General features: G+C 35.7%; 1 protein-coding gene across 5 annotated transcripts; it reads right to left on the reverse strand.

The window, feature by feature from the left end:
• Positions 1-52,769: 52,769 nt before the first annotated feature.
• On the reverse strand, positions 52,770-115,366 carry Pp2A-29B (Protein phosphatase PP2A regulatory subunit A). 5 transcript variants are annotated; one of them, XM_069848015.1, is made up of 12 exons: positions 115,266-115,366; positions 115,011-115,193; positions 114,675-114,866; positions 99,723-99,942; positions 93,873-94,189; positions 91,749-92,138; positions 85,486-85,651; positions 72,996-73,150; positions 70,442-70,584; positions 64,764-64,864; positions 61,207-61,262; positions 52,770-61,091 (listed from the first exon to the last, which is right to left on the reverse strand). In XM_069848015.1, the coding sequence occupies exons 2-11, from the start codon at positions 115,092-115,094 to the stop codon at positions 61,255-61,257; spliced, it is 1,776 nt and encodes a 591-aa protein (XP_069704116.1). In that variant the 5' UTR covers positions 115,095-115,193; positions 115,266-115,366; the 3' UTR covers positions 52,770-61,091; positions 61,207-61,254. The 5 variants fall into 5 exon arrangements, with proteins under 5 accessions (XP_069704116.1, XP_069704119.1, XP_069704118.1 ...); XM_069848018.1 differs by having other exon boundaries at positions 52,770-53,120; positions 61,207-61,259; positions 115,011-115,336; XM_069848017.1 differs by having other exon boundaries at positions 61,207-61,259; positions 115,011-115,336.
• Positions 115,367-144,179: the final 28,813 nt, after the last annotated feature.

Raw genomic sequence — 144,179 nt, forward strand, 5'->3', positions numbered from 1 at the left:
TGTCAATCCCTTTTGCAATTGCTGGCCCATATTTGTTCTTCCAGCTGGATTCAATGAACTCTTTTTGCTGTTCTCAGCTCCTGTATACCGTCCTTCTGTTCTCCCCTGTCTATCAATCAAGTCGATAAAAAATTATCGTATGGTGAAAGAAATATAACACTACCTTTGAAGTCTGTGTAGTACACAATCTATGAAGCAGTAAACTCTTACGCTTTCATTGATAGAGCATTAGTATAAACTGATGTGTTTGTGTTCTTGCTTTAGAAAGCTAAAAAGCAATAGTACTGCAAGTACAACAATACAAAAATCCCTTCTTAATAGCTTTTTTATGCTTAGCAGACTTTCACAAACTATGTAAAGGACATACCGTGTGTTTTATGTCTGCGGACATGTCCTTTGTAGAAATAACTACCTAATGTAGCTGGAATTTGCAACTGAAAAAGGGTTAATGATCCCAGTAATGCAGGGTGTTTCTAAATTAAACCGACAAACTCTGGGATCGGATAGATAACCTTCTTTCAAACATGAAGAATCGGTGGAGAGGAGAAAAATTCTCTCCGACACCGGGATTTGAACCCGGGTTTTTAGCTCTACGTGCTGACGCTCTATCCACGAAGCCACACCGGATTCCAATTTCGATGCCGGATTGAATTCTCTCAGTTTTCTCCGCTCCACCCATCCTTCATCATATGATAACGCAGAATTCCTGCACGGAAATATCATATGTGCTTCGGTATTACTCGACCAAGGCCAGTGGAGTCCTGCAGCCCGGAGCCGTGGCGTTACTGCTCCTGCGTTCGTAATACCGCATCGCGATAGTTCATATTACGCCAGCGGCTCCACTCGCCTTGGTCGAATAATACGACGCAATAATATATGCGTATATAATCACTTAGAGTCCACACCTGTGGAGTAACGGTTAGCGCGTCTGGCCGCGAAACCAGGTGGCCCGGATTCAATTCCCGGTCGGAGCAAGTTACTTGGTTGAGTGTTTTCCGGAGTTTTCCCCTCAACCCAATATGAGAAAATGCTGGGTAACTTTCGGTGCTGGCCCCGGACTCATTTCACCGGCATTATCACCTTCGTCTCATTCAGACGTTAAAATAATAACCTAAGATGTTGATAAAGCGTCGTAAAATAACCTACTAAAATAAAAAATAATCATTTAGTGATTTAAGATGGCCCTAATTTCGTCGGATCCAGGCCACTTAGTCACTCGTAATGAGTGAATCTCTCCACATTAGTGTGTTGGACATCGTACCACTATCACACATCTGTCACAGTGCATGAGGGTTGGCCACTAAAGGGAAACTAAGAGGTGGAGCTTAAACTGAGAGGATTCAATCCGGCATCGGAATTGGAATTCGGTGTGGCTTAGTGGATAGAGCGTCAGCACGTAGAGCTGAAAACCCAGGTTCGAATCCCGGTGCAGGAGAGAATGTTTCTTCGCTCCACCGATCCATCATCGTATGATAACACAGAATCACTGCACGGAAATATCATATGTACTTCGGTACAACGCAATAATATTCTTTCAAACAGTTTTTGTTAAGGAAACCATGGACTGCGACACTTCCTCTCAGAGTAAGAGGATCTTTATGTCATTACATGGTTTCGATCGTACAGGAAGGGATTGAAGTAATTAATTACATGAAAAGTGAATAAACAAATCATTAATGTTACAGACACAATTTATTGACCCAAACATACAGAAAGAAAACAAACCGAATGAAAAGGAAAACACACACTTCAATGTTAAATTCAAATTCAAATTCAAATTTTTTTACAATTTACATTTGAAATGAGTACATATGAATCAATTAGCAGAATAGACCCATTGCTTTACTGTCTCATCTCTACAAGTGCTGGCACACACGTCCATTGACTTCCAGACAAGCATTGCATTGACGTTCCATGCTTTGTCGTACCCTTTCGAAGACGCGAGGCATTTCCCTGATTTCAGCTGATGTGCAGACAATGCGTGTTGCAAGATCTTCTTCAGAGTCAACAGAAGTTTCATAAACCACAGGTAATCAAATTTGGTCAATGCATGATACCGAGCTCAGGGAATAAACAAACCGAGTCGAAGAATGATACTGCGCTGATGGAGTAAACAAACTGGGTGGTAGCATTAAAACTCTCTTGCATTGAAACGAAGCGTCCTAGCCCATTGGTTCCTTAAAGAAAAATGTTTGAAAGAAGGTTATATATCCGATTGAAAAGTTTTTCGATCTGATTTAGAAACACCCCGTATTATTTCTTGGAATTGAATATTTTGTTCATTTGTTTATGAAACTGCCGAAGCTCAGCTTTCGTTGGCTCCAGATTATCAGTTCCTTTTTGGTAATTGTGCGTGGCTGTTGGTTTTTGAGAGGGCAGTGTATTAAATGTATTATTTTGTGAACTTCAGTCAAAGATATGTCTTAAGAACCTTTGCGTGGAAAACATTGTGAAAATATTGCATTTCGATCATGGAAAGGTGGCTAACAGTAAAACATTGTTTTGTAAGAAATACGAAAAACTGTTTAGTTTCAGTGAAAGTGCAAGCATCCCCAAAATCATGTTAAACGTGTTCATATTTTCCAAGATAGATCGAGTTTACTAAAGTTGCTATTTCCAGTTCATCTTTTCAATCAACGTTGTAGCACCTGTAATAGTGAAGCCTATGTTAAAGAAATTTAAATAACGAATAAGCTTGTAAAATACTGTCAATGTACTGACGTGTTTGGCTGAAGCAAAGAGATGTAATTTTAAATAAGTGTAAACTGGGAAATGTTTGTTTACTTTTTTTTTCAAACTTTTTGTATACCAGCATCATCAGTGTTTCTTAATAATTATTTGCTATACTAGTTTCCATGTTTTAAAGCGACGAAACAGGAAGTAGATCCATAGGCGAGAGGTAGCTTGTACAGCGTTGTCACATTGAGTGAGAACGTAACTTTTCACTAGCGTTTACAATATAAAAATTCGTCTGCTAGGAACAAACTGGCAATACAATGCCAATCGAGCGCGATGCGATATTCTCTTGTTCGCGGGGACAATGTTGCCAAACTTATGGCGCCAGACCACATGTATTATATGTAGTTGCTATCGTGTGTTGTATCATTACCGCTCTTTATTGCGAGTGTAAAAGTGTAACACTGTGATTAAAAGAAGCAGAAATAGAAATTATATATGTGGCAACCGAACCTCTACTGACAGCAACATGATGTCACTTCCTGTTTAGTCATTTCATAAGGTGGAAAATAGTATAGGCTAAGTACGAGTGAATGAAATTAAATACAGCTAGACTCTGTAAAAACGTGTTTTCTTCTTCATAGCATGTGGAATCATTATGAAATGATAATTGCAGTTTTCCTATAAACTTAAGAACACTTTTTAAAAGCGATTAAAATTCGATTAACCAATTAATTTCATTCCGTTAATCAATTGAAAACTTAGTTGATCGGCAGTGTAAAGAAAATGATGGGGCTGCCAACTCTAAGCTGTTTTGTCCACAGCTTCACCGTGTATCAACCCTAAGAAGTGATGCTCCTTCCACTAGTCATGCCGTACACGCTTCTTATAGGATTACTTATCGTCCTCTTGAATGTTGGAGCAAAAATGACAACAGATCGAAAAATCAAAGAACAAATCAGCGACTTTAAATACTTAGCATGCAATATCACATAAATGTTGACATAAAAGTAAGTAGATTCCAACATTTCTGCAGGACAATAGTTCACTACGTTTAGCATGGCAACGATAATGATATCAACGTTAAACATGGTAACGATGGCAACGGTAACCATGGCAAGCCTTGCCATGGCAATGGTTAGCATAGCAACGGTTATAAAGGCAAAGGTTACCGTGGCAACGGTAACAAATGCGGTAACCATGGTAACGGTTACCATAGCAACGGTAACCATGGCAACGGTTACCATAGCAACGGTAACCACGGCAACGATTACCATGGCAACGGTTATCATAGCAACGGTTACCACAGCAACGGTAACCAATGCAACGATAACTATGGCAACAGTTATAATTTCAACAGTAAACATGGCAACGGTAACCACGGCAACGGTTACTATGTTACTATGGTAACAATAAACATGGCAACGGTAGTTACGTAACTGTAAACATAAACGATAACGATGACAACGTTTACCATCATAACGATAACAATGGCAACGATAACCATGGGAGCGGTAACCATGGCAAGCGTTACTATGGCAATGGTAACCACTGGAACGTTTATCACGGCGACGGTAATCACGGCAACGTTTACCACGGCAACGGTAACCACGGCAACGGTAACCACGGCGATGGTAACCACGGAAACGGTTACCAAGACAACTGTTATAATGACAACGGTAACCAAGGCAACGGTAACTATGGCAACAGTTGCCATAGCAACGGCCACCATGGCAATAGTTGCCATACGGTCACCATGGCAACGGTAATCATGGCAACGTTTAGAATTTTAACTGTTAACATGGCAACAGTTACCATGGCAACGGTAACCATGACAACTGTAACCATGGCAACGGTTACCATGACAACTGTAACCATGGCAACGTTTACCATGACAACGGTAACCATGGTAACGGTAAACATAGCAACGGCTACCATTGCAACACTTACCATGGCAACGGTAACTATGGGAACGATAACAATGGTAACGGTTACGATGGCAACTGCAACCGTGGCAATGTATACTATGGGAACGGCAACCATTGCAACGGTAATCATGGCATCGGCTATCATGATAACGGTTATCAAGGCAACGGTTACCATGGCAGCGATAACCATGGCAACTGATACCACTGCAACAGTTACCATGGGGACGACAACCATGGCAGCGGTAACCATAGCATCAGTTACCAGGCAACGGTAACCGTGGTAGCGTTTAACTTGCTTAGGTAACCGTCGCAACGGCAGTCATGACGTCGTTTACCATGGCAACTATGGTACAAAGGATGATAGGGTTAACTGAAATGATTAGAAAACCTATATTACGTTTTGTGATTAAATGCACATTCAATTATAAAATTAATTTGGAGTTTTCAGCAGTCTGACAACATCGCCGCTAACACACTGCTCTTTCTTCTCATAATACACATGCAACGAACTGAGGTCTGTCTCACTACGTTTACTACCTCTCACCTCCTTCTCTGTATTCAAGTTGCAATCTGTGGGCATCGTTCAGTGGCTTGAAATTAGTGGTTTTAAATTAAATTGGCACGAAAATTGAAAAACGCCAGAGGAACAAATGATGATTCTTTAGTAGATTTTCTATTGATATGGAAAAAAATCACGATCCTACTCGTAATACTTATTGAACAAGAGTGTGTTAAACATTTGTGAAAAATATTTTTTCCGAGAAATCTATGAACTTTCCACCAATATTATATTACACTTTTTTGTTACATACAACATGCGCTATTCGCTCTGAAATTCTGCAGGGTCATTTCACTTCTGTCATGTGTAATTCAATTTCTGGTTTCGACTGTATAGGGCCTATAATGATGCAACAGTAAATTATATAAAAGACTCTCTGGCGAGCGGCAGCTCCAGACTCACTCATTTATATATTAAGTTGTGCAAATCTGTGGAAAACAGCAAAGGCTACTTTATTTACGCGATAACACAGCAGCAACACACAAAACCCTCTTAATACGTACGTCACAATTTTCTTTCATAGCATTCGACTCGTTCCCTGCCTTAAGAAGTTTGACTTCAAAATCCGCTGTGGGAACAAAATTATATGCTGTGCTTGGCGAAAGTTTTAAGAGATATTTCACTTAATCCCCAGGTCGGACCGGCGTTGATGCCGAATTGTACTCTCAACAACTGACCGTATATATATTATATTTTATATATATATATATATATATATATATATATACATAGCCTATATATGACTATTAGCTATTCGCTATCAGACTTTAGTGAATAAAAAGCGAGTTCCTTACCAGCATTACAATACTTCAGTCCATCCATCACGTTTGACACAAATGAAGATTCAAGAACTGGGAGCAATAAAGCTTTACATCCCAAATATTGCTCTTTTCAAATAGGCCCAAACCTTGCTCCAATCGATGGCCCCATTTTCTGCGTTTACGGGACTTCAATAAGTTTTATTATTTCCATACTACATTATACTACATTTTGCCTTTACGTTTAAAAGAAAGATTCGCAGCGATATTGAACTACTAACAGAAAGATAACAGACAAGTAAAATAATAAAATACATTTCAAGAATAGTCTGTGTTTGTTGTTATTAATTTGCTATAAAATAACTGCTGTGTTCATAACTGAAAACATTTTAATCAACCGGAACGAAATGTGACTATTTGTACTTACAGTTTATTCTGAAATGGACTACAATATGTTGCATTTCACCCTCGATTTATATAATTATTAATTCTACTACGTAATTCTCTACTTAACATTCCTAAACTCCCTTAAGTTGAACTTCTGTAAATCGATTTTTCGATTCCTCGAAGTAATTTTAATTTCCCGGCGGAATCGTATACATATGCTGATGCTTATTATAATGCAAATTGCGGCTTAAAATTAATCAAAAAATGGTTCGATTTAAATTCGCTTGTAATTAATAAGGATAAAACAATAGATATCCCATTTTCTTTAAATAATACAGGTAATAAACCAATTTCATATACACTACAAATTAAAATGCATAATTTTGATTGTTCCCATATAAATTGCAATTGTTCAGTTATTAATGAAGTTAAGGAGGTTAAATACTTAGGTATAATTACTGATAATCACTTAAAATGGAATAATCATATTCATTATATTTGTAATAAATTACGTAAAACATTATATTACTTTGTTGTTCTAAGAAATATTTTGTCAATTAACTGTTTACGTATAATTTATTTAGCATTGTTTCAATCTATATTTACGTATGGTATTATAGGTTGGGGTGGAACTTATAAATCTAACCTATATCCGTTAATTTTACTACAGAAAAAAGTATTAAAAATTTGTTTTAAAAAGCAGAGCGATTACCCAACTGAATTGTTGTTTAAACATTTCAAAGTTTTCAACATTAAACAAATTTATTATTTTATTTTATCACAATATTTTCACAGTAATCTTAATAACTTGAAAGGTATATACATAAATATATAACTAAAAATACGAATTCTCTGCGTTTGTCCGAACCTAAATGTAAAACCAATGCAGCTTTTTATCATAGCATGAGTCAAGGTCCCAGATTAGCCTATTAAACAAAATTTATTCTAATATTTTAACCACTAATCCTCTCCAAATTAATAAAAAAAATTGTATTGGATTTATAGTTTGGATTTAAACATACTAAACACTCTTTAATCTGTATTCACTCTCAACTTTAATTTTATTTTTGTCTGTATTGGAATTCCCTCCTGAGCACGAGTCTAACTCATTCAGGAGTGGGCTAGTTTATCTTTCATTGTATTAACTTTTATTCATTTCAAACTTACTAGCAATAAAATAAATAAATATAATTTGCATGTAATACTTCTTATATATCTCGAAGTTCTGTTACTCGATTTTTTCGATATCTCGATTAATATTTCTCTTCCCAGTAAGAAATACATATTCAACTCGATTTAAGATGAAAGAAAGTTACGTACAATTATATGAGTAAAGCTGAATGAATGAGATAAAATACCATTATTTTAACAAGCATTGTATAAATACACAAGTATTTTCCTTCCTTTGAAATTGTCCTCCAGAAATCAACTAATCCTACCCCTGTCAATCATTAGGCTACAGGCAGGTATCTGTAACGTAATGGTGTAGCGCAATGAGCACTACTGCGAGGACATGCTGGCATATCCTTAACATTATTCTTCTCAAACTTTGTTATGAATGTTAAAATCGTCGTCCTGAGAAGTAAAGAAAGACTCTATGGGCAACCTCGATTTCTCTTTGTTGAAAGTTAAGCGATAACATTCGTCATCAATAATAATAATTTGTGGTATTGGAATTTTTTTCATATTTTCTATATCTCGAATTTTCGATAACTATAAGCATTACTAGTTTCCGAAAGCACTTCTAGATGTCGAAGTTCGACTGTAAATTGCAGATGTTAGTCAAGACAACATATCATGGTAATGGCGCAAAAGAAATGGCACCTAAAAACCAAACTACTCATAAATGTGCCTCAAAACTCTCACTGGATATTCTCAGGATTGAGCTCTGCATCTCTATGGTGGTAAGTCGTAAAACAAGAGCCGGATTTTATGTAATTACATATTCGGTTCCTATATATGTAGCTATAAGAAAAGCTAAAATGTCGGCGAATAACACCAAAGGGATATCAATATTCCGAAGTTTCAAGTTACATATTTATACATATTTTGGTGCATAACAAATATATTTGGCATATATTACATATTTTACATATTTTGAAGGATATTATATATTTTGAAAGAATATACTTTTTCACCAATTTTCCCTCGACTTATCTCATAAGTTATACGTTTGAAAAATTTCTATAAAGCTTGTCCCCTCGTCTCTCATTCAGAAAAATATTGTAACATTTTTACTGAACAACAATGTAATTTTATTATCTCAACAATAACTCTTTACTTTCTACAATTTAATTTCACTCCCGTCAACAATGGGATTTGCTCTCCGCACAGCAACACAGCGTTCGTTATTGCACTCCACAAACGACAATGACAATTTACTTGGACTATTACGAACAACAATGAACTGTTAATCTTAACTAATATTCACAAAGCACTATTTACAACACAGAACTATCAGTTCTCAGTTCACAGCTCGTTTGTCTTGGCTAGTTCTTCCAGCTCAGTCACTCGCGTTCACAGAATCTCGAACCCCAGACCTTCAGAGACGATCCGCTGCACTTCGAACTCAAGTCCCCCAACTGCGGTCCACTGCACTCGAACTCCGGGCTTCAGGCTCCACAGTTACGGACACAACTCAAGTCGCGCTCTGGTCTCGAAGCTGGCTTCACTGCTACACAAGACTAGCTTACTGACTGACTGACTGACGTTCACTTGCGTCTTCTCTTTTATAACCAAACTATAGGTTCTGGAGAGTTCGCGAAAGATTCCACTCTCGAATAATCTGGATTTCCACTTCGACGGATTTCTGGACGATTCGGGAGGGTCCCCCCCCTTCACTCCGCACGTAGCAGTTTGCTTCCTTCCATTCTAGGCAAGCACCAGATGCGCGCGCAACCTCCCTTCGCGCGTCGCAGTAGTACACCGCCCCTCTACCCTCTCGGCATCCAGATGCTCACCGTACCAGCGTTTCGTCTGCCGCGCGCCCTGTCGGACACGCTTTCGAACCCCGGTGCAGCTGTCACAATATTTAATAATTGAAAATAATAACGTATTCTGTCAAAAAATCGTCATCCCTTTGACATGCTAACATTTTGTGTATCCCAAACGTTTTTATAATAATTCCCATATATTGCTGACAATTGTTCAAAATAAACTTACTATAATCTAACCATTCATTTAATTACATTGCCCCTAGAGCACTTAATTAGTTGAAATGGTATTTACCTCGTCGTAAGAAGACTACATTTCGACCTTTAGTTTCATTATTAATGCCTTCCTCTCTTCGCCGATAATATTAGCGTGGGTATCAGAATGTTTAACTTCATTCTTATTCAAAACAGTTAAGCACAAACGATAGTACACCTATGGATGAAAGAATGACTGATGGAACGCATAGCTCAGCAATGTCTGCAGGATATCATCGAACAAACGAGAAGAGTTGATGATCGCATGCATTCGCACATCACCACAGCCTCAGCGACAGAGAGGAGTGGGGGTCCGCCCTGGGCAGACACGGGCAGCGTCAGGGCGCCCTAGTCCTCAAACGCTGTCTTGGAATGGTCTGATATAGGCCTGTAATGTCTTAATTTAGTTCCGTACCGTGGTCGTGTAGTTTAAAACGTCCTTCCTCCGACTAGCGTTACGCAATGCGCGCGAATTCGAGTTCTCATGGGGAAAGAAATTTTCTCGTGTAATTTTGATCAGTGTATACCGGTGCTCACCCAGCAGCGTGAGGAATCTGGGGAGTTGCACTGAATAGTGTAATCCGGTTTCGTACGCCAGCTATAACGGCTGATGGAGTCATACTGACCACACGTTACCCCATACTGTTTGGATGATCGTTCACCTTGCTGTGAGACGTGGACGTGAGGCCATCAGTGGACTCTGTCGGACTTGGTACTCCATGGGCTGTCGCGCCACGAATAGTAATAATGTGTTAATTAAACCACCTATACCAAATTCCATGTTTGAGGTAGTAAATGAAGTTAAGGAGCAAATTCAGATTATTTTTAGAAATCCTTTACGTGTGTAAGAACTTATTTCCAGGTGAAATGGCTGGAACATACTATTAGATAGTCTATTTACAGTGTTCACATTGCCTATTATAAATTCCAAGACTAGCATTAGGGCCTATTACGTAATGAAGCAGTCAAAATACAATCAACAGAAAATTAATACAATATTGAGAGACTGATCGCAATGTTAAAGTAAGAGGCAGTATACTGCTCTTTATATGATCTTTGCACGATCGTGTTTTTATAGTACGTATTGCTATTGTTGATAGGTCTTGTAAGTTAGAATTAAAACATACAGACTGGTTGCTATAGAAACTCATAAGGACATACAGTAATAGCACAGTCTAGTATATACAGTCACGAAGCTCAATACGTAGGGAATATGCATCCATAGATAATTGCTAACCACTAGGATCGCTACTATCGCCTCATCACAGACAATGTGAAATAGTACCGGCACAGTCTATTGTTCCTAGTACCCTCAACAACTCAAGCTTCGTGACTGTGTATACTAGACTGTGGTAATAGTGCCAATGAATTACAGCCAATTTTTCATCCTCTTCAATATTTTTATGTCGCCTTCAATCATCCTAGTTGCTATGATGTATTGGATATGCAGTGTTTTAACACCAACTTTTACTAATCTTTTGACGTGGATACGTCTATTTTTTCGTTCCGAGGTACGGATGACAGTATGAAAACGACAAGCGACTCTTTGCGACACGACGTGATCAACGCTTATATCTCAAAAAACTATACAACCTAGAGCTAAGAGACATAAACCATCGTGTAGAGGACATCACTATGTAAGAGCTAACATAACAATCACGTCCGCTGATGAAGTCATCACAGCGCAGCGAGGGAAAATAAAATGGCGCCGATTTCAGCGTCGTTTTGTTTTAGTATCGTCTGCAACTTCAGACTGAGTGGTCGTATTTCGATGATCGAGGTGTCATTTGAAAGGGAATGAAGAGATCTTTAAGGCATAATAGACTGCTGTTCAGTGTCTTTTCAAACAAGCGAATGGTACGTGTTAAGTGAAATTTGGCGACTGAATTTCAAAATGTAGACGATTATCGCTCAAAAAGTCAAGACGAAATCGATGTAAAGACATCAAGACGATAGAGAACTTCAAGATGAATCGATTGGTGTGCCCGAAAGCAATGCTGAACGTTGTAAAGAAAAGTAGGGCACATCTTAAAGCCGAGTCACAAAGAACAAGTGCAGTGTTTCTGCGTCTGTTGTGTCTGATACTTATACTTACTTACTTACTTACTTATGGTTTTTAGGGAACCCGGAGGTTTATAGCCACCTTCACATAAGCCCGCCATAGTTCCTATCCTGTGCAAGATTAATCCAGTCTCTATCATCACATCCCACCTCCCTCAAATCCATTTTAATATTATCCTCCCATCTACGTCTCGGCCTTCCCAAAGGTCTTTTTCCCTCCGGCCTTCCAATTTCTGGATTCGCCCATAGCCTACGTGCTACATGTCCTGCCCATCTCAACGTCTGGATTTAATGTTTCTAATTATGTCAGGTGAAGAATACAATGTGTGTAGTTCTGCATTGTGCAACTTTCTTCATTCTCCTGTAACTTCATCCCTAAACCTCTCTTTCATTGAAATAATTATCTCTATTCGCCTCAACTGGATTCTGTAAGAATTTCAATTTTGTCTGTTTCCTTCTTTCTACTACCATGGAACAATCATCAAACCACGGTTTCTTTTTCTTAGTTTCATAATAATCTATGCTCTGCCCAGCTGCAATTTTGATACTATCTCTGATATTTTTCCACGCGGTAACTATTTCTCAGCTTCGTCGGAACTTTCTAAAGCGGCAAACCTGTTTGAAATTTCGACCTCATAATGTTGCTTAGTTTCCTCGTCCTTCAATTTCAGAATATTGAATCTACTAATATTAACTTGTTGCTCTACTCGCTTGGGTACTGATAGTCTTTCACTTAATTCTCCAATTACCAAATAATTGTTACAATTACAGTCTGCCCCCCTGAAGGTTGGAATGTCTACTATACTAGTATGTCTTCGTTTATCTATCAAGATGTGATCTATTTGGTTGTGTGTCAATCCATCTATTGACATTAAAAGGCGTCGTGAAGTACAAGAGCAACCTGACGTTTCTATTCGTGTACGTAAAAGTAATGAGAAGGTCAAAATAAATCGTAGCATTAGATTTTATTTCGCCAGGCCACATAGACGTATTCACGTCTAAAACACTTGCTGCTGTCCGATACAGCGTAACCCCATTTTTTTTATCAACAGTAATCTCACTATAGGTGTTGATTTATATAGAGAAAATCAAAGCTCGTGTGGGTTTTAATTGACTATTACACGATTAGAAGAAAGTATATAGGCCTACAGTAAATATTAGAGGAAATAAAATAGGTCTACTCTAATACAATAAATACTTAATTGACTTACAAAAATACTAAACAGTCTTCAAATATATTATTGTACCATCTTATCATTACAAGTATTCCGCTAAATGGCAGTAGTGTGTTAAGATTAGCTCTTCTCTTGTTATCAGCTATGCCAGATATACAATCTTCAATGAACTCTATGGACGATTACTAGTGAAGAAGGCTTTGTTGATTCGGTTTCATTTTTTATTAAAACAATTGCAGTCCACTTCAATTATGTCAATGTATATTAAACAATCTCCGATACATGACTATCCATAATCTGTCCGTCGAGTTAGCTCTGTGGTAGCACGTCTGCCTCCAGACCGTGGTGGGAATCACCACGCTCCAGACTAGCCAATTCCCGGCGAGGTCAGAAATTTTCATGTAAAATTTCTACCTCGGGACTAGGAGAGATGGCGGTGCACAACTTCTAATCACTAGATTGTGCACCAATATGACTGGGTTAAATCCCAAATCTCTCCGCAGTGCATATAAAGGGAAGGCAATTTGTCACTGTTGATAGCGATTCGTCCGTCGGATGGGGACGTTAAGCCTGGCGGCCCCCTTGGTGCTATTCGACAGGAGTAGGTTACGTGCCGGCACTGGGTTTCCCCTTCTCCCTTCCCCACCATCATCCTCACCCATTCGCAATACTACACTTACACATACACTCACCCTAATACACGACATAATTCTTCACACATACACATCATACATAACGTGGTCCGCCGAAGTGGTATGCAACTTGAAAATGGGTCACAGTCCTGCCATCTATACCAGTATGTGGAACCCGAATCATGCAAGTGAAATGGGTAGGCATTAGATATACACACTGTCCAAAATCGCATACATCAGAAGCTATAACATAAACTAAATAATATAAACAAGATAAATGATAGGAAAGTTTTAATTAAGGATGATGAAATAAACATGAATTAGGCTACTTTAAAAGGTACAATTATTGAAAGTAAAATGTTGGCAAACAAAGAAACAAATTCTAGGGAGATGATAAAAACAACAAATGCTAGGGAAGTGATAAAAATTATTGTAGGATAAGCAGCCATGATTGGTTGAAACACGTCGTTCCGTACCGTTCTATTAGTCAAAAGTATTATGACGTAGTAAAAGTGTAACATTCAAAATATTACTCTCTTGAGTGTATAATAACTTAGTTCCTTGTCTAAAATTGTGCAGCATTATCAAACTCTATTCTTGGAGTTACTGAAGTTCCTACTGGCCTACAATGAAACAATGCGCAGAGCCATTAAAAAGTAAATTTACTCTTTATTTTCAATGCAAAAAATATCGTAAAAATTGTAGAGTATTTGCAATTCTAAAAATATGATAGTGCAAAAAACAGCATGCAATAAATATGTCTTAAGCGCATAACAGAATCTCTGAAACAGAAAAGATTCGACTCCATTTCTTCTTTTCAAATTTTTGCTGGATTCTGTTACAATGCACCTACTACTCTTGTATCGCAATGTATGTACTATGATGAGCTCCCCTACTATCCATTATCTGATACATTGCAGCCTATTGGTTTATTATATTCACTTTCATATGTCCCACATTGTTGACTGCCTTTCCGCCTAATATTTCCGCAGTCAAATATGTTGTTCCGAGGTCTATTCCAGAGGCATTAAATGTATTAATTAATTACTTACTTACTTACTTACTTATTGGCTTTTAAGGAACCCGGAGGTTCATTGCCGCCCTCACATAAGCCCGCCATTGATCCCTATCCTGAGCAAGATTAATCCAGTCTCTACCATCATATCCCACCTCCCTCAAATCCATTTTAATATTATCTTCCCATCTACGTCTCGGCCTCCCCAAAGATCTTTTTCCCGCCGGCCTCCCAACTAACACTCTATATGCATTTCTGGATTCGCCCATACGTGCTACATGCCCTGCCCATCTCAAGCGTCTGTGGACAGCCGATAAGGGGTGGTCCTCCAGCTTGGGGGTTGGGCGAAGGGCTAACAACCCATCGCCGTAAAAAACAGCTTGTTACGAATCCTTCAAATGTATTAATTACGCGTAATAATTCTTAAGTTACAAATGAACATTTCTTAGCAGTCAGAACACTATCCATTGAAAATAGCACGATGATGAGGCTTCCTAGTCCCGTGGCCAAATTAAGAGACAGGACACTCTTTCATTTATCTAATGAGTTTCTCTGCTACCCGGTCTCGAATACATTGCAATCTATTGGCTTATTGCTGCGCGTTTCTCAAACTTTTTTGAAGTGGAGACCACTTTTTAAAATCAGAACAGTTCCGCGGACCACCTTACTCTTGTTCCCTTCGAAAGCAAATTTATAATTTTCGTAGCATATTTTAATACCAGTATATTTATATTTTAAAATTGAATTAAGATTCGGTACTTTGGTCCTCGGTTATGAATTCTTGTGGTCCCTGGCTGGGTTACAGGCGCGGCGCCAGATGTGCAGGGAAAGATGTTGAGAAACACCACGTATATACTGCTTTAAATTCCTCTTTTGTTGCTGAGAGTAATGTGGGAAGTCGATAGACGGGTAGGGTAATAAATTTCATAAAATGTCTGTACTGGGAGAAAAATTGTGAAATTCGATTGCCATGTGTCATTTCCAAACTCTGAGATTTTAAGCTACAGTGTGATACGCAATTCGTTCGAATTTTATTTTTTCTTCAGTCTCTTTTGAAGGACACAAGGGCAGACCTCGAGGACCACAAGTGGTCCGCGGACCATAGTTTGAGAAACGCTGGCTTATTGGATTCGCCTTCACATGATCTACAGTACGGTCCGAAAGTCTTGTCACCCCCTCCCCTTGTTTGTATGTTGATGTGCATCCATTTTGAACATGTCATAGCAGATGTGTGACAATGGTTGATACTTTAAGTTCCAGCTTGTTTAGTGATCCAGAACATCAGTATGGGACCATCATTGTCGCGGCACAAAATGATGCGGCGCCATGTCCTGTGTGAAATTTTCCGCAGCTAAGGCAGTGAGATTTCCCTGAATGCCTCCTTAACAGCTTGCTTCAAATCTTCAATTGTCTGGTATCGAAGTTTCGAGACATGCTGCTTAATTATTCCCCAAAGAGAAATTACACCGCCTTTGCTGCGAAAAATTTCACACAGGACATGGCGCCGCATCATTTTGTGCCGCGACAATGATGGTCCCATACTGATGTTCTGGATCACTAAACAAGTTGGAACGTAAAGTATCAACCATTGTCACACATCTGCTATGACATGTTCAAAATGGATGCACATCAACATACAAACAAGAGGGGGTGACAAGACTTTCGGGAATTGATTACTAATTTCCGGCAGATAGTGCTGCATTCCACAAAGGTATGAAATACCAATAATAATAAAGGTCTTAAACCACAAATGAAATTTCTTGTAAAGTACGGATTTGTATTTTCTATTCCACAAAAGACATTGTTATTGTTTAATAGTTACAATTAGGCCTAAAGTCAGAATTCTGTGGTTCAGTGCAAGAATCTTGTAACCTTAAAAAAATTGGATAATGTTATTAACATGAATAATATTTTATTTATCACTCCTCTTATTGTGACTATTGACTTGACGTAAGTATCCACATCAGAGATACAACATACTACTACGTAAGAGTTACAGGTTCTTATACTAATCCATAGAATTCATTCCTTGTCAACCTTTCAAAGAACTCAAAGTAAGAGTTTTGCGGAAATTAATTATAATATGATGAATAAAATGCAAGGCAGAATGTGTAGTTAGCTAATAACGTCTAGTTGGTAGCTCTTTCCTTCTACATGTAAGTAGTATGTCTAATCTAACCTTTATTAAAGATCATGCAAAGTTTTAGTTAGAATCCTTTGTTTACTTGCATGTGTTAATCTGTGAACACTGACTCAGACGACCGCTTGTCGAAACTGGATGACAAAATATTTGTACGCGTCACGTATGCCCACTATCTGCTTCATCATCGCGCGATTTGCTATGCGATTCAGATACGCTTCAAACTCAGGGTTCCGGGCTTCACTGCGGGACGTGGACACTCCGTAGACAAACTCATAACTTCTGAAAAATTGCTAAGAATTTCCATGCTGGCGGTCATGAAAAACGACAGATGCAAAGTATCCCAAGAACGGGATCTCCCACATTCTCCAAGTACGAAATGGGAGGCAAACCGATTCACCTTCTAAAATAGCAAATCAGCGGACATGACTGTACAAGTAAAAGAAAATGGAGGACAAGAAAAGTAAGAGGATCCAGGAAAGGAGGAAGAGAAAGAGAAAAGACGAGGAAGAGCAAGAGGAAGAGAAAAAGATATTAAAAGAGAACAAGAAAACCCGGTAAAGACGAATGGGAAAAGGCTAGGAAGACAAATGTGAAAGGCAAAGAAGACAAACTGAAAAGGCGATGAAGATAAATGGGAAAGATACAGAAGACAAGTGGCAAAGCGAAGAAGGAAACGGGAAAGGCAAAGAAAATAAAGAAGGTAGGCGAGGAAGAAAAATTGGACAGGCGATGAAGGAAAAAGAAACAATCGAGAAAAATGGGAAAGGAAAGGGAGAAAATTGAAAAGACGAACAAGGAAATGTGAATACGAGGAAAGAAATTGGAAAGTGAGAAGGGAGGGAAAATTGAGAAGGCAGGGGAAGAAAAGATGAAGATTAGGAAGAAAATAGAAAGGCAAGAAAGGAAATTGGAATTCGAGGATGAAAATGGGAAGGCGAGAAAGGAAAGGAAGGAAATAGAAAGGCGAGAGAGGAAATGAAAAGACGAAGAAGAAATGGTGAAAATTAGGAAGTAACTGGGAAGACAAGGAAGAAATTGGAAGACTAGAAAGAAACTGGGAAGACTACGAAGAAACTGGGAAGACTACGAAGAAACTGGGAAAACTTGAAAGAAACTGGGAAGACGGGGAAGATTAGAAAGGAAATGGAAAGGCGAAGAAGGAAATGGGAAGGCGAGGGAGGAAATGAAGAAGACTAGGAAGAAACTGGAAGACTAGAAAGAAACTGGGAAGACTAGAAAGAAACTGGGAAGACGGGAAAGAAAATGGGAAGATGAGAAAGGAAATGGGAAGGCGAAAGAGGAAATGAGAAAGACTAGGAAGGAAATGGAAAGTCAAGGAAGAAAATTGGAAAGATGAGGAAAAAAGTATGGCAAATACGAGGAAGGAGAAGGAAAATATAAAATATTAAGAAGAATTGGACGAAAAACGTATAGATGAAAAGCCTAGTGGGAGAAAAGATAAAGACAATATAGAGAATTACATAAAGAAGGAGAACGACGAGTGAAAAATGAAAAGAGAGTAATAGAAGACAAAGAGGAAATAGCTCAGTAATGACAGACAAAGCATTCCAACATATAGTATAACTTATTCTAAACAAGCACGCTTTTGTCCAACCTGCCCGTTCGGTTTCCCCCAATGTCTACTACACAAGAGTGGTTGAAGATACGCGAACATTGGCCCAGGGATGCGTTCACCCGGCCAGGTCGTGCAAATAGCGGCGGATGGGCGTCAGAAATAAATCCCGCAGTGTTTGTCGTGTCCCCTCGCATATTTGTGAGTTCCCACACTCCTGCGACGTAGATGAATTTCTAACGTGCACTACTGCTGCGCCGGCGCGGTACAGTCATGCGCAAGTAGTAACACTGATTCCGCGCAGATGGCAGCCACCATTTTTCTTTGGTTGTGCCAAGCAGTGACAGATGGCAGGATTCCCAGATTTTAAGTAATAGAGGAAAGTATTCGTAAATGTCTTTGCAACATAAAAAATGTCATGTTGACAGTCATAGTGTAATATGGAAGAAGTAGAGAAATTGTGAGGAATGAAATAGCATACACATGGAGAAAAAAACGAAGAAAGAAAACAAGTATGGAATAAAGAAAGTAGGATACAAAGTAAAGAAGAAAATACGGCCCAAAATAAGAAAGACACAGAAAGATGGCATATTAAACAGTGAAACAGAGGAAAAGACACTGCGATAGATAGAAGAAAGACATTGAGATAGAGAAAAGGCACTGGAAGAGATAGAGGATAAACACTTGGATATACAGAGTGTAACAACCTCACCGACAAACAGATAGGGATTATAGGCCTTGCAGACAGGATCATTTTTGCTACGGAAAGTATACTCTAAATTATTTCATTTATGAGTTATGCGCAGGTGAAGGTGCTCGCCCTTAAGGTTACCAATTGAATACAAACAATTGTACAGAAATAACATTTTATTGAAATGCATGTTCTCACAATAGGTGTTGAGACAGTCGGCCCTGTGCCTCATTACGTGCTTCATACCATCGCAGCAACGATCGCCCAATTCTGTCGAGCATGGAAGGATTCTGTTTGACGTTGTCAGATTCAGCATTTATTCGGCGAATCAGCTGAGATCAGGTGGAAACTTGAGTTACGTAGACCATATTCTTGACACACCCAAAAGAAAAAAAAGTCAAGGGGCGTTAAATCGGGTGAACATGCTGGTCACGTAACAGGTCCTACTCGTCCAATCCAATGTTCCTCATTAGTTGTACTCTTGCGTGGACACTGAAGTGTGCTGGGGCTCCATCATGCTGGAACCAGAGACTGTGGCGCACAGCAAGTGGTGCATCCAGCATGTCCGAAGTGTGGTCTGCAGAAACTGTAGATAAGCTGCCCCAGTTAACCTTGCTGGCAGAATTACAGGTCCCAGCAGATGCGTACCAACAATTCCAGCCCAGATGTTGACGGAAATCCTGTGCTGGTGATTGCAAACAGCAATTGCATGTGAGTTATTGTAATCCTACTATTGAAGTATTCGTCACGCGTAAAATAGGCCTCATCTGAGAATAACACCTATGTGGAGAAGGCAGCATCATTAACACTCTAATGCAGAAACCATTGTACGAATTGCATACGAGGTACAAAATCTTGTGGTCCTACTGCCTGCACCCCCTGAAGGTGGTACACATGTAGATTGTGCTCCCTCAATACCCTCCAAATGGATTGGTGACTTACGCGCATAGCACGAGCCACAGCACGCGCGCTGGTGGAAGGTTCTTCACTGAATCGCTCGAACACAGTGTCCTCAAAATCCGATGTCCTCGCATTACGTCTCCCGCCGTCAACGGATCGAGGACGAAGATTCATAGTTTCTTCAAGGCGTGTGTCGAATTGCAGCAAAGGTAGTACGATGTGGATGTGTCCTGCCAAGATACCGCTGCTCATAGATATGCGACGAGCCTCTCTTCATTTCCCCTCACCTCACCGTAACACATAATCATATCTCTGAGTTCAGACAACTCGTACTCCATGTTGATTGAATCCTCATAACAACAAAGCAAACCTACAGGTACGTAGTGCTACGACAGAGTAAGGGCTTACGACGCATATGAACAACGTAGGGGTTGGTTACGGTGCGTGGCGTGCGCACCTTGATAAATGCGCATAACTCAAACGACATGTTTGGGAGTAGGCTATATGTTCTTTAACAAAAATGATCCTCTCTGCATAGCCTATCATCCATATCACTTCGTCGGTGAGGTCCTATTACACCCTTTCAGACGCTGAGGGGGGGGGGAGAGAGAGAGAAAGCGGTGAGATATATAGATAAAAGGCAGTTAGATAGGTATATAGTGTTAAAAAAATCTAATATTTTGAGGAATAGTAGTACGCATCACAATAAGAAAAAAATTCCAGTAAACGTGAGTCCTGAAATTAATAGTTTTACGAAAAATGTACTTAAAAATTCGTATGTTGGTGACAGGTTAATAGGCCACACATACTACCCCGTAGATTAACTGGTTCTCAGTTTCGATGTCTCTTAGTAAACCAATTGTCCGTTTTGTAGGAAGTGCCATACCATCAAAGACTACAAAATAAATGTTTTTTTTTTATTTTAGTAGGTTATTTTACGACGCTTTATCAACATCTTAGGTTATTTAGCGTCTGAATGAGATGAAGGTGATTATGCCGGTGAAATGAACCCCGGGGTCCAGCACTGAAAGTTACCCAGCATTTGCTCATATTGGGTTGAGGAAAAACTCCGTAGAAAACCTCAAACTGGTAACTTGCCCCAACCGGGAATCGAACCCGGGCCACCTGGTTCCGCGGCCAGACGTGGTAGCCGTTACTCCACAGGTGTGGACAAAATAAATGTTGTTTATACATGACGAGCACTAGCCCATTTCCATAACACAGTCAGACGACATCTAACACGGGTATTTAATCTTCTATGAATTGGCCGGAGAAGTCCTATAGCATGGCCTGCTCGTTCCCCAGATCTTAATCCCTTGGGTTTGCGTCATGGGGACACTTAAAGGTTTTAGTGCATGTAACACCTACTGAAGACGATCAAACGCTACAGGATCGTGTCTTCAACGCCTGTTAGCACATCCGAGACCAAACAGCGGTGTTGAGAAGGTTGTGTGGTTCCCTAAGACATCGAGCAGAAGGCTGTGAACAAGCAAGTTCTAATATCTCGGAAGATATTAATTTCAGGACACATGTTTATTAGAGTTTTTAATTGTTTTGATGTGATGTACCACCTCTTTAAATATAAGAACTTTTCAAACATCGTGTATAGATGAAAGGTAGTTAGATATTATACAGATGGAAAACAGTGAAATATACAGGGGTTATTCCTTGAGTTATTTGAAACCAAAAAGTTTAATACAATTTTGCTCCTTTGTGCTTCCTTTTCAAGAAAAAATTATTTTATATGAAACATTTCATAGCGTATTTTGGGAAAGCTATTGAATTAATTCCCAATATGCTCAGTCAATTTAAGAGAGGAGTGTATTGTGGTAATAAATAATTGAAAGAATTTTAGTTTTGTCCTTTAAATGTGCAGAAATTTGATCCAAACCAATAGAAGTTTTCGTTCTCCAAAGGAATTTTAAACCCTACTGCACTGAAACAACATTATAAAGCTGCCTGGACAGATCAGCTCGCGTATGTAAGGAATGGGTGAGACAACGAGACCGATTACTACTTTAAAAATTAAAGTGGGAGGTACCTATTTCTAACTGGCTGAAGAAAATGCTCAAGGAGATTTTTAAAACATAATTACATTTGTATAATGTAAAATAAGCTTTTCTCATTGGCTATCTTCACTGAATATGTAATTAAAATTAAGTCGAAGAGTTTGAAAATAAAACTGTTTGTACATCAGCATTATAAACAGTCTTTATCATTAGTGAAAATCGTGTGCTTAATATGCCACATTATCGTACTACTGCTGTAAAATATTACCACGACAACTAAAACGTCATGAATTATTCTATTAAGAAAGCATAACTTGTATATAAAGTTAACATTATGAAACGATTTGCCAGTGCTATAATATTTAATATCAAATTTTTCATAGCAACCTCTTTTTTTCATAGACCATGATATCAAACTACACATCATCACTACATTCGTTTCATAACATTTACTCATGTAATAATAAACGATAACATTATACACTTGTTTCATAATATTAGTATTTTAATTTTGTTCGTTACTTCAACGTGAAATAAACATATCGTTTTTTTTAATATATTTTTAGAGTTTTAAATTTTTGTTTTTATGACGTGAAATATGCATCATTACTGTTCACGATCTCTAGAATAGTCAATTGAAATAGGAGTGTAGAAATATTTCTTAATCTTATCAATTTAGTTTGAAAGAAGCGTGTCTTATTACCTGTGTTCTCTTAACATTTAATTAAAATTAGGTTACAGAGTTTATTTTAAATTGTCCAAGATTTTGTTTAACTTGAAACAAGCAGTGTTCATTCTCCCTTATCTAACACAGTTTAAACACAAAAATTAAACGGTACATCATTTGTATTTTTTCTTACAATTTTAAATGCAATGTACAAATGGCACTGACCTTCAACAACCCAGATGGAGGGATTTGTTCAGAGCAACACAACTCCCAGGTGGTTGTAAGTTGCAAGTTGCCATAGTTTATGTATTTTAAAGTGCACGTTTTTCTGGAAAACTATTCAAAATATAGCAAAATTGTATTTGACTTTTTTGTTGCTCTTTACTCAAGGAATCACCCATCAGAATTATTGACATTACTTACGGTTCACTAAATAGAGGAAGGCACTGGGATAGAGAGGAAAGACACTGGGATATATAGAGGAAAGGTACTGGATAGAAAAGAAAGGCATTGGAATAGAGGAAACGTAGCTCAGTCGGCGGACTTGTTAGTCTGCTGAACCGGAGCTTCGCTTGGACTTGGGTAGGATCCACGTTTGGGCTGATTGCCTGGTTGGATTTTTCCCGAGGTTTTCCCCAACCGTAGGGCGCATGCCAGGTGATCTAAGACGAATCCTAAGTCTCATCTCACTTCATCTCGCCAAAAAATTGTAATTTTGTAAAATTTTGACTTGTTCCACATCTTAAAGTAGGATCTATGGAATACGATAAATGAAATGGAATAGATAGAAGAAATTCACTGGAAGCTATAGAGGAAAAACACTGGGATATACAGAGTGGGAGTGATATAACTCTGCAGATTGAAGGGGGCAATACAATACATTAAAATAAATGAAAACCTACTACGTGTTTTGTAATTAAATCCATTGTTAATTACAACATGAGGCTGAAAATCTTCATACTTTGACAACAGCGCAACGCCGACTCACCTACGAATACACATACATACGCACACACACATAAACACACACTCTGAATAGCATATTTCCCTTTCTTAGTCCTTGTACTAGAGTTGCCAGGTTTTCTATTGACAGAAAATAACGATAGATGTTACATTTTGATTTAATTTGCAACAAAACCGTTCATTCTATTGAAACACTGAAAAGGGATAAATCATTCCTTATCAGTTTCTCTAATAATAAGAGCAAAAATCAGAATAGCGCGGATAGTTCCAAAGAGTAAAATAGTATTGACATTTAGTTTTTTTTTTTTTTTCTGAGAACGGTATTCGTTTGAGACTAATACAATATTAGAATTTTTTGTTGTACTCTATCCGGAATACACTGTTAAAATCTACACAGTTATATTACTTCCAACCTTTATAGTGGAAAGACAATGGCAGAGGTAAACGAAAGATACTGAGAGAGATAGAGGAAAAACAATGTGATAGAGAGAGGAAAGATACTGGGATAGATAAAGGAAAGGCACTGAAATAGATAAGGAAAGACGATTAGATAGATAAGAGAAAGACACTAAGTTATAGGAAAGACACTGAGATAGATAACGAAAGACGATTAGATAGAGGAAAGACACTAAGTTATATGAAAGGCACTGAGATAGACAAGGAAAGACGAATAGATATACAGAGAAAAGACACTAAGTTATAGGAAAGGCACTGAGATAGATAACGAAAGACGATTAGATAGACAGAGAAAAGACACTAAGTTATAGGAAAGGCACTGAGATAGATAACGAAAGACGATTAGATAGACAGAGAAAAGACACTGAGTTATAAGAAATGCACTGAGATAGATAACGAAAGACGATTAGATATACAGAGGAAAGACATTAAGTTATAGGAAAGGCACTGAGATAGATAACGAAAGACGATTAGATATACAGAGGAAAGACATTAAGTTATAGGAAAGGCACTGAGATAGATAACGAAAGACGATTAGATAGACAGAGAAAAGACACTAAGTTATAGGAAAGGCACTGAGATAGATAACGAAAGACGATTAGATAGACAGAGAAAAGACACTAAGTTATAGGAAAGGCACTGAGATAGATAACGAAAGACGATTAGATATACAGAGGAAAGACATTAAGTTATATGAAAGGCACTGAGATAACGAAATACGATTAGATATACAGAGGAAAGACACTAAGTTATAGGAAAGGCACTGAGATAGATAACGAAAGACGATTAGATAGACAGAGAAAAGACACTAAGTTATAGGAAAGGCACTGAGATAGATAACGAAAGACGATTAGATAGACAGAGAAAAGACACTAAGTTATAGGAAAGGCACTGAGATAGATAACGAAAGACGATTAGATAGACAGAGAAAAGACACTGAGTTATAAGAAATGCACTGAGATAAATAACGAAAGACGATTAGATATACAGAGGAAAGATATTAAGTTATAGGAAAGGCACTGAGATAGATAACGAAAGACGATTAGATATACAGAGGAAAGACATTAAGTTATAGGAAAGGCACTGAGATAGATAACGAAAGACGATTAGATAGACAGAGAAAAGACACTAAGTTATAGGAAAGGCACTGAGATAGATAACGAAAGACGATTAGATAGACAGAGAAAAGACACTAAGTTATAGGAAAGGCACTGAGATAGATAACGAAAGACGATTAGATATACAGAGGAAAGACATTAAGTTATAGGAAAGGCACTGAGATAACGAAATACGATTAGATATACAGAGGAAAGACACTAAGTTATAGGAAAGGCACTGAGATAGATAACGAAAGACGATTAGATATACAGAGAAAAGACACTAAGTTATAGAAAGGCACTGAGATAGATAAGGAAAGACGATTAGATATACAGAGGAAAGGCACTAAGTTATAGGAAAGGCACTGAAATAGATAACGAAAGACGCTTAGATATACAGACGAAAGACACTAAGTTACAGGAAAGGCACTGAGATAACGAAAGACGATTGGATATACAGAGGAAAGACACTAAGTTATAAGAAAGGTACAGAGATAGATAAGGAAAGACGATTAGATAGACAGAGAAAAGACACTAAGTTATAGGAAATGCACTGAGATAGATAACAAAAGACGATTAGATAGACAGAGAAAAGACACTAAATTACAGGAAAGGCACTGAGATAGATAACGAAAGCCGATTAGATATACAGAGGAAAGACATTAAGTTATAGGAAAGGCACCGAGATAGATAACAAAAGACGATCAGATAGACAGAGGAAAGACACTAAGTTATAGGAAAGGCACTGAGATAGATAACGAAAGCCGACTGGATAAACAGAGAAAAGACACTAAGTTATAGGAAAGGCACTGAGATAGATAACGAAAGCCGATTGGATAGACAGAGAAAACACACTAAGTTATAGGAAAGGCACTGAGATAGATAACCAAAAAGCCGATTGGATAGACAGAGAAAAGACACTAAGTTATAGGAAAGGCACTGAGTTAGATAACGAAAGCCGATTGGATAGACAGAGAAAAGACACTAAGTTATAGGAAAGGCACTGAGATAGATAACGAAAGCCGATTGGATAGACAGAGAAAAGACACTAAGTTATAGGAAAGGCACTGAGATAGATAACGAAAGCCGATTGGATAGACAGAGGAAAGACACTGAGATATGTAAGACGTTGAAATACAGAGACAAAGTAAATTAGTGTAAAAATAACTAGACATTGGAATGGAAAAAGAGTAAGAGAACAATAGCAAGTAGAAAATGTAAGAATGAAAAAATGACATACAGGTGCAACGTGGAAAAATACAAAATAATTAGGAATGTATCAAGAAAGAAGTAAAAAGCAATAAAAATTAGAGCAAATAAACAACGAAAAATAAACAAAAGATATAAATAACTTGTTGAAAGAAGCAGAAAATTCAAAATAACAAACGAAGAAGCCAATGGAAGCTCTTAGAACAAGGACAGGAACGTCGAGTCGAGTCGCCGGGAATCAATCAGGCAGGCCGCAGCGTTATTAGCAGTCGCGGCAGATGAGCGCAGCGTGACCTCGGCTCGTCCGTCACTCCGACACCCCGGAAATCTTAATCACCTGCTGCTTTTAACCCTTCATCTCCAGCCAATTAGTAAATGACGAATTAACAGCTCTCGCAGTATAGTCGGCTCCTATTACGCTCGTGCCGAATATTTCACACTCTAGGGCTCCAGGCGGTGGAAAGCTGCCTTGCGACCTCTTATGCCCAGTTTCTCCAAGTAATGTTTAATTTGGCTTAACTTAATGTTAAATTAACAGCTTGTATATTTTTAAAGTTTTGTTAATATATTTTCTATTTCTTCACATAATTTTGTTTAAAACAACCAATACTTAACTTTAAAAGCCGTTAACACTGTTTTAACTATTCAACAACAGTTGGTAATGATTTTGCACATGTAAGACAACTTTTATTGGCTGAAATTATTCTTTGAATTCTGTACTGAAGAGTAAGCCATCAAACATGTATAAAATCATAAACTGTTACAGTAGGCCATGATCCATATAGTAAAGAAATTGATAAATGAAAGTTGTAGTGACGATTATTCAATAATATTTATTATAAAGTAATGTTATAGTTCTATTGCTAAAATATCACCTTCTGTTTAGAAAAATCTCAGCATTGTTACCACCAAGTCACACTATAGGAATGTGTGTGTAGTCAACTGTACACAAAACCCAAGGCGAATTCCGTATCATATAAAATTCTCCGATCACTCTCTCTGCTTCAGGTCCATGTGAAAATTGTATGTGATGTCGTCTTAAAGAATCAATTGCTGCTGAAACCTTTTTGATTTATTTACTCACTGCGTATTTTTAAAGCACTGTTGACATCGGCTGGGGAAAAAGTACGTCAGAAGATGAAGCAATCGAATAAGAAATACTATTAGCCTATTACAAATAGAGACTTATACTAAGAAAACAAAGATTTAGTTAAGAAAACCAACAGATAGGTCTATAGACTTCTACACATATCGATGTAAACATTTTAAATATTTCAAATGAAAATTTTCTCCTTCTTTCTGCTAAATACATTTTCTTGCTTCCTAATGAAGTGCTGGGTACCAAATTCTTCTATTAGAGCACTGATCTCCAAGCGCCTAACTTTGTTTTATTTTCGTATGTTCACTGAACAGACCTGCTGACATCCCACTTCGTCTTTTTCTAACATAGTATGTTTCTGTTTAACAAAAGCTTAATGTAAACTGAACCCAATAACAAAAACAAAATCGTTTTAACGATAAATATATAGCTAGAATTAAAAGGTTATTTAACTGGAGATATATGAGCCATGAGCTTTATTTACCTATCACATATTCATTATATACGAGGTCTCGCCTACCTCATTGAATATTACACGACTACTATGAAGTAGCCAATGTGTATTATCATCATTTAATACGAGAAACATTCGTTCCGGCACCGGGAATTGTACCCGGGACCTCTCAGCTCTGCGCGCTGAGTGCTCTTTCCAACTGAGCTATGCCGGGACACGATCCACGGCCAGCACCGTGGATCGTGTCCCGGCATAGCTCATAGTAGTCGTGTAATATTCAATGAGGTAGGCGAGACCTCATATATAATGAATATGTGATGTATTAACTGTTAGCAGTTGTCACAAACTGAGGTTGAATATGGCCATAAAGTCATTTAAATATGCGCTCCTGCATGTATGACTTACATTGTCTAAAGTGCAGGTAGTAAGGCCGTAAAAAACTTTACAACGAGAGGAGTTCGGCCGGCACCGTGGATCGTGTCCCGGCATAGCTCAGTTGGAAAGAGCACTCAGCGCGCAGAGCTGAGAGGTCCCGGGTACGATTCCCGGTGCCGGAACGAATTTTTCTCGTATTAAATGATTTATTTACCTATCCAAGAGCATGCGAGAGTGTGTTCTCTTGTTACATTTACACGTCCTGCCGTCTCGGAAGATGAAGTGCAGTTTCGTACGCTCCGTGAAACCAAAGTAAGAGCTAAAATCGTTCCTGATAACTTCTGCTGTATGAGATTATGGATAGTCACGTATCAGAGATTGTTTAGTACACAGGTTGTAACTTTAATAATGGCAACTATTTATTTATTACGAATATACAAGGGATACATCTGTGAAACTTCTACAGTACTTCAGTATAGTAACCAGCATTGTCTACAACTTGTTGCCAGCGATGTGGAAGTCGTAGTATCCCTGTAGCAGCTCCTGTTCTGTTGGTGTTTCTGAGGGACCGCCCTACTGCCTGCAGAATATCGGGAACGGTCCGGAATCGAATGTCACGAAGTGGTTCCTTTATTTTTGGGATTAAGTCATAATCACAGGGGCTTAAGTCCGGTGAATGTGGTGGATGGAAAAGAACTTCCCACTCCCAGCGACGGTACAAATCAGTGTGCCGTGTGCGCTCTTGCGTTATCCTGCGTTAGGCGATTCTTTAGAATACGAAACACAGTCATATGCGATATTCCTATCTCCTGGGTTAACTCACGTACCGTCTGTCGTCGATCGTTCTCTAATAGCGCGGAAACAGCTTGCACTTCCTCTTCACTAACACTCGAACGACCCGGCCGAGCTATGTTTTCCACGCGGTCACGCCCCTCGTTGAAGGCTCGAACCCGCCTCGCTACAGTCCTGTATGGTAACCCCGTCTCTCCACATGCCTCAACAAGACCGTCATGACATTGTCATGCTGTACGACCACGGACAGATTGAATTTTCAGCCAAGATCGCTGTTCCTGCTTTGTAAACATGGCGAAATACAACCGCTTAGAGCTGTAACTAACAGGAGGCTAACTTCAACTCTCTACAGCGCATGCTTTTAGGGGGGAGGAGGGCAGACATAGATTAACATATGGTAAAAGTGACAACAATTAATTCTCTCTCGTTTCGCTTTTACAGCAGTGTTGCCACTTTTAAAGTTACATTCCACGTATATATTGATAATTTAAGTGGAATGCAACTGTGTTAATAAAAATGAAACTGAATCAACAAAGCCTTCTTGACTTGTAATCGTCCATAAAGTTCAATAAAGATTGTATTATTAGTTTCCATGTTCCTGTGATGTAAGTTCTATAATATCTATCAATTAATATATATTCTGTCCTACACACGTCGCCATTAATGTCGGAAGAGCAACTTAAGATTCTACAAAAGATGTTACTAATTTCTTTAAGCTCCGCAATTTATTACAGGTGTGTTTAAAATTTTATCCTTCTACGATTTACAGAAAATGGGGCATTTACATAAAAAGTAACAAAATAAAATCAATATTGTAAAATTTACTTTTTTTTTATTTTCTTCCTGCGTTCCTGTTCTGAAGCTGTTTTTAGTTGGTTATTTAACGACGCTGTAACTACTACTCGGTTATTTAACGTCAATGGGATTGGTGATAGCGAAATAAGGCTGAGGATTCGCCATAGATTACTTGAAATTCGTCTTACAATTTAATGTGAATACACGCTCTCGCCATGAAACAATACTAACAATACCATCCCATCGCACCTCCTCATACTCATCCTCTTTCATAATAATCCTGCTAAGGCTCTGGAATTCGCTACCTGCTATCAGCAGGGACTGTCGAAATAAAATTTAATTCAAACGTGAACGGGAAAAGAAAGAAAAAGACTGAACGGCGAAAGAAAGAAAGAAAGAAAGAAAGAAAGAAAGAAAGAAAGAAAGAAAGAGAGAAAGAAAGAAAGAAAGAAAGAAAGAAATACTGAACGGTGAAAGAAAGAGAGAAAGAAAGGAGTTCTAAAATATCTTCGTTTCTAAATCATTCGGAACAGGTTTATAGGTACCGTATATTATTTACAAAATTAGACTTTAAAGATTATTAGTTTTGTTTATAGGTAATATGCTGCCAAATAAAATACAACACATCTGCATAATTAAACAGTTATTTAAATATAATTTGAAATATGGGTGGAATGGAATTTTGTCAATATTTCTATTTAGTCCTGTAGGATTATTTGATCCTGTTTGATGTAGAAATAATAAATGTACTATTACAGCTGCTATTACAATAAATGGTAGTAGGAAGTGGAATGTAAAGAATCGATTTAGTGTTCCGTTATCTACAGCAAAACACCTCATACTCATTGCACTAAAATGCGAAATGGGTTGTTAATAGGCACTGACTACGAAGTTTGGGACATACGAATCCTCGAATCCCGCTAGTCTTGAAAAAGATTCGAGATTCAAAACCTCGAAACTTTACGCTTTCTCTGGCATTGTAACCGTTCTTAAATTTATGTAGGTGTAGTCCAAAGTTTTGTTCGCTTCTGGTTTGAATCTTTTCTGCAGAATGATCTGGTTGGTGACACTTTCTAGTGAATGAAGACGTTGCCCATAGATGGCAGCACGATCTGGAGCTATACAGAGCTACACACATCTACACATGTTGAATTATCAAATGCCCGAACTTTGTAAGTACTGTATTTTCTTGTAAGTTTGTATTTAATATAATTTTTAACTGAAGTAGTGGAATAAACTCATAAAGGACGTACAAATATAAATAAATTGTCTTAATTTATTAAACATGATTTGGCTTTTCACACAAAGTGTCTAAACATCATTGTCCCTTGTGGGGGACTCGATGCATTAGCAGTGCTTACCTAGTTTTCTTTTATTTAACTTGCTTCATTACAACTTTATTGGTTTTAAAGACGCCATAGATGTATTAAATTAATTTGTGGAAGATTAGAATGTTTTTTGATAAGTGTGCTGGTAATTAATTACTTTATTTTACATATTTTCAATTTCAGTTTCGAATAAATTCCAGACATTTGTTAATAATGAAGTGGACGGAAACAAAAGCGAGATGGAGGAGCTCTTAGAAGATGATGACATCGAAGCTGATCTTGATTTTATTATTGAAAATGAAGAGAAAGGTGAAGAAGATGGAGGAGAAGAAGAAGAAGAAGAAGAAGAAGAAGAAGAAGATGCTTCTTCAGAACCATGTAATGCAGATCCTTACATTACATCGTTACAAAGATCTCGATGTAGGTGGGAAACTTATGGGCAACTTTACCTTCTGGAGTGACAATCTATAGGCCTATGGACCGTTATTTCACATTCCAATTTCTTTTGGACATGCTGCATAGCGATGCTGAGTGTCAGGCAACAGGAAGTTTACAAAAGGCAAGGATCCCAAAATGCTCAAAACGTATGCCTGATACTGCAATGCAAAAACAAGGAAGGGGTTCAGTAAATCAATCAGTGAGAGGGGATGGCCTGATTTCAATAGTCAAATGGTATGACAACCGTCCTGTTGTTTTCATGTCGAATAGAGAAGGAGGCAACACTGTAGAGTGTAGACTAATGCCAGCGCTGGTGTCGAAAGGAAAAGAAATACAGGTAAACCGCCTCCTCATCGTGAATGCCTACAATACAAACAAATGTGTAGATTTCCTCTACAGATTGATTAGTCTGTATAGTATAAAGACCAGAACAAAAAAGTACTGTCAGCATTATTTTGCACTTTATGGACTTTGCCATCTGTGCCTCATGGATTGAGTATTGGCAGGATCAGGCTGCCTTGGGCACATCGAAAAAAATGTTTTGATTTTCCCGCGGTTTGGGGAAGAATATGAGAATTATTTAGGCCTAGTAACAGAATCAAATTCAACAACCGAGGATGGTTCGGATTTTGAGCCATTGCCTCTCACACCAAAACGGTCAAAAAGGAAGAGTTCCTCACCCTCCGGATATTTGCGAACGAGGCATACTCTACAGCTGCTTGAATTTCCCCGCTTGTTACCAAAAATCGCTGCCGTTTCCCTGGATGTTCAGTAAACAAGGCCCGAGTCAGATGCTCTACTTGTCAAGTATTTCTCTGTGTGCAAGATACTCAATAAGAAAATAAAATAATTACAAAAGACAAATTACTAAGGTTGCCCTTATGGATTCCATGAATTGTATGTACCTCAGCTGCAGGATTCGCCACACTCTCCAGTATGTGAAGCTATTCTTCGAGTGCTCAGCCGTGGACTCCGTCGTACCATTTGCAGTAGTTTGTCGTATATTCATATCAGATACTGATTCTCTTTCCGACATTAATGAAACACTTCGCAGCTTGCCAGTTTAAGATAAATCCGATAAACACGGAAAACAATGTGTTAGAAGGAATCCTTCGATTGGGAAAACGTCGTCTCTATTCAATAGCAGCCAATGTACAAAAGCCATAAACAAAAACTATGTCTGCATATTCACTATGCGAATACACGAATGGCATCGCAAGACAAACACAACAGAGCACTACAGTATTGCAACAGCAATGTATTCAACAATAATACTGCCTACTGAAGAATTAAAAGCAATGTAAACACAACACTGTAGCAATAGAAATGGACACAACTCAAACAGAATAAAATGTCAAGACAATGAACGTTAATTCAGTTGTGAGGCGCTGTGTTACAAAAGATCTCTCGTTAATTTCTCTCCAACCATGAGACTTCGGATTGGTGTATTAGGTTAAATCGATGTAATTTAACCCAAACTATATTATCCTCAACTATTTTACATTCCTCCTGAGATTCCATGCATAGACCACCCCTTCATTTTCTCCCTCCACAAATATACAAATATTCTACCTGTCTGCATGCATGTACAGTAAGCAGAGGTTGAACTCTGTATCATAATGTTCTAATCAGAGGAATGTAAAGTGGTGGAATATGGCGAATAAATTGTAGGTGTAGTTTTAATTCCCAAGAAGCATGGTAACAAAACTATTGTGCTATTATGAATAAAGGTAAAGCTCAATGCCTCAACTGTTCAGTTGAGATTTATTACAACGGGCGGCACTTCAATCTTGAACATAACAAGGATTTTGGCAAACATAAACTTATAGGTTAAGTCAACTGTCCGAAGACAGATCTGAACCTCACAAGTGATACCAACATGATACCACTTATGAGGCAATAGGCTAGGAGATAATGAGGTAGGGTGGCCAGTCCCTTTCCCCGTAACTTATAGGTAATAATTTAAAATAGGATTGTTAAAAATGGTTTATAGTATTAATAAAATAGGTTGTTACATGCAATAAACCAATGTGTTCTTTTAATTTAATTTGTTATGCAGCTTGAAATAGTGAGAAAGTTTTCAAGAATCTACAAGAATAATTTGTTAATGGAAAAGCCAAACCACAATCACTATTAATTGAAAATGCAGTACGATCAATCATCGCATTTCAAACACATAGACGAGTCATAGAGAACAATACCCTTTTTCAAATGCCAGGTAAAACCAACAAGGAATTATATAAATTATTACCTAATGACAAATCTCATAATTTCGCGTAATTTCACAGCTAAGACGCTAGCAATCTTTGAATCCACAGAATATTATTCTGCGAACATTTTTTTTTTCTAAAATGAACATTATGAAAAATATTGCGTGTACGCGTCTGTCTATCATCTCGTAACTGCTATACATTTATATAATAGTAGTATCATCCCAATATAGATAGACTCGTCCTGACCAAACACTATAGGCGATCTAGAGTTTATAAGTGATTAGATTATTTATGATGAGTGCTAAGCAATAGCGATCATATGGAACCTATATTATACAGAGTGTTTCCGAGATGGTGTTACAAACTTTCAGGGATGATGGCGAAGGGCACATGTGTCAATTTGAGATAAGGAACCCTGGTCCGGAAATGACTGAGTCGAAAGTTACAAACAAAAATAGTTGTGTGGAAATGAAATAATTTTATTCCTCTGTACATGTGTATTTATCTGTACATCTTGCACATACTGTATTCATTTGACGTTGTTGACGTTGTCTACTTACAATATTCTATTCAGTGTGCTGTCTGAGGGATGGGGACAGGAAACTACACTAAAGCAATGCAGATAGCGTAATGTGTAACGGACATGGTCGGTCCTGATATGCATGTCTGTAGACAGCAGTGTATGTGTACAAGTTGCAGTGTCCAGTCGATCAGTCCTAGTGAAATGGAGGAGTACACGAGAGCGGAATAAGCAGTAATGGGAACAGTAGACAAGCTCACAGATTGTATCGGGCAAAGTACCCACATAGGAGACATCCGGCCCATATCATTTTTCCACGACTGTTCCAAAAGTTAAGGGAAGAACGGCACGTGGTGCGAAATTACAATTCCATTTCCACACAACTATTTTTGCTTATAACTTTCGACTCAGTTATTTCCGGACCATGGTTCCTTATCTCAAATTGATACATGTGCCCTTCGCCATTATCCCTGAAAGTTTGTAACACCACCTCAGAAACACCCTGTATATTTGATTTGATTTGAAATGTTTAATGTAATGGCATGCCGCATTAGTTTTGTAAAACGCTAAGCGAAAGAGAATCCAAATACATGTAGTAACTTGTTGATGTAAACACAGCAGCTACGTCCGAAATATTGTGAAAGGAGTGAATTCGATCATTTTACCACCCCTCCCTTAAGCCCACGCCTGCCCTAGCACCATACACCAAACAAGTTGATTAGTATATAGCTTTTTAGCAAAAATAGAAGATGTCTAATGCATTCTTGTACAATGAATGACAAACAAGAAATTGGAAGGACTGAAAGAAAAACTAAGCATTGATTGATTCACCGCGTCCAATTCGGTAACAGTTTTATAATGTTATGACGTCTATCTATTATTTCCCCTTTGGAGAAGGGCATGGACTAGGACTGTTCTCGCACGCAGACCGCTTGGGTGAGCCCATTTACTACCCGGGATAGAATGGTGTGCATGCCCTAAAGCCTCCCCCCCCCCCGCGTGCCTCCGCCGAACTTCCTTACAGCCTAAAGTACATGATCCCTTTACCATTCCACGTAGCCCTCACCGCGGTGCCTGAACCCCGGTCCACGAGTTAGCGTGAGCCCAGTGGAGAGCCCATCTCACCGCGGTTCCTCAACCCTGGTCCCACAAGTTAGCATGAGCCAAGAGGAGTAGACAACTCTTCTTACTTCCGCAGTATGGATAATCGCATTTAATTCGTCCGGCCATCCTTCCCTCGCCTAGGCAAGAAAATTCAATATGTCTTCTTCTTCAGTTCTTGAAATACGACGGAATGTTGGTAAGAGGCGATGTTAACGCTCATCGTGGCAGTGCCATAGAATTAACAGCGATTAACAGGGAATAGATACGATTGACCCCCTCTCTTCTATTTCTACTCCTCTTGGCATGAGCCCAGTAGAGAGCCCACGATGCACAGCACTACTATCAACGATTGACCACATATTCACGGGGTCCAAGTTCGGCGGCGGCCCGCAAGCGATTCTACATAGGTGCAGCCCCGAAATCTAGGAAAGAAACGGAGATGATGAAAGAGGGGCAGTATAATTATGATGGCGAAATGAATCCGCGATCCAACGCCGAAAGTTGTCCAGCAATCTGCATCAATTGGTTGAGGGGAAACCTCGGGAAAAAAAACCTCCAGGTAACTTGTCCCAACCAGGATTTGAACCCAGGCCTGCTCGTTCACAGTCAGACATGTTAACCGTTACTACACAGCGGTGGACATATTACGATGTCACCATTTGCATGGAATTTTTCAGTGATGAAAATGTTCAATCTCACTGCATTTTACTTAAATGTTTATTTAAGTTTCCGAATATACTCTATAATATTATAAAATATTGATCGAATTTAAATATTTAGGATGTACAATTTCTGCGAATAGGGCAAATGCCGACTTAGAGGTGAATATCGAAAAATATAACAAATTGAATGGATGCATAAACAGATATTTTGGGAAAAACATGAGACCAGAAATAAAAATTAGACTGCACAACGTAGTATCAAAGCCGGCCATGATGTATGGAAGCGAGACTTTGACACTCCGTCAACAGGATAAGAGAAGAATAGAAACTTCGGAGATGAGATTTCTGCGGTACAGTATGGGAGTGACACTAAAAGACAGAATTAAAAGTGAAGACATCAGATGCCACATTCACGTTTCCCGTGACAAGCATTCAATTATGTACCTATAGGTAGACGAAATATAGGTCGCCCGCTGAAAAGATGGAGCCAACAATTCCAGTGAACTCGGAACGGGAACTCCCCAACCTTGTATAGGAGGAGGAGGAGAAGGAGGAAGAAGAAGAAGATATTATAAAATACTTCTCACCAAAAGCGAACTTCCAACCGAAAATAAACCCAATGCATGTTCCACTACGTCCCTTGACCATTGCACTTAACAAGCGGTCTCGTGTTGTATTGTCGCTACTACTAGCGTCGTTGTATCAAACTTACGGTGATCTTTAGTAGCGGATGTGTAGTGTTGGTTTAAAATCCTTACAATAATTTATAGCGAGGACAGATCGAGTGAATGTGTCCAATGCTTGTCGTTGATCTTCTTTTTGTGCTTCTTGCATGGAATTTTTCCGGGCATTACAGCAAGAAACCGGAACCTTCCGCCTGTCGCGCATGATCAAGTCCCAGAAATAGCAGTCTGAATTAATCATATCTTGATCTGTACAGTTACCTGGGTTACATTTAACCGTTATCGGGTATGAGCAAATTGCTTTTTATAAACACAACCCACACTGACACAACGCAACTGGGGGTCAGATCGACTCAGACTAATGGCAGTTAATTTAAAATCGTACCCCGTCCCGATACATGCAACAAATGATTATGACGTCATTTCCATACTTGAATCGAGATTGTTCTACCATATTGTGTACAGTCTTGTCAGGAACAAAGTTGAGTGAAATTATAAAGACGTCTCTCAATACAGTAGCTCTTCATACAATTTCGATGCATTTTGTTGGAAGTATAATGCATTATATTTATTATTATTTCACCGATATATTCTCAAAATATGTATATCTGAAAACAAAAATATAGCCTAAACAAGAAGTTTAATTCAAATGTTCATGCACATAATATTTTGGGAGAGATAAAACTCTTTTACCGTTATGGAAGAATCAGTGACTCATTGAACCACATGGTGTGCGGAATGCAATTTGTAACTTTGACTGAGAATTTTAAGAGCTTATGTATAATAAACTGTTGTAGCCCACAATAACCATTAGTTATAAATTAAAGGTCTTACTAATAAACTGTGTATCGGTATAGTTTTTATACGAGACTTTTGCAGAGTTGGGACAGAAAACGTTACTAATAAACCATGCATAAGCTAGGGATGTATAAACAGCCCGTAACTATACATGGGAATCGCTTTGCAGTAGTTATATACACGAAACCCCTTGTTTAAGCGTTGTATATAGAGAAAAAATGGCCGCCCCTCTAACAGCTGTACCAGAGCCATCTATATACAAAGCCGGAGCATTGAGTCGGCAACACTGTAATTGTCAAGCGGAGGCCTACGGTACAAAAGCACGTGTTTGTGTTAATCTCGATTTTCAATGTAAATTAATATTATAACAAGTGTGTCGATGAATTATGTTCGCGGTCGTACCAGACGTTTATTGTTTATGTGTTATAAACTAAATGCGTATTGGCGATAAAAGCAAGACAACAAATGAAAATAAAGTGGATGCAGTCTCTGACAATTTTTGCGTTTAATGATGACAAAGATTATTTTCATAATTTTCATTCTAAATATTAAATATTGTATAAACTACATTTTTATAGTCTTACTGTGGTTTATGGTGTATCAGAATTCTAGCCAAATTGTTGGGTCTCGCCTGCTACATAATATATATCAATAAAGTTACGCCGTTGATTTTCAAGTTCATTGGAAGCAGCTGTTTTGTGATCCCATAAATGTTGCAATTTTGTTGAAGATTCGGAATGCCTGCTATACGTCAGAACTACCTATAATTAGACGCATACACTCGCTTTGTTGGTTTCCAAGATTTGTTTATTGATATTATTTTTTTTTTGTAATAAATTAGTTATAAATATGTTTCTTTTCACTTAGCATTTACACGATTTAAAATTCATTGAGTTTACACTAATTGGCACATACGTAATAGATAATGTGTTTTGTTAAAGGTATGTTTCTGCAGTTTTTCATAGATCTTTATACTTGGCCTAACTGTATTAATTTCCTCACATCACTTTGTTCACTACAGCCCGAGGATGCCATTTTTGATAATTTGATACAACACGAACTGCATATTGCATCACCTATCACTAAATTCGGTATTTTTTCTCGCATCCATTCGATAACTTTTCTATTACCTGTCTTTCTCATATGTCCTCGGAGTCCGAAAGGATTACAACACCACAAATACCGAAAACGACTTTCAGATTTTGGTATTTTCAATGTATTCAAGCATCACTTCACTGTTAAAAATTCACAGCTTTAAACAACTGCTTCTAGACGTATACTGTTCCAGCTGCGCGATCAAGGTCAGGGAGAGGACACACGGGTAAGAGATTACTCATCGAGTTATGACGTCTCGCGACGCTGCGACCGCCACACACAGCAAGCGATTTTCTACCGTCAGAACAAAAATTAATAATTTTACTAATTTAATTATTCATAGGTTTTTTGAGATCATGTTATAAAACTTGGGAGATGGATTAAGAATAAGTTTTTCTTCATTACGAATGAAATTCGCATAAATTTAAAATGTTGCATTCGAATATAAAACTATTTCTTTTTCTCAATGAGGCGTTTTTATGAGCATCCCTTAATATTATTCGAATTTGTCTTTAAGGTATTAAAATATGGTTGTTCAGGTTTACAATGGCGTCTCTTTAGTTTCGATGACACTTCATATAGGATGTCTAGAATATTTCAAATTATGGATAACATGTAATTACCACCCATTTGTCAGTAATCCGTATGACTAAAATATTAATGACATGGTGGTCATAGTTGGCAGTTTAATTTATTTTTATAATAGCATTATATTGAAAGTCCAAAAAAAAAAATCATGATATCATTGGCATATTCTTAAAATTTTCTATATATACATATATACTGTCCGCGAAACTTATCTGGGCAGCTAAAAGAGAGGCGCGGGGAGTAGAGGGTTCGCTTCTAAAGGTAGCAGGGCAGGAGAGGGAAGGATGGTCTACGAGGCGGGTAAAATACATTTGCTTGCTTAGGGTGATCATTGTACTTACAATAATTTTGCGTTCTGTGAAGACATATTTATGCAATGGCCGGTAGTAATACGAGATGCAACAAGGTTATACGTGCCTTCTATACTCGAGGTTGCCGGTTCGATTCCGGCCGAGGTCGATGGCATTTAAGTGTGTAAATGCGACAAGCTCATGTCAGTAGATTTACTGGCATGTAAAAAAACTCCTGCGGGACAAAATTCCGGAACACCGGCGACGCTGATATAACCTCTGCAGTTGCGAGCGTCGTTAAATAAACTATAATTTAATTTTAATTTAGCGTACACAGTAAGGAGAGGGAGATAATATGGTCAGTGGTTGTTTGTTGAGATCAAGAGGCAAAAGAGAATGTCTTACGTACTTACTTATTTACTTACTTACGACTTTTAAGAAACCCGGAGGTTCATTGCCGCCCTCACATAAGCCGGCCATCGGTCCCTATCCTGAGCAAGATTAATTCAGGCTCTACCATCATACATCCCACCTCCTTCAAATCCATTTTAATATTACCCTCCCATCTATGTCTCGGCTTCCCCAAAAGTCTTTTTCTCTCCAGCATCCCATTCTGGATTCGCCCATACGTGCTACATGCCCTGCCCATCTCAAACGTCCGGATTTAATGTTTCTAATTATGTCAGATGAAGAATAAAATGCGTCCAGTCCTGCGTTGTGTAACTTTCTCTACTCTCCTGTAACTTCACTCCTGTTAGCCCCAAATATTTTCCTAAGCACCTTATTCTCAAATACCCTTAACCTCTGTTTCTCTCTCAAAGTGAGAGTCCAAGTTTCACAACCATTCAGAACAACCGATACTGTTTTATAAATTCTGACTTTCAGGTTTTTTGAGAGCTGACTGGATGACAAAAGCTTCTCAACCTAATAATAGCAGACATTTCCCCTATTTATTCTGCATTTAATTTCCTCCGAGTGCCATTTACATTTGTTACTGTTGATGTATTTGAATTTTTCCATCTCTTCAACGGATAAATTTCCAATTTTTATATTTCCATTTCCTACTATGTTCTAGTCACGAGACATAATCATATACTTTGTCTTTTCGGGTTTTATTTCGAAACGTATCTCTTTACTTGCTTCAAGTGTTTTCCATAATAATTTATAGATTTTATAATTCGTCTAGACGACACCAGCAGTGATGACTATGATGATGATGATGATGAGGATGATAACGAAGAAGAAGAAGAATATTGATGACTGTATGTGAAAGTGAACTTTTTGGAAACCCAACAACTACAGACCTGTGCTTCTAGTTGAAAGACTTCATGCAACGCTTATCATCAGTAATTCACGGCCAGATACGAATATTGTAATAATTGGAGTTGTGATCATATTGTATAGCACACAGTTTAAAAGAAAAAAAAAATTTAATTTATTTATGTTTGTTATTTTGTGAAACCATATACTTTCACCTACCATGTCCAATGGAATGCACTGAAATTAAATACCGAGTGATGTTTTTGTAACTGTACGTACAACTGCTGCAGCATTATATATTATACGAATGCCAAATAGTGGGAAATCCATACACTAAGAAACTTATCACATATTATGAAAAAAACATGATCATAGTAACTTCACAATGTGATATGCAAACGAACTTCCGGTCATTAACAGTCATATTCTACAACAAAATACACAAATCATAAAAATAAAATAAACACAGACTTTTTTTATTGCTTGACCTCCACTTCCTAGCCATAAATGCGCTCAAACTAACATTGACTTCGAAAATAAGATTTTTATATTTTATCAGCGTTGTCATGACAGTAACATAATTACCGGTGTGGTTAGCATATTAAATATTGTGTAGTCAGTAGGCCTATTCAGTATTCAATGCTTCGTACTAAGTATTCACTAACCAGTACCCACTGGTCAGCATTCAGTATTACATACATGAAAGATACTGAGTACGTAGTCAGTATTCAATATTGAATACGCAATGCTTGGTACTACGTATTCATTATTCATTACCCAAAACCCACTATTCAATATTCAGTATTACATATTCAATATTGAGTAGTCAGTGATTAATGGTCAGTAGGTTGCTATGTATTAATTTAAAATTTTCTATAGTTAAAACGTTACAAGCGTTACAATTAAAAAAAAAAAGTAATGAACGGTACATTATCTTTTTTAAAATTGTAACACTTTTAACGTTTTAACTATAGAAAGTTATAAAGTTTTAACCAAGTGTTAAAGTGAACATAGCCTAAGAAACAATGACTATGTATTCATTAATCAGTGTTCACTACTGTGCAACAGTCATTCAGTGTTCATTATTAATTATCCATTATTTATTAATCAACATTCAATATTTCATACTAAGTATTCTTTGTTCAATGTGAATAACTAGCATCCCTATACTCAACACTGTAATTAATGTACGTAATTTAAACTCCGCAATTTGTTAAGGTTATGGTCGATTAATGGGGCATAATGAAAATAGTGAAATACCATGTTCTTGTATCTAAATATATTGAATAAAAGCAATACTGGTAAAGAGATACAATAAAATGATAAAATTAAACGACATAATATTTCACTTACTTTGTATAAAAGTGGCGGCACAGAAATTCAAGGCAATAAGTTGCTTTAGGCCATAGTCTTCCCTCTCCTTGCCAGTCCACACAGTATTCACTGATACACTGCAGCGAGCAATGCAAAACATCTGATGTAGTTTGGTAACTAATATGACGAAATTGTGGTATTGCCAACATATTTATTTTGAATTGATACCTGGCATCATTTGTTTACTAATGTAACGTCGTGACGATATTTGGAATTTATGCACGCACTTTGTTTTTAATATTTTCAGAAATTATTTTAATGGCTTTCTAAATTATTTTCATTTATAAAATAGTACATGCGCAGTAGGCCTGTTATAACTGGAACTTGGAAAAACTCAGGTGACTCAAATTTTGTGTCTGTGTCTGTACAATAAAATAAAGTACTTACGTCTTTTGTTTTTTCCCATAAATTTAATATTTTACAGTAGGCCTAATATCCTATTACAGTAAAACCTGTTCAAATCGGAACCTGAATAATCCGGGATCCTAGCTATTTCGGAACAATTTATTGGTCCCGGCGAAATTCGTATGTATTATGTATAATTTTTCCTGAATAAAACGGAAACTGTCCAACGCGGAAACGGAAACTGCCTGCTACTGTTCAAAACGGAAATAATATTTTGGACACGCTATATTTTGTAACTTATTTTGAAACAGCGTGTAATTTCAAGAAATATACGAAATATGTAGTTCACTAAGATAAAGAAAAGTTTTCTTTGCAAAAATTTAGAGGGTACGAGGGTGTGCTGGCCTGTCGGTCATAAATTTTATTACCCTGTTGAATAGGCAGACGAGTCCCTTCAAAGATTTTCAATGCTTCACACCCATAAACTGTCGTAGCTAGACAGAGGGTAAGTGTAGTGATTTCCTGGTAAAAACAGAAGTTGCGTAAACTGTGGCATTAACATTGAGTGATGAAGTAAAAGTTATCGAGTTAAAGGAAAATTAAAACGAAGCGTATGTGAAATAATATTGAAGTTCAGTTGTGGAAAACTCAGGTGTGACAACTCTTTATGTGGAAATAAATAAACTGTTGTGGGAGTGGGTTCTTCATGACCTTTCAAAGAACATGCCAATTTCTGGATCTATTCTGCAAAGCAAGCTATTGTTCTGGGAAAGAAATTAGATAAACCAGAATTCAAAGCTTCAAATGGATGACTCCTAGTGCAGTTAATAATGTGCAGTGATATACAGAACAGTATTATAATACAGTGTTAGATATTAAATTGAATGAGATTAGTAAACTTTAGCAGTTTTTAATGACTGATGAGTTACGATAACATTTATACAGAAAATGAGATTTTAACCAAGATGATCTACCAACGGAATAAGTGACAGAAAGCTGATTTAACGTCATTAGTATTAAACGGAATATTTTGTACTTCTTGCAGTTTGCAGCATGTCATTTTGTTTTTCATGTATACGAATGATAAAATATTCCATTTTAGTGAACACCTTAATAATACGGAAACCTGTCCACAACGGAAAAAAAAATTAGGACCATGTCACTTCCGTCTTGAACAGGTTTCATATATATAGGTCTACAATAAGGATGTATTGCTTCATTACATACAGTTGTCCGGATGAAAGGTATCCAAAATAAAATGGTAATAATTATACACGATCTATCGCTCACGGGATATAGCTACTTTTTTTTTTTTTTTACTCAGTTATTTAGCGTCGATAGCGAGATGGTATTTGACGAGATGAGGTGGAGGGCTCGTCTATAAATTACCTGACATTCGTCTTAGGGTTGGGAAAAACCTCGGAACCCAAACCAGGTAATCAGCCTAAGCGGGAATCGAACCCATGCCCGAGCGCAATTCCAGACCAGCAGGCAAACACGTTACCACCTCGGCTACGCTAGTGACTCGTAAATGTAATTGACGACGTCGTAAGTTTTATGTATAGTAGAAAATATTTCTTTCATTTCTCTCTTTACTGTTCTCTCTCTTTTCCACTTCCTCTGTTTCACATTTATGTTTCATACACTAAGTTACTGTCAGTTATTTAATTTATATTACTTATCTTACATTCTCTTAGAATTGCCGGAATTCGATCCGTAAATTTTTAGCATACCATTCCACAATGCTATCCGTTACGCTATTGGATCTTAAAACTGAAATCATTAACTCAGAACACCAGTCTGTTTCACATACGACACTACGGGAGGCTTAAACCCTCGTAACCCTCCGTTATACTTTCACCATAATCCTTTTATATTATGCCTAAACCGTCAAAAATTGACATAAAACATAACAAACATTGAAACAAGTGTTAGTGTTAACGGGTACGCCTACGAGATGTGAGATTTGTCCAAAAGTGGCATATGTATGTGGAAAACAGGAGGCTTCTACACAATCACCACGCAGTAATAAGGAAGTACAACATACGACTAAAAGAAATTTATTTTAATTGCAGCAAATTCTTGTTCATTACGCATTACGACGTCACAAGGTACGCTATTACGGATGTATTACCTCATTCATGACTGCCATATGCGGCCATAATGAGCAACAGAACCTAAAAAGAAATAAATAAATATATATTATATACAGAGTGAATATAATAAACATGCCAAAATTATGGGTATACAGGAACGAGGAGGTGCCATACTAAGTACTTTCATATAGGAAACTTTGGATCTGTAACACCAAAGTAAGGAGATATATGCTTCAACGTGTGAAAGAGGAGCTTGAAGGCTAGCCAGCCAAAGTAATTAATATTTGAGGAGAAAAATTCGCTCCGGCGCCGGGGATCGAACCCGGGTCCTTGGTTCTACGTACCAAGCACTCTGACCACTGAGCTACGCCGAATTCAATCCACAGCACCGGACCGAACCTTCCTCCTTCAATGTTTCCCTTTGTGGTCTGACTCCAATTTAGGCATATATGTTGACGTATATATCCAATGTCAACTGTCATTATATTATACTAGCCGTACCCGTGCGCTCCGCTGCACCCGTTAGAAATAAATATAAAGTAATTACATAATTAAAACAGGGCATTTGATCCAGGGAACATTCGTGTTTGATAGAAGGATAAATCGTTTAATATGTTACTTAATTTAAATTGCATCCAAATAATTAAAATGCGATCATTTTGGTCCAGAGACACTCATTTGGTGCAATGACAATTCCTTTAACATGTTTCTTAATTTTTATTACATGCAACCATAGTTTAATGAAGATTGACATCATTTACATTTAATGTGTATATTTTATTTTATTTATTATAGGTTTCCATTGAATTATGGTAATAACTTAATTTTAACCCTTGTTTTCTACGTATTCAGTAAATGGCGCTTGGCCCACTATGGTTCTGAACCCTTCAAATAACTTAAATTATAGTATATAATATTACATATTATATTATATCAGAAGTTACTGTAATAACATTATAGCATTATGTCCATCTAGAGAAACTACACTTTCCAATGGTGAAATAATAATTAATTATACAAATCGGTTAATTTAGCTTCCGATATTACTTCATACAAACACAGAAACATTCTCTGTAGGCTATCTTTCATAGCTTTCGATTGTTGCTGTCCAAGGCCCCTTATAGACGAAGTCATTTGTTTTTTAATTCATTACACGGCCTTAGATGGCAGTTATTTTAATTTTAAAACTCATTTATCTCATTAAATATCAGTCCTATCAAAATTTTTCAAGGAATAAAACGTATCGCAAATTATTTTTAAAGAAACTTTTGTTATGTAACATTTTTCACAAAAATCAATAATAAGCGAGATATTTCGATTTATTTAATTCAGACCCCCTTATAACCCCCCTTTTAAATGTATTTTGAATGTCATATAGTCTAAAATCTAAGTTACAACGAACTTAATTTATATTCCAATTTTCATCGAAATCCGTTCAGCCATTATCGCGTGAAAAGGTAAACATAGACAGACAGACATAGAAACAAAATTTTCAAAAAAGCGATTTTCGGTTTCAGGGTGGTTAATTATATATGTTAGGACCAATTATTTTTGGAAAATCGAAAATTACCAGAAAAATTTCGGCTACAGATTTATTATTAGTATAGATTAATTGGCAATATTACAGATATTATTCTGTAGGACAAATTAATAAATCTATAATACAGCCAAAGTAAGTTCGCTATTAATATTTGGATAGACATTGTACAGTATAATCTAATTGGGTCGTATCTTCTACATCATCGCCTCGTTCGTGCAAAGAGTCTGCTATCCAGGATTTTTTCCTTTATTTTTTGCCTTACACGCCAGGAACAGAACTCAGATTACACTTCCTTTTAAAAAAAAGTGGCCAGTGACACATTTAAGGGAGTGCAAATTGTTTCCAGTGACGTAATTGCTTTTCGTAAAATAAGTAGACATAAATACAAGTTTCACTTCCAGTTCATTATTTATTAGTATACTTTGAACAGTCTTAATATATGGGCTATTCAATCTCAAATCGACCGAAATATAAAGAAAATTGACCTTGAAATTTTTAAATACAATGAAACTTTTTCTGTCCGCTGACAACTGTGATACAATGCTTTGTGCAAAGTTTGAGGCATCAGAACTTCGTAGTGTTTAAGTTCAAAATATTTAAATTTATCGTATTTTCATAAAACTAGCAACTTTAAACTGTTGTGGCTCCGAACCCCTTTCACCCAATGATCAAAATCATGGTTTATTTTGATGCTGAGAAATTAAAGTTTATATTGACATGTAAACAGTTTTTCTTACTTTTTATGGAAATGAAGAAATTTAGATTTTTCTTCATTAAGACGCCTTTGCCCACGAAAAAATATTTTTAAAAATATATGGTTAGATTCCGCATTGAAAGTACAAATAAACACATATCTTTTACTGGTGCACTGTTGATATGAAAGTATTGAAAATATCAACCAAAGAAAATAAATAGTACGCGCGTGAACCAGCTGCCTGTGAGGCGGGAGCTAGCCGAGACCACTGCTCTGGCCGAGACAAGCAAGGCCAGGAGACAAACACATGACGTGTAGTCTAGTAGCGCACAGCTGGGCTAGATTTATCACAAGTTTTCATAAACACAGGAGTAAAATGACGCCCAACGCTCGCTTATCTTCAGCTCTCGGCCAGTGCGTGCAGTACTGCGCCGTTCAAGTCTAGGTGTGTGAAAATAATTTATTTAATACCCTCGAAACTTATTGCCGAGCCACTAAGCAAACAATGCCGAATCCCTCTTAATAATGCAAGGTTTTTTCTCAATATTTTTTACATTTTTACAAATGGGCAAAAAGCCTAAAAGTAAGTAAAATCACATTATCTGTCTCTCTGCATACAATAAAAATAAGTATTACTTATCATAACCTACCAAATGTCAGCTTCAAAATGAGCTCCTGTTCAATGTTCTGCAGTAAACGGTTCCAGAGTTCTGAGCGCTGAAAGAGGCTTGTTTTTATAAAATACGCTAAATTTGTCGCTCAATAGTACGGAAACCGTTTGACTTTCGATAGTATATTTTTGAAAATGCACTCTCTTCAGCACCTTGTATAAATAGGGAAAAAGTTTGAGTATTAAAAAATGCGAGGTTTTTTACTGATCGATTTCATATGGAATAGCCTATATGTAGCATTACTCGACTCTAACAAATTAACCACCTTTTTAACTGCTCGTAGATACTCAGCATGATATAAGGCCACATCAAACCACATTCTCCAAGTTAACACTGGTACAGGTGGAAGTGGAATATTAAGTTTGTGATCTAAGTGAACTCTTCGATGGACATTTAACAAAAATGTTCTTTGTGGAGCATGCGAGTTAACGACCTTGCATATAAAGTTTGAGTGTTTGTATTTCATCACAGTGATTCACACATTCTACCTCCCATAACTCTCTGCTTTTTTGCATTCACGAGGGGAAAAAAAAAATTTGTAACTCCTATAAATATGCAGTATAGGGTCTTAAAGTACTGGAAATAGTATGCATTTACAAGAATGACGAAAATATTCACTTATGTGCAACATAAAACCATGCTTAATAATATAAAAAATTGATAATTTGTATAGATAATGGATAGGCTATAGTTATATCCTCCACTAAAAAGTGTGCCAATTCATGAACTTCCAGGTCGGAAAATACAGTTTCGTAGAACCATGGAGGTGACCCCTTCAACTTCATGAAATCATTTCTTGAATGTAAATATAAAAAACAGTTTATCACAAAGGGCATAAATATAGGCCAACATATTAACCAAGTTAATAATAATAAATCTTTCTTTTTTGGATGAGCAAGAGCAATTTTCATCTGGAAAGGTGGAGACTAATGATATCAAAAACTAGCATCCTATTTCAATTTTTTTGTTTTGTATCGAATCACTGAAAGGATCATTGATACTAAGCTGATTTCTTACCTTAATCTAAATTTTGGGTCCTGGTATTTTTATTAACTCATCTCTTGTAAACATTTGTCCTAGATACGAGTATTTCTAAGGTTTTTGACAGTGTCTCACATGTCCACGTTGAACAAGCATGTCTATATCTCCAAAACTTTGAATACTAATAATATCACTTTTAAAAGATAATTCAATTCAAATAACTATAAATAACACAACTAAGACTGACTTAATAGGGATGAAGAAGAGAGTTGCTGAGGGAGTCCCATTATCCCCAATTATATTCAATATTTCAATAGACTTCATGCTGAATAAACTAAATGAACAGGAAATCACTAAAGTGTACAATTATAACATCTTCCACAAAATGGAAAATCTTTTGCCTCTTCCTTTTGCAGACGATCTGGTACAGACCCAGAAACAAAATATGGACCACCTGAATTTTCCAGAAGTTCAGTTATAACATGCTACGCATGCTCGGTGCACTCACATGTAAAAATAAATCTGCTGTACATTTGACTTCACTTATTATGTGCTCTCTAACGAGAATTGGTCTTGAAATAAATGCTACAAAAAGTAAAATTATATTACTGCATCGCAATCAATTCAGTTATGATTCTCTTACCAGGAGAAAGGAAAGTAAGTATATACTCGTACAATAAAACTTCATTTATATGTTTTTCACACACAGATTTTTTCAGAAGTTCCAGCAAAATTTCTATACTTTCCATATTAATTTATTTCAGTTAAACGTTTTTCTCACTTATTACATGATCGTATCTTAAACCTTGAGAGATAAGTACAAAACTTCATTTATATGTTCTAATTAAATTTTGCTCGAATTTAGGTTTGCCATGAAAATGTAGGAAAAAAAAATAGCGAATATAATATCCACCTGTGCTAAAAACCACTCAAAATTAAAATTATATTATGAAGACAAGTTATATTGGCACTCCCTTACCTCTAGCTATACATCATATTCATTCTCATTTGCAATATCAGAATTGGAACTTTTTGGTAAACAGTTCTGGATTGGTGTCACAACACTGATTGACAATGATTATCATTATGCTATCACAGTCTAGTATATACAGTCACGAAGCTTGAGTTGTTGAGGGTACTAGGGACAATAGACTGTGCCGGTACCATTTCGCATTGTCTGTGATGTGGTGATAATAGCGATCCTAGTGGTTAGCAACTGTCTATGGATGCATAGTCTCTACATATTGAGCTTCGTGACTGTATATACTAGACTGTGATGCTATTCTTTCGTCTGTAATTATTGGTAAATTCTTTTGGTTTAATTAAAGACCCGCAATTGTTGAGAGTTGTATTCATAAAATCTCACAATAAAAGAAAAAATATTGTCATTCTACTGTAGTAGTCAAAAATATTATTAGTGATTGTTGTCAAAAATGGACAAGAAATAGTCAGGATAGGGCTTAAATACAGTACCTTGTATTTCTGATAGATAATTAAGATGTCAGAATGATAGTCCCTGAAATAATGCTTTGACTGTAGTCAGGTCAGTCATGCACTGTTCATTTTCTAGATCACAGCAAATAATCTCTTAAAAGTTCTATAGAAGCAAACTGCGGGACTTTTTTGTTGATGGCAACTACAAAGAAACTAAAATTTGTATGAAACTTACACAATGTAGGCATTTCACTTGACATAAGAATATCCTTTGGTCGAAGTTCACAGAAAGATAACAGACGACAGTTCATCATAGTGCATTGCTAGAAAGTCAATGTCAATGGGAAATGAATTAAATTCTCGATTTACAACTCAGAAAGAGCACAAGTTTAATTTTACTACAATCTTAACCTGAATGGTGAGTACTGTTAAGTTGAATTATGAAGATAGGATTTAAAAACACTAAAAATATCGGATAGGTATGCAAGACTTGCAAGCCAAGAGAAGTCCCTCACGTAAACTCATTCCTGTTAAAATCTTTCTTCAAAAACTCTGAAATAAATAAAAGATATTGCATCAAGCTAATACAAATCAAAGAAAGCAATAAAGATAAGTTTAGCTAAAATACATTTTGAAAACACATCTAGGTCCTACAGACCTACAGGTTGAGAACTGCTGTTGTACTCTATTCAGTGATTTGTAAAAGTGGGCTCAGCCATTCAACATTCATGGTAAACATCCTTCTTTTTTCTGTTTAGTTATTGCCGATACTAGGTCGTGGTGGTAGCAGCAGTAATAATAGCATTAACATCTGTTGAGTTTAATCTTGCAGGGGATCTAATATGAAATCAAAAATCAAACAAATATTTGTAATATTATTTCGGCTGTAATTACTTGCTCAATTTGTAATAATTCCTACCAATTAATAAATGCTAGTCGAACTTCATTACAATAAACTAAATGTTCATAGATAAAAATATTTATAAACAACTCATTTTATGTAACAAATGTCCAGGATAAAAATACTTGCCATATTCCAGAATAAGGGTAGTTGATACCATATTCTCTCAAATATCCTGCACCCCCATATTCTCTCAAATATCCTGCACCCTCAAATAAACTGCGCACCCACTTTTGATAGGCAAAATAAATAAAAAATTAATAAACTAACAAAAATAAATGTATTCACAACAAATTAAAAACAAACACAATTACAGTTCAGTTAACAAATTTTATCCTGTAACAGGACGCATTTGAAACCCATCCTATGTGTATGCACTGCATGCATGTCAGTTGTCTTGCTTAATCGGCCACTTACATGATATCCTGCAACATTAACAACATGTCAGTAAATTAACTACCTTTATTTTGTATGATACTACGTAGTTTCCATTGTTTAATAACAGTTCCTTCTTTTTCCTTCAGTCTCTGATGCAATTTTCACTTACATCAAATTTACAGGCTGTAGCATGATTTCCATGTTTCTCCACATCTCTAATAATTTTAAGTTTTTGGCCACAATTAAAGGATCATAATCTCATATCTTTAGTGGTACTCATTTTCAGAATTGAAAATATAAGATGCACAAACTATGCACTTATCACATTTGAACTTGATTCTGACAGATTAGTGCTGTGCATGATTAGGTTATCTCTGGAGCAGTTGTTTGCGCACTTTCATTTGGAGACCTCCAATTTCTGCTGAGCATTCCTTTAATTGGATCATATAGTGGTTCGAATCCGAGTATTTTTTAACAACTGTATAATTTTTTGTTTATTCTCTCATTTCTTTGGCTCTCTTTAGCCAACAGTTTTTTTTTTTTCCTACATTTGATATTCATAGCATTTGTGGAAGTGTTTGCTAGTTTTATGTTACTGATCAAATTAATGTCATTAAATTCAATATTTCGAAATGTACAGCAAAAGTAAAGTTTTTTCAGTAATGTAAACTTATAATAGTTCTCCTAGAAACATTCGTTCATTCACAAATAGTTACTGCCAATTAGTCTAATCACCAAAGAAACGTGTAGTATGAATGTGTTAAGGTTTACTGTTTAAAAATAATTTATTATGACTCTTCGTTACCTTTAATTCTGGAAAACACTTTTACATAATATTCATGAATATGTTATTAGAACATAATATAATATTAATAAATATACCGTAACATAATAATAATAATGATGATAGCGATAATGATGATGATGATGATGATGATGATAATAATAATAATAACAGTAATAATAATGCACTGGAAGGAATGGTAAAAGGGAGAAGAGTTCGGGACAGAAATTGATACCAGATGATTGACATTAAGACATGGATTATATGAGGAGACAAAGAGGAAGGCAGAAAATAGGAAAGATTGGAGAAAGCTGGGTTTGCAGTGAAAGACCTGCCCTTGGGCAAAACTCTGAATGAATGGCTGAACAATAATAGTACACAAAACTTAAAATACCGATAATGTAAAGTGTAAAAAATTTAAATAACAATTCCCCTTGACATAATTCTGCTACTTTAAACTGAATGAAAGAATTTCCATGTGTCAGATACCAGCTTCAGTGCCATTTTATTCCACTGACCACCAGTCCTGCCGGTCGGTCAGCCATTCTTGAGAATTCCATCCTTAGAATATCGCTTCCCTCCGAATCTCCACATCCTTCCATATAGGCCTATACCCTCTACCACCTATGGTAGTACTGGAGATCACCAGAGGAGAGCTTTATTCGTAATCTCTGATTCCTCCAGCAGTTGTATTTGCTCCGCTAAACAGCACTATGACAGATCTACTGCTAATCCAAACACCATTTAACAATATTAACAATTGAAATACGAGGGAACATAATGGTACACATTACCACCTTAGGAGTTGCATGGGAGAAAAATTGGGCAATGGTGTCAGCTTCATTTTGAATAAGCTGCATACCCGTATTTTTATGTGTATATTTTGGGAGCGGGGGGGGGGGGAAGTACGATATTTTCTAAAACATTGCATTCCAAAGTTTTAGGCAGACATAAAACTTAAATAAGGTGCTACGCAGTAACACACATGAATTGTTTTATGTGTTTTATTGTTTCATAAAAAATGATATAGCACTGGAACATATTTTTCATCATATTTAATACATTTTTTTCTTTAATTCAAGACTGATAAAACGAAATTTTTAGGTCCATTCGTATGGAATATTGATGTTGTATTGCATAATGGAATGCAAATATTAATATTTTTACTCTACAGTGTGACCATCTGGCAACTTCCATTTCTGAATAACACAGTTTGACAATTCACTTAAATGTATATCAACATAAATATATAGAACTTGCCAGGCGTTCATCATTTCATATAGAAGTCAGAAGCGAGCCAACACTTCGGTACAGTGTCTCCAGTTCAATAAACCTCAAACACTGAAAAAAAAAAAATTATAAAATAAAAATGAGGAGATGTGATACTATAAAATGCACTGGTTATATATAAGTCATGACTATAATTTAATAAAAGAAAGGAAAAAGAAAAGAAACATTGTACTCAATATGTTTGCAGTTTTTATCTTTATTTGTTTCTATATTTTTATTTGTTGTTTCTTACGGACTTTGTTCAGTCCAGGCAGTGTTTTTAATTCATTCATGAAGTTTCCTCTTTGAGATAAATAATATCTACTAGAATCTGTAAGCATTTTCCCAGTTCAGCTCTAACCTAAAGAATAAAGAACATTGCTATAATGTGCATAAGATGAGATGTCAACACATTAAGGAAAAAAAGGAACTATAAATTTAAAACATGGTGGCGGCATACAAATTCGTAACAATCCAAGTCTTCAAGTTTTTGTTTGGTTCCTTTATGGCCACATAGCAAACTAGGATATACAAACTTTTTCAAATGTGCGCATTACAAGAAAAGAGAAAGAATGTTGGAATAATATATATCAAAGAAAGGAAAGATGAGCACTTATCAAAACAGATCTCATTAAAAAAATTAATTATAATTGATTATATTACAAAATGTCTTCACTTTTATATATTGTACAGATTTCACCATTCATTCTGCAAATGAAATGAACTGTCCATTTGATTCCTCCAGTTATGGAGAACTCGTAAACTTCTCACATACATCGAAATATTTAAACCATATTAAACCTAAAAACACAGTGTACAGCAACCAATGCTAGGCTGGTAGCTGCAAGCAAGAAAGATACGTTTTCTGGGAGAATAAAATGATCGAAAATAAATATATGTATGGTATTGGAATAAATTCTTGGCATATTACCCAACACAGATCAGAAATATATGACATGGTTTTTCACACACTGTGATAATAATGTAAGTACACACTGCATGATACAAAATCTGGAGCATAACACCAATATTAAATTAGATAAAAACAAGCAAGAAGGCCCCATGAAAACAATCTTCGTGCAATGAATGGGAAAATAGCTATCACTAACAGATGAGTAGACTTCCTCCTTTCCTTGCCTTCTATGATGACGCATCCAATATGTAACTTCGAAATACAGAATGGTTGTACTGTATATCAATATCACAGTGCAAACACCCAAAAACATTGCATCAAACCATACTTAATTCCAATACGTTCATTCCCCACCGGCTTCACTAAGAAAAGATCTTTCGAACATTTCACCAATTTTCTAAAATTAGCTTTAGAAAGCATAAGTAACTTGATTTAAACAGGGTTTGTATTTTTCAGAGGAATATTTCTAAGAGAAATCTATCTAAGCAAAACTCATCTCCTCATCTTTCATTTGTTTTTTAATTTGGGTTTCTTTAACAACCAAACAACTGTAATTTTCCGGGTCTCTCTCTCTCCCTCTCTATTATATATATATATATATATATATATATATATATATAGACACACACAGTTCCATTACCATTGCAAAGTCACCACATTGTAACCAATCGAGATAGGGCAATGCTGTATACTGCAAAGTATTCTGCTACTACTCTGAAAGCTTTTATTACTGTGTTACAAGATTTAATTGAAATAACATAGTGACACCACAAAGAACGCCTAATGTGTAGTTCGGTATGCTGCATTCAAATGACCAATTACTATTGAACAACATTTTTGCTGTCAATATGGTAGGGATCCTCCCTTTAAACTAAACATACTGATATGGGTCAACAGTTTCAAAGGGACATTAGTGTTAAAAACCTGCCTCAAAGTGGGAGCCCAACAGTGTATCACACAACCATAGACAATATGCCAGCTGCATTTCAATGTATCCTTCAAAGGTCGGTTCGTCATGCTTCGTGTGAATTGCAATTATCAAAGTTAACATTCCACAAAATTCTGTCTGAATTAAGCATTTCCTGAAAGATGGATAGGTTGTGACAGAACAATCGCCTGACTCTCACACTCTCCTAATATTACGCCCTTGGACTTCTTCCTATTGAGTTGTACATAACACCAGTAAACGACATTGCTACTCTTTGCAGAAGGATAAAATAAATGAAGCTATCCAAATTGTTAATGCTGACATTTTGGACTTTACATGGACAGAATTAGAATATCGCCTTTATATCCTAAGGGTCACTAGGGAAATACGAGCTGAGATACACTGAATTTGCTCTATCTCGACTGGTTACAAGCAATGTGACTTTTAGTAATGGTAACGAGACTTCGGGGTTGTTTTGACTGTGCTGGAATAGCCTTTGCTTTTACACAAATGTATGTTGTTTCTCTAGCAAATGTATTCTACACATAAGTAAATGTATGAAGAAGTAAAATTCAGTTTTAATTTCCATCTTTTGTTTTGAAATCTCGACTCTCTCACCATTCACAAAGTGTGAGTATGCTTAACAGTTCTGATGAGTCGTAAAAAAAAAAAAAAAAAACCACACGCACGCACGCACGCACACACACACACACACACAAACACACACACACACACACACAATTATAACCTCATTCTTTGTCTCCACCATTTCGAGAATACTTTTCCATCTCTAAGTGGTAAAATGTTAATCTAAAGAAAATCGGTCACAACCAGTCCTAAAACAGGTACAAAATTCACAAGCATCTCTGTAGATTTATAAATTAACAACAACATACTTCAAAATTTGGTACATAATGCAACACACTAACTAGAATATCAGCTATGCTGACACCACCCAAGTAATTAACAACAATCTAGCAGCAATCCAAAGTAACAGAAGACCTCCGTTCAGTAGTATTGGCTTATTACAAGAGAAGCATAGAGAGAGCACATTTTTTCTTTTATATCCCATAATATAAATGAATAAACTATTGCAGCAATGTAATTCTAATACATTTTAGTTCCGAAGCTTGTCAATATGTTTCTAAGATGTGCTGGGTAGTATGTAAACAAATTAACTAGGGAGTTTCAAGTCCATTCCACTTCAAAGCCTGGAAATTTCATCACATGAATACTACTACACTTAATGTCTTTATTCCCACATCATTCATGATTATAACCAATAAATTTAATAAAAACATAAGTTTAAACTGTGTTTAAACTTCTGTCAAAGTATATTATTAATTTGCACATCCACTTAATAAGTAGAGATGGTATCCTAGATAACTACACAAATTTCTTACACTTTTTTTTTTTTTTTTGGATTACACAAATGTAAGTAAAGACAAATGTGGAATGTGAACAAAATGTGAAGTAATGAAATTATGGCAAACTGCAATAAAATAATATAGCTTAAGCAAATTTCAATTTCTTAATATATCATCACTACCACTACGAAAGCATTAAAAATACTGAACTAAAAATAAGAACTAATAATGGAACATTTGAACATAGGCCTCTCAATTCAAACAAGACAACCTATGTTTTAACATTCCTTCTTTATAATTTCTATTCTTTGACAAAGGATTCAATTTCATCTTCTCCATTCTTAAATTCAACATATAATATGCATCATTTAAAAGCTTTAACAAGTTTCTCATAAGAACAATCACAAGGAGTAATTTAACTAAATCAATTGATAATGTCTGCAACTATGTTTAAACAAAAGCAGAAAGCCGACAATTATTATTTGCCTGTTCTAAGACCACAGAGCTTATTTATGGTTCACCTGGAGAAACTAGCGCACAGGTAGTTCTGGTGATTTTGGGATATTACTTGCCTGTTCTAAGACCACAGACCTTATTTATAGTTCAACTGGAGAAACTAGCGCACAGGTAGTTCTGGTGATTTTTGAATATTACTTGCCTGTTCTACGACCACAGACCTTATTTATAGTTCAACTGGAGAAATTAGCGCACAGGTAGTTCTGGTGATTTTGGAATATTACTTGCCTGTTCTAAGACTGGAGAAACTAGCACACAGGTAGTTCTGGTGATTTTAGAAGTGAAAATCGTGGATTTTGTACAGGTTTTTTTTTTTTTTAATGGAGTTGAAGATATAAATATTTGATAGTGATATATATAAAAAAAAAAACAGAATTATTCGAAAATGTATTAAATTACGTTTGAAATGAGATGTGTGTCATAATGCAGGTGAATATGTGGTAGTTCCTAGTGAAAAAAAAGGAAATGTAGGAAGATAAAACATATGATATGATGTTATGTGAAATATGCATGATTTGTATTAATAGAATAAGCACTAAAAATAGTAAAACAGAACAAATGATAATGAAATAAACACAGTTTTCGTAATGTGACTTCGTTTGTATATCCATCATTACATTAGCTTCTCACAGATCAGTACTGACAATGTCACTAATCACCAGCTTTCCCACACTTTAAAAAGCCCCAAACTCAATAGCTGTCATCCGTATCTTCTTGTAGACTGCTGGGATAGAGATCATTGACATCTTCTAAGCTAAGCTAACTTACCCTAACCTAAGCTTTTGGAAAATTTTTACAATAGTGTTACCAAAGGAAGGCAGACAGCAAGAAAGAGCACATTCTTATACAATTTTGAGTATATGCAAGGCATACGAAAAGCCTAAACTAATGTAGCATGTCACAATTCATACAGTGCATACATTTAACTTCCTCTGCTCACATATGTGCAGCTGCTCCATGCACTGCTGCGTCCACTATTATGTTTTATTTTTGTAGAAAATTATTTTCAATAAGGGTCCAATGTTAAATTTTCATTCAACTCAAAACTCATTTTTCTGACTTATTTCCTTTCACCCAAATACCATCGATTTGTACCTTAACTCTCTATATCCCAAATTATTTTCTGAAGTCAGAATATGTTTTCAAGTCTCTATATTAGTTGATAGTGATCTAAATAGCACATATTTGTAAAATTAAATTTTTTTATTCATTATTATTTTATGTAACATGGTTGAGACTTCCAGGTAACATTGGTCGACAATGACATCGTGGTAAAATAAATATTGACATCTTAGGGCAAAATATGAACTTCAGAGAATATTAAAAAATGTAGGAAACAGCAGCCATATTGTAACTTTGAAGTCACAGTGGTCAACAATGAAAAGAACATTCCCTCTCTTGTTAAAAAAAATTGAATTACTGGATGTGACTCTCAGGTCACACAGGCCAATAGAGGGTCAATGTGGTAATGCAAAAATTCAGAAATACCCTAAGCTAACCAAACTTAAGGTAAAAAAAACCTAACATAAAAAATTCCACTATATCACGCCCCCAAGTTAAATTTGCGCCCGTGAATGCAAGAAATGAGCGCTAGTAGCTCTAATTGTTAGTATACAACCTACTGTTTTGTCTGTGAGTGAGGTCACGTTACAAGAGATAATGCAATGAGTGAGATAATATATATAATGTGTGTAAGAAATACGGTGCATAATATTAACATTTTAACAGTATTTATATGGATATAACACTTTCAGCACTTCCTATACATGTGTATTCACCACTATCTCAAACAACTCGCTGGCACAAACAGTAAACACCTCTCTATCAACTTAGTATTTACTCAAAGGTTACGAAGGCCAGAGGGAGAGGAAACAGTAATTCACATTCTTTCCAGCAGACACAGATTTAACTTGGGCGTGTAGTACACTATCGTGGAACTATCATTAATGTCACGTCACTCTAAGTTAGATTGAAGAAACAGCTGGAAAACAATTGAAGTTGAATTAGCGCTACTTCAGCTGTTCCATTTCTCAACATTTGGAAGTTATGCTGAATAAAGAAACTTCAAATAATGAATTATTAATTTTAAAATATAAAAACTGCCTGAAAACCAAAACAATATTATTCACATATACGACTCAAAATAACTTTTTTTTTCCCCTTGAACAAGGTGGATTTTTATCTTGTATCTCTGCACATTTATAACATTTACATACACGTCCAATAACACAACAAAACACGAAATTGTACTGTAACAACATACAAAGAACCCCACGAAAAAATTAAGGTATAACATGAAGATATTTTTCAGAACAATTTTGTTTAAATTCAAAACATGATATTTGAAAAACATTCAATATAAAACTGCAATTCAATGAAAGAAAAACTGTTACATACATGAAAAATTCAATTCACTGAATGGAAATCCCGATTTTCTATGTCCTGGGAGAAGGATAATGAAAAACATTAGAACATTCTGAATCTGTAATACTAGTATCCTATTAACAATTCTAATAAGTTTACTATTTACAACTTTTTATAATTAAAACACACATTAAAAAAAACTTCTACACTATTAGCTTGAAGATGTCACTTCGTATCCAAGAGTATTAATCACTTTATATTTCAAACTCTTCAATTTTCTGCTTGCAATTAGGGCTCTCATGCAGTAGGATCTCAGTGCATCATTGGTATGCCAGGTTCAATATAGCAGCAAAAATTAACAGGCTTTCCGCTAATCTTGGCAGTCCAACATCCAGATGGCTCAACAAATTTCTTTGAATCAATTCAAAGTTTGCAAAAATCTTATTATGTAGGCAACTAGAAATATTGCCAAAATTGGATATCTGCTCAGCAGTTACGGCAATACTGTATATAGATGTACGAATATATGATCCTAATGAATGCAGAGATATCTAAATGCGTAAGAACCCATAATTTAAACCACTATAGATTACCATGAAATTTATTTCAGAGGATATAAGTGCTCTATCTGTCCCTTCTGATACAAGTCTTCTTCCTCTTTCCTATACGCACTACATATATAACTAAACCTAGTAATTCATAAATCATACGGACAATATGGTTGAAATGGATAGAGTAATGGATAGCTAATTTTTCATTTAAACCCTGTCAATAAGATTTTCCAACAGCAAATTTATTTTAAAATCTCAACAGTTACTTGTGTATTTAACTGACAATGGAGCAAATACATTTCTATTTGTGTTTTAGAATATATTACACCAAGTTCAACACAGTTCTTCAGTCTATGATCTCACTTCTACTGCCGCCATTAAGTTTAGACCCTTCATCTTCCTGATACACGATCTGATTTAAACAAAATGTGCTGATAATAGTTCTCAACAGGTTTTGCTGTAAACATTACAGTCATGACAAAATGAATTGAAGACACTTGTTTTAAATTACCAAACTGCAGGGACGAGGCAAAACAAATACAAAAACATACCCAAACATTCCTCTCTCCTTCACATCTTGAAGATCAATTAAAAACCAGTTGATGTGTCTTCAGCAGACCAAAGAGCTTAACAGAAAACATATTATGTCTGAATTCAGAGACTGAAATTAATTTACAGGCAGTGCACCAAATTGCCACTTCATAACAATGACAAATATACGCTTCTCAGTTTGAATTATGGCATTGAGATGACGAAATTTGTTTTAAATAGTCCATCAAATATTCTAGTCCATAACAAATAAATACTTTTTTTTTTTTTTTTTCCATTTGTGAAGTAACTCTTCTTAGAAATGCAAATCAGTTCTTCCCCAGGAGACACGTGAAATGTTCATGTTTTTATCTTCTTAAATGTTTTCAAATTACACAAATGCAATGCAAATTACGTCTCTTAAATTATATGCAAGGACAAGTATTTATCTATTTTATTTTTCACATCATTTGTGAATTAGTTGTATGTCATTTTTATATGCAAGTTATTTAAAGCACAGAGAAAAGTATTTCTAATTTGCCAGTTCATAAGAAGTTTTATTATTATCATTATTTATTGTTATTATTACTTTGTAGCAGACTTTTCAATAAAATTTCTTATGAAAATTAGACCATAAATGCATGGTGCAAGAAATATTTCACAGAATACCTTTCTTACGCTAGAGAATTTAAATTTAATACTACAAAAAAAAAAAAAAAATCAGCATTATCTCACTTTTCCAATTGCACAGAACAAAAAATAAAAACTAAAAATATGCACTTCTGTTAGTAAATTTAGAGGCACACTAACAGATACCTATATACAACATTAATCAGAATTTTAAAATCAGGGACTCTGCATATTACCAACATTAATCTGGAATAAAGCAACAATAATGCACTTTTACTATTCATGTACATGTTCAGAACTAATTTACAGTTTAATCATGTAAAATAAGTAGAGTTAATTCATATTTCTTTGGAACACTTACCATTTACGAGGTGTCATACGGTGTGTGGCGTATATCACATTTGCGTCCTCAACCTACTGAAACAAAAACAAAAATTCTCAAAAGGTAACATTCTTTAAAATACTGGGAATATTCTGACAATGAAGCAAGTTTCGTGCCTATAGGACTCCCACTTCTACATTACCAATCTTTTAATGGCCACACACAAAATAATTAATTCAGGAAAAGGTTTAGAAGGACTTTTTGTACTGCTATAAAATACCAGAAAACGTGACATTTTCAGGTTTGGATTACATCTTTGCGAGAATCCTTGCCATTCTGACCCCAATGGTAATATAAAGGTAAGTACCAGGCACAATTTTTATTCTAGAACTTTCAACTTATGATATGGCCTTCTGGACTCTTTTCATAACTCATAAATAAATAAATAAATGCATTTTAAATAGAGATATGTGCGTAGTAATAGCAGAACTTATGATATGAGATCAGAAAAGACCCCTTTTAAAGATTTATGACATTTTCGTGTCAGCTTCTTTTCTATTATAGGTTTAGCTGTTAATGTACATTTCCAGTTGGTAACAATGTTGTGTTTACATATCAAAAGTAGAGACGATATCGTTGCATTATTGTTGATACAGAAATGGATGTTTTTATGGTGCAGATTATAATGAAACATGATTCCTAAAAGATTTAGAAAATGATTATGCACAATTTACAGAGAGCAATGGAAGTGATTACCTTATGAACAAAAGAATACTGTATTGCAATAAATAAGTTAACTAATTATCCAATGGAACAAGACTATGAGGACCAGCAGAGTAAATAATATTATTAACCATGTCCTGTAATATCTATGTCAGTTATTTACTGTTTTTTTATAACATGCGAATACTACAGACGAACTAATGTTGGGAATTGTAGGCTAGGACCAATTTATCTCCAAGCACTACTGTATGCAGATGACATTGTATTAATAGCAGACACACAACAAAGATTACAAAACATGATAACAGAATGGAATGAACACTGTATTAAGAAAAGGGATGCTGATTAATATTAATAAAGGCCCATTCACAATGAAAATTAAACATAACGTAAACATTAACATAAGCACATAAACATATGCCACAAACTTAAGTAGCCAAGGTCCATTCACAATGAAAATTAAACATAACGTAAACAAAACACGTGTGTGGAAACAAACATACCGAATCAACAAAACTACAGAATCTATTACATAAAAATGGAGAATTGCACAATGACTGACGATGTAGCTATTCAATTTATGTTTCTAATAACTACAATGGCATCAGTATATGGCTTTCAATATTTGAAATCAAAGAAACGGAGATGTAAAATAATCAACTTTTCGTCATATGATTCCATGTTGCGCGCCTAGCTATCATCACGGCCAATATATTAAAATATTGCCTGTAGGCAAAGCCCATGAGATGTTAAACACAAAGTGAAAACACGCTTTCCGCTTGTGTACTGTTTCCAAATCGCATAAACATAAGCATGAAAGTTTGGAGTTTGCAAACTTTCATGTTAACGTCTTATGATTAAGATTAAGTTTATGCTTATGTAATTCATTGTGAATGCTTTCATTAAATAACATGGACACAAGGTTTTATGCTTACGTTATGTTTATGTTTAATTTTCATTGTGAATGGGCCTTAAGAGTAAGACCATGTGGATATCTAAAGAAAATAAACATAATGAAGAATTAAATATTATATGCAATGATCAGATACTGGAAAGAGTAGAAAGTTATAAGTATTTAGGTACCGTCAATGGGGGTAACATTGGCCCATTAAGGATAACTTTGGCCCAACAGAGATTACATATTTGAATTGTTATATCTCTCACAAAATATTGACAGGAGCTGCCATCTACACAGTACAGTTGAAGCTATTAAGATATACCACACTTTGTGGGAGATATAAAAATTCAAATATATATTCTCTATTGGGCCAAAGTTACCCTTAATGGGCCAATGTTACCCCCGTTGACGGTACTATTACACTCTCTAGGTTAGCTCACCTAAAGAGTGAATCAGAGCTACCCTGCCTACGTGCAGGAGGCCTTAGCTCTCAAGGGATGTCATAGGCTAAATTCTAAATTATCAGCAGTGATCGAAGAACAGAACAAGAGATACTAAACAGAATTAAAAATGCAACAACAGCCTACTACCAAATAAGCAACACAATAGTAACCCCTACGAAAAGTAAATTATCTGAAATGCTATGCTGAAAACTATTTTATCTCAACTTGCATATATTTCAAATAAGGACTCGAGCATCTATCGACTTTTGCTTTAACTAAGTGACAGAGTCTATCGAGTTTTGAAAAAATTTGGAAGGTTTGGCAGTCTCTACATGCAGCATCAATTAAGTTTTGCTAAATCCGATTCCATAGGTCGATTCCGAAGCTAGAAAACTTACAATATCCATATATAACTCTTTTTCAGCATGCACAAAATGTGAAACTTGATGATCCGATTGTTCTTTATGGCAGGGATGATCCAAATAACAATGTGTGTCTTGGTTAAAGAGTGTATTAACATCTGACTCAAATGGTTAACTTTGGCATGTCAAAGAGTTCATGTTTACTGTATTACAAACAAATATTCACAGATGTTCCTTGCAACACTGACTGTGTATTATAAGTGATCGGATGCTTCTGAGGAGATAAGACCTGATAGCAGATCTCGATCTCTCCCTACAATAACCCAAAAGACTCTGTCTATATAACAATTGCCTCGGGGAGTAAGAACCATGACAGTAATATAACAACACGTGGTGAGTGGTGTAAACGTGAGTATCAAAGGATTGCCGACATAAGCTTTAGAGTGTGATGATAATGCACCAGTATTGCAGATTACGTCTTGAGTTCCTTACGAGAGATAATCATGTTTCTTGTTAACAACTGTTCTTCTACAGTCAGAACACCATTATCTATAGACGTGAATTCCGAAAACAATGCATCTGGCTGAAGGTTTTCCCAGCTTGAATTTTTGTTTTGTTGGACAGCAGAGTAAAACATGGAGGGAAACTTGAAATTACACTAACATAATTGAGGGGTGTATATAACTTTATGAACATAAGAAAATTGAAGAGAACAAAAAAACAATCCTGTAAATTGCAGAGATGTAAAAGCAGGGTTCGCCTGTATATCACTTAATGCTTCAAGTAACAGTATAACAGTAGTTAAGTTGACGAAGAATTAAGTGGTATACAGTAACTGCCTGCCTGAGCAGCAACTACAAGCTTGGAGTGACTTCTGTAAACCTTATGGACAACACTGTGCAAAGTGTCCACTTTTTTAATGCAATCTTAAAGTATTTTTAATCGGGATTTAGACAGCAAATTACACTCTCCTTTAATACCACTCATTCATTTCTTTCTTTGGTGCAAGGTTAATGTTCCAGGTGACATTATATTGTGTGCTATCACATTTTCACATTCTCTGCCATTAACCCATGATACAGTGAACTGTAAGTTCTGGGCACAAAATATAAAGATGCAACTATCAAGAGGAAGGATTACTAATTTAAAATGAAGTCTTTTATTATTTACCTGCAATTCCTGCAATGGCTTCAGACGCAAAATATTTTACATCTACATCAGTGTCAACATTCAGTTTGTCCAATACTGGCTTCACTTGCGTCTGGATACAGCTGTAACAACAAATTAATGTTGGGACTTGGGAAGTAACAAACTTTCTCATCATCACAGCAGACACAACAGATCACCACAAACTTTTCTTTTGAGACTCTCATGAATAATTTATTTCAGAGAATTCGTTAATAGTTTGTAACAAAGAAACTGTCACTATGACTTGCATTGCACTCTCACATCAATACATTCGGTTCAGAAAGTTTCAGTCAAAAATTGATTATCAGGCACTGTGCATGCTCTAATTTCCTAGTGTAATATTTATTAGTTATGCTATATTGATAAAATCGTACATACTCACTGACAGACTGGAACTATCAAATATTAATTTGATATTTTTTCTCATATTAAAATTTTACATTTAATTAATCAATCACTGTTCATTATTATTGGACAGCACAAAACAAATTAATCATTAATAATGTACCAGTATCTCATAAGTTATCATATTCTTTGCACAATCTATTAAAAAAAAATGTCATTACCAGATGAATAAACAAAGATAATTTTATATAATTCATTAACACGACTGAACCAAATGCAAAACAAAATTATGGTTTCGTCATAATTATCCATTAAAATAAACTTTTACCAGCAGAAGAAACACCTCTTAAAACACTAGTGTAACAATTACTTGCAGGTTATATTATGTAAAATGAAGTATACAGAGTGATTCTTAAATAATGTCATTAATTTGAGCGTGTTATTCTTCGAGATAATCAAACAAAAAAGTTTATTATAATTTTGCTCGTTTTGGCTTCCTTTTCGAGAAAAAAATTATTTTATATGAAACATTTCATAGTATATTTTGGGAAAGCTATTGAATTAATTAAACAAAATAAAACAAAATATATGATAATCTCTGAAACAAAAAGGATTCCCAATAGCCTTAAAATAAAAAATGATACTTTTGAAACAGTCAATCAGTTCAAATATCTTGGTGTTTTGATAGACAGAATGACATAAAACATGAAATACTTAAGGGAACGTCCACCGTCAGTAGTGTGACACAATTTTTATTATTGTATGAAATTTAGCAAGTTATTTCTTATTAATCTCATTTACCAAATGTATGTATATACTCTTTGAGAACTTGCAAAGTCATGTACAAAATTTTGTTAACAACAGTCGAACTTAATTAATCCTACCTCAATTTTTTTACACGTCAGTAGTGTGACAATATTTAGACTGGTGTGAAGTAGTAGAAAACAATTTGATATGTTACTGCAAAACTGAAAATGATGGACTAATTACAGTGATTGGTGACGCAAATATGAGTCTTTCAATGTATCTTGCATGTTTTGTTTAATTATCTACAACTATTTTAATTATAAAAAGTATTTTAGAATATAATGTGCGTCAGTAGTGTGACTTCCAATTGCATTTTCTATTTGATGTGCAAGACAAGTGTTCTTACAACCAGGGACACACTCTTCTTTACTTGTGATGAACTGGACGCTTCCTCCACCTCTTACGGACTTCAGGGCGAAGATACTCCTTCAATTCACTGGAGTTCTGCGGAAAATATTTATATTTGATCTTATAGGTTGACACAGCAATAACATGTTGAATTTTTTGCGTCCTCGTAATAGGTAGGGTATTTTCTCAAGCTTTACCCAGTTTCTGAGTCAAAGAATTTATTTCCTCACTCTTAACATGAAGCACATTTACTTTGAGTGAGCTACAGGTTCGAGCAAATGTTTCAGCATCTCGCACGGTTACCTTTCTGGCTCTAACCAAATTCCAAACCTTTCGTTTCACTACAGCACCAATACCATCTTTGCCATGTGATGTGGCAAAGAATGTCCAAGTCAGATTGGACAGATTGAACTGTTCTTTGAGAAGAGTAATGTTTGAAAAGTTATATTCGGACTTGAGTTGTCCAGCACACCCATCAGAAAATATGTTAACATTCTTCATCGCTTCATTTTTCTTTTGATGGTCACAGACAAGTATTTGTATGAAGTCTTTAATGGATGCTCCAAATCCTGGCAGGACACCTGAAAATTTTCTCATGAAGATTAGAGAAATTCTCATGATAGCGGCATACACACACATTATGTGGCATATCCCTGTATGGTTTCACATGTGGAGGGCGCAAAGAGGCAAACTTGCTACGACCAACTTTCTTGTTTGGATATTTCTGCAGAAAAGATTATGGACTTCCCTAATTGGATAGAGAAGGTGTCGTCGTGCTGTTGTGATGAATCTTTTTGATGAGACACCCTTCAGACTTGGATCAACACGACTGATCTCATAATTTACATAAAATTCTGTAATGAGATTAGTTACATCATCAGAAAGTCTTTCCCTCTTAATAGCTAATACTTTATTTTCTAATGGAACACCGTATTTTGTGGCTAATTTTACAACCGTAGTCCTCTGCTTCCTTGGAGAACGAGGCATATTTCTATCAACTTTCTTGAATGCCTTTCCCAGTGCAGATGGTGAAGCCTCACTACTATCCTCGAGTAATTCTTTATTTTATTTTTTTTATTTTTCCGTTATCTTTTTTTCTGTTTTTCTGTTTTCCACTCTCTTAAACTAGTACGTACACAACACCCGTGCCCGAAGCGGGACTCGAACCCACAACCCTTTGGAACAAGTGATAAAGACATGCCGTGCCCCTACCGCTTGAGCCATCTGGGCCGGCTATTCAATTTGTCTTTGACTCTTCTGCTTCCTAATCGCAGCCTTCGATTTTCTTATATTCCGTTCCTGGATAGTTTCTGTCAATTTTCTCTTCTCTCTATAACACTTATCAATGGCAGCTCTATGGCGTTTGTAGTCTTCATAATTCTTTTTTTTTCTGCATATGCCCTTTGTATCTCAGCTCCAGTTTTAGTCATTCTAGAACTTTAAAAATAATAAAAAGATGAAGTAAAAATATTTAAATTAATCTACAATAACCTAAGTTGCTTGTAAAGTTATGTTAAGTATGGATTCAAACTGAGGTACTTTAGCTTAAATATTGCATACATAATATAATACAATATTTACTACTTGTTATTAGGCTATTAGACTCAATAGAGCAATTTTTCAGATGATATAGCACTGAATACACTTCAAACAGCAGCTGCGTCAGTAGTGTGACCAATGTTTGGACAATTATTAAAAAAAAAACGACGTTGCTAGCGAAACAACTTTTTGCACCACCTATGGACCACTCAATAAACTAGCATTTCTTAAAATTACCAGTAAATTGCACCAGTAATAATCTTATTACGGAAACTTTTAAAATATTTTGTCAGTAGTGTGACATGAAGACAACCATTTTCAAAATTAAAAATATTGATTTTTCCTTATAGTGTACTTACATAGAAGAATTATATTTTTTAAATAGAAGATAGAGTGGATATCTTGGTGCCTAAAAATTGTGTGTGCCTCACTTATTAGACTTCTGAACACAACGTGAAATAATGTTATGAATTGTCATATTGCTAGGTGTTGCACCATGTCATATTTCTTATAATGTAGTGTCCAATACATTCTTAAAATGAAGAAAATTTATATGTAGCCTAAAAATAGTAATTTCAAGCTTTCATTTGATATATAATACGTAGACGAAAATATATTTTTATTATTTTCATTTTTGGACATTTTCTCATGGACATTCCCTTAACAGACTACATAATGCAAACAAAACTTTTTATGCTGTTCACAAATTATCTTCCCATTTTTAACCAGAAATTTAAAAATCATTTTGTACAAAACACTAATCCAACCTGTACTATTATATGGATCGGAAACATGGAGCTTAACTAAAAGGGAAAAACACAAATTAATGGTTTTTGAAAACAAAGTGTTGAGGAAAATTTTTGGTCCTATTTTTGACACACTTGAAAACAAGTGGACAATTCGACATAATAATATTCACAAATTTTATAATCAACTGTCAATTTTAGATGTAATATGGATCAGAAGATTAAATTGGGCAGGACATGTTATACATATGGATGACTGCAACAGCATAAAACAAATGCATATGAACACCTTTAACAACAGAAGGCCACTGGGAAGACCTCAAAGTAGATGGAAATATGAAATTTAGAAGGAATGCATGGAAATGGAAATTACATACTGGGAGGAACTAGCAAAAGACAGAACAGAGTGGAATTGTTTTGAGAAATCAACATGAAGTCGACATGCTTCATAATATCTTTATGATTGATTGTCTGATTGATTGATTGATTACTGAATTAATTCTCATTCAGTTTAAGAGAGCAGAATATTATGCATTATGATAATAACTGATTGCAAAAACTTCACTTCTGTCCTATAAATGTGCAGAAATTTGACATGAACAGATGTAACTTTTCATTCTGAAAAGGAATTTTAAAATGTTACATTTGTTCAGATCAAATTTCTGCACATTTAAGGATAAAACTAAAATTATTTTAATAATCTATTATAATAACCTGCTCTTTTAAACTGACTAAGCATACTGGGAATTAAATCAATGGCTTTTCCAAAACACGCTATGAAATGTTTCATATAAAACAAATTTTATCTCCGAAAGAAAACAAAAACGAGCAAAATTATATTAAACGGGACCAAAATTGTATTAAACGGTTTTCTTTGAAATATCTCAAAGTACAACCAATGAAATTAATGACATTACTTACAGTTCACCCTTTATACTAAGCAAATATGAAATGTAACCATTTTCTCTAGCACATGAATCATTTTGCATACCTAGTTATTGATGCTATGCTACAAGACTGAAGTCAAACATTTATTGTATGCTTAATTTATTCATGGCATGAGCAGATGACAATCAGTAAGCACACAATAGTCAAAATTCAATGACTGAGACACATTAGCCACACCCAGAGGTTGATATTTTAATCATGGTGAGAGAAGAAATATGTTCATAAACATCACAGATTGCAGATCTGGTTTTGTTTACCCAAAGTTGACCCCAGCCAGAGATCCGATTTGGGGACTATTTTACAGCTACCTGTGAAACATCAATTAAAGTGCAGCAAAACTCAAAATACAAAGGACAATGAGAGAAAAGTTATCGGAACACTTAAAAAGAGAAAGTGAAAATAAACAATGGAGTAAATTCATGCAAAATAAACACCTAATCCCAGATTTCCTGAGCACAGTATCAGTGAGTGGTACTGATCCATCTCTACAGAGGTCATGACTGTTTGGCAGCTTATCTCTATAGAATGTTTCTCTACCCATCACCATACTGTACATTATGTAAAACCACTGAAGTAATAAAAAAAAGGACCATCTCCTATGTAAAACCACTGAAGTAATAAAAAAAGGACCATCTCCTAAGTGTCAAGCCATCACAAAAATTGATGCAGATGAAAAGTCTCAGCTAGAGAAATATTATTTGGATGCAAGACAGCAAATGGAGGACATCAAAAGCCAAGAGTATTAGCAAACAACAGATCACAGATTACAACAGACCCTAATGAGTAAGCTTCCTTTGAAGTTCTGAAATGCTGAAGACATTTTTCTTCCCTATGACAACAAAAACCCCAAAGCTGTACAACTCAAATATCATAAAAGCCTCAGATCTCTTTGTTTCAATTGCTTTTGTAAGTTTAAATTCTACCAACCTCGGATCCAAAACTGGTCCAATCTTCTGTAAGGTTTTGGCTACATTAAAACGTACATTAGCAACATTGTCATTTGCCATCGTTAGAACAGTGGGCAACATCAACTTAGCTGTAATTTCGGAACCACAGGCCTCAGCAAGAACCTGGAAAAGGATAACAGATTATTTCTTAAAGTTATAACGCAATGCAACGTAAGTTGTATATATATTTTCATTATATAGTTCATGTGCAGCTATTTAAACAAAAAGAAAATTAATGCATTAACTAGAGACTTTTTTTTTTAACATACAGGCTACAAATATAGTATATTTAGCATCTGGCAAAGAACATGGAAAAAAATTTAAACCCCAAAGTACAAATCATTGTCTGATTTCAATACATATAGTGAATGTCCTAATGAAGACCAATGTTTTTTCTTATATTTCCGTAAGTTTGCATTATCTTATATTATCGAAATCTTTCTCAATCAATAAAAGATATATTATTATGTTATTTTTTTAATTGTATTCCATAGCATTGAAGCTTCAAGATAATGAACAAGTCAAGGGTTATACTTTTTTTGTGGCAAGATCAAGTGAGGCTGAGGATTCACCATAAATTACCTGACATTTGCCTTATAGTTGAAAATCTCGGAAAAAACCCAACCAGGTAATCTAATCACTCCATCAAATCCAAACTAAGTGCAGCTCCAGATCAGCAGGCATTTCTGGTATAATACTATCATGGTTACAAGAGCTTTTCTAATTTCCCGATCCTCTATAGTCAACATTCTGACATTGCAACCAGTCTGCAATATATTATCTTAAAAAAATATTTTAGGCTATGATTCATCGAAGTTGGTGAGATTATATTCCACCACCTCAAGAATTAATTAAAAATAATCATACTAAATTAATTTAGTCTTTTAATTGCACATTAACTGAATTATATAACAGTTATTTATGCAACAAGTGATCTTGATGATTATGGCATGAGTGAATTTTCACGAGTGTCATAATAGGATTATCCACGAGTTGAATACTACACCACTTTATGGCATCTTAGCATTATAAATTGTAGGAAATAAATTATGAAATAATTTGGCATCCATAGCTGACAAAGTCTTCGTATGTCTGTATCGATTAGTTGTGCCTGGCATTGGCACTGAATAAAGAGAAATGGATGACCTTGCAGGTATTACAAACTCTAGTTATACTTTAGGCATGGATAAATATATAATAGGATGCGAAACTTCACGAGTTTCCTGTAACACATACTAGAGGCGCTGTTGTAGAAATTGATCTTGCTGCCATCTATTTTTGGGAGAGGCGTTATTACAAATAGCAGCGCACCAAGTAGTGAAAAGAGTAATTACTCCATGCATTTAGCAGCGCACCTGGTGACGAAAATGTTAAACTGTGCAGAAAGTATTCCCTCCCACCCTCATCAATATTCAAAACTAACCCAATTTAAAATAAAACATTTACAGTTTTATTCCTCACAGCATATTCTACTGAAAATTCTTACCGGAGCCAGCAGGAAGATAAAAGAGACGATGTGTTTTACACTACCCGATTAAAATATAACCAGACAGAGACAGAAAATAAAGCAAAAGGTTAGATAATTGGAATTGTATTCTTTGGGTATTTATTGTACAGCACAATGGAAAAGTATGCAAGAACTACGTAGACAGTTCAATTTATTATATTACTATTACTTTACAATACATTCAACACTATTTTTACAACGTCCATAAACATCACTGTTCAACATACACTGCTTATACACACACGTATCACTTTATGTTCACTTATTAGTACGTTTCAGTCCGCCATCTTCTCTCCTCGACTCTCCCATACAATATCTCAAATGGATAAATAGAGAACTCTCAGTAATGTACCCAACACATAGTTCTAATGTCCACTACCTACAACGTCGGGCGCTGATCACCTTATTTCAGAGCACCACATCTAGATGGTGCTGACCGCAGTTTCGCATCCTATTATATATTTATCCATGCTTTAGGTATCAAATTTTATGTTACAAATGTTCCTTTATTTTGTTAACATAGCTTCTCTGAACCACAGAATTGTTTTATGTGATATTTCAGAAGTAATACAAATTGTTAAAGATTGGAAATAAATGATACGTTATCTTCTGTCTTGCATTTCATTTCTTGTTACATGGCACATAGAAGCAGTAAGCAAGATGAGTTGCAAGTGTCCTGTTATCTAACCAAGCGTTCTGGCATTACATCATAGTAAATACGTTATTGCTATTATTGGCACGCATGCCATAATAAGTCAATTACGCACAATATTAGATGTAGTAACAACCTGTTTATAATGCTAGGATGGCATAAATAATGTTTATTTCATTTTCTTTAAAAGTTCTAGGAGATACAAAGATGGAGCTGGAAAAATTAAGCTGAGCAACTGGTAATTGGATCTAAACTGAAACTTCAGAAAAGAACCTAAATAAATATTTCAGGAAAAATGTTAAATTGATAATTATTAACAGAAAGTTAAGTTCATAATTGAAGTCACAGTTAAATTAAATATTTTATTCTACTTACATTGATACAAAATAAACATGTCATCCTATGCAAATAATTCTGGTCACGGGACATGGCCAAAACTTTTGGTATCACTGTATTCTGAGCCCATTCTGGACCAAATTTTTCTACCAACTTCTTCAGGTTTAATGTAGCAGCTTCCCGTATCGCATATACTGGAAACAAAGCAAAGAAAACGGTAAAATTACAAATTAATCTATGTAGTAAGAATATAAATGTCCACATTCTTATTTATAGTTAATATTTGGAATATCTTATGAAACAAGAAACAATGGGGCTTTAATGTCCAAATATTCAGGCATCATTGCTAATTTAAAGGACCTTGTTTACTTGTTCTGCAGAATTTTCGCCATAGGGTCCCATTGTGTTATCCATAGGGATAAATAATGGTGAAGTAATTTTGCATTACTACTACACTACAAAATGAATATAAATCACGGACAGAGAGAAAGAGTGAAATGACAGTAGAGGAAATAGAACTACTTCAAGAGCACCTGTTACAATCCTGTCTACTTGGGATCACCACAATTTGGAGAATGTCTCTCCAGCTGAGTCCTACCCTTTCAACCAACAGTGAATTCATCCATAACTTTAAGTAAGATTACAGAAATAACTAACAGCATTTGAAATAATGATAAGTAGAGACAGTCAAAATTCTTGAATAAAAAGGGCTAAAATTCTGGTTAAAAGGATAAAAATTCTTGAGTGAAAACGAAAATTTCTTGAGTAAACCTGAAATTTTCATCGTATTTTATTAAATTATTATGTTGCTTAATATACTTGACAATTATAATTATATATTCAAAGTTTTACGTTGACAAGAATTCTAAGATACTTAACATTATTTAACATTCAAAGTTGTATGCAGACAACAGTTCTAAGTTTGTAATTGCAAGGTTTCTTTTTATATTTGTTAGCACACAACAGAACTGTGAAGAAAAAAAAAAATGCACAGTCAAATTGGAAACTGGAACTCATATAGCTCGGAGTGCTCCATCCACAAAATCACTGTGATCTTCAAGTAACGACAGCAAACCTTCTTACTTACTTACAAATGGCTTTTAAGGAACCCGAAGGTTCATTGCCGCCCTCACATAAGCCCGCCATCGGTCCCTATCCTGTGCAAGATTAATCCAGTCTCTATCATCATACCCCACCTCCCTCAAATCCATTTTAATATTATCCTCCCATCTACGTCTCGGCCTCCCTAAAGGTCTTTTTCCCTCCGGTCTCCCAACTAACACTCTATATGCATTTCTGGATTCGCCCATACGTGCTACATGTCCTGCCCATCTCAAACGTCTGGATTTAATGTTCCTAATTATGTCAGGTGAAGAATACAATGCGTGCAGTTCTGTGTTGTGTAACTTTCTCCATTCTCCTGTAACTTCATCCCGCTTAGCCCCAAATATTTTCCTTAGCACCTTATTCTCAAACACCCTGAACCTATGTTCCTCGCTCAGAGTGAGAGTCCAAGTTTCACAACCATACAGAAGAACCGGTAATATAACTGTTTTATAAATTCTAACTTTCAGATTTTTCGACAGCAGACTGGATGATAAGAGCTTCTCAACCGAATAATAACACGCATTTCCCATATTTATTCTGCGTTTAATTTCCTCCCGAGTGTCATTTATACTTGTTACTGTTGCTCCAAGATATTTGAATTTTTCCACCTCTTCGAAGGATAAATCTCCAATTTTTATATTTCCATTTCGTACAATATTCTGGTCACGAGACATAATCATATACTTTGTCTTTTCGAGATTTACTTCCAAACCGATCGTTCTACTTGCTTCAAGTAAAATTTCCGTGTTTTCCCTAATCGTTTGTGTATTTTCTCCTAACATATTCACGTCATCCGCATAGACAAGAAGCTGATGTAACCCGTTCAATTCCAAACCCTGCCTGTTATCCTGAACTTTCCTAATGGCATATTCTAGAGCGAAGTTAAAAAGTAAAGGTGATAGTGCATCTCCCTGCTTTAGCCCGCAGTGAATTGGAAAAGCATCAGATAGAAACTGACCTATACGGACTCTGCTGATGTTTCACTGAGACACATTTTAATTAATCGAACTAGTTTCTTGGGAATACCAAATTCAATAAGAATATCATATAATACTTCCCTCTTAACAGAGTCATAAGCCTTTTTGAAATCTATGAATAACTGATGTACTGTACCCTTATACTCCCATTTTTTCTCCATTATCTGTCGAATACAAAAAATCTGATCAATAGTCGATCTATTACGCCGAAAACCGCACTGATGATCCCCAATAATTTCATCTACGTACGGAGTTAATCTCCTCAAAAGAATATTGGACAAAATTTTGTACGACGTCAACAAAAGTGATATTCCTCGAAAGTTACCACAGTTGGTTTTGTCCCCCTTTTTAAAAATAGGTACAATTATGGACTCCTTCCATTGTTCTGGTACAATTTCCTTTTCCCAAATAGCAAGTACAAGTTTATAAATTTCGTTATATAATGCACTCCCACCCTCTTGTATTAATTCTGCTGGAATTTGATCGATACCTGGAGACTTCTACTTTTTCAGATTTTCTATCGCAATTTCGACTTCTGAAAGCGTGGGTTCGGGTATAAATGGCTCAGCAGTTTGTATTTCAATTTCGTCCCGATCATTTCTATTTGGCCTATGTACATTTAGTAGTTGCGCAAAATAGTTTTTCCATCTGTTTAGGATTGATGGAGAGTCTGCAAGCAAGTCACCATTCTCATCCTTGATCACGTTTACCCTTGGCTGATATCCGTTCTTAAATTCCTTTATACCCTTATATAAATCTCGAATGTTTTTATTCTTACTATTTGTTTCTACCTCATTCAGTTTTTCCTTCAAGTAACCTCTCTTTTTATTCCTAAGTGTACGACTTGCTTCCCGTCTTTCATTGAAATAATTATCTCTCTTCTCCTCAACTGGATCCTGTAAGAATTTCAATTTTGCCTGTTTCCTTCTTTCTACTACCATGCAACAATCTTCATCAAACCACGGTTTCTTTTTCCTAGTTTCATAATAACCTATGCTCTGCTCAGCTGCAATTTTGATACTATCTCTGATATTTTCCCACACGCATCTAATTCTTTCTCAACTTCGTCGGAACTTTCTAAAGTGGCAAACCTATTCGAAATTTCGACCTGATAATTTTGCTTAGCTTCCTCGTCCTTTAATTTCAAAATATTGAATTTAGTAATATTAACTTGTTGCTCTACTCGCTTGGCTACTGATAATCTTTCTCTTAATTCTCCAATCACCAAATAATGGTCAGAATTACAGCAAACCTTCTTGCACTGAAATTTCGCATTGAAACTATGTCCTTCAGTTCACTGTATGCTTGTACTGCTACATCAGGTGATAGATTCTTTAAGGTTGGCACCTGATCAAAGAGAGGTTTCAAACTGCTTTCAGTTGCAGCAAACCGTTTACGAACCATTTCAACCTACACCATCTAGAGCCAGCATTCCAAACCTTGTGCATTTTTCAAACAGAACTTCTAAAATTTTCAAATTTAGATTATGTATTTATGAATTGCTGAAAAATTGCCTCTTTTCGCGAATATGCTAAATTCGCGAGTCATAGGATTTTTGCGATTTTTCGCGAGTTGAAACGTGTAAATATATGATATTTTTTATGTGAACCACGTTTTAAACCATGTTTATTTGGTTTTTAGGTTTTTCGCGATTTCGCAAATCACGAATTTTGACTGTCTCTAGTGATAAGGTACAACAAAAACTGCATGGGAAGACTTACTTCAGAGAAAACCTAGACAACAACTGTTCCAACCACCTCCAACTGCTCCAACCACAAACATCTCAAAATCAAAAAGAATTTAACTCTCTACTACAAAGGCCCCTCACATAAAAATAAAACAAAAAATGGTGTCAAAATTTGTGTCATACACATACTCTATTACAATACTATAAAGCTATTAAATAAGCACTACGGTACATTAAGTGAAGTTTTGTCAATTTATTCATAATCATATTTTTAGAAATCTTACTTTTGTAAAGTCAAAATTTCCACTATACTAACACTTAAGCCAGGAATTTTACAACACAAAACCACAACTCAAATCCCTGGCCAAACTTCAACCATAAGACTTGTTCATGCACTCTCCAAAAACTTTTCTCTTATAAGCAAAGAAATGTTTACTTATTATATATAACACAGCACAAAACAAAAGGTTCTGCATGTATATCACAATAGCTGTGGTTACATTTGTTTTTGCGAAGTCCTTTGTATAGATCTAGAACTTAAAATTGTTGCTTGAACTTTCCCATTACTAGGGAGCAGATTCCTATGTAATTAAATATTCCTTTTGCTTGTGATGAAACACAATTAACAAAGTTAGAAATTCCGAACATAAAGTTTCAAGTTTAAAACTCGAATTTTATTTCACATGAAAACACATATTTTCACAAAAAAATTATGTAAATACATATTTTCAGGAATTCTATTATAAACACATAAATCTTGGAGTTTTTTTACTTACATAATTTTTTTACAAAAACTTTTAAATATTTTAAAACTAAATCAATTATAGCACTCAGAAGTACGTCATCTTTTTTAAGAATTCTTGGTTGCTTCGTGTTTCTAAGTGCTGTGTGGTGTATCCATTTTTGTAATAGTATCGCCTCAAGTTCTGAGAACTGCTAGGCAGCATACCAATGTTATTATTAGAGAATAAATTAATATGGACAAGGAGGAGAGATCTTGCAACACATAATAGTAGGAATGTTTATTGTTGCTGAAGATAATTTCGTTTTACGCTTTGTTTGTGAAACACAACAGATAAGAGCTCGGTTATGAACATCATTTAATTTAAACAAATCTCTCGCCTCTAGCTCATGTCTATCAAGTAAGGCAATATATCTTGTTGTGATTCCCTGTTATCGGACTTCGTCAATCGATATCTTCAAGAGATACTGAAAGATGGTTGTTTAAAAAAAGATTTGGCTTTCCTATTAGCAAATCTAAGCTTTTTGTGTGACATCATAAAAAAACTCGAAACATCCAAAAACCTGTTGTCTGAAACAGGGAGGTGCATGCCATAAAAATTAAACTAGACTCGCTACCAGGTTCAGAAGCACAATTACTAAAGAACAAATTCCAGAATGTGTTTGGGAAAAACAATGCATATAAAAAAAATGTGTAAAGTTGCTCATTTATTGCCTGTAAGTGAAATTGACGGTGTTTGTGTTTGTGACATTCCTCTCTTTAAATATGCATGTCTAACGTCCTGTGATGTGGAAAGATCGTTTTCACAGTATAAGTCGTTGTTCGGAGATAATCTGCATGCATTTGTGATGGAGAATTTGGAGATGACCTTTGTTGTTCACTGCAATTCTCGGCCAACTACTAGCACTCAAGTGTGGTTGGTGAGTACCTAGTAACATTTTTTTTTCCCCAAGCTAAGTAAGGTATTTATTTTTCATCTTCAAAAAAAATATATTTTTATTTTTAGCAAATATTTTCGTAGTTTTTAGCATATAAAAATAAATATATTTAAATTTTTTAGCACATAAAAATCCGCTCCCTACTCATATTTTTGTAGATAGCAGTTAATTTAACACAAATTTTGAAGACAAATAGTGTATATCTGACATTTTATAAGTACCATAATTTCCCACAACTATGGTCCATGATACAACCATTCAAATTTTGCACTCTGTAACGTAGTACCTTGTATATCCACATTATTTTTTCTGTACTGAAGTCAAGTCACTGCAGCTATCTATCAACAGTCTACGATACTTCTACAATATTCTTTGAATGATTGTATCGTGGACCATATTTGTGGGAAATTACGATATTTAAACAAATCCAAGAAGAAAAACATTAGAGCTAAATTTTGAGTGGACTACAGTGGACTTCATGTTGTCAGCAAACAGCTGGATACATTAAGAAGACTGATTGAGCAAATCTCTTATTTTTTTTTAATAAACATCCAATTAGCACAAAGGATTATACACATCTTTTCCGCACAAATACACTGAAATACTGAATATGAATTCATTCAATAGTTTAATAGCAATAATTATGCATAGACGCAGTGAATGCTATAGCTCCATTTTTACATTCGGGATGTTGCAAACTTGTACAATATTTCTGGGAAACTCTCGAGACTCCAACTCCTCCCAGAATTCCTTTTACTTACAACGCCATAGCCTGGCAGCCCTCCAAGTCACAATATACTGTTCCATTCTATTAGGGGGACAGGGGAATAGATAAACAATTGGTACTTTCATAGACTGGAAAGCTCAACTCCCTTCAATTATTCATGACTATGTTGTAAGGCAGCAGTTCCAACCTGTGATCTATGGACCCATGGGGGGCGGGGGGAGGGGTCGGGTCGAAAGGGGTCCACTGAACCAAGGTGTGTGTTCAAACAGTGTTTTAACTAAGCTGAACTAATTTCATCACGTTCTCTGACTTTTATCACTTGTTGGAATATTTTTTTGTTTATCTCAGACTTTTAAGACACAGAGTTTAACAGGAATGAGCTCGAACTCTTTGTACCTATTCAATATTTTTAGTTTCTTAAATTATAATTTTCAGGGTCCAACTAATTGAAGAGTCCACTGCAAGAATGATGGATGTCACTTTTTTGTCGAAAATGAACCAAGACTGTCAAGCTTAAGACATATAGAATGTACCTAGAGAGTTACATGGCATTAACACTGATAGTCATTGTCCAGTAATGATCGGAAAATCACAGTTAAGCTTTGAGCGCTAAGCATTTCAAACTTTCAATCGCTTCTCCTGCAAAATTAATTCCAAATGACATCCATCTTTCTTGCAGTGGACTCTTCAATTATAATAGTGAACACTGTTCAGAATAGACCAACAATGGAGATATTAAACTTTTATTCTTGCTGAGTTATCAATCGAAAATTTGATTTGTTTCCCACTCTTAGCAACTTTCTAGCAATATATTATGGTGAACTCTCATCCAATATCTTTGGAAGTATGAAAAAACATCTTCATTGATTGACACTAAAATTAAGGGAATATTATTCTTTCTGCAATGGAAAAAGCAATTGTATGAAAGATCTCTTATTGGTGACAAAATAACACCTACAGTTTGCCCATTAAAAGAGAAAAAATTATTAGAATTATCTTCTCATTCGATCTTAAAAATCATGCTCTCCTCTACATCTCTGTTGCAATCTCAGTCGCATGCACAACCCACATATACCCATGTCTCCCGAATTGTAATAAAACACTTAATGCCATTTGCATCAGCATACTTGTGTAAGAGTATGCTACATTTTCTGTTCTGGTCTCCTTGAGGAGATACAAAATGAATATTAACCCTGGAATGATTTCAGGGGTAATCTGTTACTCCATATCACATGTATCCTTTATGAGTGTGAAGTTTATGTATCCTTTCCAGGGTTAATACATGGGAAGTAAAAGGACTTCTTTTTTGCACTAGGGGAACTTCATTTAAGTTAACCAAAACCATTCTCCTTTCTCCAAAATTTTCTAATGAGGACATTAACAAAATTTGTCTAATGGTATTGAGAGATTCATTTACACAATCACTTGTATAACACTAAGTAATATTGTTTTTTTTTTACTTCATTTCATTACTCTTAATTGTACTTTCATATCATGTTTCTCCGAAATCAATTGTACTTTATTTTTAAATTTACCATTGTTCTGTATTCTCTCCACAAATCATGTTGTATCTTAATTTTAATTGTATTCTGGGTCCTAGTGGTCAGCCATAGATGTCAGCCAGATGTCCCAAATTGTGGAATTAGTAGTAGTGTTGAGGTAGAATTGTGATTTAGATTATCTACAATTCAGCCAGATTTCGCACAGCATCAACCATCCCACTGATAACCTTATGGTAAATCTAAAAAACTGGTTTCATTTTCACAGCAAAGCTTGATATAACGTAAAATAACTTTAGGTACTTTCAGATTATTGTCTCTAAAAATACAGCAATAACAATTTTAATTAACCCTCTAGAATATGTTAATACTGAGAACAGAGTTGATTTACTGGAACCAGTCAGTAAAACCAAGACACACCACTTGAAATGAAGATCATTGCAATAGCAACAATTCATGAAAGATATTCAGAGAAATGGTGACTGAGAATATTCACTGATGGATCCTTACTGAATAACAGAAGCGAAGCAGGAGCTGGTGTATATTCTAGAAATTTTGCACAATACATAGCATAAGATAATGCCAACCACTTCGATGGAGAAATAAGAGGCAATTAGAACAACATTATGTAATGTTTTGTATAGACCATATCTCAAGAGAAAAACAGTAATTCTAACAGATTCGAAATCAGCAAATGACAACATTACAAACTATAAAAACAAAACATCTCACAGAATTCAGGAAATCAGAAATTTAATTAAAACAGTAAAGATAAGACACGGCCAAGTTGTTATTCAATGGATACCAGACACGGAGTAGAAGGGAACAAGCAGGCAAACCAACTTGTGAAGGCACTACAATAAAGTTTAAACCATCAGCCAAAACAGAACTTCACAAGCAGATCAACAACATAAAACAGCACTTCGCTGAAGAACATAGAGCTATTCAATGCAATGATAAATTGCAGTTCATCCGAAACAAGGATATGTTGTTGTTGTTTTCTAATGCCAGGCATTTGACAATAAAGTCATTTGACCTGTTGCACTCCAATATTTTTCAAACATATTATCATGGTCAGCCACTGAAGCACAGATTTTGAGGTGTTCTGAATCCATTTTATTATTTGAGTTGCACAATGGGCAATTAGGGGACTGATATATTCCAATTCTATGCAGGTGTTTGGCAAAACAATCATGGCCTGTTGCCAATCTAAATGCAGCTACAGACGATTTTCGTGGTAAATCGGGAATTAACTGTGGATTATGATGCAGAGAGTTCCATTTTTTCCCTTGAGATTGTGTTATCAAATTTTGTTTGTTGAAGTCTAAGTATGTAGATTTAATACATCTTTTTACAGAATATACGTAGATTTAGTAACAGGTCTGTAAGTAGCAGTGCTGCCCTTCTTTGCTAATGCATCCACATTCTCGTTTCCCAGGATTCCACAATAGGATGGTATCCATTGGAATACAATTCTTTTATTGAGTGATATTAATTGAGAGAGTATTTTAGTTATTTCTGCTGTTTGAGATGAAGGTGTGTGTTTAGAGACTATTGATAGAATAGCTGCTTTGGAGTCTGACAATATAACTGCATTCTTAAATTTATTGATGTGGCATAGAAGATTCCTGAGGCTTTCACTTATTGCAACGATTTCTCCATCAAAACTTGTTGTTCCATATCCAAGAGATCTATAAAGTGAGAAGAGACAGCATGTAACACCTGCACCGGCACCTTGTTCTCTGGAGATCAAGGATCTGTAGGTGTATAAATGAAGCCAGTTTTGTGGAGGGTACCTAATATTAATTGTCTCTAAAGACAATTGTTTCATTATTTCAGTGTTTACTTCTGATTTCAGTATTTCTTCTGTTAAATTTAGATTATATTCTATATTTAATAAAGTTAAAGGGTTTGGTTTAATTTGATACAGGGATATAAGAGAGTGCATAATAAGGACCATCTGGAGAAGTGCACTGGACTCAAAAGTGACAACATTGCTGGCCCTTTATTCGGAAGCTAGGGGGAAAATGATGCAAATCAAATACTCATCATGTCATTGGACAACAACAACTTGCAGATTATATTCAAAAGCTAAAAATGAAATTTAATATAGAAGCCAAGGATGTTTAATTCACTACATTACGCAAATGTTTAATGAGTAGAAAATGATTACCAGCCTAAATTATACTGGATCATCCCTATATCTCAGAACAGGAACTGCGTGAAGTGCCTCAGCCAACAACAGCAACACATTTGTGTGGGTAGGAGGGGATCAGTCTGCAGGGATAACTGGTTTATTCAAGATTTCGCAACACAGTTTGTTCTGTGTTTCAGTGAGAGCAACATGTGAAGTGAGAGTAATGGCAAAAAAATAGGCCTAATTATTCTATTCCACATCGGGTGTTTATTTACAATTCGTATGTCCATACAGAATCCACTCGTGCTGTCCAGGAGATTATTTCAAAAGAATTTTCCAGGTGTTCGAGTCCCAAGTCATGGGACGATTCAGTGCTCACAGAAGAAACTCTTGATGACATTGGACAACGCTTGGAAAATTTCCCTAAGAAATCTCTTAGCTGTCTTTCTCAGCAAATGGGAATTCCTTATGGTTCCATACAAAGGGCTACGAATTTACTTAAGTTAAAACTCTATAAATGTACAGTTGTGCAAGAACTTAAATTGGGTGACCCTGTATGAATGATTACATTTTGTGAATGGATTTTGAATAAAATGTTGTAAATTCTCAAAACTACAGACTTTGGAGTGCCGAAAAACCTAATCTGCTTTGTAAGGAATTTCATGATGAGAGAATAATAGGCACATTTTTTTTAGGACACAATTAACAGTGATAGATATATGAACTACATTTTGCAACTTTTTCTTGCTGAATTAACTGAGAGGGAACGTAATTTCGCGTATTTTCAGCAGGTTCGGTGACAGCTCCTACAGCCAATGTTTCTCTGCAGGCAAATCGATGTGTTTGACGATAGAGTTATCAGCAACATATGACCCTTAAAATCCCGATTTAACTACCTGTGACTATTATCTTTGAGGATCATTAAAAGATCAAGTGTATAAAACGAATCCACACACTTTAGACGAACTTAAGGATAACATTTGCCAAGAGATCAATTCAATTTCTCAAAGAGGACTAAGAAAAGTAATGGGTAATTTTATAAGATGCCAGAAATGTTTTGAAAACGAAGGCAGGCAGTTCCAACATCTCCTTTAGTGACATGGATGAGTACATCAGAATTTATTATGCAGTCATTCTAGCTTGCTAAACATCGGGCTCTTTTATTGTCCGGCCAGCGGGAAGCGATAGCTTATCGGCCAAGCAGGACCTCGCCTCAGCTGCGGTGCCGCAATATATGGATGAGCCAGTACAAAACATTTTGGGGATCTACCAATATGAAATATGAGCTTCAAGAGGTCTGTGACTCTGAAAAGGTTGGGAAACACTGCTGTAAGAGACATCTTCAACACGGACATGATAGGGCCATTTTTCCTATCTCTCCCTTCAAAGATCACTTACAAAGACAGAACAATGTAAAGGTGAATAAACAAATGAATGGTTAACAATATCTTATTGTGTGAACACTACAGGAGAGAAGGAACCACTATTGGTAACTGTATGCATAATGCTTTAGATAAGAAAATGGGCAAACTGGAGCACAAAGTTCCTCGTTTCTGAACAATGCACAATGTCATATCAATCAGATAAAAATACAAAAAACTTTATCGCAATTTTTGTTACCAAACTCAGCATTTAACCTTCGGTCTCAAAATCAGAAATTATACAAGACTTCAAACTTAGCAGTGCATTACTGAGCATATGTATCAGAAATTCACAAGCTTCTTTATTGTCAAAAAAATGCACAGACAGTAATGTTTTCTCGGGGTTTGATTCTACCTGGGAGGATGTTCAAGAGCAAATGTTTGGAATCTTGTGGATTTACTGAAAGCCCCCATCAGAAACAGCATGTCTACAATCGACAAAAATGGCAATGAAGATCCTGCTACAGGAATAAGACTCTTAATATGATGTAGAAATCTGTCAGATGAATGAAGTAGCTGTGGACAGTGAACAGTGGAAAAAATAACCACTTCAGGAGTACTGAGAAGGTATGTATTAACGAACTATAATTAAAATTATACTGTTATGATTATTGAGAGTATCAATATTAGTCTGATTTCATACTTTCTATAATTACAGATATCAGTATGTCTTGTAGAGGACTGCACCATTCCTATTAAATCTAATCTACATATCGAAATAAAGTCAAAGAATTAGAACATCAGAAACTGTCTTAAGAGGTCTTAACAAGTCGACAGAATGTGTGAATCAAAGGTGTTACATTAACTGACAAAATAAATAATAAAAGTACTACCTATGCTCACTTCTTTACAAAGAAATGCTCTAAAATAGGAGTTCACACTGTTTCAAGGTGTCAACTTACTGCAGGGGATCAAAAAATAAAAAAATATTATTGACGAACTTAATAAATTATTTCAATACATCAAGTAGGTATTATAATATAATTAATAATAAAAGACCCTTTAGTGACCCCCCTTCAAACAAACTACATTTTCAAGGAACAGTAGATAATTGTGTAGCTAATATAAGTTTAAAATATTACAATAATAAATGTATTTATTATTCATCTTAATCAAATTATACTAATACTAGCTTACGCTACACAAAAAAAGGCCAAATAATACATTTAAAAAGGTTTCATACAGAAAAACAAATTTCATTTTATTTTATTATTATTTATATTGGAAGTCATCTATAGTTTGCATAAAGATTTAAATGACTACAGTCAATGTTAAAAGTGATGATTCTACTCACCATGATCTATAAGCCATGTCATACACAGAGAATTCAGTTTCTCATCAAAGAACTCGACTCCTAGTTGTCCTGCCAGCAGTGGCATGTATTCAATGATAGCTAAACGTACACGCCACTTGGAATCCTCTGCAAGCTCCACAATAGCTGGCAGTAACGACTGTGACAGCTGCCAAAATACCAAATCTATTTTATATTGCATATCAACATTTTATCACAAGGTACACCTATAGTCTATAGTATGTTGTAGTGAAAACTAAACAAGATGAATAATGAAAACTAGCTGACTATATTTAATAAAGTAAAATGTACATTGCAATAATTCATTATCGAAACTAAGAAGGTTTCAAAACAACAATAATTCAACCACTTAAGTCAAGGGTATACGACAATTCATTTCAGAAGTTCAACCCAGTTATTAATAAAATGTCTTTTCTCATTGATTACAAATTATGCTACATTACAAAAAACACCCTCACATTGATTAAATTAACGAAATATGTTTAATCCATTATTAGATTTTTAATGTAAATATGATCAAAAAGGAGCATCCCCAGTAATCTTAATATACAAAATTGAATGTGGGTATGTATGTATGTATGTGTGTGTGTGTGTGTGTGTGTGTGTGTATGTATGTTCTCTATACAAATCTACACGCTTTGACCGATATGTGCCAAAGTTTGCACATTTAACCTTCATAACCAGGAGCAGAACATAGGCTACATTAAAATTGTGCAAATGGAAGTTAAATTAATTAAAATTATAAAAAATAAAAATAAATAGATCAAATCTTCATGTATAATATTAAAATACAAAATCTTCTACAGTCAATTGTTTTCTATTATTGTCTGTTGTATTCAACATCGACTTTCACGAGGCCTTGGAAATTTTAACACGAAATTAAATTACATTGTTGTTACAGATCATGAAGGCTGAAACTAGATAATTCATGCAGTAAGTATCTTTACGCAGTCCAAGACCGTATTATGAATTCCTCGATGCAGTTTTGCAGATAGTGAGCAAACTGTTTTATACAACTGAATTCTAGAATTCTTTGAAACTACAAGGATCGCTACCACATAATTTACTTAATATTGAATAACCAATAGTACTATTGCGAAATATTGACCCACCAAAATTATGCACGAATAAGAATTGGTGTGATAAACTCATATGAAACGTAATGAAGTAGCAATATTAACTGCAAAAATAAAAGGAGATGTTCTTATTCCATGTATTGCTAGGACACTCATTAAATTTTAAGAAACTGCAATTTCAATGCCACTAGCATTTGTAATTGCCATATTAAAATGAACCTCTAGGACAGTCGATCAGAGTTGCAGACATTAACTTAAAAACTGCGTGTTTTTCACATCAACTATATTTTATACAAAGAAGTGGAAAAAAAAGATTTTATGCGTATCAATAAGCAATTCAATGATACTTTTGTCATGTTGCTAATGTAGTATGTGAATGTATATAAGCCCACTGAAAATAATATTGTATTAATTCTCAAAATATTGTGGTCCACGTTGCAAATTTAGTATGTTAAGTGTTGTGGAAATAAAAATCTCTTAATTTCTAAAATACTGGTAGGCCTATATGTTTCTCAGAATAACAGTCTTTACGTTAAAAAATGACTTATTGCGAGTTTATATTATATCTGTATTCTGTGTATAAAATTAGAAAAAATATAATATGTTCTGAATTTATGAGATATAGTTTCAAGTTACATTAAAAAAAAGAGCTGGATATGATATAAGTGGGTGTACAGCGGTCAAGAGGTAAAACAAATCTTCCAATATAAATTAAATTATATATGTATAGTGTATACTGATTCGATGCTGAAACTGATCAGAAAGAGGAGAAGGAATTATATTTTCGTTGGGTTTTACTTTGTTTATAGCATGATTTTTCTATTACTTTATTTCTATTTCTGGCGCTGTGGAAGAGAAGGCCTAATGGCCTTAACTACACCAGAATAAATAAATAAATAAATAAACAAAAACAAGTAAATAAATAAATTTAAAACAACAGTTTAACGTCAGGCACATGATATGTTTTCTTTTCGGTGCTTGATTTACAACTGTTTTAAATTGAGTTAACCCTGGCAGGCATTTGGCTAAGGACTTCATTAATTCATGTAAGTGACGTTAAGTAAAGATTCATCTTTATGGGCGAGGAAAGCTTAGTAAAGACAATTCCTTTTGGTTGCGTATAGTTAGGTTTCCGAGATTTCCGAAAATTTAATAACCAGTTTAATTAAAAATAGAAGCAGAAAGGAAAACCCAGGCAACGCCACGTGCTTTCAACTAGTATTACATAAAGCTCAAGCAAAGAAAACAGTAACAAATATTGGAAAATTAATAAAATATTTCAACTTTCTAGGATATCATCACACATTTTTCAGGGAATGATTACACAGCCTACTTACAGGAAAGGATACATCTCTACTACAAAAGCATCAAAGTAACTGAACTACAATTTTGGGAAGACTGAAAAAAATAGTAGATAAAACCTTTAAAATAGCATTCAATATCAAAACAGGAAGAAATAGCCATGTTTAAAATGAATATATAGCACTACTGCTTAGCAGAGTATATTTACGAAATAAAGATTAACTATTCACCACGCAACATCAGTTGCATTAGCCCTGACTCCAGAATGACAAAGAATCACCTCATTCCATGTCCAGCCAGTAAACCAAACAAAGAATAGTAGCCAAACTTGTAACTTTCTATTGAGATGCAAGACCACCTGAAGTCAATACCACAGGAATAAAAAAAAAAATGAAATAATTTAATTTAGGTAGCTACATAATTGCATTTAAACCTCCCTCTCTTGAAGGTTACATCATAGACCCTACTGTGAGATTTGAATCGCACGAACACCAACCAGAAGAAGTACACAAGGAAAAAAGGAATATATATGAACCTTCCATCAGTTTTTATAAGGATAAATACCATTTGAAATCCATCGTCATTACGGGACTAATAATAGGAGCCCGTGGGACCATACCCCGGTTCCTAGTCGACTTCTGTAAATCTTTTGGCCTGCATAAAAATATTTTAAGAGATCTAACAATTGCAGCACTCAAAGGCTCAATAGCTATTTTCAGGCATCATACATATGGACCATGACTAATTCGCATGTCCTTGACGTTACTTCGTTTAATATCATGTGTTTCAATATAATTCAAATTGTTATTTTTCACTCTAACAACAATGTATCACTAAGCCTCAAGGCATTTACTCTATTGTATCATGGTACTCTTTGTCGATGGCAACCTGTAGTGGTTACAGGAAAAAATTAAATTAAAATTAGCTGGACTTTCATAAATCAAATTTTGTTATAATTCTTCAGAGGGGGCAAAGATATTTCACAAAGCAAACAAAAAGTCGAATCTTACAGAATGTCTCACACATACAAGTTATACTACTATATTACATAGTTTACAAATATAGTATTGTCTCAATATAGTGGACTTCAGTTTATAGAGTACGCTACTTTCCAGTTCTGCGTACATATTTCAAATCACTCACTAAAATACCATACATCATAATACAAAGATGTATCACTTTTATGTTATAATTATCCTCCATGACAAATCTCCTGCATATAACCTTCAACTGCTTCAAGGTTCCCATAATTCAGAGGACTGCAGTGTTGCCTATAAAGCAGTATCGCTATCAAGGTGGCCACTGGTGGTTGGGCAGTTATTTAATTCTGAAATTCAGTAGCTTTCCAGATATAAAGAGAATGAATTTCTAAGTAAGCCCGAAAAAAAAAAAAACCGTCATTTTAGGCCAAATCGTTCCCTCTGTACAATTATTAAAGATACAGGTTATAGTGCAGTGTTCAAATGTAACACATTCTGGAACAAGGACACTATTGTTGAGAATGCCCACATCACTCAAGACACGTAGTTACAAGAAAACAAAGACACACGGTCGAGCTGACACACTTTTCATTCTTTCTCTGTATTTATATGTTGCACAAGAAGCAAGTCATTTCTCATTCATTTGAAGGAACATTTCTGTTGCACCATGTCATTTAATAAAGCAAGCAGTAATGATAAAAAAGAGACAAAAGATGTGTACGCATCCATGCACGACAATAAAATTGACATTTAGAGTTTACGAGCTATTTTCTTCAAATATTCTAGCATTCTTTCTCTTTTGACAGACAAAAGATTGAGTCTTGAGTCCTCCGCCAAGTGAAACAGCTCGTTTACCTTACCATTACTCGGAAACCACTAAATATTTTGAGTAGCGTCAACTTTTAAAAACAATGTTCATGCTTAAAATAGGTAACATATATTTTTAACTTTTACATCTTCAATTCATCTATTGTTGGTTGCAGATTTATGTACTATCTGTATTTGTTTTTATTTTGAACATGTTGTCTGGGAACATTGTATTGTACGTAAAGTGTAGCATCTTGCATGCATATGATCTTTGTCCTGCATTGTTTCAAGCAAGAATGATTAATTCTCAAGTTAATTTCAACAGTGTATAAAAGATAAATAATTAATTGTAGAGAAAACAATCAAAATTAAAGTTAAGAACTAGGCCTACTTCAAATTTTACTGTTTGTACTGTGTACCATGTGTATATTTATTGGAGATAGTACCTTATATTTTTTTAACTCAACTTAATTTCTTTGCGGTAGATTTTTTAAAATTGAGTGATGTGTGTATTACTTGTAGTTTTGTATAGGCGTAGTGAGTTTTTTTTTTTTTTTTTTTTTTTTTTTTTTTTTTTTTTTTTTTTTAAATTATTGAATCTTACATCGACTGTAAACACAGCTACAGCAAATGAAATGTAAGATAATGGAATAGATAACTCTGCATTATCTAATGGAGAATCAAAACAACTTTGTCTGGATAAAACTTCCTTTTTCATTATAACATACTTTCAAAATGAAGTATAAATATTATTATTTTCTGATATGTTATATCGAGATTTTAATATACATTTTTTTACACACAGCAGATGTTCCTAACTTTCGACTAAGTTACAAGTCACAGCTATATGTGGTCTCCTTCATAAAATCGGCTTCCTCTCTTTACCCCTTCCCCCACAAAACGTCAAGTATTCAAATTTTTAGAAGTCTTTTATAGAACATTCCTGACACCCCTCTTTTCCTAGAGAGCTCATTTACTGAAAATTATAACAATTTAATTTTCAGCATATTTCATGTAAGAAAGAAAATAATATTTAAATTAATAATCAGAGCTTTCATTTATACATTTCACTATGACTTTGCAAAGCACTATCATGTACTAAAAACTGCATTCTTTGGAATAAGAGCACAATAAATGTCAATTAATACTTTTGCAATTAAATATTCATACTCTTGCGGAATAATTCCATTACCAACAGCACAAATATGAAACATTTTATAAAATTCATTGACATGACTGAAAACGCTTATTTTCACACAAAATAAGGTGATTATTCAATAAAACGTTCACTTCAAGAAATGATCCAAAAAAAGTTATTACATTATCCTGTCTGGTTTCATTTGAAGGAACTATATCTGTATTACTGTATGCAAATACAAAATTTATGGTTGTCATGAAATTTAAGCACACAACTATATGAATCCAGTTAAGCATTTACTTGTTATATTATGAGTTTATTATACTAGTATTTTTTTTTTAACATTATAGTTATATTTATTTTCGTTATTGTAATCATAAATTATTTTTAGAATGTTTTTTTCTATGAAGGTGCTGATAAATCAATTGGTACATTATTAGCAATTTTAAATAAAGGATGCCTAATTTGTATTGGTTTATTCATTAATTTATGTGACCATATGATGAGCAGCAAGTTTGTCACTGTATTCACATAGTAAACATTACACCTTAAAACACGGAATGACATTAGTGACATCTTAGGACTGAATATCACATCACAGAAACAGAATAGATACAGTAATTCCCCCTTATCCACAGAATCTGTATCTGTGGTTTTAGTTAACCATGGTTAACCTTGGCGACATTTCTTTTAGGTATTTTAGTGCTCAACATCTTAATATGAAAAGTTTTACAGAAAATCTAGAATTTAGTAGCATTCTGTATTGGGGTAATAACAATCACCAACACTGTTCTTAGTGACATTACTCCCCCTATTTACTTTTCACTGTCTTGCTATTATCCATGCTAGGTTTCAGAACATATCCCCCACAGATAAAGAAGAATTACTGTACCTTGTGTTGGGAAAGATTGTTCTAGTTCATGTAGGAAATTCAAAACATACCTGCTGAATTCCAATCACTTCATTGACACAGTCTAGATTAGAGATGATGTTTAGCCGAACTTCGGGACATTCATCTTTCAACTGCGACAGAAATAGTGGGAGAAGGTGCTCAATGGTGTTGTGCTTGCCAAGGATGGGACTAAGGCCCATGATGACTGAGGCAAGTGCAGATTTGACATGTTGGTTGGGATCAGCAACCAACTCCTTCACAAAAGGGAGTATATTCGTCATGATGATTGTCTCCTGTTGGTATGAGTCCAGGTTCTGGCAGAAATCGCGCACCTTGTGAGCTGCTGCAGCCCTGACTTCTGCTTCTGTGTCCTTCAACAGTGACTGGAATGCTGGGACCAGGTCAGACTTTGTGATCTCTGGACCTACAGCCTTCTGAAGCTGAATATAGAAACAAATTACATTAGATAGGAATGTTACATGTGTTCCAATCATTGACAACTTAGGGTTAGAAGTGGTGACTGTTATCGTAATTTTTTTATTTAGCATTCATAAATTTATCACTTGAAGCATCCATTAATTGAATCGCTTATTTCAGAAACCAGTCAAATGGCAAAACAAAAAAAACAAAAAATGAATTAAAGGCGGCATAATGTTCTATGAGGGTATACATACATTTTAGTGCTGAAAACAGTCAAATGCCGTCCTCCTGTAATGGTCAGGCACTACGTTGAATTTCATGTTTAGGTCAGAAACCAGTCAAGCGACAGCGCTTCGCTGGTTTCTGCAGTAAACTGCGGGTACATTTTGTGTTCATCATTTTGTGGCCAACTGATTGAAAAAATGTTTTGTAATTAGCATAGTGGTTTTTTAATAATAACAATAGACCTATATCGTAATAAAATAGCCACCGGCGTGGCTCAGTCAGTTAAGGTGCCTGCCTGCCAGTCTGAAGTTACGCTCAGGCGAGGGTTCGATCCCCGCTTGGGCTGATTACCTGGTTGGGTTTTTTGCGAGGTTTTCCCCAACCATAAGGTGAATGCCAGGTAATCTATGGCGAATCCTCGGCCTCATCTCGCTATCACCAATATCGACTTTAAATAACCTCGTAGTTGTTACAGCATCGTTAAATAATCAACTAAAAAAAATCGTAGTGAAATGTCTCAAAGTTCAGAAGACGAACCTGTACCTAAAGAAGCAAGGAGTGGTAAACGAAAACGCTAATAAATGTAATATTATTCGCAATGCAAGGATAAAAGGAGAAAACTATGTTTCTTATTCTGGCAGGAAAGTATCTCAGAAAACTAAGCCCAACATTCTCACTTGCAAGTGCAATGCGAAATGTGATTTAAACAATGAGGAAGTGACAAATGAAAGATGAAGGTATTTTCATTATCTTGAAAATAAAAACTCTCAAGATACCTATATTCAGACTTTGGTTCAGGTTACTGAAGTTAGGCTAAGCGAATACGTAAAAAACAAGGTCCAGAGTAAGAGTTGGCAATGAAAATGTTAATGAAGGCACTTTTAAAAGATCTCATTCTTACAATTATAATTTAAGGACTGGTGGTGTATTGAAACATGTTTGCAAGAATGTGTTTATGAAAATCCATGGTATTTCACATAACAGATTAGGGAGAATTTGTCATTTATTGCTTGAAAATACTACCCCTAAAGACATTACACATTTCCTTTTAAAAATATGAGTTTTATAACAAAATCCTAAACAATTCGAGAATTATGCCATAAAATACGTTTGCATCACTCGTTTATTGCAGAAATCACATAAATGAAAAACATTTTCGTATTTTTTACAGCTAAGTTAAAATGCACAAAATAATTTTCCTTAGATGGAAAGTATTGAAATATGTACTACTTTCAGTAAAAAATATTAAAACCACTACCAAACCATTTGGTCTGATGTTAAACTTCTTTTTTTTATTTTCCCACAATTGGCTAACTTGACGCATGACTGGTTTCTGAAATAAGCGATTCAATTTTACTAAGCATTCTGGAGCATTTTAAAGGAATACGTGTTTTTAAGTTAATGTAACATGTTATCATTTCAAAAAAAAAAAAAAACAAACAAACAACATGACTTTCTGTTTAAGTTTTCAGAAGGTTAAACTTTCCATAAGAAAACGGGGCCCTGAACCAATAGAAAAATTGTCATACCTCTGTGAACTTGTCTGCCACCATATAGCGCACCCTCCAAGAGGTGTCCCCAGCACACTGCCGCAGTGTGGGCATAACAAGCTGCTCAACATCATCTTGCTGCAGCAGGGTGGCAATGCTGACACATGCCTCCACAGCAAGGAGCCGAACAGAATCCTGTTCATCCTGTGCCAAGTTCACAAACATAGGGATGAGGTCCGACTTCAGGTACTCCACTTCAACGACTTTTGCAAACTCGCCAAGTTTGCTGGCTGCAGCTCGTCGTACCATTGGTGTGTCATCTTGGCACAAGTTGCGGAAATGATTACGTAGTTCAGCTGAATTCAATAAAATCACAAATGCAAATGTCAGTTATTATCAAAAACTATATTTTTTAAAAACTCCATCCTTCAAAACCAGATTCAACGAAATTACAAACATGTGTCATCTGTTAGCACAAACAGGCACTACATAATTATAAAAATTCCATGCTGGAGACTCTAATTCAGCAAAATTACAAACACACGCAGTTATTAGTAAAAATTAACATTCTGTACTACTAACAGTTCTATGCTGTAAACCTGAATTTGAATTTGACAAATACAATGTTGGAGCAGAGTCTTTTGAAGCAGGGGCGTATATTGCGAGTGTTCAAGGTGTGCGCTGGACACCCTGTTAATTCGGTAATCTCATTTTTTTATTTTAAATTGTTTTGTATAATGCAACAATAATTTTAATTTATCACAATTTAAATGCGTGGTAATCTCACTGGAAGTTGACGTATATAGTTCAAGACTAATTTTAATTTATTACCAATTTAAGTATTTTAAATGCCGGCTGGTTGAATGTGCACACCATCCCCAGAATGGCTTTCGTTTTATAACGTACGCTCCGCCTGACAAAGTGGAATGAGGTCTGGTCCATACAAAAGAACATCCTCGGTTGAGAGTTACTGCTATAATTCTCTGCGCGCACACGGTGGAGAGATAGGGATATTCGCTTCTCTCAAGCTCGCAGGTCGTCCTGTATACAGGCAGCTCAACTTGTCAATTGTAGCCTTATAAAATATTGCTTGACATGTGCATTTATTGCTTGTATGAGTGAATTTACTGTGTTTAGGTTTTATTATCGTTCATAGCTGTGTGCCAGTGCAGGTGAACAATTTAAATTACTTATTTAATGATAATAGCAGTTGGAAATGTATACTGTAAAATAGGCTATCTTTTGCAAAAATCATTCTCTTCTCGTCCACTAGGAGAGGAATAGTTACATATAGTGAATAAGGGTAGACCTTCCCCGTCACTTCCGAATTTAGTGCAACAATATAAAACAAAAAGCATACAATATACTAGACATATTCTATTTCACTATATGAAAATATTGAATGGTTAGCGGATTGTGAAATTTCAAACAGGTTATTTTACTGGTCATGTTTATTATTTTCTAACAAAAATGAGGTTTGGGGTAAGTATGGATTTGCTGACTTAAATCACTTGTGTAGTGCATAGCAAATACATTCAAAATCTCAAACTCAAGAACAATGTTTCCTGAAATCAAAACTTTTCGGCAAACAGTGAATTGATTGCAAATCTGACTTTCAGATAGAAGCTTCCTGTGAAGCAGGCTTGTCTAATTTCAAGGGAAAAATTATTCCTGGGCCGGGTGTCGATGCCGGGACCCTTCTAGCGCACAAATGCTCTACCAACGGAGCTACCCCAGGAACTGTACACGATACCGTAACAATTCTTCCCTTTATATCCACACAACTTAAATGGGGATGAGTTGTGTGGATATAAAGAGAAAAATTGTGACGATGTGTATGGTTCCTGGGGTAGCTCAGTCGGTAGAGCATTCATGCATTAAGCAAAGGGTTCCGAGATCAATACCTGGCCCCGAACAATTTTACTCTTGAAATTATTCAAGTGAATTGATACTTTACTTGATGATCAACGAAGAACTGATACCAATAAATACAGCAAAGGGGTAAAGAAAATTAGAGATGTATTAATACAAATCATTGACGCTATTTGTCTTCTAGCTAACCAGGAGCTCCCTCTATGGGGACATGACGAATCAGATAGTTCTTTGAACAAAGGAAATTTTTTAGAATTTTTTAATGCGTTAAAAAATATAGTTTACTTTTAGAAAACCATCTAAATTCTTCCACAGTGTTTCTAACAACTTCTCCATTGATTCAAAATGATACCATAAAAGCTATTACTGATGTAGAAAAAGAAGAAATAAAAAATGAAATAAACTCAGTTTCATTTGTAGCTATAATAGTTGATGAAACTTCTGGTATTAAGAACAAATCTCAACTACCTACAGTTCTCCGCTATGTCTATGAAAGATTCTTGGGCTTTGTAGATGTTAGTGCTGATAGAACAGCAGATGGTTTATTTACTCACGTAGCATAAGTAGTTAATGAATTTGAAATGTCTACTAAACTCCTGCGACTATAGACGAATTATATATTTTTAACAGAACACCCATACTCCAGGTTCAGCATACGCCACTGTTTTGAAGTACTCTCATCTCTCCTGCCATCATTTATTTAACGTTCCCATTACTCCATCATTAAAACCACCAATACAGTGGAAGTTTCATTTTTTTCTACACTTCAAGATGATTTCTTTCCTAGCTTCACTGAACTTCCGTCATATCCTAAATCTGCCCTGATTTCGCTTACTTTTTTGTAGTTGAATTATTTTTCCTACTCCATCATTAATTTGTTTACCTTTTTATTTGAAAACTTTAATATATTTTGTAATTTTTATTATTTTTAATTCGTGTTGGTTTTATTTTCATTCTTTTCTTGCAACGTTTCACGAGTTCATTCATGAATACATTTCTCATGTCTTAATGTTTTGTTTTGTCCTATTTTGTAGAGATTTCTACTTCATATGATTTCATTTTAGTTATTTGTTTATCGTATTCATTTTATATTGGCATCCAGATTTCAAATACAGTACAATGCTATGAGTTTACAGAATTTTTTATTATCTTTTGTGACTTATTTTAAAGTTTTCAGTAAAATATAAAAAAAACTAAGTAAAATGATGTTGCCACTTCTTATGAATGACTCTCACATCAGTATTAGTATGCACTTTGCAAAGTATAAAATAAGACAGAATGAAGTGGAAACTCCATGAGAACAAGATCACTGCGTATGTCTGCCAAACACTGATGATGTTATAATAAAGACAGAGTTGTTTACTGTAAGCTAGAGTTTTTCAAACATGACACATACTGCTTACCCTCGTTATATCCTAACCTTTCGTCAATAATTCTACAAGCTCTATCAGTGAGCGACAACATGGAACCACCACCTTCAGTTCCCCTCTGAAGGAAAACATACTATAAGTTCATTGCGCTCAGCCAGATCTGGGCATAATCCACTGATGGAAATCATAATCAAGAGATTGCCACGAACTGCTATTGTGAGGTTGGTACAATTTAATCATTCTTAGTCATTATCTACCAACAGTGAAATATTAAAGGCAGAAGTACTTGAGATGATCAACGAAATAAATGATGATCACTTTCATATATATACAGAGGGATCACTATCTGAAGAATGCAAGTCTGAAGCTGGATACTACATTCCTTCAACACAAGAAAAGTACTTCATCTCATGCTCTTTTGTTTGAAGCCTTGACACAGAGTTACTTGCTATTGATGCAGCTCTCCAATACTGCAAAGCTTCTTATTATAGACAGATCTGCATATTCACAGACTCAAAAAACAGCCCTTCAAACAATAATCAAATACACACCAACTACTTACGCATTCAGAATTATACCTATTGTGCAATTAATAAATCTGCTTTCTAAAAATGGTAAATATATCACTTTTCAATGGATACCAGGCCACTGTGGAGTGCAAGGTAACGAGATAGCAGATGAAATAGCAAAAACTGCATCAAACCTTTTACCAATACCGCAACCTACAGATTCCCTTGACAGAATAATAAATAATATTCATAACATGATAAATAAGCAATGGACTGAAGATTGATTAAGTGGACAAACAGGAAGAGCACTAAGGAAAACCCAACAATATTAAAATTTACTGCGATATTCCCAGACAGATACAAACTTTTGCTGCATAGGCTAGAATTGGACACCTTGTTATGGAATCTTATCTACATCGCTTTAAATTATCAGAGTCACCACTATGTCAAAAATGTTTAACAGAAGAAGAAACAATAGAACACATCCTACTTCAATGTAATAACACCAACCATGAACCGCAGGAAAGAATGAAAAATCACTCATTACATGAAATTCTCATCAATTCACAGCTCTGGACAATTGCATATCTGATCTACAGTGGACATCGTGTAATCAGCTTATAGTTGGACACACGTATTAAGAAGTAAGAAGTTAGTCATTATCTAAATATATAATCTCAAATAATACTGTCACTGTAATACTATGATTGAACCTTAAAAAACTCTGCTAGTCTGGTACTATCAGACAACATTTCTGAGATGGGTGCACCTTTAATGCAGGATTCATTACACTATGACAGGCAAATAATGGTGACAGCACAATCCAATTTTGTCATAGGAAAGAAACAGCTAGTACAATCTGCCTGGAGCCATAGCATTCATTGACAGAGCTTTCTCCTATGCCACACTTATTTGAGGATCATCATTTCAAATCGTATTATGTCCAACTTACAATTTTTTATACAACTCACGAAAAACTGAATTACTTGTAAACCGGACAAGTTTTCAAAACTCTACACAAAACCATTGTGAAGTACTTGTTTCACAGTTTACAAATATGACGACTTGGAACCATCAGACTTCACAGCATGAAAGATAAATAAATACTAAGTAACAAATTTAATTTCGTCCATTGTTGGATTTAATACGTTTTGAAACGATGCTCCTCATTTACTATAACTTCACTTCTGTTTTGCAGACACTCACACTAAGTTCTAACACTGCTTTGCTGGGCAAGTCGTCAATCTACTCACAAATATCAGTGATTCCATAAATATAAATTTTCATTTCACGTTTCCCTTCTTTGCAATTATTATATTTATGACAAAGTTTGTTCTTAAGGAATATTACTCGTATTTCACTGCATTGTTTTTTTTTTTTTTTTTTTTTTTTTTTGCAGGAAAGTTCTCTGCTCAGAATATGAACATGAACTGTGTACCACTGTCAATATACGTGAGGCATTATATGAACATACATTACTCTATGTTCTGTTCGAGATAATACAATCCTGTTTGAACTGCCATATTGCGATTCTGAGAAATAAAACATTATTTGTATTTTTATGTAAAATCATACATTCTACTTGACAGTGAACGCACAGCCATCTCTCAGATTTGTCACAACACTTTATTTTAGTCTGCACTGCAGAAGCTAATAGTGAGATCCTTACTATGCATAGGGAAAGTATTGAATATCTAACAATTAGGTTATCATTCAATGTTCAGACAATCCTATAAAAACTATGCAAATATTTGATGAAGAAATGTTCATTCATAAAGGACTAATGATTGTTTTGGTAAAGTGTTGAATTTCTCATGCTGATATACAAATAGGCTATATTTCAGCACCACAATAATCTAAATTTATATAATTATGATCAACAAAAAATTAATTCTGAGATTGCACAGAAAGTGAACTTCCCTTTACTTCAAAAGCCTGAAAAGTATAATTTTAAAGCCTTCTTTTCTTTTGTTATGTCAACGAAATAAAAAGCGCTTTATACAAAATCATGGCACAATCTACATTAATGTGAATGAAGACTGTGCTCAACAAAAGTCTATCCATGCAAGTTAGTTTGCTGTTGTGTTTGCAAAACATAACAGAAGTTCAAATACAAAGCAGCTTGAACAATTACACACCTTTAACAGATGGGTTGACTCGCTGGTAACAGACACTGAAGAGACCACAAGCAGAAGTCCGTGAAGTAAACCAATCACCCGTTGCAAGACGCTGTACTAGGGGTACAAAGTGTGCCTCCAAGTCAGCAGAACTGTGCTGTGCAGAAATGGTTCGAAGAGAGTCCACAGCTTTATCACGCACCACTGTCTCTTCAACTGTAGCAAGAGACTCCAAAGGCAGCTAAACGCAAAATACAGAGAGAACAATGTTAAATTTCTCATACTTCCTTCATTATACTTTCATCATTTGTCGTCATCTATTGCACCACTGGACATAGTGATCTGTAGACTTCATAGACAAGTGATCCCAAGTTTCTCTATCAGTAACTCAAGGTTTGTTTCAGCCACCTGAGTAGTATTCTTTTGACATGGTTTCCCAATAAAGAGAAATCCAATAAGATATGTCTGCTTATTTATGCTGTTCCATGTAATATGCATTTCTGTCCCGTCCCTGATCATTTCCTACACTAAACTTTTATAAAACACTACATTTATTGCACTCAGATGCCCACAACAGGTACTCTTTTTTCTTTTAGTGTGAATGTTTTCCAATTTTCCAGTTTCGAGTTCTCTATTCTCACTAGTATCAGAAAACCTGAAGAGCACTGAACCATTTACCAGTTGCTTAAGGTTAGTTATGACTGAAATTTGAATAAACTGGACAGAAAATTATATTTTTTCGTTTTTCCCTCCCATCAAAAAGTCACGTTGAACCTTGCTAAGATTTATTGTATGTGTACCGCCGTTATAATGAAAATCTTTTTAGGGTTTAAAAATTTTCTTCTCCTCTACCAGAAAAATATATCAAATTACCTATTCCACTCTTTTTGAATACCCAGAAGTGACCACTTCTAAAAGGCATGTCCACTGAATTTAAAGATCCAGTAAATACCTCCTTTGTAGTTTCCTCAGTTCTTTATTTTTCAGCATTTTGCAATGTATAAAATGCTCCTTGCAACATTGTTCTTAACTCAATCAGCTGAAAGACTGTTGTAACAAGTACAGTGAATAAGAATGTTTTTATGTTCATTGAGTTTCAATATTAATTTTGATATGACGAATTGCAATATATTTGAATGGCTGTTATTTGTATTTTTTTCTCTCAAAACAGTATCATTACACTAGTTAACAAGGTTATTGTAACGTGGATAACAGCAAATTTTTGTAATTTGTGCGTGCTGATCATGAATATCACAGTTTCCAACACATTGTATGTCTTTTCAGAAGCTTATATTTTAGAGTCAATGAACAGTAAGTGTTAAAATGGATCTACACCGAACACAATTCCATTCTTTTATGTGGCCCTTTCACACACTTATTTAACATTTCCATTCATCTAACATACAACTAAAATATCCTCTAATTTTTGTGGACTGGTTAATTGTTTTATTACCCTCATTACGAAGATGCAAAAGGGCAGAGGTAGGATTATATTCCATGATCACTGATAGCAGGAAAAGAAAGTTATTATTTTCTGAGACAAAAAAATTAACACTTAACAATTAGTACTGTTTGTGGTTGGGTTGCATCATAATGTATCTTTCCCCAGTACCTCCTCCCACACATACAAAGGGGAGATAAGTTCTTTGCAGTTTTCTTGGGAAAGATAAATGTGGTAGCTTTTAATTGCTTTCTACACACCACACTCTCTTTCGAATCTTAAAAGATTCCAGGTTGAAATATGAATATGGAGAAGAATGGAGTGTGTGAAATGGACAGAAATGAAGCTGTGGTAGAAAAAGTGGATGAAGAAAGAATAATTCTGAATCTATCAGGAAGAGAAAAAGAAATTGGCTGGGTCGCTGACTGAGAAGAAACTGCAAACTGCCTCCTGGATGCACTGGAAGGAATTGTGAACGAGAGAAAAGTTTAGGGCAGAAGAAGATATCAGATGATAAGACAATATTAAGATACAACCTATATGGAATGTATGTGAAGGATAATAAAATGTTGTTTTATTTAACGACGCTCGCAACTGCAGAGGTTATATCAGCATCGCCGGATGTGCCAGAATTTTGTCCCGCAGGAGTTTTTACATGCCAGTATCTACTGACATAAGCCTGTCGCATTTAAGCACACTTAAATGCCATCAACCTGGCCCGGGATCGAACCCACAATGTTGGGCATGGAAGGCCAGAGCTATACCAACTCGCCAACTATGTCAACGGAAGGATAATAGGAAGGCGGAAAATTGGAAGGGAAATGCTGAGTTTGCAGTGAAGAACCTGCCCTTGGGTAAGAAAACTATGAATGAATTGGTTGTAGAAGGTTCTGTGTAGTACTATTATTTTGCAGCAGTGCAGTAAAGAATCAAAAAATTAATTCATATAAAAGTTCGCCAAACGCAGTTTGTGTATCTTTCTGGACAATGTATCTTGAAATACAACACTGATCAATTCCAGATAATGTAAGAAAGGCGTTGGTTATCAAGGATAAAAGTTGATTCCAACACATGTCGTGTAACAGTGGTTGTGGGGATAAACAACAATAGCTATGCCTTTTGCTATTCCAATGATATGGTGAGTATCTACCAGTCATTGAGAAGACTGTTGCTTCTGCATTACCAAAAAAGAATTTTCAAGGAAAGCTTGAGATAAAATTGAATTGCATACCCTAATCTCTCTTCTGCCATAAGACGTGAACTTCCTAACAATGTCCTTCCACCAAGTGGGGAAAATTCTGTCATTCCAGGGGAAGAAGAGTTATCAAAATCCTCAACATCTACTGATCTGTCTTCATTCCCGAACATGATAATAAGTCACATCTTAAGGGGCAACCAGAACTTAATGACTTAGTTAGGGATTCAACTCTTTCTAAGCAACATGCAGAACAGTAAGATTCTAGAGTGCAACAGCGGAACTTATTAGCTCAGAAATACAAGGATTATGGTGCTCAGAAAACTAAAGATAAGCTCCCAAGTTGTTTTGCAATAGAAAATGCTGCCTCTTCCTGCAAAAAATATGAACAGATTGATGGAAGAATTATGTACTGTATAAAATGCAGAAGTATGAAATCTATTTATCCATTCATCAAAAGAAGGACTGAAAGCAGTTTTATTGCATAACAGTGTTGATTCAGTGGCTATGAAAGAAACCTATTATAACAGAATGTCACTATTATTGAATGCAATAAATTATAAGGGACATAGCTGGTTAATCTGTGGCAATTTAAAAGTTATAACTCTGTTGCTTGGATTGCAAGGGGGTGGGGCAGGGCTTTTCTGTTGTTTTTCAAAGACAGTTCGGCAAAAGTACAACATTATGGGGTAAAGGACAGCCTGCTCGAGAAGATTATGTTCCTGACAAGCATAATATTAAATACCATCCACTAGTGAAACCTGAAATACTTCTTCCTCCTTACTTACTTATGGCTTTTCAGGAACCCGGAAGTTCATTGTTGCCCTCATGTAAGCCCGCCATCAGTCCCTATCCTGAGCAAGATTAATCCAGTCTCTACTATCATATACCACCTCCCTCAAATCCATTCTACTATTATCTTCTGATCTATGTCTCACCTCCCAAAAGGTCTTATTCCCTCCGGCCTCCCAACTAACACACTACCGTATATGCATTTCTGGTTTTGCCCATACATGCTACATCCCCTGCCCATCTCAAACGTCTGGATTTAATGTTCCTAATTATGTCAGGTAAACTTTGCTGTGATCATGTCAGAGAATCAGTCCCATTCTGAGGCTTATTTTGAGATTCCATAACAAGCTGTTTTTTTTACGGTGATGGGTTGTTAGCTCTTCGCTCAACCCCCACGCTGGAGGACCACCTCTTATCGTCTGTTCGGGACTACTTATTCAACATATTCGCAGCTATCCTCAATATCTGGAGGCTGTCTCCTCTATCTGCAACCTGAGGACGTGCCATGCCATGGTGATAGGGACCCACAATACATGGACTTCTTCCTCCACTGCATATAAAACTAAGACTAATGAAAAATTTTGTAGAAGCTCTAGAAAAGATTGGTGGAGCTTCTCCATACTTAAAGACCCAATTCTGTAAGCTAAGTGATGCAAATTAAAAGAAGGCATTTTTGTCCAAAAATTAGAAAACTTTGAAAGACAGTAATTTTAGAAAAAATTTAAACGCAAGGAATTAGCAGCATGAAAACCTTTTGCAATGCAGTCAAAGGATTTTTAGGGAATCAAAGGACAGAAAACTACCAGGAGTTACTGAGAAACTATCAAAATATGGGGTGTTGTATGTCACTAAAGATCAACTTCTTACATTCTCATTTGGACTTCTTTTCAAACAACTTGGGGTCTGTGAGTGAAGAAGAGGAACAATTTAATCAAGATGTACAAGGAAATAACAGTACAATGGAAGATAGGACACAGTAATGATGAGCATTTACTGCTTGTTTTTAAAAAAGGAACATTCCAGTTTTCATAAAAGGAAAAAAAAAAGTCTTCATCTCTATCTATTTTATTAGGCACCTGGGGGATTTTATGTGGACTGATTTGTGTTCAGAAGTTTTAATAGCTGGTCTGTTATTAATTTAACAGTTTTCATCATAGCATAGCTGCTTTTGAAGATTTACATACAAGAAATGACACCAATTAAATTTTTAATATGTAAAAAAGTTTGTATTTTTAAATTAAAGAGCAATATCTATAACAAAAAAAAAAATAACATGTTACGAACTTTCCACTGTCATTTTCGTAATCTGCACATGTGAATTAGGAAAGATCAGCCTCTTTCGTTTATGTTATGAAAGAAAAAGTTTCAAATTTGTTGACTAGTGTTACAGAAAGGATCACTTTCATGGTTCATGATGAATTAAACTGTCTGGAATTTGTTAGGTGAATGCAAAGTCTCAGCAAAGCGAAGAGCCCTCAATTGGGGAACTACATTTTTGGTAGTAGTAAGCTCTCCAAGTTATTAGCATAGTTAAATGTTATGCCGAGGTTATATCAGCGTTGCCAGTGTGCCAGAATTTTTGTCTCGCAGGAGTTCTTTTACATGCCAGTAATCTACTGTCATGAGCCTGTCGCATTTAAGCACACTTAAATGCCATCGATCTGCCCAGGATCGAACCCGCAACCTTGGGCATAGAAGGCCAGCGCTATACCAACTATGCCAGCTAGGCATGATAATGACACTGGGCAGATAGCAGTACTTAAGGCCAGATACTGTCCTCCTTGTTAATCTAATCTAATCTAATTTAATAAAAATAACTTTAAAGAACCAGACTAGCTATGTGAGAGACTGTGATTAGACTTCCTTCTGTAACATTTATTTTCCAAGATCTTCATATAACATAACCATTATTTTCTAAGACTTTTTACTGTTTCATGTTACTTTCTGTCTAACTTAGCTCATAAAATTACAGCACAGTACAGTACTCTTGTCAATCCGGCCATTCCTTACACAGAGGCGTATCAGATTATCAAGAGTGCTCGATTATTGAGAGTGCTGTGCAAAGCATCCACTTGCACTTCTAAACAAAACTAGAACATTTCACGCGAAATGTCCAGCACATATATATGTATAACGTGTATACATAATACAGTACAGTATAACACACGGCACTGGTGCACTAGGAGGAGGCTGAATAATTGAGAGGTCGAATTACTGAGGACCAGATTTTGTCAGTCTAGTGACAATGTTAAAAAATCCACTGAATAGTATAAGTCAAAATGTTGGGAAGACACCAGTAAAAAACACATTCTCTATGCTGGCGTTAAGTAATTATTACTAATATATCATCTGAAAAGAAGTTCTATAATACTGTTATCATATTGCATCCCAAAGTTCCGCACTGTGGTGTCACGGTCCAAAGCATCCTGCCTAGGACTTGTGTTATGGAATGTGCGCTGGTTCAAGTCCTCATGGGGGAAGAAATTTTCTCATGAAATTTCGGCCAGTGTATGGGACCGGTGCCCACCCAGCATCATGATGCACTTGCGGAGTTATAATAAGTAGCGAAAATGTGGTTTCGAAAATCAGCTATAACAGCTGGGGGATCATCATGCTAACCACACGATACTTCCATTCTGATTGGATGATCGTCCACCTCAGCTTCGGCATGTGGACGTGAGGCCAGCCAGCAGCTGGATGGTCGGTCTTGGCCCTTCATGGGCTGTAGCACCACGGATTGCATCCCAAAATGAATCATGTGCATGGCTTAGTGGTTTCATAGAATTAAAAGTTGAATTTGTAATCAGGAATGGTTATGCTGTATATTACATCAAAACAAAATACCTATCCTATGATTTAGAAATGTAAGCAGATACTTGATCCAAAGGACACTTAAATGCATATAAATAAATGCTTTTCCTGCTCGTTGTGTCCGGCGCACTGCAGTTCGCAGACCGGCCAGTCAAGTTGGGACTATCAAAGAGAAACAGATATAATATCCCTGCAACTATTCCCGTTCTCAGAGTTACAATTACCATAATAATAGGCATAATAGGAACGCACCTTATGACAGGAGATGTTCGCCAGTCATAGCTGGGACTCCCACTGGTAGGCACCCAAAGCCTTGCACGCATATTGTGACCTTCGTAGACAGCAGTCTCAATGAATCACTGTGGAGTTTGTTTCGTTCATGCTCTATGCTTATAAAGTTACGAGTGTTATCACTTATCACTATCAGTGCTTTACGTAGTTTTCATAATGCCAAGACATGATTACACATTATCAGAAAGAATTTTTAAGTACTTTTCATATGTGATAAATTCTTGCAGATAAGTTCGAAATTGATTTGTAACACAATTTCCTGTTGTGCCTGCCCCACACAGAGAAACCTTGTGAAGACTTGCAAACAAATTTAAGAAGATGGGGTTTATTCTCGATAAAAGTGAAGGATAAAAAAGCGTGTGCTCAGTGAAGGGAAATTGCACAAAGTTGGAGAACATTATTTAGAACATACTCCTCAAAAATCCCTCCAGCAGCTTGCACAAGAAACAGAAATTTTGAAAGGACCTCAGCATGGCGAGCTACCAAACTCTTAAAATGGAAACTATACAAGATCACTCCGGTTACTACATGATCAGCTTATTCATAAGAATTTCTGTAATTGAATTTTGCAGAACATTAATAATGGAGTAACTGACCCACAAGCATGGTTCAATTTACAGTAGAACCCTGAGTATTCATCATCCTATTAACCGATTAGTGGATTATCCGACTGTCTTTCTCTTGCTTTTTTTTTTTTTTAAATATATATTATATGAAGTACTGTAAGGTACATTATCCCTCTGAGTCCTGAGACATTTGTTGTTTTATTTTTAAAGTTCAATATAATTCTACACGTCAAAAAAAGATCACTGACACGAGGAAAAATGCTGAAAAAGTTCTGTAGATTATAGTTAGGGCACAAATGCAGGTATATTATATTACACTTAGGACCTCTGCACATACATCTTATATCATAATCATGTATGAAGTATGATATAGTATATTATACTCTCAGGACTCAGGAGATTAAATTAGTGTGTATTTTTTTCTAGAGTACATTATTACAAGCCTTTATCGTCACACTGTATAGTCTACCGTTCGAGTTATACTGTATAACTTCTATAGGCTATAAAATATTTTCCACGGGGGTCAAATGAAAACGTGTCGTGCTAAGTATCGAAAAAAGTGCAAATAATTGAGTGGTTTCGAGAAAAAGAAACTGTGGCTCATCTCGCATCAGAATACGAGATTGAAGTTATAATTGTGCGCGATTTAATAAAAATCAAGGATAAAGTATATGAATCTACAATATGAGAACTTCACTATGCCTATTTTTCCAGAGACAGCCAATACAAGGAGTTTTCTTGCCCTATTAAATACAAGACCACGGAGGAAATTTCGAAAGTGTATTATTTACTTAATTTACAAAAATATTTTATGGTACACATTATCCGATTCTTCGATTAACTGTTTAGTCTGCCCCCTTCGTTACCACAGATAATAGATATTTTACTATATATGGTTATGTTTCGTCGCAAAATTATAGATACTGGAGCACAGAGAAACCAGAGTTCATACTCGTACACGAAATTCCCTTGCATGACGAGAAAATCGCCATATGGTATTGCAGTAAATGCATTAAAAGGGTCTATATTTTTTAACAAACAATCAATGCACAGAGATACAGGAATGACACCATTCTTTGAACAATTAACCAATACTGAATGCCAATATGGATATTTCCAACAAGACTCTGCTACTGCACATACAGCTGACGAGTCATTATTGAATTATTCAGGAACTTTTTCAAGACAGAGTCATTGGTAAAGGGTAAAGAACCCCACGATCCCCGATCTAACTTATGGGATTTGCGAACTTGAAAACTAAAGTGCACATTAGAAGAAAATATCAGGTGAGAAATTGACTCAATTTCGGAAGATGAATTCATGTGTTGTGAATGGACATTTCCTGAAATTATGCCAGAAATGTGTGGATAGAGGAAGATAATATTTCCAACATGTCATAAAGTACGTGCCTATTATGCCTATTGTCTTTGTAATTATAAATGTAAGAACGAGAATCAGTTGAGGGAATATTACAGTATATCCATTTCACTGGAAGTCCCAACTAAACTGGCAGGTCCACGAGCTGCCATGTGCTGGACACAATGAACAGGAAAAGCACTGTACAGTAGTGGCAAAAAAAACCGGACCAACGTCCCCAAAATGAGCCACTGCGCATGCCACGCCCACATTCACAAGATAGTGAGTAATCTATTGAAATTGAAATTGTTGTAGTTTCGAATGCTGACGTAGCCCATTTCGAAAGCCATTAGAAAATAAGATGGTAAAATTCATGTACTGGGAATAATAAGTTAATTAAGTAGTAAAATATCACTGCAATCGAAAAGTATTGGGAATAAATTTGAATAAGGAACAAAAAAAAAAGTTTCCTTCCCAGGCAGAGTTTGAACCATGAAAGTCTTAGTTACCAGTCTCTTGTGCTGTCACTGTGAACAAGACTCTGAAATCAGCTACAAGGGTCAGTCCGGTTTTCTTTTTTTTGCCACTACTGTACATGAAAATGGCTAAATTATACAGTTGTACAAAGTATCAAACACAGCCTGTAATGTGATTTAACTTTTTTATGGTCCACTTGCTGTTTGGCCACTGGAAGAAGACATCACCGTTTAAATACAAAAAATAGTGCGCAATCAAATGCAACATACTGCTACTGTTTAATATCAGTCGTTAAGTCACTTTTATTACATAATAGGAATTCGTAAGTCAATGTTGCAACAAGGTTAAAGAGAAAATAATACCTGGTACCATAAAGTTCAGTGAAAAAGAATGCATTTATCTACTCTATGGAACTGTGTGAAACATTTACAATTGTGATAAAGGTGGGGTCTAGTTTTGAAATAATTTTCTCAGCTGTTCAGAACTTATGTTTCAGAATGGTGTGTTCAAATAATCTGTTTCTTTTTCCAACACCATTCCATTCGCGAAACTGTCCCAAAAGAACTGTTCATTTTTCCCCCCAACCTGTACTTCAGCATTCAATTAATAAATTAATTAATCTATCGGTTTAACTACATATATATTGGCTCTTATGAAATTGGCTCAAATTTCCGCACCTACAATCACGTGATCTCGAACCAATATGCTTTATTTAGCTGACAAACAATAAAGTAACATCAATGCATATGAGTAAAAACATATTGTGGTACTTTCATAGTTTGAGAGTACAGTATTGTCATATTTATTTCGTTACTTTGGGTAAAAGAATCAATACTATTACATAATCCACTGTAACGAAGACTAATTACAAATAGTATACACAGAAATTGGTTAATTCAACATTGGATAATAATTCGAATAAACGTTTTCTCCCCTCGAAATTTCTACTTAAACCAACGTTAAACATTCGCTTTTAATTCGAATTTTTAAGCTTACATTTGGATAATTCCAAGCCAGGACTTCATTGCTTTTAACGAAAATAGTGTCCTATCTAGAATTCTAGAGAAAACCAGAAAGGTTTGCATGGAAATTTCAATTATTTATCGTTCCAAGAATTCAATTTCTGTTTCTAAACTTCATAATGATCGACAGGTAGTGAAACAGAAAAAGATCATTGCTATGTCAATAGATTTTGTACTGTTATCCAGTGACTTACTGCAGGTAAAAATAATGGGTAAAGGCATATGTATCCCTTTCTCTCTTACCGAATATATCAATCAATAACTTGGAAGGGAACAAATCTGTGGAAATCTTCATTATTGTATATACAGAAGTGTGTTACTAGCTCTACTGCATTCACAATGTCGAAGCATGGAACATATCCAAGTTTAAAGTTAGCAAAGGAAGCTGAAGTACGGACTGTAGCATTGTAGTCTGAGACATTATGCTTCGATATAGTAGGATTTTTCAAAGGATCCCCAGTCGGTCTCTTTTGTTGCTAGAAGAACTTAGCCACATGATCCACCCCGGTCATTAAGGGACGAGTACAGAAATTTCTAGGCACGCAGTTGTCACATTTTACATTGACTTCGCCACGTGGGTATGAAACAATCGTATATTTATTTCTATACAACAAACTGTATTTTCATTCAATCAATCACGAATTAATGAATGGTTAATTTTGATTTACTGTGTGTATAAAGATCTGTTATAGAACCATTGTACGGTAAACTTCTTCAAACTAATAATTTTCATACTTATATGAATAATAATAATAATAATAATAATAATAATAATAATAATAATAATAATAATAATAATAATAAGTAACACCGAAAGAAGATAATATCAGTTTGTGTTTCGTGTCTAAAACCGCAGCGAAACTTAAGTGGTATGTAATAAAATATGACAGCATTTTGCTTCTCGTACCTCTATTCGTCGTCATTCTCTCCTAAATGAATCACAAATCTCTCTTGGTTACTGTCCCTGTCGTGCTTCATGTAATTCTCTTCCTATTTAATTGCATGTTGAACACAGGAGGACCAATTATGGGGATCAATTGTTGCAGATCCATCATGCAGAAATTGACACACAAGCACTCAGAGTCGGGGTAATATTGTTTTTCCTAACATAAGACTTTAGTTGATGCCAGATCATTTCCAAAGGATTTAGAACACAATGGTATGTAGGAAGTCGTAACACTTCGTGTCCGTATGAGGCTGCGAGCTCCTTCACTGCATATTTCTTACTAATATTGGCTGATTTGATTTCCTGTAACGTAACTGCCTTCGTGGATATGGGGTTAGGCACGGTAATATTATTGTGCCTCATAAAGTTAATTATGTCTTTAACATTGCTGTTCATCTATCATTGCTATCTTGGAGTTGTAAAAAAAATTAAGCAACTTACAATACACTCCACAAAACAATTTTAATAATAATAAAATTACAGAAGATTTTCAAACAGTGAACAAAAACACTTGTGAATTGTTTGAACTTGTTAAGAAAAACTGCAGTTAGTGTCAGGGGAGAATTGGCAACATTTATGTTTGCCTCAGAAAGCAGAAACAAAGATTACCCCACCCCACCAAGTGGACAGAAAAAGTTGGAAGACCATCTTATTTCAAAAGGCAAGCGTGCGGTAGCCTCTGACTTTAAACTGGGGATGCATAGAACGATCCTAGTACACATTACAGAATGAGCACTGGTTCAAATCCTCATAGGGAAGAAATTTTCTCAAGAAATTTCAGCCAATATGTGGGACCACTGCTCATCCAGCATCATGATGAATTTGGGGAACTATGATAGGTAGCAAAATCTGGTTTCAAAAACCATGGCTGAATGGATCATCCTGCTGACCACATGTTACTGTGGATGATTGGTCACCTCTGCTGAGGCATGTGGACATGAGGCCCAACAGTCGGCTGGTCACCTTTACCTTTCATAGACCATTGTGCCACTGATTATACAAAATTGGCGTATTTTCTTCCATTCATAGCCTTACCATCTTCAAGTAGCCACCAACTATAACACGACAAAACATTAATCTGAAAACCGACAAAATGTGACGTAGGACAGTCTGGAATCCACTTCTTCAATTGTGCACAGTACAAATCATTTGGCAGCTGACTGAAGCTGATTGACTTGCGAGACCTTCTGACAATATACAGGATGATTCAGAAGGAAAAGTAAATATTTTAGTGGGTGGTAGTATGAACTATTTTGATTTAAAAAGTTCATATAAACATAATATGCCTGAATAAGTTGAAAAATAAAAACATAGATTTCACAAATAATTCCCTTCAACGTAATGTGACATTTTCTTTCAATTAATAATGCTTTCTTAAGTTAGTTACCAATAATATTTATTAAGGAAAAGCAGCATCTTCTGTGGAACTCTGGAAAAAGACATGGACACTACAACGAAGTGAAGAGAAGCGACTAGAAGCACTTGTCGATATGGAGAAGAAAGGAGTGTGTGAAACGGACAGACAGACTAAGAAATGAAGCTGTATTGGAAAGAGTGGGTGAAGAAAGAATAATGCTGAAATTGATCAGAAAGGGAAAAAGAAATTGGCTGAGAAGAAATGGAAGGCTGTACTGGAAGGAATGGTGAAGGGAGAAGAGTTCGGGAGGTGAATGTAGAGTATCCAACACCCACTGAACGAATATTTCACTTTTATCACTGCCAATGTTGCGCTATAATCGTATATGCAAGGTAGGCTATAACAAAAATCTAAACTAACCAAACCTAACCTGTCAAAGAAGCAACAAGTTATACTAAATATGTGTAAAATGGCCTATGTCTCTATAGTGGGCGGGACATAAGTAACATTGACCATATTTCCTCCACTTGGTTCTTTAACAACGCTGTATCAACTGCTGTTGTTATTTAGCATCGATGGAATTGGTGATAGCGAGATTGTATGTGGCGGGATGAGGTCAAAGATCATCTAATATTTGCCTTACAGTTGGGGAAAAGCTTGAGAAAAACCCAATCAGGTAATCAGCCCAAGCAGCAATCGAATCCACGCCCAAATGCAGCTCTAGATCAGCAGGCAAACATCCTATCACCTGAGTCACACAGGTGGCCTTCTAAAGTTTTTTTCATTCTACAATGTTAAATGGGTTTTAGCCTACTCAAAATTTAATAGCGAAAATAAAAATTCAGTGGTCAAGGTAGAGTATCCACCAGCCACTGAACAAATATTGCACTTTTTTATCACTGCCAATGTGGTGCTATAAACCAATTTTCAATACTTTTACCACAGCGATAACACATTTCAGTTCTTATTGTATATGGAATTATCACTACATTAACACATTTAATATATCATAAAACATACACTGAACGAACTAAACGTAATTATTATGAAAGTCGCCATATTTTCTTCCTGGAATTACGATCCACTTCCACTAGTAGCAGGGTCGCCAATACATGCAAACGAAATGATACTAAACGTGAGAAATGTTACTACAGGTATGTAATATTATGCGACAGGTTAGGTTAGATTAGGCGTGTAGTATTATTACTATGTTGGCGACATGTATATAAGCCCAGATCACATATAGATTGCTCTTTCCTATGTTAAAATCGGTTGCACTTTGAAGAGAACAACCGCCAGGATCGCCACCCTTCCACTGTAAACGAACACGAGATGGCAGTAGTCGCTAATGTAATTCAAATGGGAGTTATGACGTGACTCCTTATGTAACAACTAGATGGCAGCATAGTAAACCTGGCAAAAGTTGTTACCATCAAAAGCTATAACGCCGAGCAATCTGGGTATATATGATCTAGGATATAAGTAAGGTACGGTACATATTTAGGACGGGTTCAGTGGGCTTATAGCTCTCCCAGTAATCACATCAATTTCTACTAATCAATACTGTAAATCCAAGGCATTTCAAGGTATTTTATCAAGTTCCTATAGTGACTGGGACATAAGTAACCTTCACTCTTTCCAATTGTTTGCTACTATAATATGTTTTCAAGTGAACTGATGTCCTATATGCATTCCCCATAAACTCCAGAACATGGATTGCACCCTTTCCCTCTTCATATTCAAAACTACCTTCTCTCTGAAAATTAGACCAAAAGAAATCTTCAGTGTCGCATGCTATAGAAAACCCAGGTATTTAGAAAATCTACTTAACTATGTTCAGATTAGTCACTGATCATAACTGCCTAGTAGGCCAAGACACGATCATAACTGCCTAGTAGGCCAAGACACCTTCATAAAATTCGTTAATTACTAATCATTGGTTTATTAATTTTCTTAAATTGCTCGTTATGTATATATATATATAAAAAAAACAAAAAAGAAGATATGGATATGAACAGTAAGCCGTGAATCTCTCACAACCTTCGTAGACTTTTAACTCCAAATGTTGGAGAGTAAGAATGAAAATGGGCTAACTTTATTGTTACATCATCGGCATCGCACGCATCCACACATATTTCTAATTGCAGAAAATCTCCCTACAAGTTTGTGAATCTGCCCACGTGAATCGATAACTCAATTAGACCTATGCCTACCACATGATTTGTTTTGATAATGTAAGTTATACTTTTACTGACAAATACAGTCACTATTATTAATAAGAAAATAAAATCGAAATAAAAAACATGCCCCTAACAAATATTCTATTTTAAAATTATCAAAATGCAGGTTAGGTATTTCAAAAAAAATTTTAAGTGGGTTATATTACGATGCTTTATCAACATGTTAGGTTATTTAGAGTCTGAATGAGATGGTGATAATGCCGGTGAAATCGGTCTAGGTCCAGCAACGATAGTTACCCAGCATTTGCTCATATTGGGTTGAGGAGAAAACCCCGGAAAAAACCTCAACCAGGTAACTTGCCCCGACCAAGAATCGAACCCGGGCCACCTGGTTTCGCGGTCAGACGCGCTACCGTTACTCACAGGTGTGGACGGTATTTCAAAAACAAATTAGTGTCCTAGTTATCAAATGTAGGCACTATAATATAATTTAGTCACAAGTCTGCTAACAGCTCATTTTATAAAACTGAAAAACTTACCAACAAACAATGTACATGATCTGGTCCACCAACAAGGGGCGTAAAGCTACCAAGCTGTTCAGCCAGCGCCAGAAGTACCTCATCTTCATCATATATTGTTTCAGTAAGAAATGGTATGAGTTCACTGCGAGTCCTTTCAACCCCTAATGCAAGTGCTATAGTTGAGAGCTTTTTTATGGAATTAAGACGGAGCTGCAATATAAAACACAATTTGAGTAAGTCTGTAGTGACAACCATGCAAACTACTATAAAGTAAGTATCTAATGAACATTAGTCTATAATATTTGAAGCAAACGATCAATTGGGTATTTCCGTTAATTTAACTACTAAACGTACCTGAACATCTTCATTTTTTAATTCATCGATCAAAACTGCAATAGGATAAAGCGAATCGTCGCCCGTTGAATCACTCGCAGCCATTTTGTAATTCTGAAAATGCTTCCTTTCCACACAAACACGTCACGTTAATGTTATATACGTTCAGACAGCTTTCAGTTTGGAGTTGTACACACGCTAAAACTGAGAGATAAACATAACCACTTTATTTTTATGAAGTAAGTTCCTAGCAAATACATCAATAAAAAAAATTACCTATTTCATTACTTCAACACTAACTCCCATTCCCAATTTAACCCTTTTATCGTATCGTTAATCGTAACGGTAGATGGCAGGTCCAGTCAACCGGACTCTGACCAGGATAACCAACAAAAAGAAAGCAAATGCATGTTAACAGTTATAATATCTAACACAATGATTTATGAAACAATTTGCACTTTTTTGTAAAATAACAACATCTAATACATCATTCACCAATGTCTAACTAATTATATAATCACAAAGGCAAAAATATATAAATCAAAGAGGTAACATTTTCTGTTCTATGCAGTGGTAGTATGGTACTCACAATTACACAAATAGTTCAACTCGTGTGTTGCTGATGAAGATGGCAGCACTACATAGCATGCGGCGCACAGTGGTCGGAATCGCTTAAAACCCGGACAAAAGTAATAACTTCTTTTCTAGTGGCCATTAGTGATGGGCGAAGTTGTTCTTTTCCCGGAACAGTTCCGGTTGTTCCGGTTCCGGAAAAATACTATGTTCCAAATAACAGTTCCGAAATAACAGTTACAAGTAGAGATGTGTCTGAATCGTTCACTGATGCGAGCTATCTGACTCTCGCTCCATTTGAGGAGTCGTACAGTACCCTCCCTCTTCCCCAAGCAGCTCGCACAATCAGTGTCACCAACTGGACGGAAATTCCGTCAAAAGTTACGGAATTTCAACGTAGCGGACGGGTGACGGATTTTGTGGCGGAAATTACGATTTACATAGCCTTTTTACTGTTTTAGCTGCTGTCGTTTTAAATTGTTAAATTTTTTAGGGATTTTACTTTTTCTTTGAACAGCCCTGCCCGTGCCGTACCATGACTGGTAAGAAAGTTGTGTTAAAATTTTCTTTGTATTTATATACTGAGTGGGTGTTATTTACTTTTTTTTTTATTTTGACGGATTCTGACGGATTTCCAGGTGTTAAACTGACGGGGATATAATTTATGTGTTGGCAATACTGCGCACAATACGTTATCGGCATGACGGCATAGCACACGTTTCTCAATAGATCACATTCCAATGCACATTCGAATCTGTTTGGAAACTTGTTGTGTATGCGGACAGAAGCTTCGCGTTTATTAGATAAACAGCTGTTGAATATAAGGTCAGATTGCAACACTAATTGGTATATGAAGTCATGAAGACACGGTAACCAACTAAAAAATTTAACATCTCATTTAAAACGTGTAGTATGTAATTTTTGTTCTCCGTGTTCCGTAGTAAAAAAAAGAACTAAAATTATTAATTGTTATTTTTACGTTTCTTAATGCTTAGTTATGATAATAATAATTATATTATAATTTGATACATAATAAAAATATATAACTACTGTATATATTTATACATTAGCAGTAGTGAAGCCTAAAATTCCCACACTTAGCAAAATGTTAGAAACGCATCTGTACCAAATAATTTAAACTTCGCATCACACCTCGCTCTCTGTCATTACTTATGATCACACTACAAGGATTTCAATTTCCATGCTTCCTCATCCATCCACGTGAGAGTTCCAAGTTCCAACTTGTTCCAAGTACAACATAAAGAACAACGAGAACCGAGAACAGTGTAGCCGGAGCTGTCATGGTTCAACGGAACGGGTTCCGACTGTTCCCTGTTGTCTCGGAGCCGGAACATGCCTTGCGCAACGCAGTACTGCGGGCCCGCAACAGCTGGACAAGTGAGCAGCTTGGAGTCGGAACAGTGTTACTTCGGAACAGGAGGTTCCAACCTACTGTTCATTTTTGCAACAGTTCCGAGACCGGAACAGTTCCAAAATAACTGTTGTGTTATTTTTTACCCACCTCTAGTGGCCATATAAACTTGGAATTTGGTACACTTATTACTAATAACATGTATCTAACGTGTGCAAATTTTAATGACATTTGGAAATGAATAACTACCCCTCTTGAGGGGTGAGATAATTATGCTTTCGTTAATAAGGGCCAAATTAGATATTTTTATCACACTTCTGTTATTTTATTGCAAAACTCGATAAATGCAATAATTATAGTCATTTTATGTACACGATTTCATCAGCAACCCCTAATATAAGGGTTGAAAAGTTACATAAGTTATGTAATCCACAAGTTTAAAATTATATATAATCTGTATAAGTTATAATCGAAATTCAATTAAGGTTTGTATTTTTGTGGGTGAGTACATTCTTACATTTAGTAACAAAGAATCCGTTAATATTTTCGTAGTTTTGTAGGGGTATCCAAAATGTTACGTACCATTTAATACTACTGGTAATATAACTTGTGTGAACTTGCACACTTGTAAATTCCATTATATTATTGTGCTAAATTATATTAGAATATCTACATTTTTATACATTTTGTTATGGAGTTTATGGCTAAGCAGAAATAAAGTATGCATTTTGATACTTACTAAGGTGTTCAGCATTTGCATCTGAGAAGTGTGCCTTGAATGCATTGAGTAGTTTCATTATTGTAAATGCAGACAAGTTGAAATACAGAACTGTTTGAAGGTCGCAATTCAAACACCAATAAATCAATCAATCTTCTTAATGTATCCAGCTGTTTGCTGACAACATAAAGTCCACTATAGTCCACTGTAGTCTTTTCAGTTTTTGTTTTCATGAGAAATGAGGTGTATATTTGATCGTTCATTGTAGATTTCTGTTGCTAGTAGCCAGAGTTGGGGTGTAGTCCATATATACTGCAGGACTGTGTCTTCTGCAGCTGGTACTGATGATTTTAATTTACTTCTTTTGTGGTTTATGGATGGACAGTATAGAAGAATGTAAATTCAATCTTCACTTCTGCCCAATCCGAAAAGATAAAATTACTCAGACATGCTATCTACTATCCGTCCAATTGGTTTTGTCGCAGGGTTGTAGAAAGGGGGGAACTCACATAACAATTAATTACTTAACGAGGCCCTTTTATTTAAGTTATTTTAAACAGTTACACAATATTACGTAGACGTCCAATTCCTAACAGAAATTAATGTTTTCAGAAAAGAGCTAAGACAGCCCAGCCACTAGTCTTTACAGAGGGGAGAGCAGAAGCGAGTGGGGGAAACCAGGATGCTCGCTGTCAGATATAAGTGTCAAAATTCTGCTAGAAGTACGTGTGGTCCAATAAATCCTGAACTTTCACTTCACATGCACTCTCACTAGCACTTATATTGTTCGGATAAGTTGAGTCTTTTGCTTTCAGAACTGCATAATAGCTCGGATACAAGTCATGATTGTGTTTAATTGCCATTTTTATAATAGACATATATTGATGTTTCGATAAATTTGTACTTACTATCATTGATAACGATTCTTCTTCTGACAGTTTCGTACCTTGTTTTCTTTTCTTCAGCCATGATTCACGAATTTGTTTACCTCTGGTAGGTGTCGTTGTGGTAATTTCTTTTAATAGTTTTGCTGAATTGTCGTCACCTCTAGCCCTCAAATTCATCACTGTGGCATATGAAAGCTCCTCAGCACCCATATTCTTCCTCAAATCCTCTATTTTCCTCCTGTTACTTCTCTCACATAATTCTTGAAATTCTTTTGAAGGACGTCAAACGTTTCTGAAGAGGAAGAAGCGGAAGGAATGTCTGTAAGTGGTAATTCAATTTCTTGTCGTAACCAGTCTTAATATTTAGGAACAAACATTTTTTCGCTGCGATAACATTTCTTCCAAAACTGATAGTACGGAAGAAAAAAGCGCCTTCTTATTACACTTCGTAGAGAATTTGTGCCAGGATTGTCCAAATGTAATTCAAATTTGTTCTTCATATAATCCAGAACATATTCTTCTTGTTGCACATGAGTCCCACTGTTCTTTCCTTGAATTATGTCGTAAATTTCTCGGCGACTCACACGTAAATTCATTTTTCATACACTGTATTCACACATTATACACTGAACTGAGACCGACAGAAACCTCTGGACACTGAAAAGTCAAGGGCCTGTGCTGTTTACATCCAATAAATTATCCCTCAATATCTAAATATACAAACATAAATTTTACTGCGTGCTTATCTCGCAACATGTGTTGACGGACCACGCGCATGGGGATGATTTGGAGGTCACGATTCACAGTACTGCAGGGTTCCGCAGATAAAACCGGCAGTGACGAACTTATAAATGTCTACCAATATACAATATGTAAGTTTCACGGTGTACACTCGTGAACATTTTTTTAAAACTCTAAAATATGCTTTATTTTTTTGCAAAACACAAGCATTAAAATTTGTATTTATTATTAGAACTTAGAAACAAAAAACAATGATAATTATAATTTTTCCCTATACATAAGACCGTAATACATTCATAAAAATATTCTCAGAATTTTATTTTGCATTGTTAAGGCAGACACATTGTTCAAAAATCACTTACAAAATCGCAGAATTAATCACGAAAGATTTGTGTCACTTTTGCTCGTAAGTATTGACCAGAACCTTTGAAGTATTCTTCGAAAAACACTTGGTCTTATTAGAATGAATATTGAGGATTATTATTGAGGTAATTTTGTATTTTTAATATGAAGTTTGAAAAATGACTTTTGTCCGGCTTTTTAGCGATCCGGACCACTGTGCGGCGGTTCAGAGTTCAGAAGCAAGAGGCCTATATATATTTATATTATATTATAAGTCCTTTTGTTCAGAAGCGAGCGACACCATAACACAGTACAGCATGCTGAAAATTTTAAAATAATCCGTGGCGCTACTGCCCGTGAAGGGCCTAGACCGACCAGCCGGCTGCTGGCCTCACGCCCACATGTCGAAGCAGAGGTAGACGATCATCCAACCAGAATGGAGGTATCGTGTGGTTAGCACGATGATCCCCCCCAGCCGTTATAGCTGGCATTCGCAACCGGAATTCGCTACCTATCGTAGCTCCCCAAGTGCATCACGATGCTGGGTGGAAACCCATGAGGACTGCTGAAAATTTTACCATCAATAAAAATTTATCGGATCAATTGAAATTGAATAGAGCGAAAATTTCAGTCGTCACAAAAATAAACTGCAATACCGATAAAAGTAAAATACATTATCACCGAGCGCAACACTCGAAGTATTAATTAAATTAAAGTAAATTTCGGGATTTTACTTTTCTTAGGAATATTTCTCAAACACTTCTTTCACGACCTTCGGAGTTTCTTCTCATATTAAAATTATATTCATCTTCTGATTTAATTCTCTGTAAAATATATCGCTAACACCTTCCAAATCACCCATGATGGACATTTTTTTTTTTATTTTAACCTGCCTAGTCTCGAAGCATTTTAACTTAACTTCATATTAAACCATCTGCGCATGCGCCAGCAGTTCAGAATTCCCAGTTTCTGCTCTTAATCGAGAACCAATTTCACTCACTCGTTCCGAACGAGTTCTAAAGCACGTTTGAACAGGTATCTGGGAGATCAATATCGGTTCTACGTAATCAAGGGTTCTAGTCTTCTTGGAACGCACATTAAACTACTGCGCATGAGCAGGCAGTTCAGAATCGATTCTGAACTGTGCTGGAACAAACCTAAAAATGGTCCACAGCTGCGGAGTAATGCCCGTTTCACACATACAAGGCGATCTCGTCCAAACGACCCATTTATAGCTAACTCGTTGGTATATACGGAACGGTGACATTTCACACACAACCGATCATATCCGGAGCCGGTTATTCTAGTGGTTTGTTGCCAACATGGATGGTAAACACGATACAGCAATGATGATGATGATATTGCAGGGGCTGCTCCTTAAGGTTGTAGCAAGTTTGTGCTACAATCCAGAATTTTAGAAGTCATAAGCTGCTTACAATAAGAGTTGAATTGATTTAGTTTTGTCTACTATATTATCATAGGAAAATTGCACGAATCGTTTGCAGGAGCCTCATCGTTGACTCGCCGGAGTGAACGCACGTACTTCTTATGGGAACAAGATGGATCTTAGGACCCCTTTATCCCTGCGGTAGTTGAGTGGTCAGACCTCTGACCAATAAAAAAACCTGAAAAATCCATAGTAACACTTGTGGCGGACAAGGTCGCAGTTGGGGTTTTTCTTCGGGGTGCTCCCGTTTTCCCCATATTAGGTATTTACATCATTCTGTCACCATTTCTTTCATTTCGTCATCATTCCATAGCATTCCCCGATCGCCGGCTGGCGACGCATGGAGGGGGCTGGCTCAGGCTGGCTTAGGTACGACGGGAGTTGCCTGCTCGACACCAAGGTACGCAGCGAACCTTAGTGTAGTCAGTCGGTGTGGGTTTGGGAATACGAATAACCTGAGGGTTAGCGCAATAGAACTTAACAGGTCGCAATGCTGAGCCATAATGCTCCCCTCCCATAACTTCAATTCAATTCAATAGGACCCTTTTCGGGGTGAAGAGATGAGCGGCGGTTTTTCTAGCACAACTTGATAGCTGTTGGTAAACGAAATACCAAGTTCTTAACATACAGGACAGAAGTCAGTAGCTATCAGCCAGATTAGGGGCTGAGGGATGGCGGTGAGTAAAAGAGACAGACACTACAACCACAGTATGCTACAGTCACAGTCTAGTATAATCAGTCACGAAGCTCAATACGTATTAAATATGCATCCATAGATAGTTGCTAACCACTAGGTTCGCTAATATCGCCTCATTACAGACAGTGCGAAATAGTACCGGCACAGTCTATTGTTCCTAGCACCCTCACAACTCCAGCTTCGTGACTGTATGTACTAGACTGTGCTACAACCTCGTTCGCTCTTGTTCTGGTGAGAAAAACAGGTTTTCCTTCACTTTATCTTCCGTCTCACTTCAAGTGTTTTATTTCCGGTTCCGATTCTTTATTATTGTAACTGCTTTCAGGTTCATTTGCTTGAGTATTCATTTACAACTAGCACGTGTCAATATTTAATTAGGGTTAGTGCTAACTATTGTGTTGTGCGAGATAATGCTTGAAGGTGGCTTCCGTATTTTAGTTAACAGAGATTAATATCGCAAATGTGTTTATTAGAACGGACGTCTTCAGCGCGTACTTTGAAAGAAAAACCTTTGATTCACTTGGCAGACCAGACTTGGCAGACTTTGAAATTTCAGAATGTGTTAATAGAAATTTTAATCCAGACATACAATATATGACAATTTTAAGGTATATGTACACCCACAAAACGCAAAAAATAATGAAAATTTAGAATTTTCAAAATATAACTATTTTAATAGAGAATTTTCTCCCCTTTAATTCGATATAAGAATTTTCGATTTATGCCTTATGGTTTTTCAGATAAGTCCCATTTTCCAAAATTCTGCGTCATCAGCCACGGTCACTTCTACGAAGATCACTTCAAAAGTAATGCAGAACATTTTTTAAAATTTATTTTTTATTCTAAACCTTTGCAATTTATGGAGGTCATAGATACATCCTTCCTCCTTCTATTCAAATTTAATTTAAGCCGTTCCCGTGCCATGATGCACTTCTTCAAGATGGCTGCTGTACTTGACATTCGTCAGAAGCAACGTGCTGTTATCGAGTTGCTGTGCTGTGAGAACGAGACAGTGGGAAACATTTACAAGAGTTTGAAAAAAAAAGTGCATGGAGATGCAGCTGTCGATCGTAGTACGGTTAGTCGGTGGGCAAGCAGATTATCTTGTGAAAGAGGCCACGCCAATATTCGGGATACCCCTTGCAATGGAAGACCCTGCACTGCACGAAGACCTGACAACGTGCAACGCTTTATCAACATGGCTGTGGCTGACAAACGCGTAACAATGAAAGAATTGTCACTACAAGCTGGAATAGAAGAAGCAATTGTGTGCAGTGTATTGAAACAGCTGGGGTTAAAAAAGGTTTGTGCCAGGTGGCTTCCGAGGATGTTAACAGAAGCCCAGAAAGAAACCAGAAAAACAGTGTGCAGCAAACTTTAGGACCAGTATGAGAATGATGGAAATGAATTTCTTGCAAGAATTGTAACAGGAGATGAAACTGGCTTCACGATTTTGATCGGAGATAAAAGGCAGACAAAAGAGTGACATCATGCAAATTCACCGAAGAAAAGAAATTAAAAAATGCACCTTTGACAGGAAATGTTATGGCTACTATGTTTTTCGATTCTGTGGCACCAGCGTGGCACAGTCTATTGTTCCTAGTACTCACAGCGCTCCAAGCGGCTAGCAACTACCGCGAGAATTGCAAAAAATCATTCCAAGCTTCGTGACTGCACAGTGGTGACTGAATATACTAAATACTAGACTGCATAGACAAATAAATAGACTGTGTCTACAGCTTCTACTCACTGACGCTAGATCCATTTTTTCATTCTCTATGGAATTCGCGTTCATCGCTCAACGCGTAACAAAGCCGTCTTCAACAATACAAATGACAATTGTATTTCAATACAGGAAGTATTTTAAATTTGGAGAATAGTGGAAAATGTATGCAAAGTCACGAAAATACGAATCAGTAAAGACATAAAACGTCACCAATAATTCAAAGGAATAGTATTCATTCATATGACTTATTTTAATGTAAATTATTTAATTATAAATTTACATTATAATTTAAAAGGTAATACAAGTGATATACAGATTTTTTCTCGTTGCCAAACTTTCAGAACGGCCCCGAGGTTCACTCAGCCTCCTATAAAATTGAGTACCGGGTCTTTCCCGGGGGTAAAAGGCGGCCAGAGCGTGGTGCCGACCACACCACCTCATTCTAGTGCCGAGGTCATGGAAAGCATGGGGCTCTACCTCCATGCCCCCCAAGTGCCTTCATGGCATGTTACGGGGATACCTTTTACCTTTTACAAGTGATATACGCATTTGATTAACAGTACTCCTGTACATTTATTTTAGCGTAATATGATATCATTACTTATCTTAATTGCGATTAAATATGATATTTGAAATTTTGATTTCAATTGGTACACTCAAGTGTTTCACCGTTTTTTTAAGTTTTTTAAATTTTGACGTCAACAATCTATAGGCCTACTTTGATATTATGTAAAAACCTTCACTACAATTTTAATGCGATGTACTGTATTTTTTTCACAAGATATCTCTAATGATTATGTCTGAAGATGACATACTGAATGGCGAAAACGTTAACAATTTTAAAATACGGTATAAAGTAAATTTATAATTGTATAATTTACATTAAAATAAGTCATATGATTGAATACCATTCTTTTTTAATTCGTACTCGACTTATTGGAATTTTCAAAAATGAACTCAAAATCACCAATGATAATTATTATAATGTAATCGTAATATTACAAAATAAGGTATTAATTACAGTAGTCAACAAATTTTAACTTTGAAAATTGTGCCGAAATGAAACATTGTTACTATCCACATATTTTCCATGCTGAATCCAAAAATGGAACCCATTTTTCAGCAGCACGCTCAGATTTTCAGTTATTACCGTTATTACACTTCTGAAAAGTTCGATACTAACTAAGCAGTTCCACATTTTTAACATCTAATGCAGAATGCATAAACATAGTCTTCACTATTATAGTGATGTTAGTACTAAAAATAAAGTATCCTTCATGTTATAATTATGTAAATAGTTATTTACATTTACGTAGTGGAAGAAGGCGTCGCTTTAAAACACTTTTGTGTGTGTTTTAGTATCCTCTCTTTGTAATAACGAGCAGTAATCACTCATCATAGATGTATCCCATCTCCCTTTATGACGCTGTTCCATCTGTAAAATGTCTTGGTGAAAGCGTTTCCCTTGTTCGTCACTCACTGCACCAAAGTTCTTAGGAAAAAATCTAAATGAGAATGCAGGAAGTGAATTTTGACAGACATCCTGTATCCAAAATTCTTATAATTTTGAAAGAGACTCTGAACTAGTTGTCATTATTTTCTTCCTTCTTGTTGCCGAGGAACTCATTCACAACACTTTTTAATGACTCCCATGCTACACGTTCGTTTTGAGTTAATTTTTCTAAAAAAAAATCGATATGCATCATTTTTTAACTTCAGGTCCAATGAATATTCCTTCTTTTAATTTTGCAGCACTCAAGCCAGGGAATATTCTTCGTAGATATTTGAAACCTTTGCCTGTTGTGTCCATACCTTTCATAAATTTTTTTAATAATAATCAGCATTCTGTTTCTCGGCACAAAAAATGCTGTTGACTAGTGTTATTATTTTATTTCTTTATTATTAATATCATTATCATTATTATTTATTATTAAATATCTGCTCAAAAGAACCCTAATTTTCCAAGCGATATGCTAGAGTTTTAGTTTGATTATACGGTATACTACGTATACATACTGTATACTACTTATTTTATGTACGCAAATAATGGTGAAAGATAGCTCTACAGTCTTTTAAAGATCTATAAATTCTCTGTAGCAACACGGTTTTTTAATCACTTCACATAGTGGAGACCTGTACTCGCTGTTACAGTCCAGGAGATGTGTCTTTAGTTCAAATCTCTTTACTTCAGTAATGGGGCAGTCAAGCAGGTGTTTCACACTGTGAAGGTCTTCGCGGCAGGAACAAGTAGAGTCGATGTCTGCTGGAATATTTAATCTGTCGAAATAAGTTCCAAATTTCCCATGTCAAGAAAGAAACTGCGTTGTTATGAAAGTAGGTTTGAAGTGATGGCCTTTGAGTCGGTCGTGGATTGTTGGGAAGTAGGTGTCTCTTATTTAATGATAAAACACACATGTTAGGTCAATAATGATTTAATGAAATACATTAAGCCAAGCAAGAACACGGTTCAAACAACTGAACCACATCGTTGTTGTAATTAGTCACTGAAGATGGAGAAGCATTTCCGAAACATGTCTAACATCTTCAATAAACTTATTGTACTTATTAGTGTTCATACAACTGTAACATATCACCTTTAATGTATTTCATATGTGTCGCTTGTTAGTGATCCGGTTGTGCTTATCGTCCACCTAGTATTCCAGTTTTGATGAGTCTGTTGTCTTATTTTGATATACGATGCTATAGGTTGTAGAGTGTAGGTCGGAGTTTCTCTGCTGGAGGCTGCTCCTTTCGCTAACTCTTCAGCTCTTTCATTTTCTCTTACACCATTGTGTCCACGGACCCAAGTGAGGCATATATGGTGCGCGTACTTTTGAAGTAAATTCCCTTGCCTCTATCGCTAATGGGTGACGGTTGTACTTGTCAGCGATGCATTGAAGGGCAGATTATTAAAGATCTAGAAAATAAATATAATATTTATCAATTTCATATCTGGATTCTATGCGTATTTATCCTGAAAACAAATTACCAAAATAGGCTAAATGCAGAAGCGGAAGTGAAGCTACAGCTTTCCGTCCTATTCCCAACATTATTTCGTGGCCTTTAAAATGGAACATATTCATCACACCGAACAGAACAATTAAGTACTGTACTAGACTTTATATCATTACGTGTGTTAATTATTAGATACTATTAATAGTAATATGCGTTACAAGAGCGGTATGTTGAAGTTTTCATGTTCGAGGAAAAGTTTGAAAAAGCGAAACGTAGTTGAGCTCGTGTATCGTACATTATTTTGTGCGAAGATCATTTTTTACATACCTGAAAGAGGAATTTCTAATTAGTTGCAATGAAATCTCCATCTTGGTTTCTGTTCAATGACGGCAAATTTGAAAAACAAAAATATATATCTTCAACATTGTTGCTTTAAAATGTTTTCTGTGTTTACCATACCCCAACAGGCCGTGATATACGTCTGTCTTTTTTTCCCCCCCAATATATGATGAGTCTGGAATCTTGTTGATTTTCTCACGGCTTCCTTAATGTTACTTGCATCAAGAATGCAGTAACTTTAGTGGAGTTGTAGAGTTTACTTAATTTTTGCAAATATTTAAAAACAATAATTAACAGTGCAATTTAGGTGAAATTGCAGTGGTAAGTTTCCAATTTATAATTATTACTATATTGCACGTCTCTAACAACAATATGTTAAAAGCCTAAAGTAGTAAAATCAATATGTCACTTAAGCGGTAAGAAGAGGGAAATTGTTATGTGTTAGGTTGGGAATACTAAATGTGGAATTTTAGACTTTCCGCGGATTGGTTTTGTGCGGAAACCAAGCAAATACGCACGATCTCGCACAAAATATATTAACATGTGCATCGTAAGGATTATTTTGGGAGAAACTGCAGTTAGTGTCCCGCAAGAAATTTTTCTAAGTCCAATGATGGGACACTGCGCATGCGCAAGACACAGACAAGTAAAGGAGCTACAACACCATAGATAAAGCTGATGCTCTACAGTAACATGTACTTAAACCGTTTTAGCAGGTACATTTCACAATAGCTGAGACTCAACATAACAAATGGCGGCAGTTATATTGCATCGTTAAGGGCCGTTTTCTCCAAAGTTAGTTAAACTTGGGATAAATTAAACCCGTTCAACTTTACTATTCAGTTTAAACATGCTTCCATTTTCTCCATAAATGTCAGACAGCCCACCCGTTAAAACTAATGTTGGCACTAGATGCTATTGGCTTCTCATGTGTTGGCTACACTGAACAACAACTCAATCAGAGCCAAAGAGTTTGTAAGATATAACTAGAGACACCAATGGCGCTAGTGTAGCGTACAAATTTGAACCGATGTTTGGCGGCCATTAAAGGGAGTTGATGCTTCGCGGGGAGTGCGAGCAGGTCATGCTTATTGAGGAGTACGAATAAATATAAGTACACTTGAAGAGAAATAATAAGAAAATGGTGAAATACTGCGCCGCAAATAATTGTTCTAACATACCTTACTATTGTAGGACGCCCAGGAAAACATACATATCTTAATATTTGGAAAAATGTTCTAAATGCAGTTCCTTCTTTCAATGTGTTTACAGAATGTCGGAAAATTTCTTGGATAAGATTTTTTTCCAGAAGCATATTAATCTGGTTTATACGGTTGATTTCAACAATGTATGTAAGGGTTAGGTGCCATCATATTACAGTAGATTATAATAGCAAAGTGCATAATAAAATCCTCAGACAGTATCTCTATAAAAGTGTTTTATTTCAGAATAAATTACGGAAAATCATGTAATTTCCGTTTGGTACTTCTAGTTTATTCGTGAAAATATAGCTGATGGCCACAAATTTATTACCACCACCACAAGTTGCCTTGCCATCACTACTACTAGGCCTACTAATACCAAATACTAGGCCTATTAATACCAAATATTAGACCTACTAATACCATTACTACTAGGGCTACTAATACTACTACTACTAGGCCTACTATTACCACTACTGGCCTACTATTACAATCTCCACCACCACCACCAGGCCTACTAATACCACCAATTCTAGGCATACTATTACCACTACTATTAGGCCGACTATTATCACCAATACTAGGCCAACTATTACTACTATGCCTACTCTTACCACTTCTACTAGACATTTTAATATCACAAATACTAGGCCTACTAATTCCACCAATACTAGGCCTACTAATATCACCAATACAATACTAGGCCTACTCCTATCACTACTAATAGGCCTACTAATATTACCAATAGTAGGCCTACTCTTACCACTACTAATAGGCCTACTCCTACCACTACTAATAGGTCTACTAATATCACCAGTACTAGGCCTACTGTTACCACTACTACTAGGCCTACTAATATCACTAATACTAGAGCTCCTTATACCATCAATACTAAGCCTACTCTTACCACTACTAATAGGCCTACTAATATCACTAATACTAGACCTCCTAATACCATCAATACTAGACCTACTCTTACCACTACTAATAGGCCTATTAATATCATTAATACTGGGCCTCCTAATACCATCAATACTAGGCCTACTCTTACCACTACTAATAGGCCTACCAATATCACTAATACTGGGCCTCCTAATACCATCAATACTAGGCCTACTCTTACCACTACTAATAGGCCTACTAATATCACCAATACTAGGCCTATTATTATCACTACTACTAGACCTCTATTATGTCACTACTATTAGGCCTATTACTACTACTGCATTAAAAAGCCTGTACTGACAGCTATACAATTAATAAATTGTTTAATGATAAAAATGTATTCTTGTTATGTTTCAAATCAGGTTTCCAGAATTCTGATGATCTCATATTTCACCACAACATTTTCTAAGCACCATATGTCTTTCTCTTCCCTTGCATGAAAGGACTAAAATATAGATTATTTTAAATATTACAGTAGATATCTGTTATTGTGGACTTAAACAATACTGGTAATACTGAAAATTCATGTTGGCATTGCCATTATTCAATATTTCAGTTACTTATCCCAAGTATAAACTTATATGGGTGATTGAATTGATTTTATAATATCGCCAAAGATGAATCATATAACACTTCAATAAATATAGCGCTCCTCTGCCATTCATGTTTATTTCATCACGACTCATGCTTTGTAAAAGATGTTTAAAACAGTGTCTATCACCAGGCTACATCAATGTATTGTGGTACTGTTTCCGAATTTCGCGCCGCAAACACTCCCTTTAATGGCGGATTCTAGCCGATTCAATTTGTGACATTTTCCTTGCCTGCCACTCACGGGTATGTGTCTCTAGTAAAAGTATTACAAACTCTTTGATCAGAGCCAAGCTTACTGATGGCGCGTCACATTTTCAACATGTCAGCCACAGATCGGGACAAATACTGCAGTTGAGCCAATATTTCCATTTTCAGTATAATCACAAAACAAAACAAATGTATAAAAAGTTATTCACTATTACAATTTAAAAATGTTACTGTATATCACATCTATAACAAACACAGTGCTCTTAAAATTAACTTCCATTATAATTAGGGTACAAAAAATGTCAAAAATTTAATTCTCTAATATAACTTAAAAATTGTATATTACTTTTACAACAGATCCTAGTTCCTAATTTAAGATTATTGTAATAAACTACATCGGCATTCACAAAAATACTAATGCTTGAAGTGAAGAAAAAACAGCAACTGATTATTATCTGCAGGTTACACTTCGCCACTGCATTTCTGCTGGCACTGGTCATGGTGAAACGAGAAAATCCCCTTACACGGGCTTGGTCATGTGACATTGTGCAATATATATATATATATATATATCGCATAGGAAGGCCTATTTCGTTTCTTGTGGTTAAGGTGGTGGTGGTGGTACACTGTAACAGGTTTTTTTCACGGAAAGGAATACTATTACTACACCTATTACTATTAATTTTCCACAATTTCAAATCAGAAAAAAGAGCCCCGAAAATTTTTGAGTAGCCCAAAAAGTCACAAGTAGCCCAATGGTAAAAATCAATAACCAATTCAAATTTCAAGTAGTCCAATTGGCCACTTGTAGCCCAATCTGGCAACCCTGCAAGACAGTGTCGCCAGCGAATAGGAATTATAAAGAATGGACACTTCGCGCCGGTACCTTTGATGTAGCCGGACTGATTTCTATGACCTTCAAGCCAGCGAATAGGGATTATAAAGAATGGACACTTCGCGTCGGTACCTTTGATGTAGCTGGACTGATTTCAATGACCTTCAAGCCAGCTAAAGCGTGAGATTCTGCTTTCTCCCTAGAGTTGGCGCTGACATCACACCAGCTAGCAGTCGACACAGAGGAAGTATAACACATATAATTAATACATCTAGGTACATTATGTACTCAAATAAAATAAATTGGATCCATAAGATAATAAATCCGTCATTAACTGTAATGTCTAGACTCTAGAGTTCCTTTATAATGAGAGTTGAGACGTTGACCCTAACAACAATTAAAATATGTAATGATTTGATAGCGCTGAAAATGGAAAAACAAAACTCTTACGAGAAGTAAAACCATATACCTATATAATATTATATTCAAATATTAAACGAATTCGATACTTAATTTTATAATGTATTATATTATTTTATAATATAATTTATTATATCTGAAATATAAAATATTATTATTACAACTAGTTTGTCACTGAGAAATAAGAAAAAGCTGTTACCTTGAATTTATTTGAAGCAAAGCGTTACTGGATTATGCAATAAGGTAGGCGATGTTTGGATCCTGTGTCTCAACTCTATTCTCAATATTATTATCTTAGCGTATGCTCGATTACACTAACCTCTAGCGCTTGAAAGTGGAACTAAACGCTGGCACACAGAGAAACAAAGCACAGGAAAATTCGCTCAGTGTCCATTCTTTATAATCCCTATTCGCTGTTCAAGCCAGCTAAAGCGTGAGATTCTGCTTTCTCCCTAGAGTTGGCGCTGACATCACACCAGCTAGCAGTCGACACAGCGGAAATATAACACATATAATTAATACATCTAGGTACATTATGTACTCAAATAAAATAAATTGGATCCACTCAGTTTCCTTCCACTTATGTTGTGGAACATGCCACCCTCTAAATCTGCAGAGTTCTCGTCAGATACAAAGTTGGACTTTGGTGGCTCAATGTGGAATGCTCTAATTTTTCGTTTTCTAATTCCAAAAGCATCTCATGCACTTTCACGCACCTCTTTGTAACATTAATTTTGTTACTTGTACTTTCTTGCAACTCCTCCATCTTACTGTTAGTAGCAAGAGAGCACAAAGAATGAGTGACAACATATTAGCCTAGCGTTACCATATGGTAACGTAAGAAACACTGTATTATATCGACAACAATGTAATGGATTGTAAACTTGTGCTTGATGTACAGTTGTCAAAAAAAGTGGCCGCACTCGTGAACAGCGAATATTTTCAAAGTCCACTTCGGGTCGCGGCGATGTTACACGATGCATGTGCTTGTACAAGCAGTTCCGGAACTATGAAAGTGTTCCATATCTGCGCCTCGTAGACCAGCGGTAGAGTACTTGTTTAATGATTCAAAGGTTGTGTGTTCGGCTTCAAGTTTTCATTTTATTTTTTAATCGTTCTTTAGCGATGTAAATGATATTCAAATTATCATTTATATCCAGTTATCGTTCTTTATGGATGTCACGTTATTTATATTTTGTTATCGTTCTTTAGAGATATGAATAAAATTCAAGTCATCATTTGTATTCTGTTATCGTTTTATAACGATATGAATAATAATAATTATTATTGTATCTCCAATGGGGGTTAGCCCTATTTTACAAATGTATGTTAGGGCTATAGTTTTATACACAAAAAAGATAAGCATAAAGAGAAATGTAAAAGAAAATTAAATTAGCTTACGCGATGTAAAGAAAACATAATCAATCCGTAAATTAGGCATTGCGATTGCAAAACAAATATCAGTTATCAATTTGAAACATACAAAAACATTAACAACACACATACGTAACACTTCTATAACACAAGTATGCAGCTTTCCGTACCATACATCATAAATAAATACACAATAGTCACACAAACACAATCAAACTATAATTACGACATTGCGACGACATCAAGCATCCCATAACTGACTCACATACATAACAAATCAAGCATCCGTTGCAACACATACACTTCAACATAGTAACCACACTTTTAAAAGTTACAAATTTGGCTCCAAGAAGAATAAATAGGACACTGTTACTAATTACTATTCTTCTACAATTTCTTAAATACATCTGTAATAAATCTGTGAAATTCCGATATGAATAATATTCACGTTTTTTATATTGTTATCGTTCTTTAGCGATATAAATAATATTCAAGTTATCATTTATATTCTGTTTTCCTTCATTAGTATTGTAAAATAATATTCAAGTTATTTATATTGTTATTGTTCTTTCGCAATATAAATAATCTGTATTTTATGTAAGTAATTATTATAACACAAATAAACATCTTTCTTTGCAAAATAGGTTATTTTATTTAGATAATTAAAAACGTATTATATAATATCTTATATTAATTAAACAAACCGATATTTATAATTTATATTGTGTTATCGTTCTTTAGTGATACTGTATAAATAATATTCAAGTTATTTATATTGTAATCGTTCTTTAGCGATATAAATAACATAAATTTAATATTAGGTTTGGAAAAATCCAGTTGCATAATACTGGTATTAGTTTTTCTTTCTGTATTATTACATTATACTATCTTGAACCACAATAAAATGAAAAGGAGTAACGAGGAATTGAACCTGAGACGTTGACATCTAAATTCCGACGTTCGTCCGCTGAGCTACGAGGGCAAAAGTGTGGAAACATTTTCGGAAAAATTGGCCCAATCACACTCTAAGATTTTCTGATGATTCGTAGAAGCTAGTCCAGGATGCGGGGGGCAAAGGCTAATCGAGATTTCCCTGTCTCTGATCGGGTCAAACATCCTGATAGAATTAATATTTAACCCTTGCCGTGACTTTCGGTGAAGTCCGGAGGGCCCAATTAGTCAAATCCACTCTCCTCATCTCCACGCTTGGGCCCCCTGGAATCTAATAAGATGCGAAAGAGATAGTGGTGTGCGGAAAGCAACGGGTTGTTACCGCATTTAGGCCTATCCTTCCCAAGAAAAACTGCAAACATGAACAAAGGAAGCTTTTAATAGAAGAAGGATCTTCTGCGGACCTCTGGAAAAAGAACTAAGGAAGAGACTAGTGAAATGCTTTGTGTGGAGTGTGGCATTGTATGGGGAAAGAACATGGACATTACGACGAAATGAAGAGAAACGAATTGAAGCATTTGAAATGTGGATGTGGAGAAGAATGTGCGTGTGCAGTGGACAGACAGAATAAGAAATAAAATTGTGTTGAAAAAGTGAGTGAAGAAAGAATGATGCTGAAATTGATTGGAAAGAGAAAAAGGAATTGGTTGGGTCTCTGATTGAAAAGAATAATAGACGACATTAGGATATGTGGATCATATGCGGAGACTAAAAGGAAGGCAGAAAATAGGAAAGATTGGAGATTGCTGGGTTTGCAATGAAAGACCTGCCCATGGACAGAACACTTATGTATGTATGCTCAGAATGCCTGGAATATCGTGTCTAAGAACAGTCGCTATTTGCAAAGACTAGTCAATTCCATGCCCACTCGACTGCAAGATGATCGAGATAAGAGGAAGATAGACTAAATATTGAATTGTGGCTTTTTGTTTTGTTTTTTGAACGCTTAATTGTTTGAATGTTTTAAGGCCGACGCCAGTAAATTTGTTTTGTTTATGCCACGAAAGATATTTTATTGAGAATAAAATATTTTTTCTTTCCATTTGCAGCCACAATATCATAATGATAATGATAAAGTCATGGCATAATATATTAATGAACCTGATGTTAATTACTAAAATAATCGTAAAAGAGAAAGGAGCCATTATGTATAGTTTGTCTCTCTCAAAAACAGAACAAAAAATAACATAAAAAGCACGAGGTTGTAGTCGAACGCAGGGCCTCATGAATAAGAGGCCTGAACACTACCATTATGCTATCGAATAACACACAGAATACTTCAATTATAACTGTAGATATCAGGCAACGTGGTCCAACAACAAGTAACATCGCCTGTCTCCGAATTGTAGCGAAGATACCCGAAGGGCAGTTTGTTTCAGGAGAGCGGCCACTTTTTCTTTTGACAGCTGTACACGAATACTCAATCACCAATAAGTAAAATACCACAACAAACAATACAATCAAGTTAATCAAAGTAACAAATAAATTACGTATCTTACTTCTTGTTGCTCTCCAAAATTGCTGCTGAGAAAGCCACAACTAAATCGCACAATTGCTCATGCCCGACTGGTATAATATAGTTGTGATTTCGTAATATAATAAGGAAGAACCAATCATGTAACTTCGATTCACAAACAAAAATTCCAGTTTTATTAATTAAAGACAGGTGTGGAGGAAGTTATATTGCTTTCTGCACTGCGTTACCATATTATGGTTCATGCTTAAAACGCGATCATTTCGCAACTTGTTGCATAAATAGCTATTATAATTATGATTATTTTTTATCCATTTATCTTTTAAACATTTGCAAACACACATTTTGTAAACATGTCTAGATTACACTTTTCAGTTGCAACAAATAATTTTGTTACATTTACGGTTTGTAAATATTTTAATACTTTAATTAATAATGAATCAGTTTACGTAATGGATATTTTGCATCGCTGTTACAAGACATGTGCTTCACCCTAAGCCTGAGAACCGCGGGCACAGGGTGTAATGTCAGTCTCCGGTGACTGTCGTTAGGGAAGAGTGTTTCCGTCTGTTGGCAAGTGCAGCTGAATTCAATGCCACTGTAATAATTTTTTGTAGGAACAAAATCGATTTCATACTAAATATAACAAAGGCGCATAATGGTGCAGGAAGATTCTATTTCTTTCATCTTAAGGATTTAGTGTGTGAAGTTACTGTTATTGAACACCTTCCACCCTGAATGAATTTTCGTACTACAATTCACAGAAGATATGCAGCTCTTCGCTTGTTTCAGTCTCTTGAACTGAAACAACCCAGAACTCACCACGTGGAGGTAGCTGCATGTCGAGTTCCGCCCTGCCCATCCCAACCTCCCTACCATGTGGGCAAGTGCATTCAATTGTTCATTCTTTGTCATTTTCAAATTAATGTTCATACTCCTCGACTTCAATCAATGTTTAGCTTTTCATTTCACATCTTTTTTGTCTTAATTTATAAAATTCACATTATTAAGATACTCCAGTACAATATAATCAATCACTGCATGTCAGTGCAACGAAAAATATGAATAAATGCTTGATGTCATTATTTGTGTCTGCCAATTTTTTTTCCCATTTCTAGGATTGTGCATATAAATGTATATATGCGATAGCTGAAGTGTAATATAACTTTCGGTACGATGGATGATATTTTTGACATGAATTTAGTAACTTTTATTTCTTGTTTCTCCGTTTTATGGTTTTCTCCCTTTCTTCCATTTCGTCTCTATCTTTTTGATATGTATTGAAATTTCTCTCTTTCTGCTCTTGAAATACTCTAATAAATAACACTGATCTTCTGTATGAAGGTTCTGTGAGGAAACTGGCAATTTGTTGCGCATACTTTCCACACGGACCAGAAAACTATCACCAGAACTATCTGCAAGTCTGGTGAGATATTTTGAAGGAGAAGGGCTGTTATTACTAGTATGTTGTGAAGCCCACTCCCACAAAACCGTGTGGGAGAGTGGGGACACTAATCCCAGGGAGTGACTTTACTAGAACTCCTTGGATCAACTGTGGTCGAAATTGTTAATAGAGACTCGGTACCAACTTTCAATACAAACAGAAGACAAGAAGTTATTGATCTTATCCTCTGCTCTCAGGATTTTAGAGATAAAATTCATGAATGGTATGTGTCCGTAAATTATTAATTGTCTGATCATCGACACATAATATTCGATTTAAATTTTGCTGCTAGATTTAATGAAGATTGTCAAAGCCACAGATATGCGAATTGGGACCATCTTTCGAAAGGCACTGAGTAGCAGTACGGTAATTTTTCAAGCTTTCAACTACACTAATAAATTGGAATTAGAAGCATCCGCACAGATTCTCACTACCGGTACCAATATTATCATAGCTTATGATAAAAGCTGTCCTCGTCATCAGAGAAATTACAACTGTAAAATACGCTATAGTCGATGGCAATTCGGAAGGCGGTAGTCTGCTAGCGTTTGCGTCTAGGGAGACAGATAGAGAGAGCAAGGCACCGTACAGCATTGCCACAACGTAATACAAATAGAGCTGGAGGGAATTTAAATTATCAAAAGACAATAATGATCTTAGCTGTTGATTACTATAAGTATGACGCCAAAGAATTCCTCTTTTCTTTACTAACAATATTCTTTTCACGGTTCTCAATTCCACACCACATGCTTCTGCAGTCATTTCTTGCGCGTTAGCAACATTGCAGCCAACTAAAATAGTTATATACCTTAAAAACTATGTTCCGTGTCTACCTGTGCTGTACTTCTTTTTTTACAGTCTCTTTTTCCATTTACTTATCTCTCTCTCTCACACACACAATAAATGCTAGTTTTACTTATTCAGTGTATTGAAACACTCACACGTGAACAGACGAACTCGGGAAGCACTTGTTACAGACTGATTCCGATTGGTTCTACGTCACAAGCTTGTGACGTCACATGCCAGAAATCCTACGGCGCATATAGCAGCCTACCGCCTTCCGAAATGCCATCGACTCTAGTGGACCAAGAATTTGGAGAATCACTGAGGCTCATTAAGAAGACTATTCAACCAAGCCAGAGGAGATTAATGCACTGGGTTCAGCAGCAAGACTCAAATTTCTTTCCAAGATTCCGTCTACTAGACTAGAACCTACACCTTTTCCATCGAAGGCAACCGCTGAAAGTGGAATGCCGTTAAAAGTAAAGTATCATTTCGAAATGGTGAATTTGCCACCACACCTGAAGAGACGTTGAAGCACCTGATGAAAGACCATCATATTCAGCAAATGTATCAGAAACATAGAACACAAGAGAAACACGTCATATGGATTTCAAAACAGCTTCTAAAGTTGTATCCTATGAAGGGATTAATGGGCTATTCGTAGATTTCGACCTTCAAATGGCTAGGGGAAGATGGTATACATCCAGTCCTTCTACATTAAGGGCTGGTTGTCATCAAACTGATTTTAAGAATATTTAAATCCTGCATTGTAACTGAACACATTCCAAAATCTTGGAGGAATGTGAGGATCGTATTCACATAAAAGGCAGGGAAAAGCGATTTTACCTGAGATAAAAGTTATCGACCGACTAACCTTAAGTATTTCATGTTAAAGTCAGTGTAAGAAATTGGTCGACAGATACAAAAGAAGAAGTGCCTTGAAAACGCATCCATTCCATGATAGACAATATGCCTTCAGTCTGTGAAATCCACTGACATAGCCCTTCATAACCTTGTTTCAAGGAAGTTGATCAGGAAGAGAAAAAGGAATTGGTTGAGTCACTGGCTGCGAAGAAACAGTCCACTGAAGGATGCACTTGAATAGCAAACGAGAGAAGATTTCCGGGCAGAAGAAATCAGATGATAGACGACGTTAAGAAATATGGATCATATATGGAGACTATGGGGAACACAGATAATAGAAAAGATTGAAGAATGCAGGGTTTGTAGTGAACGACTCGCCATTTGGCAGAAATCTGTGTGTGTGTGAGTGTGGGTGTGAGTATGAGTGTATGTGTGTGTGTGATTTGGAACTCACGTGGATTATAGGCGATTACTGTCTACACACAAGCCTTTGTAGCCTGTGTACTTCTTTCTCCTTTCTCGGATCTATTGCGCTGTTCTACGCTCCAAGTTAATGTACGCAGCAATGGTGTGGTGGCCCCTGACTTCGACTTGGCAACCAACAACCTTGTATCTGTACAATGACTTGAGCGTTTAAGCATTGCAGGAGCCATGAGGACTTCTCTAATATTAGATCTCGAAGTCCTGCTAGTTTGTCTTCTCTGGATTTCGCATTCTAAAATGCAGTCATGCAAGCTGCCTCTCAACTCCATTTTTGGAAAAAGGCAACTGATATCAACCCCGTTATTATTACGAGACAGGATAGTAAGACTCCTGTTCAACAAGTAAATCCTCTTGTTTATATTAGTCCTGATAGGGAAGAATGGAAGGGAGATCATCTTAAACAATTTCCACCTCATAGTCTCGTGTGGTTCAGGGATGGCTCCAGAACTGACAGCGGTACTGGAGCAGGTATTTACGGCGCAAGACCCAGGACTAGAATATCTATCCACGCTGGTTAATACACTGCGGTTTTGCAAGCTGAAGTGTTTACGATATTAGCTCGCGCTCAGGAAAATCTAAATAGATCATGCTAAGGCCTGAATATATTTATTTGCTCCGATAGTCAGACTACACAAGGTATGCTAAGTGCACACAGAGTTTACTCCAGGCTGCTTGAAGAATGCAGAACTAACCTGGAAAATATCTATCAAAATGTCCCAGGACACAGTGGAGTGTATGACAATAACAAGCCGACCTATTGGTCAAGCAAGGAAAAAATTATGGTTTATATAACGACGCTCGCAACTGCAGAGGTTATATCAGCGTCGCCGGTGTGCCGAAATTTTGTCCCTCAGGAGTTCTTTTACATGCCAGTAAATCTACTGACTTGAGTCTGTCGCATTTAAACACTTAAATGCCATCGAACTGGGCCGGGATCCAACCCGAAATCTCGAGCATAGAAAGCCAGAGCTATACTAACTACCCAAACATGGAATTTCCATCCAATATTATGGCCCAGAACCCTGTGTTGGCATCTCTAATCAAGTAAGTTCTAAAGAAGAACCTGATGAAAGGTTTACTAGGAGTCTAGAGATCTACATCAGCCATATAACAGGCTAAACTCCTTGTTGATAATCTAAACCTTACTCATATGAACAACTACTTTTGAAAGGAGAATTTTTAAGTTGGTTAACTAGAATTTTGACTGGACATTGTCATCTGAATAAGCACCTACATAATTATGTTGGGCCTTAAAGATGACTTGACTTGTACGAATTATGAGATGGAGGCCGAGTTAACACTTCACACTGAATTGCCCAGATCTAAGCGAATCAGACATCATTATCTCGGAAAACAAACATTTTATCTTCTGAGGAAATTAATCCCAGTAGCACAACAAAGCTGGTAACGCATTGCGGTCTTGTAGGTTGAGTTCCAGGTTTTGGGGTGCACAAGGAGCCATTTGTGCCCAAGTGTTACAGCAGTAATCTTAACGTTTAATTTATAAGCAGAACATTATAATTCCGTTAACTTAATGCGCAAACCATTTCCAGTTCCATATTTTTACTAGATTTTGAGCCAATTCTTTCCTCGGTATGTGTCTTGACCATCTGAATTCTGAAGATTTCCCAAAACATATTCTTCCCTTAATATGCTGGAAGTTATTACATTTATATAATAAATCACCTTACAGATTTTTCCTTCTGTCCTGGAGATATACATTTTTACTAATCGTTTTTGTTACATTTCAAACATGATATTTTCGCTTCCTTTATATTAAGTTTTACGTTAGTTAATGTTCTCTGGCATTCTCTTAATACATTCTATTGACCCTTTTCACACCACCGTTCTTATTACTGATCCAGGTCGTCGTACTGTACAAGCTGGTTCTCATCCATAATAATACCAGAAGTTATTTTCAGAGTCTGTTACATTCAGGCGTTGAAGATATATTTCCATGCAGTTCTCACTATTTGCCAATATAAATAAGGTGACTGCTTCTCTTCTTGTTTTACGACTATCTTGCATCCAGAGGTCACTTGCCCTTTATGTTAACACATAATTTCGTTGCACATTATTGCAGTTTATTCCAACTTCGGTTTTGTTACACGTTTAATAAAATCTTGTGAGTTTTCTGTTACAGCAGTAGAATCGTAATTTTCGATTGCAAGGCTAGAATTCGAACAAATCTTCAGTGTTAAATGTTCTAACTTTTTCAAATAACTAGAATGATGCAAATTAAAAAAAATAATATTCTGAAGTCTACTTTTGCATCTAAAATTTCCACATTTTTGTATCATAACAGATTATTGAATATTGTAGACAATAGTAAAATTTATTATTTTAGAAATTACGATTTTATCCTTCATCATGGTGTTGAAATATCAAAGTTTAAAGTTTCCATTGCGATTGCGTTTATTATTTCAACGTTTTATAGAGTATATTGTGAAGTGTACGTCTCTGTTCGGTACAATTTCAATTCTGTTTCCTATTCTAATTTCCGTTATTACGTCCATATATTTCTTCAGTAAAATAAATGCTCGCGAATATAAGATCATTAAAGTTGTGTAATATGTAATGGGATTTCTTCAAGTCATTCCTCAAAATTTAGAGAAACATGTGTTTTATGTTAAAAAATTGCAGTGACAGATGTGCTACTATTCGGTTAAATAATTTAGAGAACGGAATTGTAGACTATTATCTGAAGTGAACTGTGCATTTTACTATTGCTCGTCCATGTGAAAACATTAGATTCTTTCCTTTATCCACCATACAGTCGTATCCAAAGACACTACAGACTATACTGAAATCGACGAGATTTATTTTAATTTACTAAGAGTTTACTATCAAGTACATGTAAAATTAATTAGTACTCCAACTGAAGTATTATAGCAAATTTAGATGTAAATGTAACGCATGCGCAGTGAGTACGAACCACTTCCAATCTAACGTCCGCTATCGGTCAAGATATACCGGGAGTATTAAAAACGATTGTAGAAAATCCATCAAACAAAATTTTCTACATTAGAGGGAAAATGCCTTCATGAAATTAATGTAATGGCGATTGTCTCTGGTTTAGATCCATGGCTAAATATACTGAAAGAGATTTGTACCTTGTAATTATTGTGTTTATTATTATTATTATTATTATTATTATTATTATTATTATTAGTATTATTATTATTCATTAACATCCCTTTCAAACTACTGTCTGTAAAGCCTACGAGCTGTAGCTGCATTTTTCCGTGTTTCGACTTAGAGCAGAACAATGTCGGTGTACTCTTCATTCGTAAACGCACCAGAAACACCGCTGTTATCATAATTAGTAACAAAACAAGAACGAAGTAAATGGAGCGGATTCATAATCCTGTTACTAGTTGTGCTTGACGTTGCAACCACTAGGACATCCAGTCAAACGCTTGCATTTGTTTGGTATTCGTTCCCTAAGCCTATGAGCTAGGTAACTGTTTAGCATTTTCTGCACGAAGGGAAGTCTAGTTCAACAAAAGACTGCGCAGATGGGCCACCAGGTAATTATGCCACACTACAGCGTTGAACAATGCTGCAAATACGAAACTTACACTCCAAGAAACTCCTTTCAACATCGCAAAAAGTGGTAGGTGCATAGGAATAACATGAAATGTCACTGATGGTTTTGCATGACGAAATCGTCTGAAATGTCTCACAGTGGATAGCAATTGTGTGTTTTAATTTCAAGTAAGGATCTATTAATTCTTGATAAAATTATTATATGACATGTGTATCATTCTGGGGTAAATTGAGTAGGCAACAAAGCATTCAGCTGACGCTTCGATACACAGATGATTTCTTATAATAATTATTTTTAAGAAGTTGTTACTATTAAACTGTTAGCCCTACAGAAAGTAAACGATACATTTTGTTAAAGATTTGGAATATATTGGAATTTATTTTACTTCAATCACAGTCTACTATATACAGTCACGAAGCTTGAGTTTTGAGGGTGCTAGAAACAATAGACTGTGATGGTACTATTTTGCATTGCCTGAAATGGGGCGATATTAGCGATCCTAGTGGTGAGCAACTATCTATTGTTTGCATATTTACTACGTATTGAGCTTCGCGACTGTATATACTAGGCTGTGCTTCAATGCTGTTGGTGACAATGGGATGATATTTGACGAGGTGAGGCCTCATATTTGTCATTTTATTACTTGACATTCGTCTTATTTTTGGTATAAACCTCTGAAAAATAGCAAACAGATAATCAACCCAAGCGGTAATTGAACCCACGTCTGAGCGCACCTCCGATTTTCAAATTTAGTTTAACAAAAGATTCAATTAACATGATGGAATTTCCGATACTTACATAATCTTACTTCATGAATTTCGTAACATTATGAATAGACAGTATTTGATTATCACAGTTACACGTCCAGTAAAAGTTGTCTGCACTTCTGTCCACTCAGTAACTGCTGTAGTAAAACGTCAACTGCAAGAACTTAGAACAGACGCAGCCCAGTACCTTTGCTGCCACAACTTGAAATGTTTACAATTTTAATACAGGAAATGTTCAGTGTAATAAAAATATTTCTATTAAAGATCCTGTTATTGATAAGACTCCAATGTATTTTGAAATCGATAACCTGATTGCGTAATGACACAGTACTGGATTACAGAAACTTAAAACTAATATATATTATCTAGGATTTATGTGGCAATATAATTTTCGAGAAAATAATACTAACAGATGAATTATCAAGGAAGTACAGTAATTTAAAGTTTAGCTAAATAAAAATTATAAACATTAGTGAACAGAAGCGTGTGGAACTGAGCGCAATTCTAGCTACAGAACTACTGTACGATGGTGCAACATAGCAATAGCAGAATGCAGTTAGCAAGAGACCGTATCACAACCAGCAATTCAGGCAGCGGAGAACTTCTGTAACACTATAATATGCCAAAGTATTTAATGTTAACTGGAAAGTGAAATTATGATTTAACAGCTTTGAAACATGATAGGCTACTAATTTTACGTACAATATTGAACTATTTTCATCTTCCTGTATTTAAGATTCGTTCACCTTTGTAGCTATATATTTAATTTTTTTTTCTATTTTGTCCTTATTGAATTGGTCTTTTCAAAATCATTTCACGAACACATATGTACTCATATAGGCTCCGTGCGTTGCAGGGAGAAATGCACCGCCGCGCGTGAGTGGCGAAAATTCTTGCGTGTTACCGCGCTAGCATCAGCCGTCATCTCACCGCGTATTGTCATGGAGATTTAATAATAACAGTGGTATTTCAAAGTATTTTGTATGACAGTAATCGGTCGTTTACTTGCATAAAGTAGTCATGTATTGAATTTACAAGAAAAACAGTTGTACTGAAACAGTGCCAGCACACAACCGTGTATATCAACTTTCCACACATTATATGCTAAACCTAAGTTTGCTAGTAAACTGTCTGGGCCTGACTCCCCATATGAAGAAAGAGGATTTTGTGGTTATAGTTCAATTTCCAATGAATTACATTAAATCTCCTGGCCGTGTTAACACAGACATTTTAAATGTATTTTTGAGCTTACTGTTAGACATTACTCAACGCAAAATTAGTAAATCAAATGAGGAGCTCGGAATCAAAACGCGTTAAGTCCACATTTTATCGAAAATGCGTTTTTTTCCGAATTTGCGTTCTTTTAGAGGCGCTTCATCATGCTACGCTTGACATTTGTTGCAATTGACATTTTTAGCCTGTTTAAAGTCAGCCTGAAATCGAGGGTCTGATTCAGAACGTATTCTGTCCATCACCCTAAATGGATCAAACAGAGTTAAG

Source organism: Periplaneta americana, chromosome 15 (assembly GCF_040183065.1).
Source record: "Periplaneta americana isolate PAMFEO1 chromosome 15, P.americana_PAMFEO1_priV1, whole genome shotgun sequence".
Lineage (NCBI taxonomy): Eukaryota > Metazoa > Arthropoda > Insecta > Blattodea > Blattidae > Periplaneta > Periplaneta americana.

Excerpts from the sequence above, each read along its gene's own strand:
- Pp2A-29B (XM_069848015.1), bottom strand. The coding sequence starts at position 115,094 with ATGGCTGCGAGTGATTCAACGGGCGACGATTCGCTTTATCCTATTGCA. Across the intron at positions 85,652-91,748 it reads AAGTGATTGGAATTCAGCAG|CTGTCACAGTCGTTACTGCC; the intron begins GTATGTTTTGAA and ends GTATTTTGGCAG. Across the intron at positions 73,151-85,485 it reads GACATGGCTTATAGATCATG|TATATGCGATACGGGAAGCT; the intron begins GTGAGTAGAATC and ends CTTTGTTTCCAG.